Raw genomic sequence first — 144,179 nt, 5'->3', positions numbered from 1 at the left:
AATTTTCAAAGAAGTATAATGCTTTGAAGGGCAGAAAAGAGCTTTTTTGCAGAATAAAGGGCAACTAATTTTCTTACTATATATTTTGTTAAAAAATAACAAGGTCTTTGTCTTTTAGGTTTTGTTTTCAATTCACTTCTCCCTGTGTATAAAAGCATGACAAATGTTTTTATTTTGCTGTAAACCTAACCAGAAAAATGGATTTTGTAAATTTGTGTCATACTTTTTCATCTTGTAACTTGAAAATACTCATTTGGTATTTTCTTTATCTGTAATAGCTATAGACTATTATTTAATGATAGTTGCTTTGTAGGCAGAAGAGGACAAAAGTTATGTGGCAAAGGTGGTTGCATCCTTGTTCTAACTCAGGGCTCCTTTTGGTTTGAAGAGTCTATTCTTTGATGTTCCTTCCAAAAACCATTTACTTGTTATTGGAAATAATTACATGTAACTACAATTGTGTAGAAGCAACACAGTTCTCTGCTAGAAAATATAGTGAATTCCATATAACTGTAAATTTAAGGGTATTAATAACAAGTGTTTTGAGTATGCATTTGCTGGACAGTGCCTTAGTGAACTGAATAACATCACTAACCCCATGCTGTAAAGGAAGTGTAGTTCTTTATTTTTTCTTTTAATATTACAAGGAATATTTACAGAAAGATGTATTCTCAGAGCCCAAAGTGATCAAAGACATTACAATTTTGTTTAAAAGATAAACTCTTGCACCAAGGATTTTAATTTAAATATAATCCTTGATGTCTCTAGGATTCAAAGTTGGGCATCTCTAAAGCAATGGTAAAGGAGGGTCTGCTGAATACCTGTTACTCGGGAGAATTAGGGAATTCTATGAAGCATGTTGTTGCAATGCAAAGAAGCCTTAGGTCTCTGGGAGAAAGCAGAGCACCAAAATTGGAGAAGAGAGAGGATGCCAATCACAAAATTTCTAAGGATAGCCCTTGGGCTTGATCTCTATAATCATAAGCCTGAGTATGTGAGTGCAAGCATGCAAAGCATGTCAAAGAGTACACCAACCCACAGAGCCATGTTTTAATAAAACTAGACACGGAAAGGGCAGCTTATTCAACTGGCAGCAATCCCCATTGGTAGTGACACAAGATAGGGGTCATCAGAGGGCACAGGGAAGTCAGAAAGGGGAAGTGGAAAATGGTGGATTCTTTGATTGGTGAGGTTCCATATAAGGGTCTCCAGATATGGGCAGTGGTGCTAGTGGTCAAAGTCAGAGCCAAGAAAAGACTCGGTGACTGTTCCTGGACACTCTTTTGTCCCAGGGTAGGAACAGCCTGTGAAAATGTGGATGACAGCCTGCTTTGTCCCAAACTGTATTATCTTTATTTGTGCATTATAACATTGTACTCCTCAGAGAATGGCTCTGAAAGTAATTTAATGACTTCTTAATGTAGGCATTCCTCTCAGCTAATTTCTTGTGCAGCACTTTTTTTTAATCAAAATGTATTACTATTCCCCATAATAGAAGAGTGTACATAGAAGTCCCCCAAGAGAAAATGAATTAGTAACCAGAAGTTTAATCAAGTGCTAAGAGATGACTACCTTTCTATTTGGTATATTATTGTTTCTATTTTCTCAATCTGTTCCTCAGTCTTAAATCCATCCAGAGTTCATTAACCATTCTTATTTCAGAACTACACTTCCTTTACAGCATGGGGTTAGTGATGTTATTCAGTTCACTAAGGCACTGTCCAGCAAATGCATACTCAAAACACTTGTTATTAATACCCTTAAATTTACAGTTATATGGAATTCACTATATTTTCTAGCAGAGAACTGTGTTGCTTCTACACAACTGTAGTTACATGTAATTATTTCCAATAACAAGTAAATGGTTTTTGGAAGGAACATCAAAGAATAGACTCTTCAAACCAAAAGGAGCCCTGAGTTAGAACAAGGATGCAACCACCTTTGCCACATAACTTTTGTCCTCTTCTGCCTACAAAGCAACTAGCCTATGCCCACATATGGGTAGTGTTTCAAAAATTAAGGGTTTATAAATATTACAAATATTGTTATTTTTAAACACAGCTTCACATCAGTGGACTTATATAAAATTTTGGGAGGAATTATTATACCAGTTGTAGTAGACATCAAGATCCAGCATGAGCTCATGTCCACAAAAAGATATAATAGAGTGATCTATGAGAAACTCATTCCTACCTCATAGAGAAATATAAAGTACTGCCCCATTCTCACTATTTAATCATGTTTCCTGTCAGAAATTATATAAAGTTCACTGGTACTTTATCTCATTGTTGGCTTTATGCATTTGTTGCACTTATTTATTTTTATGCCTTCCCCTGTCCCAGTAAGATTTTTGAGGTAGGTTCCAAATTACGTTATAAATTCCTATTTAATATTGATCATCTTCACTTCAGAAGTAAGAGTTCATCTATGATACTATAAGTGACATTCATCACAATGTACACCATGCTTCATTGACCTTATTCTAAGAGTTTTTCTAATCCCAATAAGTGAGCATTTGAAAACTGAGAATGCTTCTCCTTTAAATAGGTGAGTAACATAAACAGATCAATACAGGCATCTTTTATTCACATTTTAAAAGTCACAAACTTTTGAGAAAGATGACCAAAAATTTACTAAAAGCACATATAGAAGACCAGGCTTTGGATCTGATCAAAGGTTTCCTGAGTCTTTTAGTTTCTTCTATGTTTAGTATTTCTGAAGCATCTTTAAGGTGGGAATTGCTTGGTAGGGGGAGCTAAGATGGCGGCATAGTAGGAAGACCTTAGGCTTGTCTTGTCCCTCAAACACGACTAGATAACTATCAAATCATTCTGAATACTCAAGACATTGACTTGAAAACTGACAGAACAAATCCCATAACTAGCAGGAGAGGAGAGGCCACATAGAGGATGGTAGGAAGTATGAAGATGTGGTTTGGGGGAGAAATGGATCACAGGTGCTGCAGAGGAAGGAAGCCATAGTTGTGGAGAAAGATGAGAGAGAGGAGCACATAGGGAATGCACAAAGAGAACACTTCCCCAAAGCCATTGGCTGGGAAAACGACAGGGGCTGATTTTCAGGAGTTTTTGCAACCAGTGAGCAGGGCTTGAAGACTGAAGTTTTAAAGGTTGGTGGGCTTGCCTGAGATAGAGCCCTGAGTGTGCTGCCCTACTTCTAGAGAGAAGGCAGGCAAACAACCCTGAGCAGACAGCACAATCTGAGGAATGCCTAAGGCACACAGGCGAGAGACTGTTCGCTCGTCTTGGAGTGCGTCTGTGAGAGGTGACATTCACAGAGATGCCTCTCCTGGGATAAAAGAACCAGTGGACAGCACTTCCCCCCTACCACTCCACCGAGGGTGACTTTCCCCAACACTGGCTGCCTAGCCTGCTTGCTCCAAGTCCCACACCCCTGCAGTCTGGCACAACTGCTCTTCTTGATCAAACCTGCATCAGTTCCAGCACAGTGAGACCCTCCCCCAGAAGACCAGCACAGACCCCTCCACACACCACATCCCTGAAGTTTGGAGTTTTAAAAATCAGCAGGCTTGGCTGGGATAAAGCCTGGAGTACACTGTGCTGCTCCTGGAGACAAGGCAGGCAAATAGCATGGAGACAGCATGAAAATGGAGATCTGAAAAATGCCTGGGATGCAAAGGGGGGAGATGATTCACTCTTCTGGGAGTGCTTTCCTGAGAGCAGTAAGCACAGAAACCCCTCTCTGGGGTCAACGGAGCTGGCTGGGGTCATTTGCTTCCCCACCCCGTAGCATAAACACAGAGCCACCTACCTGCAGTAAATAGCACAGCGCTAACACTAGCTGCCTAAACCGCTTTAACCAAGTCCTGCTCCTTGCACTCTGCCAGTACTGCCCTCTTTGGGCAAGTGTGCCTCAGTCCCAACACAGTGGGCCCGTTTCCCGGAAGACCAGCAGAAACCCTGCCCACACCATGTCTCCCGACCAGAGTTCTGCAAGGCTTCAGTTCTAGTGGAAATAGCATCAGGTCTCATTTAACAAGCAGACCGGAGCACATCTGCTAAAACTTGCAACACTCCGGCCAAGGTCCGAACACTGCCCACTGTAGGCGAGGAGAGCCTCTGCAGGCGCCCTGAGCTGGAGGAGAGAGCAGCCAAAACACAGTTGCAGAGTTCAGGCAGCACACACCAGAGACACTTTCTGAAGCTCCAGGCCCTAGACAGTCTATGACCTCTTCTTCACAAAGCCATTACTCTTGAAGCAGGAAACACACAGAAGACAGAGACTTAGACAAAATGCCAAGACAGAGGAATTCATCCCAAATGAAACAAGATAAGGTCACAGCCAGAGATCTAATAAAAAATATATATAAGTAATATGCCTGATGGAAAATTTAAAGCAACAATCATAAGGATACTCTCTGGGCTTAGAAAAGCATGGGAGACACCAGGGAGACCCTTACCAAAGAGATAAAAGAGCCAAAACAGTCAGAAATGAAAAATGTAATAATTGATATTTGAAACAGACTGGATGTAATGAATACAAGGATGGGAGAAGCAGAGTAATGAATACGTGATATATAGGAGATAAAATATATAGGAGATAAAATAAGGAAGCTGAACAAAAGAGAGAAAGCAGAATTACGGATCATGAGAGTAGACAGGGAACCCAGTGACTCCATTAAACGTAGTAACATTCGTATCATAGGAGTCCCAGAAGAGAGAGAAAAGGGGGCAGAAAATTTATTTGAGGAAATCATAGCTGAAAACTTCCCTAATTGGGGGAAGGAAACAGACATCCAGATCCAGGAAGCACAGAGAACTCCCATCAAAATCAACAAAAGCCAGCCAACACCAAGACATATTGTAATTAAATTTGCAAAATATAATGATAAAGTTGGGAATTGATGGAAATTTACAAATTTCCCTAGCAACTATTTGACAGATTTTTAAAAATTAATTTATTAAAGTAACAGGAAATAGTATAAATTTATAGAACTACTCATTAATTGAAATATGTATTTTTATTCATAAGGTAAGTATTTTATAACCCATTTAGTCATTTTTGTGGCATTTATACTAAAAGGGTTTAGAGTTGAGAGAACTCAGGAAGAAGGCAGAGTAGAAGGACCTGAGCTCACCTTGTCCCATGTTTACAACTACGTATCATCTACAGCCAAGTCAATAAACCAGACAGCGATCGAACACTGGCAGAACAAACTCCACAACTAAATGTAGAGAAGAAGATGCATCTCAAAGATTAGGAAGATCAGAAAGGGGAAAGGAGTCTGCCCACAGGAAGGAGGGAGCTATGAGTGCAGAGAGGGCAGAGGAACAGGCCCTTGTACCTGGGAGCTGGCATGGAGAAGACTAATCCTCACTGGCTTTAAAAACCAGAGGGGCTGAATTCTGTACGTTTGTAAAACCAGTGGGACATAGAGCCTGGAGCTTTAAAAGTCAGCTGACTTAGCACTGGATGATCTGGGAGGCAAAGAGACAGCAGGCTGCTTGGAAATGGAACATAAAAACGGCAATTTACACAATGCCAGGGGCAAATGGGAGATAGATCTGTTCATACTGATTTTGGACTGTGTTGGGGGACTTCTTTGAAAAGGAGGGAGCTGACATTTTCATCTCCCACTCCCCAGGATAAGCACAGAGCCATCTGCAGGAGACAGGGCTGCACAGACACTTGTAGCTTCAACCCAGGGCTCAGAGAAAATTCTGTTAAAATTGTGCACACATCCTGCCCAGCTGCAACACAGAGCCTGTCTGCACACCCCCAGCCATTGTAGTGCACCATGCCCAGCCACCATGTGGAAAGCTCCCACTATGTGCCATGTACAGCCAAGCATTCCAGCCACTACCCCCATCCCATGCTAGAACCATTCACACTCAGCCATCACTCATGCTGCACAGACACTCATACCCACAGCCACCGTAGCATGGAGCTTCCAGCTGCCGCAGTGCTTTGGGGAGCCCAGCATAGGACCAGTGGCCCAATGCAAATTTTGCTGTACTGCTGCCTGCTTCCAAGCTCCCCAGTGGGCATACCCACTCATAGTTGGCTTGCCTGGGTCCCACTAACACCACAGAGAGCAAACAAAAACCACAACATGCAGACTGTCAGTGCATCTGCACTGAAAGGAAGTGACTCAGACACAACAGCAGGGCATAAGAAACACATAAGATACTCCGCTGACATGCCAATTACTGGTGTACAAAGGACATGGCACTGCATGGCACTCCAGGACCTCTTCATAAAGTCACTACTTTCAAGAGAAGACACACCTGACTTTCTTAACACAGAGATACAGATGTAGAGAAGTAGACCAAATGAAGAGACAGAGAAATTTATCTCAAATGAAAGAACATGACAAGGCCATATTTAGAGATCTAAGTGAAAGAGATATAAGTAACATGTTTGATTGAGAACTTAAAGCAATGATCATAAGGACTGAGAAAAGGGTGAAAGACATGAGTGAGACCCTTAACACATGGATAAGGAATAACATAGCAGAGATAAAGGGACATAAAGGGCTTAATAAATGAAATGAGAAACATGCTTGATGGAATGAATAGCAGAATAGAAGAAGCAGAGGAATTAGTAACTTAGAAGACAGAGAAATGGAAAGCAGTCTGCTGAAAAGAGAGAACAAAGAGGAGAATAGACTTAGGAAAGTCTCAGTGATCCCATCAAACATAATAACATTCATGTTATAAGAGTCCCAAAAGAAGAAGAGAGAGAAAACAGGGCAAGAAATTAATTTGAAGAAATAATAGCTGAAAATTTTCCTAATATGGGGAAGGAAACAGATATCCAGACCCAGGAGGCACAGAGAACTCCCATAAAAATCAACAAAAGCAGACACACACCAAGACATATTGTAATTAAATTGGCAAAGTATTGTGGTAAAGAAAAAAAACTTACAAGCAGCTTGACAAAGAAGAGAGTGATTTCTAAGGGAAAACCCATAAGAGAGATAAGAGATTTTTCGACAGAAACATGACAAGCCAGAAGGGAGTGGCATAATATATTCAAAGTGCTGAATGGGAAAAATCTGCAGCCAGGAATACTCTATCTGGCAAGGCTGTCATTCAAAATAGACAGATAAACAGTTTCCCAGATAAACAAAAACTAAAGAGTTAATGACTACTAAACCAGTCTTGCAAGAAATATTAAAGGGGACTGTTTGAATGGAAAGGAGAGACCAAAAGTCATAGTATTAATTTTGGAAACACAAAAGCAGTAAAAATGAATATTTCTGTAAAAAAACAAAGAACTCACAGAAAAAAAGAATGCAAAATATGACACCATATACCTATAATGCGGAGAAGAGAAAAAAGTAAAGAATGGGTTCAAACTTAAATTATCGTCAACTTAATAATAGGCACTGTTATATGCAAAAGAGGTTATATACAAACCTAACAGTAGCCATATATCAAAAACTACTAATAAACATGCAAATAAAAAGAAAGAAATCTAAATATATCACTAAAGAAAATCAGCAAACCATGAAAGAAAGACAAGATCAGAGAAAATCTTCAGAAACAACCACAAAACAAGTAATAAGATAAATAAATATGTATCTATCAATAATTACTTTGAATGTAAAAGGACTAAATGCTCCAATCAAAAGACACAGGATGAAAGAATGGATGAAAAAAAACAAGGCCCATCTATATGTTGCCTATAAGAGATTCATTTTAGACTAACAGACACCTGCAGATTGAAGGAGACAGGATGGAGAAACACCTATCATGCAAATGGATGTCAAAAGAAAGCCAGAAAAAGCAATACTTATATTGGACAAAATACATATTAAAACAAAAGACTGTAACAAGAGACAAAGAAGGACACTATATAATAATAAAAGGGACAATCCAACAAGAATATATAACAATTGTAAACATTTATGCAGCCAGCATAGGAGCACTCAAATACATTAAACAGTTAATAACAAACATAATTTTTAAATTATTAAAACTAATTATTAAAAAATTAATAATAATAATAAAATAATAGTAGGGTCTTTAACACCCCACTTACGTCAATGGACAGATAATCCAAACAGAAAATCAAAAAAGAAACAATGGCTTTGAATGACACACTCAATCAAATGGACTTAACAGATAGAACATCCCATCCTAAAGCAGCAGAATACACATTCTTTTCAAGTGCACATAGAACATTCTCCAGAATAGGTCACATATTACACCACAAAACAAGCCTCAACAAATACAGGAAGATCAAAGTCATACCATACATCTTTTCTGACCACAATGCTAGGAAACTAGAAGTCAACCACAAGAAAAAATCTGGAAACAGCACAAATACATGGAGGTTAAATAACATGCTACTAAACAATGAATGGTCAACCAACAAATCAAAGAAGAAATCAAAAAGTACATTGAAACAAATGGAAAAGAAAACACAATGACCTGAAACCTCTGGAATGTGGCAAAAGTGGTTCTAAGAGGGAAATTTATATAATAATACAGGCCTCCCTTGAGAAGCAAGAAAAATCTCAAATGAAAACCTAACCTTAGAGCTAGAAAAAGAACAACAAAACCTAAAAGCAGAAGAAGCAGGGAAATCATATAGATTAGAGCAGAAATAAATAATACAGAAAAAAAAAAAAAACTTCAGTAGAATAGGTCAATGGAACTCAGGAGCTGGATCTTTGAAAAAAAATTAATAAAATTGATGAACCTCTCACTAGACTTATCAAGAAAAAAGAGAAATGACTCAAATAAATAAAATCCCAAAGGAGAGAGGAGAAACAACAACCAACATCACAGAACTACAAACAATTCTAAGAAAATATGAAAAACCATATGCCAACAAATTGGACAACCTAGAAGAAATAGGTAAATTCCTAGAAACATATAAACTACCAAAACTGAAACAGGAAGAAATAGAAAATTTGAACAGACCAATAACCAGCACTGAAATTGAATCAGAAATAAAAAAAACTCCCAACAAACAAAAGTCCAGGGCCAAATGTCTTCACTGGTGAATTCTACCAAACATTTAAAGAAGAGTTAATACCTATTTTCAAACTACTCCAAAAAGTAGAAAAGGAAGGGAAAGCTCCGAATTCATTCTATGAGGCCAGCATTACACTGATATCAAAATCATTTAAAGATATCACAAAAAAAGAGAACTACAGGGTGATATCCCTGATGAACATAGATGCAAAAATCCTCAACAAAATACTAGGAAACTGAATCCAACAATACAGTAAAAAAAAATCATTTACTACAATCAAGTGGGATTTATTCCCAGGTTGGTGTTTCATTATATTTCCAAATCAATTAAAGTGCTATATCACATCAATAAGAGAAAAGATAAGAACCATATGATAATTTCAATACATGAAGAAAAATAATTTGACTAAATACAACATGCATTCATGATCAAAAGTTTCAACAATGTGGATTTAGAGGGAAAATACCTCAACATAATAAAGACCATATATGAAAAACCGACAGCTAACATCATACTCAATGGTGAAAAACTGAGAGCTTTTCCCCTAAGGTCAGGAATGAGACAAGGATGTCCACTCTCACTATTTTATTCAACATAGTACTGGAAGTCCTAGCTATAGCAATCAGACAACAGAAAGAATTAAAATGCATCTAAATTTGTAAGGAAGAAGTCAAACTATCACTATTTGTAGATGACATGATACTATGTATAGAAAACTCAAGACCCCATCAAAAAACTCCCAGAACTGATAAAAAAAAAAAAATCAGTAAATTCATAGGATACAAAATCAATGTAGATAAATCTGTTGCATTTCTATACACTAATAATGAAGCAGCAGAAAGAGAAATAAAACAATCCCATTACAAAGGCATCCAAAATAAAAGCATACTTAAGGATAAACCTAACCAAAGAGGTAAAAGACCTGTACTCTGAAAACTATAAGACACTGATGAAAGACACTGAAGAGGACACAAAGAAATGGAAAGACATTCCATTCTCATGCACTGGAAGAACAAATATTGTTGAAATGTGTATACTATTCAAAGCAATCTATAGACTTATTGCAATCCTTATCAAAATACCAACAGCATTCTCCACAAAAAACAATCTTAAAATTTGCATGGAACCACAAAAGACCCCAAATAGCTGAAGCAATCTTGAAAAAGAAAAGCAAAGGAGGGGCGGAGCAAGATGGCGGAGGAGTAGGAGACCTGGATTTCGTCTCCTCTCAGGAATTCAGCTGGATAGGGATCAAACCATTCGGAACACCTACAAACTCAACAAGAGATCAAAGAAGAGCAACAACTCTCTCATCAGAAAAGTGACCACTTTCTGGAAGGTAGGACGTGCGGAGAAGTGAATCCGAGGCGATATTCAGGAGGATAGACGGTGGGGGAGGGGCCTCCGACGGCTGCTTCTGGCAAGTGATAGAACCACAGAGCACAAAATCGGAACTTTTAAAAGTCTGCTCTGCTGAGGGACGTCACTCTGGTGGCTAAGCGGGGGCTGGAACCCTCCAGGACAGTGAGGTCTCAGGACCCTCAGGGTCACAGAGAGACCGGGGGTGCCTGAGTGTGGCCAAGCTCCCAGGTAACGGAGCAGGGAAGCCGGCTGCAGAGGCGGAGCCCAGACGCGGGCTCTCAGCTCGGGATTGACACAAACCGTGATCCGCGGCACAGTCGGACTCCTGCTCCTCCAGCAGGGACCCAAGATGCGGCAGATCCGGGGAGACTCACCTTCCTCCCCCGGGAGGAGCCGGGCGGGAATGCACCGCAGGGATCTGCTGGGTTTGGAAGCTCCACCCGGGGTCGGGGGCCAGAGATAGAAATGCGCGGTCATAGGCCAGGTGAGCACGGAATGCGGCCGGAGACCGGGAAGACGGGAGTGACTGACCGCTTTTCTCTGGGGGCTCACTGAGGAGCGGGGCCCCAAGTTCTCGGCTCCTCCGGGGCGGAGATTGGGAGGCCGCCATTTTCACTCTCCGCCTCCAAAGCTGTACGGAAAGCTCGCAGGGAACAAAAGCTCCGGAGAGCAAACCCGAGCAGATTACTTAGCCGGGAGGGGGCAAGGGCGGGGCATTTCCGTCTCCGGCAGAGACATTTGGAAACCACGGCAACAGGCCCCTCCCCAGAAGATCAGCGAGAACAGCCAGCCAAGACCAAGTTTACCGATCAATGAGAATGGCAGAGCTCCAGCGCTAGGGGACTACTGCACATAGAATTCACGGCTTTTTTACAATGATTCTTTAGTATTTTAAAGTTAATTTTTTTTAACTGTCTTTTTGTCTTTTTATTTCTTTTTGAATTTTTCTTTTTCCTTTTTTTCAACCAACATCTTATCAATCCCTTTTTAAAAAAAAAAAAAAATATTTTTCATTTTTAGAGTCATATTCTATCCCTTCATAGTAGTAACCCATATTTTTGGCTTATATATATAAGTTGTTTTCTCTTTAAAATTTTGAGATAGTTTCTTCTAACAGATTAAAATATACCCTAAATCTCTAGTATATGGTGTTTTCTATTCCCCTACCTGATCACATCCTCTCCCTTTTTTTTTTCTTTTCCTTTTTCTTTTTTCTTTTTTTAAATCCTCTTCTTTCTTTTTTCAAACAACTTCTTATCAATTCCTTTTATAACATTTTTTATAATTTCCATTTTTACAGTCATATTCCATCCCTTCATCATATCAACTCTTATTTTGTACATATATAAGTTTTTCTTTCTTTAAAATTTTGGGAGGCACTTTCTTCTAAAAGACCAAAATACACCCAAAATCTAGTGTGTGGCACTGATCTATATACCATATAGATCATATTTGATCACATTCTGTTTTTTGTTGTTGTTGTTGTTGTTTTGTTTTGTTTGTTTTTGTTTTTTGTTTTTATCTTTATCTTTATCTTTTTTCTCTCTTTCCCTTTCTTATCCCACTGCTTCAGGTCTTTTCTGATTTGTTTAGAGTATATTTTCTGGGGACGTGGTTACTCTGCTAGCATTTTGTTCTCTCATTAATCTATTCTCCTCTGCACAAAATGACAAGACAGAAAAAATCACCTCAACAAAAAGAACAAGAGGTAGTACCGACTGCCAGGGACCTACTCAATACGGACATTAGTAAAATGTCAGATCTAGAGTTCAGAATCATCACTTTAAAGATACTAGCTGGGCTTGAAAAAAATATGGAAGTTATTAAAGTTTTCATTAAGACTAACCAAAGGGGGGCACCTGGGTGGCTCAGTCGTTAAGCGTCTGCCTTCGGCTCAGGTCATGATCCCAGAGTCCTGGGATCGAGTCCCACATCGGGCTCCCTGCTCAGCGGGAAGCCTGCTTCTCCCTCTCCCACTCCCCCTGCTTGTGTTCCTGTTCTCGCTCTCTCTCTCTGTCATATAAAAAAATAAAATCTTAAAGATACTAGCTGGGCTTGAAAAAAATATGGAAGTTATTAGAGAAACCCTTTCTGGAGAGGTAAAAGAGCTAAAATCCAACCAAGTAGAAATCAAAAAGGCTATTAATGAGGTGCAATAAAAAATGGGGGCGCTAACTGCTAGATTAAATGAGGCAGAAGAGAGAATCAGTAATATAGAAGATGAAATGATGGAAAATAAAGAAGCTGAGAAAAAGAGAGATAAACAACTACTGGAACACGAGGGCAGAATTCGAGAGATAAGCGATACCATAAGACGAAACAACATTAGAATAATTGGGATCCCAGAAGAAGAAGAAAGAGAGAGACGGGGAGAAGGTATAATGGAGCAAATTATAGCAGAGAACTTCCCTAATTTGGGGAAGGAAACAGACCTCAAAATCCAGGAAGCACAGAGAACCCCTCTCAAAATCAATAAAAATAGGTCAACACCCCGACATCTAATAGTAAAACTTACGAGTCTCATAGACAAAGAGAAAATCCTGAAAGCAGCTCGGGAGAAGAGATATGTAACCTACAATGGTAGAAACATTCGATGGCAACAGACCTATCCACAGAAATCTGGCAGGCCAGAAAGGACTGGCATGATATATTCAGAGCACTAAATGAGAAAAATATGCAGCCAAGAATACTATATCCACCTAGGCTGTCATTGAAAATTGAAGGACAGATAAAAAGCTTCCAGGACAAACAAAAACTAAAGGAATTTGCAAACACAAAACCAGCCCTACAGGAAATCTTGAAAGGGGTCCTCTAAGCAAAGAGAGAGCCTAAAAGCATCATAGACCAGAAAGGAACACAGACAATACACCATAACAGTCACCTTACAGGAATACAATGGCACTAAATTCCTATCTTTCAATAGTTACCCTGAATGTAAATGGACTAAATGCCCCAATCAAAAGACACAGGATATCAGACTGGATTAAAAAACAAGACCCATCGATATGCTGTCTGCAAGAGACTCATTTTAGAACCAAAGACACCCCCAGATTGAGAGTGAGGGGGTGGAAAACCGTTTACCATGCTAATGGACACCAAAAGAAAGCTGGGGTGGCAATCCTTATATCAGACAGATTAGATTTTAAACCAAAGACTGTAATAAGAGATGAGGAAGGACACTATATCCTACTTAAAGGATTTATCCAACAAGAAGATCTAACAATTGTAAATATCTATGCCCCTATCATGGGAGCAGCCAATTATATAAGGCAATTAATAACAAAAGCAAAGAAACACATCGACAACAATACAATAATAGTGGGGGACTTTAACACCCCCCTCACTGAAATGGACAGATCATCTAAGCAAAAGATCAACAAGAAAATAAAGACTTTAAATGACACACTGGATCAAATGGACTTCACAGACATATTCAGAACATTCCACCACAAAGCAACGGAATACACATTCTTCCCTAGTGCCCATGGAACATTCTCCAGAATCGATCACATCCTAGGTCATAAATCAGGTCTCAACCGGAACCAAAAGATTGGGATCATTCCCTGCCTATTTTCAGACCACAAAGCTTTGAAACTAGAACTCAATCACAAGAGGGAAGTCGGAAAGAACTCAAATACATGGAGGCTAAAGAGCATCCTACTGAAGAATGAATGGGTCAAACAGGAAATTAAAGAAGAATTTAAAAAATACATGGAAACCAATGAAAATGAAAACACAACTGTTCAAAATCTTTGGGATGCAGCAAAGGCAGTCCTAAGAGGAAAGTATATAGCAATACAAGCCTTTCTCAAGAAACAAGAAAGGTCAAGTACACAACCTAACCTTACACCTAAAGGAACTGGAGAAAGAACAGCAAATAAAGCCTAAACACAGCAGGAGAAGATAAATAATCAAGATCAGAGCAGAAATCAATGAAATAGAAACTAAAAGAACAGTAGAACAGATCAACAAAACTAGGAGCTGGTTCTTTGAAAGAATTAACAAGATTGATAAAACCCTGGCCAGACATATCAAAAAGAGAAAAGAAATGACCCAAATCAACAAAATCATGAATGAAAGAGGAGAGATCACAACCAACACCAAAGAAATAGAAACAATTATAAGAACCTATTATGAGCAACTCTATGCCAGCAAATTAGATAACCTGGAAGAAATGGATGCATTCCTAGAGATGTATCAACTACCAAAACTGAACCAGGATGAAATAGAAAACCTGAACAGACCTATAACCACTAAGGAAATTGAAGCAGTCATCAAAAATCTCCCTAAAAACAAAAGCCCAGAGCCAGATGGCTTCCCAGGGGAATTCTAACAAACATTTCAAGAAGAATTAATACCTATTCTTCTGAAACTGTTCCAAAAAATAGAAACGGAAGGAAAACTTCCAGACTCATTTTATGAGGCAAGCATTACCTTCATCCCAAAACCAGACAAAGACCCCATCAAAAAGGAGAATTACAGACCAATATCCCTGATGAACATGGATGCAAAAATTCTCATCAAAATACTAGCCAATAGGATCCAACAGTCCATTAAAAGGATTATTCACCATGACCAAGTGGGATTTATCCCTGGGCTGCAAGGTTGGTTCAACATCCACAAATCAATCAATGTGATACAATACATTAACAAAAGAAAGAACAAGAATCATATGATTCTCTCAATAGATGCAGAAAAAGCTTTTGCAAAGTATAGCATCCTTTCTTGATCAAAACTCTTCAGAGTATAGGCATAGAGGGTACATACCTCAATATCATAAAAGCCATCTATGAAAAACCTACAGCGAATATCATTCTCAATGGGGAAAAACTGAGAGCTTTCCCCCTAAGGTCAGGAACGCAGCAGGGATGTCCACTATCACCACTGCTATTCAACATAGTATTGGAAGTCCTCGCCACAGCAATCAGACAACAAAAAGAAATCAAAGTCATCCAAATTGGCAAAGAAGAAGTCAAACTCTCACTCTTTGCAGATGATATGATACTTTATGTGGAAAACCCCAAAGACTCCACCCCAAAACTGCTAGAACTCATAGAGGAATGCAGTCAAGTGGCAGGATATAAAATCAATGCACAGAAGTCAGTGGCATTCCTATACACCAACAACAAGACAGAAGAAAGAGAAATTAAGGAGTCGATCCCATTTACAATTGCACCCAAAACCATAAGATACCTAGGAAGAAATCTAACCAAAGAGACAAAGGAGCTGTACTCAGAAAACTATAAAATACTCATGAAAGAAATTGAGGAAGACACAAAGAAATGGAAAAACGTTCCATGCTCATGGATTAGAAGAACAAATATTGTGAAGATGTCAATGCTACCTAGAGCAATCTACACATTCAATGCAATCCCCATTCAAATACCATCCACTTTTTTCAAAGAAATGTAACAAATCATCCTAAAATTTGTATGGAACCAGAAAAGACCCTGCATAGCCAGAGGAATATTGAAAAAGAAAAGCAAAGCTGGCGGCATCACAATTCTGGACTTCAAGCTCTATTACAAAGCTGTCATCATCAAGACAGTATGGTTCTGGCACAAAAACAGACACATAGATCAATGGAACAGAATAGGGAGCCTAGAAATGGACCCTCAACTCTATGGTCAACTCATCTTTGACAAAGCAGGAAAGAATGTCCAATGGAACAAAGACAGTCTCTTCAACAAATGGTGTTGGGAAAATTGGATAGCCACATGCAGAAGAATGAAACTGGACCATTTCCTTACACCACACACAAAAATAGACTCCAAATGGTTGAAAGACCTCAATGTGAGACAGGAGTCCATCAAAATCCTAAAGGAGAACACAGGCAGCAACCTCTTTGACCTCAGCCAAAGCAACTTCTTCCTAGAAACATCACCAAAGGCAAGGGAAGCAAGGGCAAAAATGAACTATTGGGACTTCATCAAGATAAAAAGCTTTTGCAAAGCCAAGGAAACAGTCAACAAAACCAAAAGACAACCGACAGAATGGGAGAAGATATTTGCAAATGACATATCAGATAAAGGGCTAGTCTCCAAAATCTATAAAGAACTCATCAAACTCAACACCCAAAGAACAAAGAATCCAATCAAGAAATGGGCAGAAGACATGAACAGACATTTTTCCAAAGAAGACATCCAAATGGCCAACAGACACATGAAAAAGTGCTCAATATCGCTCAGCATCAGGGAAATCCAAATCAAAACCTCAATGAGATACCACCTCACACCAGTCGGAATGGCTAAAATTAACAAGTCAGGAAACGACAGATGTTGGCGGGGATGCGGAGAAAGGGGAACCCTCCTACACTGTTGGTGGGAATGCAAGCTGGTGCAGCCACTCTGGAAAACTGTATGGAGGTTCCTCAAAAAGTTGAAAATAGAGCTACCATATGATCCAACAATTGCACTACTGGGTATTTACCCCAAAGATACAAAAGTAGGGATCCGAAGGGGTACGTGCACCCCGATGTTTATAGCAGCAATGTCCACAATAGCCAAACTGTGGAAAGAGCCAAGATGTCCATCGACAGATGAATGGATAAAGAAGAGGTGGTATATATATTCAATGGAATATTATGCAGCCATCAAAAGGAATGAGATCTTGCCATTTGCAATGACGTGGATGGAACTGGAGGGTATTATGTTGAGTGAAATAAGTCAAACAGAGAAAGACATGTATCATATGATCTCACTGATATGAGGAATTCTTAATCGCAGGAAACAAACTGAGGGTTGCTGGAGTGGGGGGTGGGGTGGGAGGTATGGGGTGACTGGTTGATAGACACTGGGGAGGGTATGTGCTCTGGTAAGCGCTGTGAATTGTGCAAGACTATTGAATCTCAGATCTGTACCTCTGAAACAAATAATGCAATATATGTTAAGAAAAAAAGAAGAAGAAGAAGGTAGCGGGAGGGGAAGAATGAAGCGGGGAAATCGGAGGGGTGGATGAACCATGAGAGACGATGGACTCTGAAAAACAAACTGAGGGTTCTCCAGGGGAGGGATGTGGGAGGATGGGTTAGCCTGGTGGTGGGTATTGAGGAGGGCACATTCTGCATGGAGCACTGGGTGTTATGCACAAACAATGAATCATGGAACACTTCATCTAGAACTAATGATGTAATGTATGGGGATTAACAAAAGAATAAAAAAAAAAAAAAGAAAATCCACTGCCCCTCATACTTATCTGAGATTTACCTGCCATAAGCAAAAGTGAATGTTCTCTTAATAATTCTTGATAATTCTCTAAATCATTTATATATAAACTACAATTATGAAATTATATCAGTGTGAGATACTAAAAACATAGATTATAAAAATAAATGTAAAATAATAAATGTTTATAAAAATAAAAAAAAAAAAGAAAGAAAAAGAAAAGCAAAACTGGAGAGATCACAATTCCAGACTTCAAGTTATATTAATCAAAACAACATGGTACTGGCACAAAAATAGACACATAAATCAATAGAACAGAATAGTAAACCCAGAAATTAACCCAGAACTATAAGGTGAATTGAACTTTGACAAAGCAGGAAAGAATATCCAATGGGAAATGGACAGTCTCTTCAACAAAAGGTATTGGTAAAACGGGACAGTAACATGCAAAAGAATGAAACTGGAACACTTTCTTCCACCGTACACAAAAATAAACTCAGGGGTGCTTGGGTGGTGCAGTTGGCTAAGTGTCTGACACCTGGTTTCGGCTCAGGATGTGATCTCAGGGTTGTGGGATCAAGCCCCACGTGGGGCTCTGCGTTCAGCATGTCTGCATGAGAGTCTGTCTCCCTCTCCCTGCCCCTCTTGCTTGTGTGCACTCTCTCTCTCTAAAATAAATAAATAAATCTTAAAAAAAAACCCTCAAAATGAATTAATAACCTAAGTGTGAGACCTGAAACCATAAAAATTAGAGAAGAACACAGGCAGTAACTTCCTTGACATCAGCAGTAGCAACTTCTTTCTAGATAAGTTTCCTGAGGCAAGGGAAACAAAAACAAAAATAAACTACATCACACTGAAAAGCTTCTGCACAGTGAAGGAAACAATCAACAAAATAAAAGGAAACTTATAGAATGGGAAAACATATTTGCAAATGGCATATCTGACAAAAGGTTATTATCCAAATTATATAAAAATTTTTTACATCTCAACATCTAAAAAACAAATAATCCAATTAAAAAATGGGCAGAATGTGCTATGGTGAGTGCTGTGAATTGTGTAAGACTGTTGAATCACAGACCTGTACTCTGAATCAAATAATACAGTATATGATTAAAAAAATGGGCAGAAGACATGAATAGACATACAATGGCCAACAGACATATGAAAAGGTGCTCAACATCACTCATTATCAGGGAAATACAAATCAAAACTACAATGAGATATCAGCTTACACCTGTCTGAGTGGCTAAAATCAACATCATAAAAAAGTGACAGGTGTTGGCAAGGATGTGACAAAAAAGGAACACTTGTGCAGTGGTGGTGGGAATGCAAAATGAGGCAGCCCCTGTGGAAAATGATATGGAGGTTCCTCAAAAATTTAAAAATATAACTACCTTATGATTCAGCAATTGCACTATTGGGTATTTACTGGAAGAATACAAAAACACTAATTCAAGGGGATACATGGGCCCTTATGTTTATAGCAGCATTATTTACAATAGCCAAGACATGTAAGCATCCCAAGTATCCATTGATCAATCAACCGATAAAGATATCTTATATATACAATAAAATATTCAGTCGTCAGAAAGAATGAAATCTTGTCCTTTGCAACAACATGGATGGAGCTACAGAATATATGCTAAGAGAAATAAGTCAGAGAAAGATAAATATAACATATGATTTCACCCATATGTGGACTTTAAGAAACAAAATAGGCAAAGGGGAAAAAAAACAGGAGAGAACGTGCAACAAACCAAGAAACAAACTTTAATTATAGAGAACAAACTGATGGTTACCAGAGGGGAGGTAGCTGGGGAGATGGTTTAAATAGGTGATGGGAATTAAGGAGTGTACTTGTTGTTATGAACACAGGGTGAAGTATGTAAGTGTTGAATTACTAAATTCTATACTTGAAAGTAATATAACATTGCATGTTAACTAACTGGGATTAAAATTAAAAATTTAAATAATAAAAAAATAAAAGGGTTTAGAATTGTAGTTACTCTATATACAGTTAGAGAGTGGCCTCCAGTAAGATTCAAAGTATTGCTACTAACTCCTGTGTAATTCATTAGACAGAATTTTCATTCTACAGATGAGAATAATCCCTAATAAAATGTTGGTTTGTGTCCAAAATAGAAACATAGTTGTGAGGTTTCTGTCTTTTTTTTTTTTTTTTCTGTTTTAAATTAGCATTGTGGGCTAATAAGAAGCAAAATTAATCTGTATGCTACCTGCTAACTGTCAGGCCACAGACAGTGAGAGAACTGTCACATGTTTGGGCACAGGATGGATTGGACACATGAAAGCAATTCTATGATGTTATAGCTTAAGAATCCAGATGATCAGTGCTCCTCACAGAGGGTCCATGTTGGGTCTGCTCTTTGCTTGTTAAGTGATTGTGATTTTTGGTGATTAGACAACACTCAGAGAAAAAAAGATAATAAATGAACAGAGTACACTATTGATGACCAGTGGTCTAATTCACAAATATATTTCATTTTGAATACTGTAACAAGTTATTAGTTATGAAAACCCCTAAATAATCCAAGATAAAATGGCCTATGAACATGAATGGGTGCCCTGAGTTTGAGAGCAATGTCTACATTTATGTTTTGCCTTGTATTTGTGAAAGGGCTTTCATATACAACATTGCATTTGATCTTCTAGGTACCTTTATGGAACAGGTATGCCTTTCACTTTTACAGAAGAGGTGGCGGAAAAATAGAGAAATTAAGTAATATGTTTAAATTTTTGAGGTTAATCACAGGGGAAAGCCTGGACTAAAACCCAGGTTTTTCTTTTCAAATCAAGCGATCTCTCTAGTGCATTTTAAATGACTTCTTCAGACTAGGTATAATAGAAATACTACCTTAATTAATTTATTATTCAAAATTCTGAATTCACAAAATATGCTTTTTGTTTCTGGACCCTTCAAATAAGCCAAGAAAAATAAATATTGAACATTTTATATAATTAAATGAGGATTGTCAAAAAATTTGTATTTCCCCCAGCATATCTGGGTGATATAAGAGATGAATCCAATACACAGAGAGCAAATATTTATAAATTTTTATCTATCAGATCAATTCAAACTCAAGTTCACCCCCAACCCACAGGCATGTATGTACAACTTTGTTTTAATTTTATAGTCTATTCTGTTGATAAGCCAGTTTGACTTGAGGATAAAACAATAAACTTAGATGTCACCAGATGTATTTTCACTAAATACAATAGAAAAGAAAGTTTTCTTTTTTTATTTTTCTATATATAGCACAGAATCACAAATGTAGTCCTTCACTTCAAATTGCATTCCAGGGGTTTCAAGACCCAGACTTCCTGGTTTTTTCAAGGTAATTCTGATAATGGGTTATTTTAGTTTCCAATGCATAACACACTTATATGTGAAATTGTCAAATTTAGTATTCCACCAAAAGTTGTTTTTACAGTCAAAATTTAAACTTCAAGTATTAAAAGAAAAAGTTAGAATTTATCTAGTGTTTATATCAGACATGAATTCATTTAATCCTTCCAATCACCTTATGATAAAATATAATTAATCCATTTTAACAAAGTGAGTACAAGAATCTGAAAGGGTTAAGACCGCCTGCCCCAGGGCACATACCTGTCACTGGCTTTGGAGTCCTTCCTTCCCGTGTGACATCTAGTCCACACTCCTGTGGAAACAGATTCACAACCCCTAAGGCAGATCCAGGCTCTGAAATGTAAGTGTACTGGGTTTGGATCACAAATTGGAGACACTGGGGAAGTGACAGAGTCTGAGAAGGAAACAGCAACCCATCAGGTAAGGGTAGATGCTGACTGAGAATCTTACTAGTGCATATATCCAAGAGCATTCACTGCCTGGCTGGATGCTGATTCTCCCAAACAGACTTCTGAGCCAAAATTTTAGCAAATGTATTCTTCTCTTCATATTTATCTGAATTTTAAAATGTAATTGCAAAATCCACTGAGAAATTCAGCAGCAAAGCTAACTTCCAATAACAACCTCCACAATGTCATGGGCATGTACTGAAGAAAATTCCACTAGAGTAGGCCTTTATAAATGTGCAAAAATATCTTTCTGAAGCTCAAATGTGGAAGTCTAATGTTTTTAAACATTCATATACATGTATAATCATAAGAGAGAAAAGTGTACAAACCATAAGCATATAGGATGATCACATCACAAAATTAGAAAAATACCATGTAACCACCATCCATCCAGACAAATAAATAAAGTGTTAACAGCCTGCAAAAGTCCTCATGTGCCTTTCCCAATCACTAATCCTTCTTCCTCCCCAAGGGAAACCACTATGGAGATTTCTAAAGTTGCGTATCACATTTATCTGTTTTTGAACTTTATAAAAATGGCATCACACAATAAATATTGTTTGTGCCTGGTGATTGTTTAGAAGATTTTTGCATGCTATTACATGGAGCAGTTATTCATTGCTGTGTGGTATTTGCATGAATATACCATAATTTATTTATTCAACCTATTATAGATGGACATTTGTTTCCAGATTTGTCCATTATAAATAATGCTGTTAGGAATATTTTTGTACATGTCCTTTGGGGCACAGATGCACCCATTTATATGAAGTATTGAAAGTATTGGGTCATAGAGTGTACAGATGTTCAATTTCAGTAAATTTTAGTAAATAATGTCAAGCATTTCCCAAAGTAATTATACTTTATTTTTTTAATTTTTTTAAATTATATTTCAATTAGTATATGAGTATATTAGTATATAAGAGTTTCAACTGAAACATATCCTTGTTGATGCTTAAGATTGCCAGTATTTCCAATTTAAGTCATTCTCAGGCTATAGGGTGGTCCCTCACTGTGGTTTCATGTGTATTTCCCTGGTGACTAGTGATACAGAGCATCTTATCAGATCTTTACTGACCATTCAAATTTCATCTGTGGTAAACAAACAAACAAACCCCCCCCCCCAAAACAAACCTGTTAAAACTGTTGCTGATTTTTTTTTTCTATTGATTTTAGGAATCTTAATATATTTTCCACATAAGGCTTTTGACAACTAAAATTATTGCAAATATTTTTCCCACTCTTTGACTTTTCATAAACAAAAGTTTTACATTTTAATATAGTTCAATTTATTGGTCTTTTATGTCTTTGATATACAACTTACCTAGAATTGATTTTTGTGAGTGGTATGAAGTTGGGAGCAAGTTTTTTTCAATATGAATGTCAAATTGAATCAGCAACACTTACTGAAAAAGACTATCTTTTCTCCACTGCACTACAATGTCCCTTTGTTTATATACAAGGTGATTGTGTAATCGCTGTTCCTTTTTGTTGATTTCTCTCTCCTTGTGTCATTACCCTATTATATAAGTTACTATACTATTAGGGGTTCTGGTTCAAAGTAGTGAGGCAGGAAGATCCTGAATTTACCTCCTCCCATGAACACACCAAATCTACAGCTATGAAGAACAAGTTCCTCTAGGGGAAACACACACACACACACACACACACAAAGTAAAAACTGGCAGAACAACCTCTTCACATCAGGCAGAAGAGAGGGAAACCACCCTGAAAGTGGGTAGAAAAGTCTGAGACACAATCTTGCTAACCTTCCCCACACACACCCAGGGTGACCCACAACCTGGAGGAAACTCACAAAATCAGAGCTTCTCTCTAAGGAATGAAAGGTTTGTTCAGCACACTAGACACCCCAACTTTTAAGACCAGTACCTGAAATATGAACCCCTGAAACATCTGTCTTTGAAGACCACAGAGTTGTGCTGAACTAAGCAAAAGCTCTTCAAGAGCCCCGGTGTAGAATAACCTGCCCCAGGGCCCAATGAATAAGCAGCCCTTTGAAAAACACCCAGACTCAGAGTGAAAGAGACTCATTTGTTAATTTTAAAGCATTGATTTTAGGGGCAGGGTCCTGCTGCGATACTCTGGATTCTGGAGCCAGTGTGCAACATCTTCCTGATCTCCCTCTGACTTGCTAAACCTGGTGGGCACCATTTTTTTCTTCCTGTTCTTTCTTTTTAATTTCGCTTTTTCCTTTTTTTCTTTTCTTTGTCAGTTGCCATCTTTGTGCTCTTCCTCTGCCTCCCTGCAACCACTAAGTTCCACCTTTGCACTTTCCCTCTGTTGCACTCCAAAGCTGAAGTATCTCCAAGAAGGGAGCTTCTACACATGTCTGGAACCCTGATTTTTATGTCTGGTGACCCAGTTTTTATGGCTACTACTCAGAGGACACCTCTCGATTGTCTGACTCTGGAGGCCAGGGGTCTTGTATTCCTGGTCCCAAGACTGTATCAATCAGAGAGAAAGTTCTTGGCAGACTCCCACTCCTAGGGCATTACACAGAAAGCAGACTGAAGTACACACCAGTCTTTCTGAGAAAGAGGCCTATTTGTCTGTATAAGAGCTTTGACCTCAGGGGCAGGCTTCCAGTTTGGCAAACTTCTAGGAGCCTCTGGAGGCGCTTTGACAGAAGGGAGACCTGTGGACACAATCTCCGCACTGTCCTTCTGCCTCACTTTAGCCCACTGGCATCTTCCAGAAAGGAGCTTATTCCTTTGACTGGTGCCATGATTTTTGTGGTTGTTGCCAAGGTAAACCTCCACATTGTCTGGCTCTGGTGGTCAGTGGGGCTTATGTTTGTGGGTCCACAAGTCTGTAACCTACAGAAAAAAGAAAGTTCTATAAATGGTTACTAACCCAGGGAATAGCAAGCAGAAACATACCCAACAGCTCAATCTTTCTGTGAAAGAGGCTTATTCACTTACCATCATAGCTGCAGCCTAAGAGGCAGGCTTCTCGTTAAACACACATCTAAGGATTGCCTATAAGCCTTCCCTGAGAACATGGAGGGTGGGCATTATCTTCACTATCTCCTTCTGCCATGCTCCAGAGTGCCACGTCTCCTAAAGGGGAGCTCTTATATGTGCCTGGTACTCTAGTTTTTATACCTGGTGCTGTGGTTTTTATGGCTATTGCTCAGGGAATATCCCTAGATCTTGTGGCTCTGATGGCCCAGGGGGCTTGCCATCCTGGGTCCCACAAGACTGTAACAATTGGAGAGACAGTTCTTGGCAGGCTACTACCCCAAGGGCATTGCACACACAACAGACTAAAATACACCTCCAGCATTTCTGTGAAAGAGGCCTACTTGCTGGTCCTGGAGTTTTGGCCTTAAGGGCAGGCTTCAGGTTTGGCACACATCTAGGCATTACACAGGTGATCTCAGGAAATGTAGGCTGAGGATGCCACCTTTGCATTCTCTCTCTGCCTCACTACAGCTCACTGTTATCTCCAAAAAGGAGCTGGTACTCATCTGGAGGCCCATTTTTTGTGGCTGCCACTCAGTGGACACATCCAGATTGCCTGGTTCTGGAGTCTAATGGGAATTATACTTGTGGTCCCACAGGACTGCATATACTTGCATTCTTTAAAAGCTGCTGCCTGAGGTTTGGGTTTCCAGTCAGCCTGAATTTAGGTGCTGACTGAGATCTTCCCTTTTCAGACACCAACTGGTCTTGGTATACCTGAACTACTCAGAGATATTAAAAATGAAATAGGCTGCTTGGACAAGCACAGGGTTTTAGAGACAACCAAGAGCTAAGGCAGGGTTGAATAAGAAGTTTCATCTCCTATATAAGGCTAACACTTCAAGACTGGGAGGCATGGTTGTTTCATCTAATGCATAAAAACCAACACAGAGAGCCATGCAAAATGAAGAAATAGAAGAATATGTTACAAATGAAAGAACAAGATAAAACCTCAGGAAAAAAAAATAGAAATCGAGATAAAGAGTTCAATGTAATGGTCACAAAAATGCTTACTGAACTCAGGAGAGGAATAGATGAACACAGCAAGGATTTCAACAAAGAGAAAATATAAGAATGTTCCAAACAGAAGCCACATTACTGAGGAGTACAGTAACTGAAATTAAAAAAAAAAAAAAAAAAAAAAAAGCACACTAGGGGGATTCAACAGCAGACTAAATAAAGCAGAGAAAAGAATCAGTGAACCAAAGACAAGGACTCACCCAATCAGAGTAGCAAGAAAAAAAATAGAAAAAAAGGAAAGACAGCTTAAGAGGTTTATGGGACATTAAGTGTATGAATTATAGGGATATGAGAAGTAGAAGAGAGAGAGAAAGGGACAAAAACATATTTGAAGAAATAATGGCTGAAAAATTGCCTGATATGGAGAAAGAAACAGACAACCTGATCCAGAAATCCCAGAGAGTTCCAAATAAGGTGACTCCAAGGATACCCACACAAAGACATTTGATAATTATTTTTGCCAAAAGTTAAAAACGAGAGAATCTTAAAAGAAGCAAGAGGGAAAAAAAAACTTTTTATGTACAAGGGAACCCAAATCAGACTATCAGCAAATTTTTAAGCAGAAACTTTAAAAGCCAGAAGGGAGTGACATGATATGTTCAAAGTCCTGAAGAAAAAATAATTCCAACTAAGATTATTATACCCAGAAGAGTTATCACTCAGAATTGGAGGAGAAATAGTTTTCCAGATAAGCAAAAGCTAAAGAAGTTCATCACCACTAAACCAGATTTACAAGAAAAGTTAAAGGACCAGTTTTAAAGCTGAAAATTAAGGGCACTAATTATCAACAAGAAAACATATGAAAATATAAATTGCACTTGTAAAGGTAAATATAGTAAAGGTAGTGGATTAACCACTTATATAGCTAGTATGAAGATTAAAAGACAAAAGTAGTAAAAATAACTGTAGCTGTAATAATTAGTTAAGGGATACTCACAAGTTAAAAATAAGTAAAATGTAACATCAAAAATGTAAAACATGGAGCAGGATGAGGAAAAATGTAGGGCTTTAGAATGAATTCACATTTAAGTTGTTATCAGTTTAAAACAGACTGTTATAAATATAAGTTATTTTATGTAAGCTTCATGGTAACCATCAAGCAAAAACTTAGAGTAGATACACAAAAAATAATGAGGAAGGAATCTAAACGTACCACTAAAGAAAGTCATTTAAACACAAAGGAAGAGATCAAGAGAAGAAAGGAACAGAGGAACTGTAAAACAGCCTAAAAACAATAAGCGAAGTGGCAATAAATGTATACCTACCAATAATTATCTTAAATATAAATGAACTAAGGGGCGCCTGGGTGGCTCAGTTGGTTAAGCGACTGCCTTCGGCTCAGGTCATGATCCTGGAGTCCCTGGATCGAGTCCCGCGTCGGGCTCCCTGCTCGGCAGGGAGCCTGCTTCTCCCTCTGGCCCTCCCCCCTCTCGTGTGCTCTCTGTCTCTCTCATTCTCTCTGTCTCAGATAAATAAATAAAATCTTTAAATATATATATATATATATATATATATATATATATATATATGAACTAAATTCTCCAGTCAAAAGACACAGGGAGGCTGAAGAGATAAAACACAAAGAAACAAACAAACAAAAAACCCAAGACCCATCTTTATGCTGCCTACAAGAGACACATTTGAGATGTAAGGACATACACAGACTAAAATGGAAGGTATAGAAAGAGATATTACGTGTAAATGGAAACAAAAAGAAAGCTGGGATAGCTATACCTATATCAGACAAAATCAACCTTAAAACATTCTGTAATAGACAAAAAAAGGCTATTCTAATGGTAAAAGGCTATTCATAATGATAAAGAATTCAATCCATAGATGATATAACATTTGTAAATATTTATGCACCCAAAAAGGGAGCACCTAAATATATAAAGTAAATACAAACATACCTAAAGGAAGAAAATGACAGCAATCCAATAATAGCTGGGGACTTTAACATATCACTTACATCAATGGATAGATCATACAGACATAAGGAAACATTGGCTTTAAACAACAGGTTAGACCAGATGGACTTAACAGATATTTATAGAACATCCCATCCAGAAGCAACAGAAAACACATTCTTCTCAAATGCATATGGAACATTCTCCAGGACAGATTATGTGTTAGGCAAAAAACCAAGTCTTAACAAATTTAAGACTGAAATCACATCAAGCATCTTTTCCAACCACAATGGTATGAAACTGGAAGCCAATTACAAGAAGAGAACTGGAAAATTCACACATATGAGGAGACTAAACAATATACTACTGAACAACTAATGGATCAAAGAAATAAAATATTACCTTGAGATCAATGAAAATGAATATACAGCATACCAAAATTTATGGGACACAGAAAAAGCAATTTTAAGAAGGAAGTTCAGAGCCATAGATACCTATGTTAAGAAACAAGAAAAATCTCAAATAAAATCCAACTACACCTAAAGGCACAACAACAACAACTACAAAAAAAAAATGCATTCCAAAGTTAGTAGAAGAAAGGAAATAACAAAGATCAAAGCAGATTAAAGAAATAGAGACTAAAAAGACAATAGAAAAGATCAATAAAACCAGAGTTAGTTCTTTAAGAAGATAAACCAAATTGACAAAATTTCAGCTACAGTCACCAAGAAAAAAAAGAGAGATGGCTCAAATAAATGAAATCAGAAATGAAAGTAGAGACTTTACAACTCATACCACAGAAATGCAAAGGATCATAAGAGACTACTATGAACAATTAATTATACACCAAATTGGAAAACCTAGAAGAAATTGATAAATGTCAAAAAAACATACAACCTTCCAAGACTGAATCATGAAGAAATAAAATACTAAAACAGACCCATTACTAGTAAGGATATTGGATCTTAATAATAATAGTCCAGGACCAAACAGCTTCACTTGATTTCTACCAAACATTCAAAGAAGAGTTAATGCCAATCTTTCTTAAACTATTCCAAGGAATAGAAGAGGAAGGAACACATCCAAACTTATTTTTGAGGCCAGCATTACCCTGATGCCAAAACCAAAAAGGTCACAAAAAAGGAAAACTACAGTTCAATATCCCTGATGAATATAGGTGAAAAAAATCCTCAACAAAATATTAACAAATCAAATTTAACAATACATTAAAAGGATCATACACCATGATTAAGTGAGATTTATTCCAAACTTGCAAGGATGGATCAAAATCTACAAATCAATCAATGTGATGCACCACATCAAGAAATGAAGAATAAAAATCTTATGGTATCTAAAGCTGAAGAAATAGCATTTAACAAAATTCACCATTCATTTATGATAAAAACTCTCACCAGGGTGAATATAAAGAGAACACAACTAACGTAATACACAACAATAAAAAGCTGAACCTTTTCCTCTATGATCAGAAACAAGACAAGGATGCCTACTCTCACCAATTTCATTCAACATAGTATTGGAAGTCCTAACATAGCAAATAGGACAGAAAAATAAATAAAAGGCATCCAAATTAGAAAAGAAGTAAAATTCAGTATTTGCAGATGACATAATACTATATGTAGGAAACCCTAAAAACTTTACAAAAAAAAAAGTTAGAATTAATGAATAAATTCAGCAAAGTTACAGGACAAAAATCAATATAGAGAAATCAGTTGCATTTCTATACACTAATAATGAGCTATCAGAAAGAGAAGTTTTTTTTTTTTTTTTTTTTTTTTTTTTTTTAAATCCCATCTACAATCACATCAAAAAGAACAAAATGCCCAGGAATAAATTTAAACAAGGAGATTAAAAACCTATATGCTGAAAACTATAGGACATTGATGAAAGTAATTGAAGACACAAATAAATGGAAAGATGTTCTATGCTTATGGATTGGAAGAATTAATATTCTTAAAATGTCCATACTATCCAAAGTAATCTTGAGTATAGATTCAATGCTCTCTCTATCAAAAGTCCAATGGCATTTTCCACAGAACTAAACGAAACAATTCTAAAATTTGTATGGAACCACAAAAGACTCTAAGTATCTTAAGCAATCTTGAAAAAGAAGAACAAAGCTGAAGGTATCACACACCCTGATTTCAAACTACATTATAAAGCTATGTATTCAAAGCAGTATGGTATTGGCATAAAAACAGACACATAGATTGGTGGAACAGAATAGACATCCCACAAATAAATCCATGCATCTGTGGTCAACTAACTTATGACAAAATATCCAAGAGTAAACAATGGGGAAAAGAGAGTTTTTTTCAATAAATGGTCTTGGGGAAACTGGACAGCAATATGCAGAAGAATGAAACTGGAAAACTATGTTCATACACAAAAATTAACTCCAAATGATTTAAACAATTGAATGTAAGACCTGAAACCATAAAATTTCTAGAAGAAATAGGCAGTACACTCGTTGACATTAGACTTGGTTATGAGTTTTGGGATTTATACAAAAACAAAGTCAATAAAAACAAAAATAAACAAGTGGATCCATATCAAATTAAAGGCTTCTTCACAACGAGGAAACCATCAACAAAATGAAAAGGTGACCCCCAATTGGGAGAAGATATTTGCAAATCATATATCCAATAAGTGGATAATATCCAAAATATATAAAGAACTCATGCAACTCTGTAGCAAAAAACAAACAAACAAACAAACAAAAAACCCAAATATTCTAGTTTAAAAATAGGCAGATGATCTGAACAGACATTTTTTTTCCCAGAGAAGACATACAGAAAGCCAACAGGTACATGGAAAGATGATCAACATCACTAATCATCAGAGAAATGCAAATCAACACCACAATGAGATGTCACCTCATGCTTATTAGAATGGCTATTATCAAAAAGGCAAGATAACAAATGTTGTTGAGGATATGGAGAAAAAAAGGAACCTTGTGCACTGTTGGTGAGAATGTAAATTGGTGCAGCCACTATGGACAACAGTATGGACTTCCTCAAAAAATTAAAAATAGAACGACCATAGGATCCAGCTATTCCACTTCTGGGTATTTATCTGAAGAAAACAAAAAGACTAACTCCAAAAGAGAGATGCACCCTCATGTTCATTCCAGCATTATTTACAATAGCCAAGATATGGAAGTAAACTAAGTGTCCATCAACAAATGAATGGATAAAGAAAATGTGGTTTATATATATATACAGCAGAATATTATTTGGCCTTAAAAAAGAATGAAATCTTGCCATTTACAACAGGATGGATGGAGGGGGCGGAGCAAGATGGCGGAGGAATAGGAGACCTGGATTTCGTCTCCTCTCAGGAATTCAGATGGATAGGGATCAAACCATTCGGAACACCTACAAACTCAACAGGAGATCACAGAAGAGCAAAAACTGTCTCATCAGAAAAGCAACCACTTTCTGGAAAGTAGGACGTGCGGAGAAGTGAATCCGAGGCGATATTCGGGAGGATTGACGGCGGGGGAGGGGCCTCCATCGGCCGCTTCTGGCAAGTGATAGAACCACAGAGCACAAAATCGGAACTTTTAAAAGTCTGCTCCGCTGAGGGACGTCACTCTGGTGGCTAAGCGGGGGGGTGGAACCCTCTGGGACAGTGTGGTCTCAGGACCATCGGGGTCACAGAAAGACCAGGGGTGCCTGAGTGTGGCAGAGCTCCCAGGTATCAGAGCAGGGAAGCCGGCTACAGAGGCAGAGCCCAGGCACGGGCTCTCAGCTCGGGGTTGCCATAAACCGTGATCCACGGCACAGTCGGGCCCCTGCTCCACCAGCAGGGACCCAACAAGCGGCATATCCGGGGAGACTCACCTTCCTCCCCCGGGAGGAGCCGCGCGGGAGTGCACCCCAGGGATCTGCTGGGTTTGGAGACTCCACCCGGGGTCGGGTGCCAGAGATAGAAACGCACGGTCACAGGCCGGGTGAGCACGGAGTGCGGCTGGAGACTGGGGAGACGGGAGTGACTGACGGCTTTTCTTTGGGGCCTCACTGAGGAGCAGGGCCCTGAGTTCTCGGCTCCTCCCGGGCGGAGATTGGGAGGCCGCCATTTTCACTCTCCACCTCCAAAGCTGTACAGAAACCTCGCAGGGAACAAAAGCTCTGGAGAGCAAACCCGAGCAGATTACTTAGCCGGTAGGGGGCAAGGGCGGGGCAAATCCGCCTCCGGCAGAGACATTTGGAAACCACGGCAACAGGCCCCTCCCCAGAAGATCAGCGAGAACAGCCAGCCAAGACCAAGTTTACCGATCAATGAGAACGGCAGAACTCCAGCGCTAGGGGAATACTGCACATAGAATTCATGGCTTTTTTACCATGATCATTTAGTCTTTCAAAGTTAATTTTTTTTTAACTTTTTTTTTTTGAATTTTTCTTTTTCCCTTTTTCAACCAACATCTTATCAATCCCTTTTTTAAAAAAAAAAATTATTTTTCATTTTTAGAGTCATTTTCTAACCCTTCATAGTAGTTACCCGTATTTTTGGCATATATATATAAGTTGTTCTCTCTTTAAAATTTTGAGATAGTTTCTTCTAACAGATTAAAATATACCCTAAATCTCTAGTATATGTTTTTTTCTACTCCCCTGCCTGATCACATTCTCTCCCTTTTTTTTCTTTTTTCTTTTTTTAAATCCTCTTCCTTCTTTTTTCAAAAAACTTCTTATCAATTCCTTTTATCAAATTTTTTATAATTTCCATCTTTACAGTCATATTCCATCCCTTCATTATATAAACCCTTATTTTTGTACATATATAAGTTTTACTTTCTTTAAAATTTTGGGAGGTACTTTCTTCTAAAAGACCAAAATACACCCCAAATCTAGTGTGTGGCACTGATCTGTATACCAGCCTGATTATATTTGATCACATTCTGGGTTTTTGTTGTTGTTGTTGTTTTGTTTTGTTTGTTTCTGTATGATTTATCTTCTTCTTTTTCTTTTTTTTTCTTTTTCTTTTTTCTCTCCTTCTGTTTCTTTTTCCACTGCTTCAGGTCTTTTCTGATTTGTTTAGAGTATATTTTCTGGGGACGTTAATACCCTGCTAGCATTTTGTTCTCTCATTAATTTATTCTCCTCTGCACAAAATGACAAGATGGAAAAAATCACCTGAACAAAAAGAACAAGAGGTAGTACCGACTGCCAGGGACCTACTCAATACGGACATTAGTACGATGTCAGATCTAGAGTTCAGAATCATCACTTTAAAGATACTAGCTGGGCTTGAAAAAAATATGGAAGTTATTAGAGAAACCCTTTCTGGAGAAGTAAAAGAGCTAAAATCTAACCAAGTAGAAATCAAAAAGGCTATTAATGAGGTGCAATCAAAAATGGGGCCGCTAACTGCTAGGATAAATGAGGCAGAAGAGAGAATCAGTAATATAGAAGACAAAATGATGGAAAATAAAGAAGCTGAGAAAAAGAGAGGTAAACAACTACTGGATCACGAGGGCAGAATTTGAGAGATAAGTGATACCATAAGACGAAACAACATTAGAATAATTGGGATCCCAGAAGAAGAAAAAAAAGAGAGGGGCAGAAGGTATAATGGAGCAAATTATAGCAGAGAACTTCCCTAATTTGGGGAAGGAAACAGGCATGAAAATCCAGGAAGTACAGAGAACCCCCCTCAAAATCAAAAAAATATGTAAACAAGCTGACATCTAATAGTAAAACTTACGAGTGTCATAGACAAAGAGAAAATCCTGAGAGCAGCTCAGGAGAAGAGATATGTAACCTACAAGGGTAGAAACATTAGATTGGCAACAGACCTATCCACAGAGACCTGGCAGGCCAGAAAGGACTGGCATGATATCTTCAGAGCACTAAATGAGAAAAATATGCAGCCAAGAATACTCTACCCAGCTAGGCTGTCATTAAAAATTGAAGGAGAGATAAAAAGCTTCCAGGACAAAAAAAAACTAAAGGAATTAGCAAACACAAAACCAGCCCTACAAGAAATCTTGAAAGGGGTCCTCTAAGCAAAGAGAGAGCCTAAAAGCAACATAGACCAGAAAGGAACACAGACAATATACAGTAACAGTCACCTTACAGGCAATACAATGGCACTAAATTCCTATCTTTCAATAGTTACCCTGAATGTAAATGGGCTACATGCCCCAATCAAAAGACACAGGCTATCAGACTGGATTAAAAAACAAGACCCATCGATATGCTGTCTGCAAGAGACTCATTTTAGACCCAAAGACACCCCCAGATTGAAAGTGAAGGGCTGGAAACCATTTACCATGCTAATGGACACCAAAAGAAAGCTGGGGTGGCAATCCTTATATCAGACAAATTAGATTTTAAACCAAAGACTGTAATAAAAGATGAGGAAGGACATTATAACCTACTTAAAGGATCTATCCCACAAGAAGATCTAACAATTGTAAATATCTATGCCCCTAACATGGGAGCAGCCAATTATATAAGGCAAGTAATAACAAAAGCAAAGAAACACATCGACAACAATACAATAATAGTGGGGGACTTTAACACCCCCCTCACTGAAATGGACAGATCATCTAAGCAAAAGATCAACAAGGAAATAAAGACTTTAAATGACACACTGGACCAAATGGACTTCACAGACATATTCAGAACATTCCATCCCAAAGCAACGGAATACACATTCTTCTCTAGTGCCCATGGAACATTCTCCAGAATCGATCACATCCTAGGTCATAAATCAGGTCTCAACCGGTACCAAAAGATTGGGATCATTCCCTGCCTATTTTCAGACCACAATGCTTTGAAACTAGAACTCAATCACAAGAGGAAAGTGGGAAAGAACTCAAACACATGGAGGCTAAAGAGCATCCTACTGAAGAATGAATGGGTCAACCAGGAAAATAAGAAGAATTTAAAAAGTACATGGAAACCAATGAAAATGAAAACACAACTATTCAAAATCTTTGGGATGCAGCAAAGGCAGTCCTAAGAGGAAAGTATATAGCAATGCAAGCCTTTCTCAAGAAACAAGAAACGTCTCAAGTACACAACTTAACCCTACAGCTAAAGGAGCTGGAGAAAGGACAGCAAATAAAGCCTAAACCCAGCAGGAGAAGAGAAATAATAAAGATCAGAGCAGAAATCAATGAAATAAAAACTAAAAGAACAGTAGAACAGATCAACGAAACTAGGAGCTGGTTCTTTGAAAGAATTAACAAGATTGATAAACCTCTGGCCAGACTTATCAAAAAGAAAAGAGAAATGACCCAAATCAACAAAATCATGAATGAAAGAGGAGAGATCACAACCAACACCAAAGAAATACAAACAATTATAAGAACATATTATGAGCAACTCTATGCCAGCAAATTAAATAACCTGGAAGAAATGGATGCATTCCTAGAGATGTTCAACTACCAAAACTGAATCAGGAAGAAATGGAAAGCCTGAACAAACCTATAACCACTAAGGAAATTGAAGCAGTCATCAAAAAGCTCCCAGAAAACCAAAGCCCAGGGCCAGATGGCTTCCCAGAGGAATTCTACCAAACATTTCAAGAAGAATTAATACCTATTCTTCTGAAAGTGTTCCAAAAAATAGAAATGGAAGGAAAACTTCCAAACTCATTCAATGAGGCCAGCATTACCTTGATCCCAAAACCAGAAAAAGACCCCATCAAAAAGGAGAATTACAGACCAATATCCCTGATGAACATGGATGCAAAAATTCTCACCAAAATACTAGCCAATAGGATCCAGCAGTACATTAAAAAGATTATTCACCACGACCAAGTGGAATTTATCCCTGGGCTGCAAGGTTGGTTCAACATCTGCAAATCAATCAATGTGATACAATACATTAAGAAAAGAAAGAACAAGAATCATATGATCCTCTCAATAGATGCAGAAAAAGCATTTGACAAAGTACAGCATCCTTTCTTGATCAAAACTCTTCAGAGTATAGGCATAGAGGGTACATACCTCAATATCATAAAAGCCATCTATGAAAAACCTACAGCGAATATCACTCTCAATGGGGAAAAACTGAGAGCTTTCCCCCTAAGGTCAGGAACGCGGCAGGGATGTCCACTATCACCACTGCTATTCAACATAGTATTGGAAGTCCTAGTTGTAGCAATCAGACAACAAAAAGAAATCAAAGGCATCCAAATTGGCAAAGAAGAAGTCAAACTCTCACTCTTTGCAGATGATATGATACTTTATGTGGAAAACCCGAGAGACTCCACCCCAAAACTGCTAGAACTCATACTGGAATTCAGTCAAGTGGCAGGATATAAAATCAATGCACAGAAATCAGTGGCATTCCTATACACCAACAACAAGACAGAAGAAAGAGAAATTAAGGAGTCGATCCCATTTACAATTGCACCCAAAACCATAAGATACCTAGGAATGAATCTAACCAAAGAGACAAAGGATCTGTACTCAGAAAACTATAAAATACTCATGAAAGAAATTGAGGAAGACAAAAAGAAATGGAAAAATGTTCCATGCTCATGGATTGGAAGAACAAATATTGTGAAGATGTCAATGCTACCTAGAGCAATCTACACATTCAATGCAATCCCTATCAAAATACCATCCACTTTTTTCAAAGAAATGGAACAAATTATCCTAAAATTTGTATGGAACCAGAAAAGACCGCGAATAGCCAGAGGCATGTTGAAAAAGAAAAGCAAAGCTGGCGGCATCACAATTCCGGACTTCAAGCTCTGTTATAAAGCTGTCAACATCAAGACAGTATGGTACTGGCACAAAAACAGACACATAGATCAATGGAACAGAATAGAGAGCCCAGAAATGGACCCTCAACTCTATGGTCAACTCATCTTTGACAAAGCAGGAAAGAATGTCCAATGGAACAAAGACAATCTCTTCAACAAATAGTGTTGGGAAAATTGGATAGCCACATGCAGAAGAATGAAACTGGACCGTTTCCTTACACCACACACAAAAATAGACTCCAAATGGTTGAAAGACCTCAATGTGGGCCAGGAGTCCATAAAATCCTAAAGGAGAACACAGGCAGCAACCTCTTTTACCTCAGCCGAAACAACTTCTTCCTAGAAACATCGCCAAAGGCAAGGGAAGCAAGGGCAAAAATGAACTGTTGGGACTTTATCAAGATAAAAAGCTTTTGCAAAGCAAAGGAAACAGTTAACAAAACCAAAAGACAACCGAGAGAAGGGGAGAAGATATTTGCAAATGACATATCAGATAAAGGGCTAGTCTCCAAAATCTATAAAGAACTCATCAAACTCAACACCCAAAGAACAAAGAATCCAATCAAGAAATGGGCAGAAGACATGAACAGACATTTTTCCAAAGAAGACATCCAAATGGCCAACAGACACATGAAAAAGTGCTCAATATCACTCGGCATCAGTGAAATCCAAATCAAAACCTCAATGAGATACCTCCTCACACCAGTCAGAATGGCTAAAATTAACAAGTCAGGAAATGACAGATGTTGGCGGGGATGCGGAGAAAGGGGAACCCTCCTACACTCTTGGTGGGAATGCAAGCTGGTGCAGCCACTCTGGAAAACCGTGTGGAGGTTCCTCAAAAAGTTGAAAATAGAGCTACCGTATGTTCCAGCAATTGCACTATTGGGTATTTACGCCAAAGATACAAAAGTAGGGATCCGAAAGGGTACGTGCACCCCGATGTTTATAGCAGCAATGTCCACAATAGCCAAGCTGTGGAAAGAGCCAAGATGTCCATCAACAGATGAATGGATAAAGAAGATGTGGTATATATACACAATGGAATATTATGCAGCCATCAAAAGGAATGAGATCTTGCCATTTGCAGCGACGTGGATGGAACTGGAGGGTGTTATATTGAGCGAAATAAGTCAAACAGAAAGACATGTATCATATGACCTCACTGATATGAGGAATTCTTAATCTCAGGAAACAAACTGAGGGTTGCTGGAGTTGGGGGTGGGGTGGGAGGGATGGGGTGACTGGGTCATAGACACTGGGGAGGGTATGTGCTCTGGTAAGCGCTGTGAATTGTGCAAGACTGTTGAATTTCAGATCTGTACCTCTGAAACAAATAATGTAATATATGTTAAGAAGAATAAAGAAGAAGGTAGCAGGAGGGGAAGAATGAAGCAGGGGAAATAGGAGGGATAGACGATCCATGAGAGACGATGGACTCTGAAAAAGAAACTGAGGGTTCTGGGGGGGAGATGGTGGGAGGATCGTTGGCCTGTTGGTGGGTATTGAGGAGGGCACATTCTGCATGGAGCATTGGGTGTTATGCACAAACAATGAATCATGGAACACTACATCTAAAACTAATGATGTCATGTATGGGGATTAACATAAGAATAAAAAAATAAAATAAAACAACAGGATGGATGAACATGGTAATATATCTTCTCTTCCTTATGATTTTCTTAAAAACATTTTCTTTTATCTAGCTTATATTATTATAAGAATACAGTATATAATACATATATCACACAAAATATGTGTTTATCAACCATCTACACTATCAATAAGGCTTCCAGTCAACAGGCTATTAGTAGTTAAGTTTCAAGTAAACTTTTGACTGCATAGAAGTTTAGCACCCCAACCCCTGTGTTGTTCAATGGTCACTGCCTTACTTTTTCTATGTATATTAATTAAACTTTCTAATCAAAAGACAGAAATAGAATAGATAGAATAGATAAAAACATGATACAACTATATGCTAGCTACAAGGGACTCATTTTAGATTCAAAGACACAAACAGGTTGAAAATGAAAGGATGGAAGTAGACATTCTCTGCAAATAGTAACCAATAGAGAGCTGAGGTGGCTATATTGACATTAGAAAAAATATACTCTAAATTAAAAAAAGGTTACATGAGACTAACAAGGTCACTATATATCAATACAAAGTTAAATACAACAAGAAGATAAAATAATTATAAACATTTATGAACCTAATAACAAATCCTCAAAGTATAAAAAGAAAAATTGATAGTATTGTAAGGGGAAAAAAAAAGACAGTTCTTCAATAATAATTTGAGATTTCAATACCCACTTTCAATAACAGATGAAACTAAATGTTGGAAAGGAAACATTTTTTTCCAAACCTTTAATATTCCTCTAGCTAGTCTAATAATTAAATTGACTAAATTAAATTGATTAAATTAAATTAAATGGGACAGATTAACAGGAGAAAAAAACAAATTTTTATTACATACACACAGGGAACCAGCAATGAAATTGAGACCCAAAGAAATAACCAAGGCAGGTAGTCTTTATTCTTCCTAGACAAAGAGGTAATAAACTTGTGAAAAGTTGACAGGAAAAAAATAAACATATATCTAGGAGCTTCAATTAGTAAGGAATTCTAAACAGAGTTTGGGCTGGGGTAGTAAATTACTAAAAAGTAACAAGGGTTATTTATATAGCCTTCTTAGCTCTAATTTCCTATCTTTGGTGATAAGGATGTCCCTTTACCTCCTGGTACAGGGTAGGTATCTCTTTCACACAGGAATTTATTTCCTGCTCTCTGAAGATTTTTTTTATGTAACTTTTAATTCAAAATAATCAATATGCCAAAGTGGGACTTCTGGGGCAACCTGCCCTTGGCCCCTACATAGACAGCAGATAAGTAAGAAAATAGAGGACTTAACACAATAAAACAACTAGATCTAAGAGCAATATACAGAACACTCTACCCAAAAAACAGATTGTCTCCTGTACATGGGGCATTCTCCAGGATAGACCACAAATCAAGTTAGGCCACAAATCAAGTCTCAATAGATTCTAAAAAGATAAATATCATAAAAAGTATCTTCTCTGACCATAACTGGGTGAAATTAGAAATCAATAATAGAAGGAAAATTGGAAAAGTAAGATGTGGAAATTAAACAACACACCTTAAAACAATCAATGGTTAAAAAATAAATCACAAGGAAATTTGAAAATATTTAGAGAAAAAATAAAATGGAAACCCAATATCTCTAAAAGTTATAGGATGCAATGAAAACAATACTGACATGAAAATTGATAGTCCTAAACACTTACTTTAAAAGAGAAGATCTCAAATCAACATGCTAATTTCACAGCTTAAGAAACTTGAAGAACAGACTACACACAAAGCTAATAGAAGGAAAAATAAGTGAAATAGAAAACAGAAAAACAGAAAAAACTCAACACAACCAAAAGTTGACTCTTTGAAAAGATTAACAAATTTGATGAACTTTTAGTTAGACTGACTTTTAAAAAAGTAGAGAGAGGGAGAACTTAAATTATTAAAATCAGAAATGAAATGGAGACATTACTACCAATCTTAAAGAAATAAAAATGATTATAAGAGGGCACTATGAGCTATTGTATATCAACAATTGGGTAACTAAATGAAATTGTCAAATTCCTAGAAACACAAAATCTACTGGGACTGAATCACAAGAAATAGAAAATCTGAATAGATCTGTAACTAGTATGGAGATCAAATCAGAAATCAAAAACTTCTAAAAAAAAAACAACTCAGGATCAGATGGCTACTCTGATAAATTCTAACATACACTTAAAGAATTAACAGCAATCCTTTCCAAGATGTTCCAAAAAGTTGAAGAGGAAGGAACACTTTCTAACTCATTTTGTGAGGCCAACTTTACCTTAATACCAAAACCAGATAAAATCCCTAAAAGAAAATAAACTATAGACCAATATCCCTTATGAATATTGATGCAAAAATTCTGAACAATATACTAACAAACCAAATTCAGGTGCATATGAAAAAGGATTATATACAATGACCAAGTGGGATTTATTCCTGGAATGCAAGGATGGTTGACATCAATCAATGCAGTACACTAAATTATCAGAATGCATAAAACAAAAACAAACAAAAACTTATTGGTCATATCAATTGATGTAGAAAAAGCATTTGACAAAACTCAACACCTTTTCATGATAAAAATACTCAACAAACTAAGAATAGAAAGAAACTACCTCAACAAAATAATGGTCATATATGAAAAACCCAGTTGCCATCATGGATGGATAAAGAAAATGTGGTTTATGTATATACAGCAGTGATGAAAGACTAAAACTGTTTTTCTAAGATTAGAAACAAAAGTGATACTCATTTTGCCCCTTCTTTTCAATATAGTATTGAAATATACCAGAGAAATTAGGAAAGAAAAATAAACAAAGTCATCTAACTGGAAAGGAAGAAGTAAAATTATCTCTGTTCACAGATAATATCATCTTGTATGAGAAACACTAAAGGTTACACACACACACACAGATAAATTGACAAAAAAAATTCAGCAGAGTTGCAGGACATAAAAATCAACACTTCAGGGCACCTGGGTGGCTCAGTCATTAAGCGTCTGCCTTCGGCTCAGGTTATGATCCCAGAGTCCTGGGATCGAGTCCCACATCGGGCTCCCTGCTTGGCAGGAAGCCTGCTTCTCCCTCTCCCACTCCCCCTGCTTGTGTTCCTGCTCTCACTGTCTCTGTCAAATAAATAAATAAAATCTTAAAAAAAAAAATCTTTAAAAAAAATCAACACTTCAAAATCAGTTACATTTCTATATACTAACAATGAAAAATCTGAAAAGAAATTCTAAAAAATTCCATTTATAATCATAGCAAAACTAATAAAATACTTAAGAATTAACCTAACCAAGAATGTGAGAGACTGTACAATGAAAACTACAAAATATAGCTGAAAGAAATTACAGAAGACTTAAATCAATGGAAAAATGTTCCCTATTCAGTGATTGGAAGACTTAATATTGCTATGATGTCAATTCTACTCAAAGGGATATGCAGATTTAATGCAATCCTTATCAAAATCCCATTGCCATTATTTTGCAGAAATAGAAAAACATTTTCTCAAATTCACATGAATCTCAAGGAACACTGAATAGCTAAAACAATCTTGAAAAAGAAGAATGAAGTTGGAGGACTCACACTGATTTATGAACTTACTACAGAGCCATAGTAAACAAAAGAGTGAGGTATAAGCATAAAAAAAGCAACAACTAAAAAGCCCAGAAATAAATCCTTGCATATATGATCAAACGACTTACCAAAGGGTGCCAAGGGTGATCTCACTGCCATTCAGTGCCATTAATCTTTTCCACAAATGGTATTTGGAAAACTGGACATTCACATGCAAAAGAATGAATTTGAACCTTTACCGAACACCATATGCAAATATGAACTCAACATAGGTCAAAGATGTAAATGTAAGAGCTAAAACTATCAAACTTGAAGAAAACAACATAGAGGAAAGCTTCATGACTTTGAATTTGACATTAATTACTTGGATAAGACAACGAAAGCACAGGCAACAGCAACAATAAATGGACAAATTAAACTTCATCAAAATTTAAAATTTTGTGCATCGAAGGGCACTATCAACAGAGTAGAGAAGCAACATAAATAATGGGAGAAAATATTTTCAAATCATATATCTGGTAAGGGATTAATATCCAGAATATATTTTTTTAAAAAATCTATCACTCAAAAATGAAAAAAAACAAAACAAAACAACCCATTTCAAAACTGGTCAAATCTATATGGACATTTCTTGAAAGAAGGTATACAAATGGCCAATAAGCACATGATGTGATTCTCAACATCACTAATCATTAAATAAATGCAAATCAAAACAACAGTGGCTGTTAAAAAAATCAAAAATAGAAAATAGGTATTGTTGGGGCGCCTGGGTGGCTCAGTCGGTTAAGCATCTGCCTTCGGCTCAGGTCATGATCCCAGGGTCCTGGGATCAAGCCCCGCGTCGGGCTCCCCGCTCAGCAGGAAGCCTGCTTCTCCCTCTCTCATTTGCCCTCCTTGTGTTCCCTCTCTGGCTGTCTCTCTCTCTCTCTCTGTCAAATAAATAAAATCTTAAAAAAAAAAAAGAGAGAGAAAATAGGTATTGTAATCAATTTTTTTATTCTTATGTTAATCCCCATACATTACATCATTAGTTTTAGATGTAGTGTTCCATGATTCATTGTTTGTGCATAACACCCAGTGCTCCATGCAGAATGTGCCCTCCTCAATACCCACCACCAGGCTAACCCATCCCCCCACCCCCCTCCCCTCTAGAACCCTCAGTTTGTTTTTCAGAGTCCATCGTCTCTCATGGTTCGTCTACCCCTCTGATTTCCCCCGCTTCATTCTTCCCCTCCTGCTACCTTCTTCTTCTTGTTGTTGTTTTTTTTTTTTTCTTAACATATATTGCATTAAGAAAATAGGTATTGTTGAGGATGTAGAGAAATTGGAACTCTTGCTCTTAGGAATGCAGAATGCTGCAGTCATTGTGGAAAACAGTAGGCCAGCTCCTCAGAAAATTAAACATATAATTACCCTATGATCCAAAAATTCTACTTCTGGGTATGCACAGAAAAGAATTGAAAGCAGGGTCTTAAACAGGTATTTGTATACCAATGTTCATAGCAGCATTATTCACAATAGTTCAAAGGTGGAAACAATCCAAATGTCCATGGACACATGAATGCATAAACATATTTTGGCTATATGTATACAATGGAATGTTATTTTGCCTTAAAAAGGAATGAAATACTAATTACATGCTACAACATGTATGAACCTTGGAAACATTATGATAAGTAAAACAAGGCAGACACAAAGGGAGAATTATTATATGATTCCACTGATATGAGGCAGACACAAAGGGAGAATTATTATATGATTCCACTGATATGAGGTACCTAGAACGGTCAAATCCTTTAGTGACAGGAAGTAGAGCAGTAGTTACCAGGAACTGGGGGTAGGGAGAGTTTTTTAATAGAGTTTCAGCTGGGGATGATGAAAAAGTTCTGGAGATGGATAGCGATGATTGTTGCACAACAACATGAGTGAATTAATGCCACAGAATTGTACACTTAAACAGGGTTAAATGTAGGGCGCCTGGGTGGCTCAGTTGGTTAAGCGACTGCCTTCGGCTCAGGTCATGATCCTGGAGTCCCGGGATCGAGTCCCACATCAGGCTCCCTGGTCAGCAGGGAGTCTGCTTCTCCCTCTGACCCTCTCCCCTCTCATGCTCTCTCTCATTCTCTCTCTCAAATAAATAAATAAAATCTTAAAAAAAAAAAAACAGGGTTAAATGTAAATTTTATATTATGCGTATTTTACCACAATTAAAAAAAAGATAATTCATTGTTAATGTAAAAGACAATTGAGTAACAATTAACCTATGCAGAAGTAATGCGTGACAACAACAGCAAATAGGACAGAAAAAAGAATAGAAGTATATTGTAAGATTCATATACCATACCTGAAGTGGTATAATGTTACTTAAAGGTAGACTATGTAATACTTTAAAGGTATCTATTTTAAGCTCTTGAACAACTAGTAAAAACAAAATAAAATAGATATAACTAATAAGCCAGTAATACAGGGAAAAATGAAATCAGAATAAAAAATTGTAAATCTTTTTAAAAACCTCAATTGCTTCCATTCGCCAAGTAATATAAGTGAAGGGGTCAGGCTAAGTGTAAAAATAAATAGACTACAGTGTTCTAAGAAGCCCATTCCCAACATAAGTGGAGCGGGGTAGGGTGAGAGGATGGGAATGTATGCTTATTATTGCTAAATCTACTTTCAATTTTTTTCTCTTTTAAGAAAAGTCAGAAATCTAGAGTATTTACTTACTCATTCCTTTGCTTACTTATTCATTTATTTATGTGAGACCTGGTTTTTAAATGTTGTCTCTGATTTATTTTAAAATAGTACTGGCTAATTAAAACATGGTCATAGTCTATATGTAGCCTTCCATGAGAGTTCTAATTTAAATAAGGTGACTGCTCGATTCGGCAACACGTATACTAAAATTGGAATGGTACAGTGAAGATTAGCATGGCCCCTACCCAACGATGACACACAAATTCATGAAGTGTTCCATATTTAAAGATAATAAATAAATAAATAAATAAATAAATAAATAAATAAATAAATAATGAATTAAAAATACAGAGTGTGCTTTCTATGAATGGATCGTTTATTACATAGCGCACCCTGTACCTTCTATCCTTGTTCCTACTCTTTCTTTTGCTTTTTCTGATATTTTCTGTCCAAATACTTTTTCAGAGTCCAGATCAAGTGCCATCTTTCCCTCGGAATTTTCCTTCTTCTAGTCAGACATGACCTTTCTGTTTTCTTAACAATCAAGACTCTTTTGTTTCTGTTTGGCAAAACACTTAAAAATCTGCTATGAATACCTGAGAATCAATCGGTTTATTATTCCATTAATGAAATAACTCAAATATTTATTAAATTCCTGCCATGGACTGGCACTGCAATGTTCTTACTTGCTTTTAGCCTGGATTTGCTTCCTCCCAACACTCTTTCTCTATACAGTTGCCAGCATGAATCTCTTCTAGAATCCTGTCTTTCCCCTGACCAACAAAACTATTCAGTAGCTCCTTCTTGTTTGCAGGAGGAAGTTAACTCCTTCTCCACATTTCCTGTCTTCTTGTACCTGGCCCTTGTACATCTGCTTCATCTTACCTTTTGCTTTCTTTACCCTGATTCTTCATAAATACAAAATTACCTACAGTCCCACAAAATTGCCTTATTCTATACAAGTAGGCTCTTGGTTTAGGACATCCTCCACTCAACTTGTCAAGTTCTGCTTCCTCATAGTGACACTGGCTCTGGGTTTTAGCCATTTCTACTACACCTACCCACATAAACAGAGCCTCCCTTCTTGGTCTCTGTTTTGGATGGTACAGAGTGGGTGTTATTGGGGCAAGTGGTCCACCCATTGCCCAGTTTCCCCAAGTTCAGCTATTTTAGTCTCTCACACTGGAAACTAAATTCTTATTGAGACTGGTTAACCCCGAGGTTATGTGGAACTGGGGTGCCCTCTACTGCTTTCCAGAACTGTAACTATGTTGCTTTATGTCATTCAATAAAAGGGAAAATGTTAATGGAATAAATGGGAATTCAGCTGATAGACTGTTATTTCTCAGGGCAAATATTGAATTCTGTATCAAAACAAACAAACACTATTAAAATGGTAATAAATATTCTTCTAAGTATGAGTTTCTATATAATTTTGATATGTCACTATTTCACTATCCCCTCAGGCCCACCTAACCTAAGGCTCTGTTATATGTTCATAAAAATTAAGAAGAAAGACTGGGTTATCATTTCATCACATGGAGGAGGTAAGTATCTAAGCCACATGCTTAAATACAATTTTAAAGATTAGATTTTATTTAAGATAATTTCCATATGTTCAATAATATGCACTGAAATTAAATTGATAGAAAATGTACCCAAAACATGGAAAGTTTAAAATTAATTCATCAAAAGAACATAAATTCACTTACAGTGGGTATTTCATTATTTGTCAATGATACCCTGATAAGGTATTATTGTGGAGATTTAATGTCCATACCTCTCACTAATCCAAAAGTAATCTCTGACTTGTCCACATTTTCTTTTTTTGCAAAAATTTCTGAATAACTTTGTTTCATAATCTGGAAAGCTTTAAATTCACTAGTTATTTGAACTCTTTCATTTGCCTTATGCTGTTTAATCCTGAGAGAAAAGTAGCTGTCACTGGTATATCTAAATCTAGAATTCTAACACCTAAAAGCTGAAAATTATATTAAGTTGATTCTGATTGTTTTTAATTTAATGATTTTGACTGTCAACAAGCCTATCTCAGTGATTGGTCTTTTGAAAAATTAGAAAATGAAGAAATGTATGTGTTTAAGTTAACCAGTTTAGAATCAGAAATGCCACGGGCGCCTGGGTGGCTCAGTTGGTTAAGCGACTGCCTTCAGCTCAGGTCATGATCCCAGGGTCCTGGGATGAGTCCCACATCAGGCTCCCCCTGCTCTGCGGGGAGCCTGCTTCTCCCTCTGCCTCTGCCTGCCACTCCCCTGCTTGTGCTCTCTCTCTCTGTCAAATAAATAAATAAAATCTTTAAAAAAAAAGAAATGCCTTTCGGATGAACATCTTATCTAATTTATATTTCATCAGAACCACTAAAATCAGAATTATTTAATACTGTGGCTAAATGTATATCCAGAGTAACACCCCCTGTATATTTGTGATATTCATACATTTTTTATGTCCTATTCAGAAATATATTTACAATTACCCATTTTTGAAGAATCCCAGAATTTTTGAAAAGTGCAAAAGTACCAGCAGGTAACTTAGATTTGAAATACATGGTATTAGGCACAACTGAAGAATAAAGTAACTTCACACCCTGAAAGATTAAAGATCCTTTCCAGAGCAGAGTTAGAGATTTGCCTTTTCTCACAATTATTCTGTTAAAAGTGACTATTAACAATGCAGCGTCACAAAAGCTGTGGAACGATAGTATAAATCTCATCATTTTCTTGGTGGTTTAACTTTAAATCTTGATCATTTTCTCTCGGATGTTTTCATAGTCAAGAGGCATCCACCTCCTGAGGAAACAAGATGCTGCAATCTGGAAAATTAAGGTCTGTGCTTGCTTTTGCATCCATCTTGTTTGTGCTGCTTGAAGGGGACCCTATTTCCTTACGGTTGTCGTTAGTGCCGCCTCTCAGGATCTGCACCACCGAGACAGAGACAGACATAACCCCACAATCCCAGTCCTGAAACCTACGTGTGCATGGGTACCAGCGGCAGTGCAGGGCACCCATGTCCTGGTCCCAGGAGCGCTCCTTGGGGGAGCTTCCGCCCGCTTAACCCCGGAGCTGCTCTCAGGTCTTCAGACCCACATGCCCTTGCTATCGACACACCGTTTCTTGTCAATAAATAACACTACAGAAAAAAACAAAAACAAAAACAAAAAAACAACAATGTATATTGCGATTAGGTATGGGTTTAATTCTAATCTAATCCAGTTTTGCTCTTTCCCTCCCGTAGCAATGAATTACAGGTTAAAAAAAAAAAAAAAAGCCTCGTAAAGGAGTTTCTTCCTTAAGAGAATAGGAGATGAGGGCATGAAGGAGTGTGAGGACTGAGGAGGAACACCAGGTTAGGGAGGTACTCAGATTTGGACCTAAAGAGAAAAACTCGGAGCAACGGCCTCTGGCTACCGCTTTGCTGACAGTCCCCCTCCACCTTTGCTGTAAAAAAGGGAAACCAGTGGTTATTACAGGAGGCTCCAAATATGCTCCTGAAGGCCTTCAAGAAACTTCAGATATATGGCCTATCCCAAACCAGGCCAAGCGCGGGCCCTGAGCCCTCCCCCTCTGCTGAGCCGGCCGGAGGGCGCATTTGGTGAGAGTGTGGCGGCCTCTACCGGAGCGCCTCTGCAGAGGAACGTTCCTCAAACCCAGAGACGACATGTGGCGCTCAGGAGAGGTGAGAGCGAGCGCGCGAGTGCACTGGGGGCGCGGGGGGATCTGCAGCGGGGCAGCGCGCGGCCTCGGGCGCGGCGCAGAGCGAAGCCGCAGGGCGGCGGCGGGAGCGCGGGGCGGCGGATCCGCTCGGCCGGGGAGAACTGGGCAAGTTCGCGCTGGCAGCATGGGGTGGTGACGCCGCACCGGCCTTCCGCGCCTGCCAGCCGGGCGAGAGCAGGCGGCGGCGGAGGAGGACGATGCACCCTCGCCGACGGCTCGCTTCCCTGGCAGTGGGGTAAGAAGATGCGGGCGACGGTGAGAGGAAGGGCGGCCCCAGCGCGGCGCGCACCCTCCCCTCGGGGCTCTGGAGCCGCGAACTGCATGGCCGGGGACGGGAGGTGGAGAGCAGGCGGGGCGCCGCGGGCGGCCGGGAGCGCAAACTTTCCCCCGGTGACTGAGGGGGCAAAGCCAACGCGGGAGGGCTGGGGCGGGCCTGAGCGGTACAGCCCGGCCGGACGGGGCACCGGGGCTCGCCGCGCGCGGGCCCGCTGGTAGGACTTGGGGTGTGGGGACGCCCGCCGCCGCCGTCCCTGGAGCCGGAGAGGCGAAATCGCCCACTTGGAGGGCCCCGCCAGCCCCCGGGCTCTGAGGCGCGCGGCGTCCCGGCGCTGCTTGCGGGGTGGGCGCGGGCTCCGCGGGGGTGTCGCGGGTGGGTTGGGCGGGCTGCTCGAGGCCGGGGGTCTCGGAGCCGCAGCTGCACAGCGCGCTCCTCGCGGAGGAGGCTCAGACCTGAGGCTGGAGCAGTGGAGGTGTGAGAGGGCCAGAAGCGAGAGGGGAAGGGTAGGCGAGCGGCAGGCGCTGGGCGCGCTGCTGCGGACAGGGTGGGAGGCCGACGCTGCCCGGCCGCCGGCGCCAGGTTGGCCAGGCTGCGGCTCCGCAATGCCGCCCCCGCGCCTACCTGTGCGCGCAAGCCCCCGCTTTGTGGTCAGGGGGCGGTGGGAGCGGAGCTTCTCTTTGCGGGTCCTGGCTGAGGGCTGAGGGCAGCAGGAGGCGCCGCCTCGGCTTCCCGCATGCAGCGCCGAGTGCTCGCCGCCCAGAGTACGGCCCGGGTCAGGCGACAAGCCCCAGGACGCGCCCAGGCGACCACCGCATGGCATCCTGCCCTTCTTGACATGAGGGCTTTAGCTTCTGAGGTGGAAGGACCTGTTGTATGTTTCCCAATTCCGGAGTTTGCCTGGGGTCTCCCTGGGAAAATGTTCCTTGTGAACACGCGGTGTTCCTCTGTCGTGTGCACCTATTTGCGTTATGCGCATACTGAGAAATATGTGCCTTAGCTAAGGTTAGTTGCAGAGCCCAGGGACTGGGCCTGCCTGGACTTCAAATGCATTAATTAGGGCCCAGCACAGAGATGAGAGACTTCCCCAAATGCAGTGATTATTAAGTTATTTAGTTATGGGGACAGAATGCTGAGAAAGTGGCAACCCTCTCTTATAAGCAGTTCTTATATTATCGTGATCCTGTAGATTTGTTTCTTAAATGTGCCTTTTTCCCCCTCTTTCCACATACTTTCTCTCAGCACCTTGCAGAACAAGGACTAGCTTGCTGGCTTTGAACGCGTGGCAAATATTTCAGAAAGGTAAAATGATTCCACTTGTGGATTTGACAGATGCAAAAAACAGTTAATCAGATAACTTCAAACATTTATTCTAATAATAGGAGTAATGGGTCATTTGGTAATATGCTGAAAAGTAAAACATAGTATTTGAAACGTGTAAAAAAAATTAGAATGAGTCTGCACTCTGAGTAAAAGTGGAAATTGAGCCATATTGTAACTCCTTTTCATGCCCCAACTTACTGCCCAGTTGACATAGCTAACAAGCCCATGTGGAGCTGTGCTGGGGAAGGACGGCCAGGTTCCTTTCTTTGTAAATTGTGCATGCTGGCCGTATGATTTGATTTCAGGAACTGTGACACAAAAACATTCATGTTATATGTTTCCCCCCTTTGTGTACCTTTCAGCTTCAAGATCAAGTTGGAGAAAGGAACAGTTATTCTTACAGATTCATCTGCTTCAACTATTATTCTCATTGGGAATGGACAATGGAATGTTTTCTAGCTTTATCATGATAAAAAACCTCCTTCTCTTTTGTATTTCCATGAACTTAGCCAGTCACTTTGGGTGAGTTACCATTTATGCTTTTATTTTATGGGTTTGGTGCACAAGTGCCTTTAAGAAACTTTGTTGACTAGTACATCAGCAAGCCCTCACTGGCATCTTTGCAGTCCCCTGCCCTTCCATTTGTTGTAAATAAATAGAGTCCTTGCCCTACCCCACGCTCTCATTTTGAGCAGGGCTGTGCCACGTGTGGGGTCTCTGAAGTGAGTCAGAGGAAAGAGGCAGATTATGTTTTCAGAAATGGAAGCAGAGGTGGTTTCAGAGTCAGCTGTGTTCTCTCCTACTCAGGTTAAAGCAAGATTCCTGAGTTCACATGCATGAAGGACACTTACTGATTGTTAGACAAGACTGTTCAATGTTTTGGTTGCCCTCCTTGGTTCCATTATGCAAAGGAATTGCCTTGAAAGCCAAATCCATACTATGTGGCATTGACAAGGACTTGCAGTGGTCCTGGCCTGAGCCAAAGGCCTTGAACAGCGGCCACCTGAATGCAGGTGCAGATACTAGGAACTACACGTATCTGAAGATCTGCAAGACACACTTGGGCATCAGGCATTATCGATTCCTTTAAGCTCTTTCACACTGACCTTTAGTATTGGCGTACTGATTATGATCCTTTTTTGTTTTGTTTTGTTTTCATCAAACTAGGGATAACCAACATTCCAGGCAAATGTTCTTATAGGTACTGATGTTCCTCCTCTCCTCCCTAAAATTGTTCTGGCTAATCAAAAGGATTATAACTTGAAGTTGATGGAGTATAATTAAGAAATTAAATTTCATGACAAAAGTTGCCAACCACTTGTTCTGTAAAAATCAGTTCTAAAGTTCCATAGTATACTCCACACTCACGTAAATCATGGACGGATCTTGAGCACACAGTGGCTCTCCTACCCCCCAGAGACCCCTTCTCTCTGGCCAGTAAGGAGGACCCTCCCAAATACATGACATTCTCTGTCCTGTGGACATTTTCTGCTCTTCTGATCTTTCCAGGTCTCTATAGAAGAGAGAGACTGTGACCATCCCCAGGTGCCATGGCTGGTAAATGCCCACACTGGGACTGTAATCCAGGTCAGCCAGGGACATGCCCATCCCTCAGCACTGTGAGGGGAGCAGCACGTGCATGCTGACAAGCACAGGACATGCCTGTGCTGCAGCCCTTTCAGCCAGAGTACTCCCTTGGGACAGGGCATTCGTTGTTATTCTTGCCTTGCTGATCATCTTGACTTGACATCTCTCCTATTCTGCCTTCAATTTCCTTATCTGTTCAATGAAACTTTTCCTTTCCAAAGTCTCTCCCAGCTGTAAAATCCTATAAACTGTGATGTCCCTGGTGTTCCCCTGAATGAAAACTTTGTAACTGAACTCATACACAGTACTCAGATTTCCAAGTTAATACATTAGGTGGTTAGTATGTTTACTGACATACTGCATCTATTTAGCAATATTTCAGAGGTGAGGAATATGCTAGGATTGGAAGCATTTTCTTTTTAAGATTTTGGTCGAATATATTATCATGAATTTGCATTCTGTAGGCATGAAGTTTCTACACTCCCTGGTGCTGCAAGTCTGAAATATGAAGTAATGTGCATATATGGAGGTTAGCCATTAGATGCAGCTATGCTTTATTTCTTATTTAATTTGGTGGCTTTCTGAGGTCAACTTCAAGACAGAGACATAATTGTTATTTTCCAGAAGCTAACACTGAACAAGTGGTATAAGACCCTCCAACCTCCCTAGAGAATTAGCCGTGGGAGAAGTTTTGAATTTTAGATATATGCTCAACAGTCCATCCTAAAACAATGCCTACTAACTGCAGAAAATCTAGGAGACACAGAATATCACATAAAAAAAGAAAATGTCCTTAATTCCACCACACAGAAACAATCATCTTTTATATTTTGGTGTCTTCTTCCATTTGCTTCTATGCATATTTTTATACATTTGGGATCATATTGCACCTTCAGTTTCATACTGTGCTTTTTTCATGCTTTTTTTGTTATTACAGTTTCTTTAAAATATATGATTTAAAAATGGATGAATATTATTACAGTGCATGAATGCTTCATCATCTGCTACTTCTCTAATTTGGGGTGTTTACATTCTTTCTGATTATGCTGTTATAAATTTTCCTATAACGAACATATTTGGCTTTAACTGTTTTAAGTATTTGAGACCATTTCTATTAGAAGATATTCCTGTAAGTGGACTTTACATAAGGTTCCCTAAGTGCTTTTAACTCATGACCCTGTGTGTCCAGTTGGCATTCAGTGAAGTAGGGTCTCTAGCAAAGTGGAAAGGTAGGTTTCAAAAAGTCTGGCAAGCTGCAAAAGCCATTTTAACATCTGGGAGCACAAGTTTCAATTGATTTTCCTTCTTATACAAGGAGCCTTCTTATACAAGGTTCCTCTCACTTGCTTATTACTCTAAATGTACTTAAGAATGACTTTGTTAAATTGCAAAGAAACTTTCATAACACTCATTTGGCTTAAAATTTTGACAAAATAATAGCTATTGCAATATGGAGCACGTATTGCTATGTTATCTGTTTTAGGTAAATCCTAAGAGGAACCTTAGGAGCTAAGCATCATTAGCCTAGTCTTATAGTCTGGGAAGGTAAGAGGGAGGGAGAGCTAAGCCAGCCAGGAACTGCTAGGATTTCTTACTTACCACTCCTTAAAGTGATTGCTGCCCAGAGCTTGCTGGGCAGGTCTGAGTCAGACCAATCTATAGAGGAGGGGAACGTAATTCTGGAAGGCATTCTCTGCATTGGGGTAGAGAGAGTTTTCTGTTCTGAGATTAGGGGGGGGGAAGAGTGGTGGTAAGCTCTGTCATTTCCCCCTAAAGAAAGAATTTGTTTGATTGGGTTTCAGAGAAAGATGAAAGGGGATGCATGCAAGGCCCTAAATTTGAACGTTTCGGGACAAGAGAAATACTGACTCCTGCAAATGTATGAAAGAAACCAGACAACTGGTGGAGGGTAAACAGGGTTACAGAAGACCAGTCAGGGAGCAAAAGGAAAGAGGCAAATGTGAGCTTTTGTGCATATAGTCAGTGTTTGTGACAAGTATGTGGATTTGGCAATCAGAAAATTTATAAATGTGATAAGTAAAATATATTTGGTGACTATATAAGATAATTAATGTGAAATTGCTTTGAAAATATACAAGTATTATTTCTTTTGCTTCTCCCGATTTGATCAGAGTCACCAGCAGCTCATTTTCAATAGCCTTTATAATTCTTTTATTGGTTTTAAGTTATATAACAGAGCATGAGTCAAACATATAATGGGACAGAGGCCTTATTTGACTGTCAGCCTTATGCTATGTCATGTTTAGAGATGTGGTATTATTTGAAGCATTATAATTATTTTAACAAAACCAGTAATCAGAAGTACACGGTATCGAAAAAGTAGCACAGAAACGATACTTGAATCAATGTAATGTTCAAATACATAATATTAAATTTAAACTGGAATTAATTTATTATCATTTGAAAAATCACACTTCATTGGACTTGACTGACCAGTGATAATTATAAGATAAATTTGAGGATTATCAACTTAATAATAAGGTAAAATCTGTTTCCATTCATTTATTTGTATTAAATATATTTTAAGGGTTTATCTATTGGAAAAGAAAAACTGCATTAACATTTTATTCCATGGGAGCTAATATTTAAATATACTTTAGAAACCATGTATTATAATTAGCAATTAAAAGCAGATTCTTGTAGAAGTAACTTATGAACACGAACAGATAAAGTTATTCTTTATCTGTCTATATGAGTATGCTAACCTGGACCTTTGGTTTCATGAAGAGAGCTTTCTCATACACTCTCTCAAGGACGGTTCTTTTCTTTTAACTGGAGCAGAAAGTGCGTTCTCTCTGAATCATTCAAGTACTTACAGTGTCTTTTTAAATGGCAAGTTCTCTCTTGTGAATCCCCAGTTGGCAAGTTCTTCCTGCACTGTAGCTGCAGGTTCATGAGGCCCAGGACAAATGGCCATTGTAACAATTATAAAAACACATGGAAGCATCACCTAAGCAGTTAGGACACCTGCAGGTGGTGGGACATCTAAGTGGAGGCCCCAGGGATGGCCAGATATCAGAAAGGTAGTTTTCCCATATAGCAAAAATTTTAGGTGACTAGGACCTTGCTACAGGGTAATACCCAACATTTTTTTAAGGTACCGAAAAAAAAAATACTTCCAAATTATATGCTTTAGAGAGGAAACTTTTAGCATGTTCATCATGCCAACAGGCAGTGAGCTAAGCAAAGCTTAGAAGGACAGTCGGCCAGCGCCGACCCAGCCGACCCGGTCTGGCGATCAGCTCCAAGATGAGTCACTGGTTTGGTTCAAGGGGAGAAGGAGAATGTGGGCTTTTGGATTTTTACAAAGGTGCAATTGCATAACATACATATTTTAATTGGTGTGAAATTTCAGAGGAAAATATTAGAATCAAAAGTGAAAAGAAATCTTATAGAACTCTGTTGGTAGCAACAATAATTAACAGTATTTATGTGGGTATAACTCAATTTGTAGAAGGCCATTTCAAAAAATGTACTATTTAATTTTCTACTACATAAAACTCCTTTTGTAGATGAAAAGAGTTCAGGCTAAAGAGCATAGGGAATTGGGTCTAAATTTCATGGAAAGTGGGAGAATCAGGATCTGTATCGGGGGTCAGGGCCTGGGTCAGTGTTCTCCATTGTAGGGCCTTCTCCAGAATGTCCTGATATGTCGGGTGCAGTCTAAAGGGAAAGAATGGGGGTGGAAATCTATACATCAGAAACAAAAGAACGTCCTAATCTAGAACTCAGATAACACCGTTCTAAAGATAGTGTGTCTACCACTGCTTGAATAAAATCAAACACAAAATATGTCCTGTGAAATAAAATATTATAGAGAAGTGATCATGTGAGGAAAAGAAAGATATGCTAGGAAACAAGCTTTAGCGGTTCATTGAAAACTCTATTTTATTTGTATTTATTTAACAATTCATTTCAAGATCAAAAAGCAAACCTAAAAATAAATTAAATCCAGGACCAGATCATTTTCAGTTTTAACAAACAAAAAAATTGGGCCATCGCTGTACAATCGAATTGGTTCCTGTTTTAGGACCCCTGTCAAGTGTATAGGGATAGCGCCAGGTATCACTTTGACAGAGCGCAGTCAGGCTGCTCTGATCCCTGTTGCTTCACACTTGCTGTGTGGCTACAGAAGAATTTCTGAACCTGCCTGCGACTCAGTTTCCTAATCTCAAAGTGGAGTTAATAATGGATCCCACGTCACAGGGCTGATGTGGAGGATACGTTGCTGAATGTATGCTAAATGCTGAATTAAGGCCAGGTAGGGAGGGGGTGCTAAGTGTAGGCTAGCTATCTTTTCAGATGTTGTGACCAGGAGGCACCCAAGGTTTACAAGACCAACAGGGCAAGCACGGTGCTGGGCCCAGGGCCAGAGCACGGCAAAGTCAATAACCTTAATCATGTCTGCAGAGTCTCCCTTGCCATTTAAAGTAGCACACCCACAGTCACAGACTGGGATTAGGGTGTGAGTATCACAGAGGACGTCGCCTTGCTGCTGCGTCAGTGTGCCAGGCACTGTTCTAGGTGCTGAGATCCTGCAGTGGGCAGAGTAGAGCCTGCCTGCAAGGAGGGTGCATTCTCCTGTGCAGTGAACAAATACATGTCAGTTGGGACACGATTGTTATGAAGAAACATTCAGAGTAAGAGACAGTGAATGTGCTGGAGACAGATGCCTTAGCAAATATCTGAGGGAAGTGAGGACATGAGCACTGCTATGTGGACAATGTGAACAGGTGAGAGGAACAGCAAATGCACCGACATGCATGGCATGGAGGGGACAACAAGAGCAGTGTAAGGAAGGGGAAGATAGGGAGGAGGCATAATCAGAGAGGCAGTGGGGAGGGGAGAGGGTCAGATAGTGGAAGGCCTTGTAGGCCATGCTAGGTAGTACCAGGAAGAGCTGTTGGCTGTTATTTTGTAGGTCAAAGAGGGTCTTTGAGTGGTTTTAAGTAGGAGTGAAGTATGATCCAATTGAGATGTGACAATAATGTGACTTAAAGTTTAAAGGTTGCTCTGGCTGCGGAGTGGAGGATAGAATAGAATCTGGGGCGGGGGTGGTTAGTAAAGGTAGGAGCAGTGAAGGCAGTTGAGAGAACAATGCAGCGACTCAGGGGAGGGATGATTTCGGACAGCAGGATTTGTTGATAGGTTGATACGGACATGAAAGAAAGGAGTCAAGGATGACACCCCCTGCCCCTAGGTATTTGACCTAAGAACATGATGGGTTCAATTGCCTATCATTGAGTTGGAGAAGACAGCAGGAGAAAAAGCTTTTGCAAAAATCCTGAGTGCAGTTACAGACATGTTAAGCCCTGTTAGATATCCAAGGGTCCAGACAGGCTCTTGGACATAGAAGTCCAGAGGTCAGAAAAAGCCTGGGCCTGGAAACATGAATTTCAAGTCTTTCATCTATAAGCCATTAGATTGGATGAGATCAATTAGGACTGATTGTGAACTAAATAAAGGTCCCTGGACTGTGCCCTGTCTAAGTTCAGGAAGGTAAGGGGGTGAGGGCAAGCAAGAGGAGGAGGCCAGTAAAGATAGGGTAGCATCCTGAGGCCAGGTGGAGGAACTGTTGTAAGAAGGGGACATGGTCAGATGAAGACTGAGACTCGATCGTCAGATTTGGCAGTGTTCAGTAACCTCCAGAAGAGAGGCTCCTTTGGGATGCAGGCAGTGAAAGCCAGACTGGAGTGGGTCCAGGAGAACAGAGGAGAGGCAGCAGAGGTTTCTAGTGTAGACAACTCTTCAGCGAGTTTTGAGAAGAGAGGCAGAGAATGGAAAAATAACTGGAAGGGAATATAAGGTGAATGAGAGATGTTTTAAAGACCTGCTATGTTACAGCAGATGTAATTACTGATGGGAATGAATAAGGAGGGAGAGAAAACTATGTGAGATAAACACCAGGGTGGTTTGTGTGCAGCATAATCACACATATGGGGCATCAAGTGTGGTTGGGGAGAGTCTAGGGAAGTGTTGGTAGGGTTAGATAAAGGGGGTATGGCCTGCTAGATGGGAGACCTGTGTTTTACCTTGTAAGCTGTAGGATTCTGAGCTGCGCTGTAGTGATAGGGATAAGAGTAAAAAATAAATTAAAAAAAAAAAAAGAGTAGAGACTACATGAAAGGTGCAAGCAGGGGTAAGCTGGAGCACTATGCAGGGAGCTGACAGGCAGGGCTGGGGAATGAGGCCCATGGCAGTGGGAGCAATCTAAGAGTTCTGGCATACTGTTTCATGGCCATGACTTTGTCCACATGAGACACGTTTCAAGTCCCTGTTTCCACCACAAGAGGGGACGACTCTTATTTGGAAACTTGGAATTGCCTTTCATTGTCTAGCTAGTGTCTACCATGTTTGTTATTTTCTTTTACATAGTTTTTGAAATGGTTAAAGTGGTGTGCAATGGAAATTTTGGGAAAATATCACAAAATGGTGCCACTTAGAGGTACTTATTTAATAATCTGAAAGTGACAAGCAAATAACCTGATCTATTTCTCAGAAGTAATTAAATACTGGGGAAAGAATGCAGAAATGCAATTTAAGAAGACAGAGAAGCTGCCACTTAAAAGCAATCTAGTTCAGTTCCCAAAGTAAGTTCATTGCCATTATTGATCCCATTTTATGTAAATCAAAAATGGCTGTCAACATAAACAGAGATAATATCACCAAGAAATGCATCATGCCTAGCCTTCAGTAGCAACATTTGTGGTACAGTTCTCAACAGATTTTTCTAAACCCCAGAAATGATGACATAACTGTTGAACTTGTATTCTTTTAAGTGCCAAAATAAGACACCCTCAGGTATCACCTGATAAAATGAAGTACCTTTAAAGCTGGAATCCTCAGCATATTCTTATTACTATCATTATCGTTAGAAATTATCATACTGATAGATAAATAGATAAAGTTATGTTGGAGTAAAATCCTTCACAGTTCCTCAAAAAGAAACTTACTCTGACATTGAACTAATAATATAACTCCCCTTTCGAGTAATGCATGGATTCTACTGCAGGGTTAACTCTGTGTGGTAACTGGCTAATTTGGGTGATAGCTTGCTTGGGATTCCCTATCCTGCTGTATTCAGACCTCTCCCTGCGTCGCCCCTCAGAAACCTTGCTGATGGCTCCATCCATCCCCATCTCTGTCACCACTGCTGTGGTCTGAGTAACTGGCCTCTATACCTCTGGCCTTGCCCCTGCCAAGTCCATCATCCACAAAGTGCCCAAGGGCCACAAGAAAAGAAAGTGCACCCTGTTTAAATGCTCTGAAGCTCCCACTGCCTTCAGGACTGACCCTAGGAGTACAGCATATGGCATGTGAAGTCCTTTATGGTTTAATGTGTACTGTCTCTCCACTGACATGCATTACCTCACTCACCAAGGTTCTTTCTTAACTTCTGCAGGCATCATTGTTTTCTTTCCCAAGGCCACTGCTCACAACCCCTTCAACATCCCCTTCTTTGGCTTGAGACTCAATTCTCATGCTTGAAAGCTCAGGTCGGTTCTCTTTTCTGCTAGCTCTGGACAGAGCTCCGTCTTTTTTCTTTGGGTTCCTAGAATGTCTTGTGTATCACATAGATCCCCATACTTACCGTGTTCTGTTGAAATACTCTGTGAATATGACTGATTCTTTTAGAACACAGCTGTGTCCTACAGGTTGGGGATACTATCTTTGTCATCTTCACATACCCAGTACTCACCACAATACCAGATACATATGTGGTTGACATCCAAAATACGTTGTTGAGCTGAGCTGTTGGAATAAGCACTGAGCCCAAGTAGATAGCCTCTTAAAGACATAATGGGGGAGAGAAGCTCTCTGATGCATTTAGAGTCACTCTGGCAGTTGGCTTACAGGGCAGCCTTTTCATTGGTAATCTAGGTAGGCCTACAGCCACCATGGCTGCACATGAAGATCACTTGGGGACCTTAAAAAAATACTGGTCCTTATTTCTCCTGAATCAATTAAAGCCAAGTCTCTAGGACCCAGAAATCAGAAAGAGTTAATGTAGGAGTCCAGAATCAAATGCCTTGAAAAAGCCAGATATAAGACAACGGGGGGGGGGGGGGAGGGGGAATTTACACAGTTGCAAGAGTTTACCCTTTCTGAAGACATTCATATTTATTTTTCTTAAACACTCTGTTAAATCCATTAGTAGACCAAATTTCTTGAGCTTCTCATTCCCCACTGCACCTCATCAGAAGTCCCTGAATGACCCAGAACTTCAAGTCTGATGGAGTGCCATTGACAGCTTTTTGAGAAGCCCTTCCATACCTCTGAGCTTTACTCTGCTGCCCTACTGCCCACCCATGTCCCTGGGCATTTCACAGCCACTGCCTTCCTTTCTCAGCTTAGAATATGGGGCTCCGTGGCCTTATTTCCTTATTTTTCAAACTAAAATCATTGTAAAAGAGTTTAAGTTTAGTGATCAAGTCCTTGTGTCTTTTGTATGGACCAATATTTGAGCAAGGAAATCTCAGGATGTTTTAAGAAGAATGGTTGGTTCTACATTTCCTTTATTTTATTTTATTTTATTTTATTTATTTATTTTTTTTTTGTAAAGATTTTATTTATTTATTTGACAGAGAGAGACACAGCGAGAGAGGGAACACAAGCAGGGGGAGTGGGAGAGGGAGAAGCAGGCCTCCTGCGGAGCAGGGAGCCCGATGTGGGGCTCGATCCCAGGACCCTGAGATCATGACCTGAGCTGAAGGCAGACGCTTAACGACTGAGCCACCCAGGCGCCCCTCCTTTATTTTATTTTTAAAAGATTTTATTTATATGAGAGAGAGCACGAGAGGGGCAGAGGGAGAAGCAGACTCCCCACTAAGCAGGGAGCCTGATGTGGGGCTCGATCATAGGACCCTGAGATCATGACCTGAGCTGCAGGCAGATGTTTAAGCGACTGAGCCACCCAGGCGCCCCCTACATTTCCTTTATGATCCCCTTTCTAGAGCATCAGTAATCTGGCAGTGTTGGAACTATTCACATGAACTAGATGTGACATGTTTTTGTAGACAAAATGCACTAAATATAAGGAAACAGTTCATATTTTAGGAGAACCTAGTTAATTAGGATTAATACTGAAGGGTCAGCCACCAAACTTTTCAAATATTTCTAGTATGTCCAAGGCTATGGTCAATAATAATGGGGATCTGGTCTCAGCTCACAAAAACCCACTCCCCCAGAGAACTGAGCCTTTAGCTTATCCTTGAAGCAACTGTGTACTCACAGTTAATCTAAGGATCAGCAGAGCTCCTTGGTTAAAGTCAATACATTTAAGAAAAACTGAATTGGAATGTCGGCCAGCTCGAGCCTACCTTCTGAACCTAAATGGAGTGAGCGTTCAAAGAGATGAGGGCATCTTGTGTTTCCATCTGGAGGGAGGCCTCATAAGATGTAACTGTGCATCATTGCTCACTGAAGGCATAGCCCAGTGTTTTTGTATTATTTTTCAAGCGGTTTCAACTCAGCACAATGCAACAAAGCAGACTGAAGTTACTCTGTACCTTAGAAGTAGTCCTTAAAGATTATGCACCTTGAGAGAGGCACAAGTAAGTTTGCCAAACAGCTGTGAGATTCTCCTGTGTGCAGTCATATCACATGCATTCTGTGAGACAGGAAGGGCCTGCAAATTAACAATTTTTGAGGATGATCTGTGACCTCAGAGGGCTTCCCAGTTGTTCCTGAGAGAAAACTTCAACTCCTGACCTGACAAGCATTTTCAGAGATTCTCTTAGAATTTGTTTCCTACCTCCTAGGTCCTAACTTCTGTAAATACAGAGAAGTCATAGCAAATCTCCAGCCATGGCCTCTATTGTAAATAGGCCCACAAATAATTACAAGATAGGGCAGATATTGAAATTGATCAATAAATGGAAGGTGAGATTTGGAATTCTTAAGCCTTGCATTCATTGCATTGCTATTGGCAATGATTTGGGTATTTGTGAAGTAGGATTCAGAGCCAGACGGGCTGGTGTTTCTTTGAAACTGTGGTGAAGCAGAAGGAACACCAGAGGGCCAAGGGAAGCAGTGGTCATGGAGATGACCCCTACAAATACACAGTGTCTGGAACATCTTGGATGGTCAGTAATGTAGTCAAGGTTTGTCTCCTAACAGCCAGGGCTGTTCAGATCAAAGGTAACTTAAGAACACTTCACAACAGATAATAAACAGCTTAGAAAAATATACTTGAAACATTGATATCCTTTTTCTTTTCTCTTTTTCTGATCCATAGTGATATTTTTATTTTTTAATTAAAAAATTGAGATATAATTGATTATATAATGTGTTGATTTGATACATTTATATATTACAGTGTGATTACCACTGTAGCCTTAGCTAACACCTCTATCATTTCACATAATTATCATTTCTTCTGGGACACCTGGGTGGCTCAGTCGGTTAAGCATCTGCCTTCGGCTCAGGTCATGATCCCAGGGTCCTGGGATTGAGCCCCGTGTCGGGCTCCCTGCTCAGTGGGGAGCCTGTTTCTCCCTCTCCTTCTGTCTGCCACTCCCCCTGCTTGTACCCTCTCTCTCTCTGTCTAATGAATAATTTTTTTAAATTATCATTTCTTTTTCATGGTGAAGGCATTTAAGATTGAATCTTTAGCAATTTTGAAGTTTATAATACAATACTATTAACTGTAATCACTATACTGTGCATTAGATCTCCAGAACTTATTCATCTTCTAGTTACAAGTTTGTACTCTTTGACCAACATCCCCAGAATCCCCCACACCTAACCCCTGCTAACTGCCATTCTACTTTCTATTTCTGCAAATTTGTCTCTTTTAGATTACACAAGGAAGTGATATGCTTTTTCTGCTAGTGTGCATGCTCTCCCCTAAGTTAAAGAGCCAGTGAAGCCCCCCCCAACCAGACACTTAGACATAGCCTAGAATTAAATAACCAAACTTTTTGATAAGAGTTATGAATACCATAAGAAGTGGACAGTGAGGCCAGATTTAGTTTGAGCAGTTTACTCAACTGGGCAAGTACAAAATGTCACTGTTTTCTTTCTCTCACAAATCCAGGGGACAGCATTAAGGCCTTTTGTCCTGGTATTAGGTCTGTGAGGCTGAGTGCTTCATCATTCTAAAGTGTTGAACTACAGAGGATGTCAGAGAAAAGGGAATTTAGTATTTTCAAACACTAAGTCACAGAGTAAAAAAATTGTGTCTGTGGGCTGCATATGAACAGGACTGAATTTTAGCTTGTTAGAGTTTCAACTATATGCTTAATGATGATGTGAAAATTAGATCAAAAGAACTTTATCCTCTCTCATTCAAAAGGGAATAGCTTCAGAGCAGTAAAGAATTGATCTGTTTAGATGCAATCAATACAAATGACTGAGTTTCAAGAACTGGGTGAGGCAAGCATACATCGATTCTGCCCTCAGCATCCAACCGCTGATGGGCGGTCTCACCCTCATTTCAGATAATTTATGGAAAAGAAATTGCCATTAGTAGAGCCCAGGTACCATAGGAGGCACGTTAGGGAAATTCCAGGGATCTCCTGTTCTTCTCCCAAGTGCCTGGGGTGCTAACTTCTTGGGACTCACAGCTGGCTTTCAGCCTCATGAGTTCTACTTGAAGCCAAGCCGTATGTGTAGGTTGAGTTCTTGGTAATTCCAAACATCTTGCTTTTTGCAACATTTGAAAGCAGCTCTAGAAACCTGTGGTGGGATCCATGTTCTTGAGGTGTATTACCATCTTCTAGACTTAGGACTTTCTTTCCCCCAAAATAACTTCCTCAGCTTGCCCCCATCTGCTCAGGGCAGTTTCTCATTTCCAGCTACTGCAGATCATCTACACAAAGTTTTGGGGCCTGGATAACTGCACTGAATTGGACAAACCAGGACTGTTCTTGGTTTTTCTTGGAAGGTTCAGCCTACTCTTCTTGGGGTTTTAATGTAAGTCTGACATGCTGGGTCATTCAGAATACTGTGCTTCCTGAGTCCCTGATCTGAGGTGATGCTGAGTAAACCCTAATAAGGATTTTCAGACCGGTCTTTATAATTCATGGCCCCTGGGTCATGTGCCTTGGCTGGAGCTGAATGTGCCAGCAGCAAGCGGTGCTGATGAGTGAGGAAGCCCAGAGACATGTCACAAACTTGATTGTTTCTGTCTCCATGTGCTCTAATTCTGGCATACCGCTCATGGCACAAATGATCCCAATTAGGGATGCAGTGAAATTTGGGCCTACCAGTCTTTCAAATTGCGTCACTTTTGAACATCCTCTCCATACCCCACTGCTCATTACAGATGATTCATTAACAATATGAAGACTCAGTTTTTCTGTGTTTAAACCAAACTTTTGAACTCCCCTAGGAGTGGATGAGGTTCTGCTAGTCTATGTGGAGTGGCTAATGTTTTTAAAATGGCTATAATCTTAATATAAACTGTGCCTCAGAATCAGGGAAAGATGGATTTTGAGCATCATGTTAGGTTGATGGATGACCAGCCCAGAGCCAGCACACTCTGGAAATTCAAGAATTAAGGCTTGTCTATGAAAAACAATAGCGTAGATTAGTAGAGGAGATGGTTTTCAGGTGCCCTCTCTGCAAGACAAGTCACCATAGCATTTTCTGGTTTCTATATTTTGAGAAGAATTTGTAAAAAATACTTAATGCAAGTTTGAATTCTTGTTTCTCTGTTTAAAAGCTTTTCACAGATGCCAACCAGTTCAGTAAAAGATGAGACCAATGACAACATCACAATATTTACCAGGATCTTGGATGGGCTTTTGGATGGCTATGACAATAGACTGCGGCCTGGCCTTGGAGGTGAGTAGGTTCTCCTTAGCTGCAGCCCACTAAGTGCATGCTTAAACTCAGTCTCAAGCTCACACTGCTGTGATTCAGACAATTCATTCAAGAGTTCCTTACCAGGAGTTTGAACTGATGGTTTTGCAAAGGCTCCTGCATCCTTTATTGTCATTTCCCAGGTACAAAAAGCTGGGGGATGTGGTCTCTCTGCAAACTCCCTTTTCCTCAGAAAATCTATCCATTCTGCTTTGCTTAGGGAGGAACCAGTTCTTAAGTGTTACTAAAGCCAAGATTACCTTATGTTAAGAAATAATGCATAGGGGCGCCTGGGTGGCTCAGTCGTTAAGCCTCTGCCTTCGGCTCAGGTCATGATCCCAGGGTCCTGGGATCGAGCCCCGCATCGGGCTCCCTGCTCTGCGGGAAGCCTGTTTCTCCCTCTCCCCCTGCTTGTGATCCTACTCTCACTGTGTCTCTCTCTGTCAAATAAATAAATAAAATCTTTAAAAAAAAAAAGAAATAATGCATAATCAACTGCCTACTCTTGTATTGATGCAAATCCTTTTCACAAATCCACTGTTTAATGCAATTGCTCTTTACATCTTTATATATTATGTTTAACTTTTTCACTAGGACCATAATCATTGTATTTACTTTAACCCCTGGAAGTTGATAAAAATAAGTGGATAGCAAAATGCGCTTTCAGGGCACAATTAGAACAGCTTAATTTTGTGTGGAGACTCATGTGCTGTTGCCAGGCATGTGCAGTGCCCTTGGCTCTAGTTGATTTAGTTGTGGTGCATTTGAACTTGTTCCATTAGGTAAGTCAGAGACCCTCTAGCAACTACATTCCTAGAGGAAAAAGTTATTTTCCATTATTGCATTTTTAACAGGGAGATTCACTTAAAGCATGAATTGCCATTCTCTACCTTTTTGGCAAGAAAAGTCCACAAAGCCTCCTTGACACTGTCTTACTCCACCCTCCGAGTTATGCCCCGGGCCTCTTATGTCTAGCAGCCCCTGTCCCTTTGAACACATCCACAAGGATCAAAGCATGTAGAGATCCAGCGAGTTGTTGCTATACAATATTCTCTCATCCACTCAGCATGTGGCACACTTCTATGGGGCAGGATCCTGAGAACACCACAGAGAGCCAAAGGAGCTGCCTGCTGGGGCTAGAATCTCAGTGGGCACTGAAAGCACACAGCATCATACTAACACCTACACACACTTAACTACACACCATGCACATATATGATTACCACGCAACGAGATGTCCAGAGAAAAAAGTCCCCCTCTCCCCCCACCCCGGCCCCCCAGCTGTGACTCAACAATGCTACCAGTGGTGTGACATTATTTATAGTGAACTGTAGTATACTGTGAATGGTCCCCATTCATGACCACAGGGGGTACGGGGCCTGGGTGATGCCCAGGGAACACACACTTTCCCCCCAATATTATTAGCTACTTGGATTGCTTTATAAATTTAGTAATTGTAACTGATATAATAGTATGTCATGGTAGAAATTTCTAACAATTCAAAATGCAACATAAGGTAAGATGGGTCTTCTCAAGCGGTCCTGTCCCAGGCCACACTGTGGACACCTTCTCATACGGCCTTTCCCCAGAGACCACCCAGTGCTGCAGTTTTGACTAGACATTCCTTCAGATCTTATCCCCTCATCAAAACTGCCTAACCCTTTCAAAAGCCGGAGATTGTCGAGAGCGGGTATCGCCATTGTGAGGTTGGGAGTATTGTTCAGGTTTAGGGAGGAGGCAACTAAAACCCAGGACCCCTTTCCCCATCTGTTGAGGCCAGATTCTCACGGGGCAAGAAGTACAATGAGAGCCAACACCCTTTCCTTACACGATGGGCATTTTATTTCCTGCTATAGTTCCGAGCAGTTTGGCCTCATTTGGTGTTTGTCAAGTTTTCCAAATTCAACAAACACATTATCAAAGCCCCGTGATTGCCAAGAGTGAAACCGGTTCCTAGACTGAGGACGTGCAGACGCTGTGATGGGTGGTTCCATGTGAGCTCCAGCCCAGGCAGGAACCTGTGTCTGTGTTTCAGAGCGAATCACGCAGGTGAGGACGGACATCTACGTCACCAGCTTCGGCCCGGTCTCCGACACGGAAATGGTAGGTCTCGGGGCACGGCCCGCCCAGACCGTTCCAAATAGGCCCCGAACCAGCTCCCCTGAGGGCCTTCGCTACTGACGCATCACCCGGTTGCCTTCCTTTGCATTAGGAATATACCATAGACGTGTTTTTCCGACAAAGCTGGAAAGATGAAAGGCTTCGGTTCAAAGGGCCCATGCAGCGCCTGCCTCTCAACAATCTTCTTGCCAGCAAAATCTGGACCCCAGACACGTTCTTCCACAACGGGAAGAAGTCCATCGCCCACAACATGACCACACCCAACAAGCTGCTGAGGCTGGAGGACGACGGCACGCTGCTCTACACCATGCGGTGAGCACGCACAGCTGCGGGGAGAGGGCGCGGCGTCCAGGGCCCGGGGGGGGGGGGCGCAGCGGGGCCCGCGCCCCCGCCTGTCCTGCCCCGAGGGCCCTACGGCCTCGTGGGGTCAACGAGTGCTTCGAGTTGGTGAGCACGTGCGGCTTGGGGAAGTTTTTAACCCTTTGCCTGTCCATTCTGGTGTCCATGTGGATTATTTACCTGAGCTGCTATAGGTCCGTGTGTTTGCGATCTATACTCGTTGGTTCAAGATAGAAGGCATCTTTGGAATAGTGACCTAGGTAATGGAAGTTAGGGAAAATTTATTTTATACAAATTTTATTTTAAAAGCTCTAAGGAGAATTTTTTTTTTATTGCAGTTGTGCACCCTTGTAAATTTTAAAAGCCCATTTCTTATATGTTTTGATAACATTCCAATGCTGAGGTTAAATTTTAGTATTTCTAATTTAAAATGATCAGTAGTCATTTTTTAAATTCTGAATTATTCATTACATTTGAGTAAATCAATACATTGGCGGCGAGAAAGGCTCCTTTATAGCTTTTCAGTTTCCATGGTGGGTCTAAGTATTTTTAAAAAAGATTTTTTTTTAATTTAAAAAAAAGCACTAAAGCTAAGTTAAATTAAAAAAAAAAAAAACAGCATATCTTTGTATGGGCATTATTGGAATTTCTCTCTCCACCTAACTTATAAACTGTGTTTGAAAGAAGTAATTATAGTGGAAATAACATTGATGCTGTCGTCTTCTGAGGCTACATGCCCTAACATATGTTCTGAGGAATGTTTTGACACATTGTGTCCCAGACCTATTTGACAATAGATCTCGATTTTTCTTGTAACAGTCCAATAAGGATTCTGATAAATGAGCCTATAATACACACCTTAGCATTTTGTACTATTTCTCCTTTTCCCTACATTGGTCTTGAACATGTTTTGCCCATGGATGGAAACATGAGTTGTGAACATCAGTGCCCTGGGACAGCACATTCTTCATGCAGAGAAGTATTTTGAAAAGCTACAAAATATCTCAAGTGTTGAAAATTAGTCCTTGGTCATCATTCTTGTAAAAGGGAGTCAGTCTGTGCAGTGAATCCAAGGGTACTTTGTTCAGCCTTGTGAACAAAGAGCAGGTGTGGGGAGAGTCCCAGGTCTTGGAAGATGCTGGTTGGGATGAATGATTGGATGCCATTAATGTGGGGGCACCATTGAGCCTGCTGTTTCCCTTCATTCTGTTCATAGAATAAAAATATCTCTAGTCCCCACAGATTATTGACCTTGATTCACATCTGGTTTCTAACACTGAAAGAGTATATTTAGGCCCAAGACAGCGGGATGCTTTAATCTTGTGCATGATTTCTTGAACAGGGTTAGGTAGGCCCCCTGTTTAGAAGGGAAGGGGCAGCAGAGGGGCCTCTTACTGAGTGTCTACATACCTGGCAACTTCACAAACAGCCTGGCCACTACATGATACCATTTCCATTAACCAACAAAGAGAATGAGGCTCAGAGAGGTTTGGTAATCAGCCTAAGGTCACACAGCTAGTGAGAAAGGCAGCAGGAATTTGAATTCAGCTCTAAGCAATTTCCTTGTTTGATCCACCACACTTGAAAATTGGAGGATGCAGCATTACTAGACATATACTAGCCTTTTTCTTATTCTTGTCAAATGTTATGCCCAGAAGGAAGATGGTGAGAGCCGAAGCAACTTGTCAGCAGTAATTTTTCCTTGTTTATGCAGAAGAAGTCTGCTAATGATTTGCAAAGTTGATAATGAGTTTTCTTTTTTAGTCATATACATTTGGAAAGTGTACATAGTTCCACTTGAAAGTGCTATGAATTTTATGTGATAGAACTATAGCTATAATTTGATAGCATTTTACCTATTGATTTAGCAAAGACGGTGTGATAGGACTAATCGCACAGCCGTTGGTGTCTCAGTGCCCCCACCTTGTCATTGTCAGAGCCTTTCTGTTTGGCATTTGGATCACTCCTGTCAAGCCTTGCAAAAACAATGATGTACTTAGATCTGGTAATTCCCATGTAATGCCCATCGTAAGGAAATAATTAGGAATATAGATTAAGCTTTATGCACAAAGATTTCTATTATTATGTTACTTGTGATATCAAACATTGGAAGGAATCTGAAAAATGAGCATTTTCCAACTAAAACTATTTTTACTTTGTTTTTAGGAGAGAGAGCGTGAATGTGCAGGGACGGGGCAGAGGGAAAGGGAGAGAGAGAATCTTAAGTAGGCTCCACGCCCAGCACAGAGCCTGATCTCATGACCCTGAGATCATGATTTGAGCCAAAACCAAGAATCGGAAGCTTAACTGACTGAACCAGCCAGGCACCCCTGTTTTTACATTTTTATCCAGACTTTGGACCTAATGAAAAAGATGAAATATGAAAGTGTAGAACATACTGGGGTTCATGTGATGCACTGAGACAAATGTCTAATAAAATACTGTCACCAACTTCTAAAAAGTAACTCCGTAAAGATTATGGTACATGGATGGGGTTTATTTGTGTAAAATCTCCACCATGCTCCAGAGATCATTTAAAGTAGCATTCAAAGATAACACACAGTTCTTAATATGGAATTCTTTAAATAGGTGATTCCAAAGAAGCCAAGGGAACATAAGCTATTGCTGTCACTTGCTCCCAAAATATCTGCCAAAAAGTCTTAGGTGCTTGCCTGGAAGTCATTGCCAATTTTGGTTCTGAAGAACTTTCTACCACCGATGGGTTATCTGCTTATAGGATATAAAGGTAAAAATCATCAGTCGCTCAGGATAATTCCATAGAGAGCAACAAACATTTCCGGTTGGACCCTCAAAGAGATGGCACTCACAGAGTACTGAACAATTTTTTGAGGACAGTCTTTCAGCAAACAGAGTGATACATTTTACAGAACCATCCCCAGAGTTGTGCTTTAGACATTAGACAAGTAGCCAGGAAACCTCAAAGGGAAACTCAGCACAGTGATTTCCTGGGCCTTCCCTTGCAGGGCTGGAGAGAGGAGGTACGAGCCCAGAGCTTGACATCAGTCCATCTAGGGACCAAAGGACTTGTCCTTCTGGCCAGCCTTGCTAATTGTTCCCCCCCCCCCCCGGTAGAACTGGTGGTTGTCATCACGTAGCAGTAGGTCCCTATTCCACGCCCAGGCAAGCCCATGCAGTATAGGATGACCATGTCTCTCAGGGAGCATGCCAAATCTGATGATCCATTTTCCTTTATGAACACCTACCTGAGCTGGGAGACAATGCCCTCCTCTCATCCCCCTGTTCCCCACATCATCTAATAGTGCAAACTCCTGTAAGACCCACAGTGAGGACCACTTTAGGGCAATTCCCCTGGTCTTTGGGCCTCTGGCAGAAGAGCAAGTCTCTCTTAGTTTCTTGTATAAGAAACCACAATAGGCAAAAAAGAACTTACTAGAAGGCAGTCTCTGCTGGGACCACACAGTTCTGCCTGTCTCAGAAAACCTGGCTGTCATTCTATCCAAGATCACCTTGCAATAGACGTGTAATAGCGACATCCCGACAAATATTTTACAGTGCCTTGGTCCATTGCGGGGGGGGGGTCATAGAATGCACTGTATGTAGTAAAAGTACTGGACAGAGTCATGCACTGCATGCCACTCCACATTGTCACTTTCACACAATACCTATTTGCCTGTGCTATTTTTATTTGAGAAAGGCATATTTTTTTTACACGTTTTATAAACATCTTTATTACGTGTGTTTGTAAACACGACTCTAAATGCATTTAAAAATGGCAACACTGTTCTTTTGCTACCAAGCAAGTACAGAACTTTTTTAAATTTAGTTATTACGGGGCGCCTGGGTGGCTCAGTTGTTAAGCGTCTGCCTTCGGCTCGGGTCATGATCCCGGGATCAAGCCCCACATCGGGCTCCCTGCTCAGCGGGAAGCCTGCTTCTCCCTCTCCCACTCCCCCTGCTTGTGTTCCTGTTCTCACTGTCTCTCTCTGTCATATAAATAAAAAAAAAAATCTTTAAATTTAGTTATTACAATTGTTTTTAAATACATCTTCACATGCATTATGGAGGATCTATCATCTGTTCCCTGAAATAGCACTCTTCTCAAAGTTTCCTGCACATACAGATCTCATAAGTGTCTTTATCACATGTGTTTTAGCACTTGTCTTAATAGAAAGGCATATCTTTATCACTGCTTACACCCCATTTAGATTTTCATCAGTAGAAAGCACTGCTTTGACTTGAGGGACTATGAGGTAGTGAAAAGAGCATGGGCTTTAGGATTAGGCTGACTTAAGTTCAAGTCCTGACTCTGTCACTTAGTAGTCATGAGTCCTTGGTCATTTTATCTCTTAGATCGATTTTTGTTGTTTTTTATTTCTTTTCTTCCTAAGTAGTATAGCTTTAGGGTCTGAGAAAGTTTGTTTGAAAAATAGTGGTACAGATACTGATTCCTGGAATGGCCACTGGGAGGCAGCATAGTCATAATTTTGCATAATCATTGGCAGCATCCGTTAAAGTTAGAAGACAAGTTATTACGTTTGACTTGTGGATAACAAATTTAAAGGAAATTATACATTTATAAGTAGAAGTTTTTAACAGGGCACTGATATGTATATGTACCCCTATACACACATGTAGGCGTCTATATATCTGTGTTTATACACACATACACACACACACACACACCAGTGTGTGGATAAAAATGTCTTTCATGATACCAACAGATATGCTAGCTAAATCTTGCAATATTTAAGATAACATTTATTTTAATGACAAGGATCAAAATATGAATTAAAAATTTGTAAAACATGGAAAATCACCAATTATGAATACAGCTATAATAACGCTCAGACCAAAAAGAATCACTGTTAAGTTTGGTGTGTATCATGTACACATGTTTATGTGTGTGTAGACTCGTGTATACATCTGTGTATATCGGTGTTTGCACACATACTCTCCCTATAGCTTTTGAGTGGTCTCACTCTCTGAAAAGTGTTTTGTAAGTAGCTTTTATAATTTAAAATATATTGAAAACTTCTCCCCCCATCATTTAACACCATTCTGAAACTTCATGGTCCATCACATTCCGTCATGTGGATATCCTGTCATTATACTGTGGCTGACAAAAATTCATGTCATTTCCATTTTTCCCCTATCATAAGCAACATTGCCATGCAAACTCATAATTATATCTTCGGGATAAATTCCAAGAACTGGCCAAAAGATAAGACTTTTGATACCCACTTCCAAGTTGTTCTTTAGAAAAACTAGCAATTTCCCTTTCACCAGCTGTGGGAGTGGAAATCCTCTCTATTACTTCCTCCTTCACACTTTATATATAAAGATGAAGATGGAATGGTTTCACTAAAACACTTGTGTACCCCCTTTTTGCTACACAAGATGTGATTAGCAACCACTGTCTAAAAGTTGACTCATCCTGAGATTTCTAGTAACATTGGCTTTCTTTTTTCCCTTTGGAAAATGACTCCCACAGAATAGCGTGTGCACTGTCTTGACTGAGAATGATCTAAATTTGGGGACGTGCAACCTGACCTGCAAACTATGCTCTGATCTCCATCACACACACATCCACACCCTCCCTCAGTTTCCTCAGCCATGGAAAACCGAGACTTCCCCTGACTTCTTCCTGAAGTCTCCTGCTCTCCATCAGCCTGTTGCACCGTGACTCACCTGTGCGTCCTTTGTGTTTTGTGGCACCCTGAGTAATCTCTTTCCCTGCGCCTGGCACCTGGGCTGGCCCTCAGGAGGAACGTCCTGCATCTTTATGCAGGGACGGTAATAATAGAATGCATGAATGCATGACACTGCCTTCTCATAATCTAGGCCCTCCCACTTCTCAGACCTTAGTTTGAGGGATTGAGACAGGAGACCTACAGAATTTCTCTTTCACAAACATGCTCAGTGCATAGGTTTCCACCAGTTTATGAAGATTTGAGTTGATGTTTGGCTAACAATTTGTACTTGTGGTACACAAATGAGGATATTTTAATACATATTTCTTGCATATTTGGTTTGAAAACTTGACTGGAATTATCCTGGGTCAATTCAGTCTGGTCAGTCTGGACTTTTGGACTGTTAGGCACACATTTCTTGAAGGACAACCTCATCCTTTGCAAATGGGCCATCTCCAGCACATTTTTGTCTTCTGAGGTCCAGACCCCACAGAGGCTGTCAGACACTCTCTACTAGCGAGACAGAAGCCAGGCTCCTGGTGCAGCTCTTCACTTTCCTGTCCAGGCAGGGACCTTCTTGGAAATGAGCCACCTGCAAACTCGGGGCCAAGTCTTCAAAAGGTTTCCAGGAATCTCTAGTGACTGCTCTTTGGATGTGATGGTTGCAGGCTCTGGGTGGAAAGCCCCAGGCAGCTGCTGGCTAGGGTCTTGGCTCCAGGCCTCCAGCCCCAGGCCTCCAGCCTCACAAAGGTAGTGTCTGAAAAGGAAGAACCACTTAAGCTGGTCTGCTAATTACTTTTCCAAAAACATATGTGGCCTTTATTTTAATGTGCTGGGTGCTTCAGAAATGTAAACTCCTAACACCCTAAGAATTTAGTATCATCATTATGCCCATTGATAGATGAGGAATTAGACTATCACTAAAGCCCAAATGCCAAATCCACCTGCCTGTATCTATTTTAATATAATATCTAAGAAGTGTAAAATAGGAAGCTATGCACTCCCTTTCTGCCACGCATGTGAAAATAATGTCCACCAGGTGGTGCTATGCCAATTTAGGATAGAGAGTTCCTGAGTGCCCTGCTACTTTATCAGATTCAAGTAAAGCACTGGTTTCACTAAAACACTTTCGGGAAAATAAACTGTTGCATTTCTGGGGTATTTTGCCATGGAAGTGCGGTTGGCATATCTGCAACTGATCTGAGGATGCTCGGAGCCAAGAAATCCATCCTCCATTTGTGGTAATCTATAAATGAACTTTGAGGGCAGAATTTCCATTTTTCTCATGGGTGAGTAATACTCCATTTTATAAATAGACCACATTGTCTTATCCATTCATCCATAGAAGGGCACTTAGATAGTTTCCATGTCTTGGCTATTGTGAATAATGCTGCACTGAATATGGGAATGCTGATATCTCCTTGAGATCTTGAGAAGTGCAATTGTGGGGTCATATGGTAGTTCTATTTTTAATTTTTTTGAGGAGCCTCCATACTCTTTCCATAGTGGCTGTACCAATTTGCATTCCCACTAACAGTGTACAAGGGTTCCCATTTCTCCACATCCTTGTCAACACTTTTTATCTCTTGTCTCTCTGATGATAGCCATCCTGACAGGTTTAGTTTAATATAGTCCACTCATTAAGTTTTGCTTTTGTTGCTTGTGCTGTTTGTTGCCAAAATATTATTGCCAAGACCAGTGTCAAGAAGCTTTTCCCATGTGTTTTCTTCTGGGGGTTTTATGGATTCAGGTCTTATATTGAAGTCTTTAATCCACTTCAGGGTATTTTTTGTGAGTGGTATAAGATGGGGTTCCAATTTCATTTGTCTGCATGAGGTTGTTCAGTTTTCCCAACACTACTGAAGAGACTATTCTTTTCCCAATGAGTTTGTTTGGCTTCTTTGTCAAACATTGATTGTATACGTGAGGATTTCTTTCTGGGCTCTTGATTCTGTTCCATTGGTCTATGTGTTTATAATAAAGCACAATATTCCATAGTGCTTTGATTACTACAGCTTTGCAATATAGTTGAAATCTGGAAGTGTGATCCTCCAGCTCTGTTCTTTCTAAGGACTGCTTTGGCTACTTAGGGTCTTTGGTGATTCCATATGAATTTTAGGATTGTTTTTTCTACGTCTTTTTTTTTTTTTTTTCTATGAACAATGCCATTAGAATTCTGATAGGGATTACATTGAGTGTATAGATGGCTTTGGGTAATATGGACATTTTAACAAGGCTGATTCTTCTGATTCATAAATACAGGATTTGTGTTTGTTCGTATTTTCTTCATTCAGTTTCTTTTATCAAAGTCATGTAGTTTTCAGCTTACACATCTTTAACATCCTTAGTTAAATTATTTTTAAGTCTTTTATTGTTTCTAGATACTATTGTAAATGGAATTGCTTTCTTTATTTCATTTTCAAATGTCTCATTGTTAGTTAAACAACTAATTTCTTTTTTTAAAATTTTTGTTGTTATGTTAATCACCATACATAACATCATTAGTTTTTGATATAGTGTTCCATGATTCATTGTTTGTGCATAACACCCAGTGCTCCATGCAGAACATGCCCTCTTTAATACCCATCACCAGGCTAACCCATCCTCCCACCCCCCTCCCCTCTAGAACCCTTAGTTTGTTTTTCAGAGTCCATCGTCTCTCATGGTTCGTCTACCCCTCCGATTTCCCCCCTTCATTCTTCCCCTCCTGCTATCTTCTTCTTTTTTTTTTTTTTAACATATATTGCATTATTTGTTTCAGAGGTACAGATCTGTGATTCAACAGTCTTGCACAATTCACAGTGCTCACCATAGCACATACCCTCCCCAGTGTCTATCACCCAGCCACCCCATCCCTCCCACCCACCCCCACTCCAGCAACCCTCAGTTTGTTTCCTGAGATTAAGAATTCCTCATATCAGTGAGGTCATATGATACATGTCTTTCTCTGATTGATTTATTTCGCACAGCATAATACCCCCCAGTTCCATCCACATCGTTGCAAATGGCAAGATTATATTCTTTTTGATGGCTGCATAATATTCTATTGTGTGTATGTATATGTATGTATATATATATATATGTGTGTGTATATATATATATATATATATATATATATATATATACCACATCTTCTTTATCCATTCATCTGTCAATGGACATCTTGGCTCTTTCCAGTTTGGCTATTGTGGACATTGCTGCTATAAACATCGGGGTGCACATACCCCTTCGGATCCCTACATTTGTATCTTTGGGGTAAATACCCAGTAGTGCAATTGCTGGATCGTATGGTAGCTCTATTTTCAACTTTTTGAGGAACCTCCATACTGTTTTCCAGAGTGGTTGCACCAGCTTGCATTCCCACCAACAGTGTAGGAGGGTTCTCCTTTCTCCGCATCCCTGCCAACATCTGTCGAAAAACAACTAATTTCTATGTGTTGATGTTGTATCATGCAATTTTACTGAATTTGTTTATTCTAACTGTTTGTTGGTTGAGTTTTTAAGATTCTTATCTATATAAGATCCTATCATCTGTAAACAAAGAGGACTTTTACTTCTTTATTTCCAATTTAGATATCTTTTATTTCTTTTTCTTCACTGATTGCTCTGGCCAGTACTCGGGTAGTATGTTGAATAGGAGAGGTGAGAGTAGACACTATTGTCTTGTTCCTGATCTTAGAGGAAAAGCTTTCAAACTTTCACAATTGAGTATAATGTTAGCTGTGGTCTTGTCATATGATCTCTTTATGTTATGATCCTTTTATACCAAATTTGTTCAGTGTTTTTATCACAAAAGGGTGTTCTATTTTGTCAGATAGCTTTTTGCATCTATTGAGATGATCATATGATTTTTATCTTTTATTCTGTTAATGTGGTGTTTCATATTTATTGATATGTGTATATTGAAACATCCTTGAATCCCAGGAATAAATCCTGCTTGATTATCGTGTGTGGACTTCTTTTTTTAGTTTTGATTTAAATTCTAGTTAGCTAACATACAGTGTTATAGTAGTTTCAGGTGTACAATATAGTGATTCAGTACTTCCATATATCACCCGATTGTCATCACAAGTGCCCTCCTTAATCCCCATCACCTATCTCACCCATCTTCCCACCTCTCTCCCCTCTGGTAACCATCAGTTTGTTCTCTGTAGTTAAGAGTCTTTTTCTTGGGGGGCGCCTGGGTGGCTCAGTTGGTTAAGCGACTGCCTTCGGCTCAGGTCATGATCCTGGAGTCCCGGGATCGAGTTCCACATTGGGCTCCCTGCTCAGCAGAGAGTCTGCTTCTCCCTCTGACCCTCCTCCCTCTCATGCTCTCTGTCTCTCATTGTCTCTCTCGCAAATAAATAAAATCTTAAAAAAAAAAGTCTTTTTCTTGGTTTGCCTCTCTCTCTCTTTTTTCCCCTATGCCCCTTTGTTTTGTTTGTTAAATTCCACATATGAGTGAAGTCATGTTGTATTATCTTTCTCGATTGACTTATTTTGCTTAGCATAATACTCTCTAGCTCCATCCATGTCAGTGCAAATGACAGGATTTGATTCCTTTTTATGGCTGAGTAATTTTCCAGTGTGTGTGTGTGTGTGTGTGTGTATAACACATATTTTTTTGATCATTCATCAATCAGCAGACACTTGGGTTGCTTCCATAATTTGGAATTGTAGGTATTGTAGATAATACTTCTTTAAACATTGGGGTGCATGTATCCCTTTAAATTAGTGATTTTGTATTCTTTGGGTAAATACCCAGTAGTGCAATTGCTGGATGGTAAGGTAGTTCTATTTTTAACTTTTTGAGGAATCTCCATACTGTTTTCCAGAGTCTCTGCACCAGTTTACATTTCCACAAACAATGTAGGAGGGTTCATCTTTCTCCACATCCTCAACAACACCTGTTATTTCTTGTGTTGTTGAATTTAGCTATTCTGACAGGTGTGAGGTGATATCTCATTGTGGTTTTGATTTGTATTTCCCTGATGATCCATGATGTTGGGCATCTTTCATGTATCTGTTGGCCATCTGTATGTCTTCTTTGGAGAAATGTCTGTTCACGTCTTCAGCCCATTTTTTAATTGGATTATTCATTTTTGGGGTGTTGAATTTTATAAGTTCTGTATATATTTTGGATGCTAACCCATATGTCATTTGCAAGTATCTTCTCTATTCCATAGGTTGCCTTTTAATTTTATTATTTCGCTGTGCAAAAGCTTTTTATTTTGATATAGTCCCAATGGTTTATTTTTGCTTTTGTTTCCCTTGCGTCAGGAGACATATCTAGAAAGAAGTTGCTATGGCTGATGTCAAAGAAGTTACTGCCTGTGTTCTAGGATTTTTATGGTTTCAGGTCTCACATTTAGGTCTTTGATCCATTTTGAATTTATTTATGTGTATGGTATAAGAAAATGGTCCACTTTCATTCTTTTGCATGTTGCTGTCCAGTTTTCTCAACACCATTTGTTGAAGAGAGTTTTTTTCCATTGGATATTTTTTCCTACTTTGTTAAAGAGTAATTGACCATATAATCATCGATTTATTCCTGGGTTTTCTATTTTGTTCTAGTGATCTATGTGTCTATTTTTGTGCCAATATCATACTGTCTTGATTGCTACAGGTTTGTAATATAACTTGAAGTCTGAAATTGTGATGCCTCCAGCTTTGCTTTTCTTTTTCAAGATTGCTTTGGCTATTCAGGGTCTTTTGTGGTTCCATACTGTGGTCCTTTTAATATAGTGTTGAATTGAACTTACTAATGTTTTGTTGTGGATTTTTGCATCTGTATTCATCAGGGACATTTATCTGCTCTTTTCCTTTCTTATGGTGCCATTGTCCAGCCTTGATATCTGGGTAATGCTGGCCTTATAAAATGAATTTTAGCATGTTCTCTCCTCTTCATTTTTTGGAAGAGTTTGAGAAGGATTGGTGCTAATTCTTCTTTAAATGTTAGCAGATTTCACCACAGAAACCCTCTGGTCCTGGGCTTTTCTTTTTTGGAGGTTTTGTTTGCCGATTCAATCTCCTTACTCATTATTCATCTGTTTAGATTTTCTTTCTTTCTGATTCAGTCTTGGTAGTTTGTATGTTTCTAGGAATTTGTCTCTTTTAGGTTATCAAATTTGTTGGCAAATATTTATGTATGTTGGGCCCATTTGCTCTACAATATGGGACAAGTTCAATGTTTCCTTATTGATTTTCTGTCTGGATGATGTATCCATTATTGAAAGTGAGGTATTGAGTCCTCTAGTTTTATTGTATTGTCTGTTTCATCTTTCAGATGTTAGTATTCAATTTAGGTTTTACATTTACATTTAGTATTACAGTTAGGTTTTCCAGTGTTGAGTGCATATATATTTATATATATTGATGAATTGACCTCTTTATCATTATATAATGACCTTCTTTATCTCTAGTTACATTTTGGCTTAAAATCTATTTTGTCATATATAAGTATAGCTACTCCTCCTCTCTTTTTGTTTCCACTTTCATTGAATATCTTTTTTCATCTATTCGCTTGGAGCCCATGTATGTCCTTAAGTCTAAACTGGATCTCTTGTAGGCTGCATGTAATTGGGTCTACTTTTGTTATCCATCCAGCCATTCTATGTCTTTTGATTGGAGAATTTAATCCATTTACATTGAGTAATTATTGATAGGTAAGAACTTACTAATGCCATTTTATTAATTGTTTTCTTGTTCTTTTGTAGTTCCCTTGCTCCTTTCTTCCTCTCTTGTTCTCTTCCTTTGTGAATTGATATTTAAATGAGGCTTCCATAAAACATCTTATAGATATTACAATCTATTTTATGCTGATAACAATTTATCCTCAATCACATACAAAATCTCTGCTCTCTTATTCCCCCCTTTTATGTTTTTAATGTCAAAACTAATCTCTTTTTATATTGTGTGTCTATTAATGAATTATTGTAGCTACAGTATTTTTAATACTTTTTTTCTTTTAACTTTTATTAAGACACCACCACATTACAGTATTACAGAGTATTCTGAATTTGGCTATATACTTAGATATACTGGTGTGTTATATATTTTCATATTTTTTCTTTTTTATATATATTTTTTTAACTTAATTTTATTATATTTTGTTAGTCACCATACAATACATCATTAGTTTTTGATGTAGTGATCCACGATTCATTGTTTCGTATAACACCCAGTACTCCATGCAGTAGGTGCCCTCCTTAATACCCATCCCTGGGCTAACCCATCCCTCCACCCCCCTCCCCTCTAAAACCCTCAATTTGTTTCTCAGAGTCCATAGTGTCTCATGGTTCATCTCTCCTTCTGATTCCCCCCCTTCATTTTTCCCTTCCTTCTCCTAATGTCCTCCATGCTATTCCTTATGTTCCACAAATAAGTGAAACCATATGATAATTGACTTTCTCTGCTTGACTTATTTCGCTTAGCATAATCTCCTCCAGTCCCATCCATGTTGATGTAAAAGTTGGGTATTCATCCTTTCTGATGGCTGAGTAATATTCCATTGAAGATATGGACCACATCTTCTTTATCCATTCATCTGTTGAAGGGCATTTCAGCTCTTTCCATAGTTTGGCTATTGCGGACATTGCTGCTATGAACATTGGGGTGCATGTGGCCCTTCTTTTCACTACAACTGTGTCTTTGGGGTAAATACCCAGGAGTGCAATTGCTGGGTCATAGGGTAGATCTATTTTTAATTTTTTGAGGCACCTCCACACTGTTTTCAAAAGTGGCTGTACCAACTTGCATTCCCATCAACAGTGTAAGAGGGTTCCCTTTTCTCCACAACCTCGCCAACATTTGTTGTTTCTTGCCTTGTCAATTTTTGCCATTCTAACTGGAGTAAGGTGGTATCTCAGTGTGGTTTTGATTTGAATTTCCCTGATGGCTAATGATGATGAACATTTTTTCATGAGTCTATTAGCCATTTGTATATCTTCTTTGAAGAAGTGTCTGTTCATATCTTCTGCCCATTTTTTGACTTATTTGTTTTTTGGGTGTTGAGTTTGAAAAGTTCTTTATAGATCTTGGATACAAGCCCTTTATCTGTAGTGTCATTTGCAAATATCTTCTCCCATTCTATGGGTTTCTTCTTTGTTTTGTTGACTGTTTCCTTTGCTGTGCAGAAGCTTTTTATCTTGATCAAGTCCCAAAAGTTCATTTTTGCTTCTGTTTCACTAGCCTTTGGAGATGTATCTTGAAAGAAGTTGCTGTGGCCAATGTCAAAGTGGTTACTGCCTATGTTCTTCTCTAGGATTTTGATGGATTCTTGTCTCACATTGAGGTCTTTCATCCATTTTGAGTTTATCTTGTGTATGACGTTAGAGAATGGTCGAGTTTCCTTCTTCTGCATGTGGCTGTCCAATTTTCCCAGCATCATTTATTGAAGAGACTGTCTTTTTTCCATTCCATATTTTTTCCTGCTTTGTCAAAGATTATTTGACTGTAGAGTTGAGGGTCCATATCTGGGTTCTCTATTCTGTTCAATTGGTCTATATGTCTGTTTTTGTGACAGTACCATGCTGTCTTGGTGATCACTGCTTTGTAATATAGCTTGAAATCAGGCAATATGATGTCCCCAGCTTTGTTTTTCTTTTTCAGCATTTCCTTGGCGATTCAGGGTCTTTTCTGATTCCATACAAATTTTAGGGTTATTTGTTCCAACACTTTGAAAAATGTCATTGGAATTTTGATCAGATGGCATTGAAGGTATAGATTGCTCTGTGTGGCCAGACATTTTAACAATGTTTATTCTTCCAATCCATGAGCATGGAATGTTTTTCCATCTTTTGTGTCTTCTTCAATTTCTTTCATGAGTGTTCTGTAGTTCCTAGAGTATAGATCCTTTACCTCTTTGGTTAGGTTTATTCCGAGGTATCTTACGGTTTTTGGTGCTATTGTAAATGGAATTGTTTCTCTAATTTCTCTTTCTACAGTTGCATTGTTAGTGTATAAGAAAGCAACTGATTTCTGTGCATTGATTTTGTATCCTGCCACATTACTGAATTGCTGGATGAGTTCTAGTAATTTGGGGGTGGAGTCTTTTGGGTTTTCCACATAAAGTATCATGTCATCTGCAAAAAGAGAGAGTTTGACTTCTTCTTTGCCAGTTTGAATACATTTTATTTCTTTTTGTTTTCTGATTGCTGTTGCTAAGACTTCTAGTACTATGTTGAACAATAGTGGCGAGAGTGGGCATCCTTGTCGTGTTCCTGATCTTAAGGGAAAGGCTCTCAGCTTTTCCCCATTGAGGATGATATTCGCTGTGGGTTTTTCATAGATGGATTTTATGAACTCAAGGAATTTTCCTTCTATCCCTGTACTCTGAAGAGTTTTAATCAGGAAAGGATGCTGTATTTTGTCAGATGCTTTTTCTGCATCAATGGAGAGGACCATATGGTTCTTCTCTCTCCTCTTATTAATGTGTTCTGTCACATTGATTGATTTGTGAATGTTGAACCACCCTTGCATCCTGGGGATAAATCCCACTTGGTCATGGTGGATGATCCTTTTGATGTATTGTTGGATCCTATTAGCTAGAATTTTGGAATCCATATTCATCAGAGATATCAGTCTTGAAATTCTCCCTTTTGATGGTGTCTTTGCCTGGTTTGGGGATTAAGGTAATACTGACCTTGTAGAATGAGTCTGGAAGCTTTCCTTCTGTTTCTATTTTTTGAAACAGCTTCAGGAGAATAGGTATTATTTCTTCTTTGAATGTTTGGTAGAATTCCCCAGGGAATCCATCAGACCCTGGAGTCTTGTCTTTGGGGAGGTTTTTGATCACTGCTTCAATCTCGTTACTGGTTATTGGCCTATCCAGGTTGTCAATTTCTTCCTGTTTCAGTTTTGGGAGTTTATAGGTTTCCAGGAAGGCATCCATTTCATCCAGATTGCTCAGCTTGGCATATAGTTGTTGATAATAATTTCTAATAATTGTTTCTATTTTGTTGGTGTTAGTTGTGATCTCTCCCCTTTCATTCATAATTTTATTAATTTGGGTCCTTTCTCTTTTCTTTTGGATAAGTCTGGCCAGTTGTTTATCAATCTTATTAATTCTTTCAAAGAACCAGCTTCTAGTTTCATTGATCTGATCTACTGTGTTTCTGGTTTCTAATTCATTGATCTCTGCTCTAATCTTAATGAGTTCTCTTCTAATGAGTGGCTTAGGCATCGTTTGTTGCTTTTTCTCTCGTTCTTTAAGGTGTAGAGTTAGTTGGTGAATTTGGGATTTTTCTATTCTTTTGAGTGAGGCTTGGGTGGCTATGTATTTCCCCCTTAGGACTGCCTTTGCAGTATCCCATAAGTTTTGGACCAATGTGTTTTCCATTCTCATTGGTTTCCATGAATTGTTTAAGTTCTTCTTTGATTTCCTGGTTGACCCAAACCTTCTTGAGCAGAGTGATCTTTAGCTTCCAAGTGTTTGAATTTCTGCCAAATTTTTTCTTGTGATTGAGTTCCAGTTTTAAAGCATTATGGTCTGAGAATATGCAGGGAATAATCTCAATCTTTTGGTATCAGTTGAGACCTGATTTGTGACCCAGTATGTGGTCTATTCTAGAGAAAGTTTGTGTGCACCCGAGAAGAATGAGTAGTCTGTTGTTTTAGGGTGGAATGTTCTGTGTGTATCTATGAGGTCCATCTGGTCCAATGTATCATTCAAAGCTCTTGTTTTCTTGTTGCTTTTCTGCTTAGATGATCTGTCCATTGCTGAGAGTGGAGTATTGAGGTCTCCTACAATTAACACATTGTTATCAATATGACTCTTTATTTTGGTTAACAGTTGGCTTATGTAGATGGCTGCACCCATGTTGGGGGCTTAGATATTTACAATTGTTAAATCTTCTTGTTGGATAGACCCTTTAAGAACGATATAGTGTCCTTCTGTTCTCTAACTACAGTCTTTAGTTTAAAATCTAATTTGTCTGATATAAGAATTGCTACCCCAGCTTTCTTTTGAGGTCCGTTGGCATGGAAGATGGATCCCCATCCCTTCACTTTCAGTCTGGTTGCATCTTTAGGTTCAAAATGCATCTCTTGTAGACAGCGTATGGATGGGTCCTGTCTTTTTATCCAATCTGCAACCTTGTGCTGTTTTATGGGAGCACTTAGGCCGTTCATGTTGAGAGTGATTATTGAAAGATATGAATTAATTGTCATCATGTTGCCTGTGAAGACCTTGTTTTTATAGATTGTCCCTGTTAATTTCTTTTCTAGATCACTCTTGGGGTCTTTCTCCTTTTATAGAACCCCCCCTTAATATTTCTTGTAGGGCCCGCTTAGTGGTCACATATTCTTTCAGTTTCTGCTAGTCTTGGATGCTCTGCATCTCTCCATCCACTCTAAATGTCAGCCTTGGTGGATAAAGTATTCTTGGCTGCATGTTCTTCTCGTTTAGTACTCTGAATATGTCTTGCCAGCCCTTTCTGGCTTGCCAGGTCTCTGTGGATAGATCTGACATTATTCTGATGTTCCCCCCTCTGTACGTAAGGAATCTCTTCCCCCTAGCTGCCCTTAAGATGGTTTCCTTGGTTCTAAGATTTGTGAGTTTTACTATTACATTGCCAGGGCATTGGCCTGTTTTCCTTGATCTTGGAAGTGGTCCTCTCTGCCTCTAGGACATTGATGTTTGTTTCATTCCCCAGATTAGGGAAGTTCTCAGCTTTGATTTGCTCAAATATATCTTCTAGTCCTCTCTCCACCCCCTCAGGGATTCTAATAATTCTGACATTGGAACATTTCATGGTGTCATTTATTTCTCTGATTCTATTTTCATGGATTCTGAGTTGTTTTTCCCTGGCCTCCTCTTTTCCCTTTTTATCTATTAAATGGTCTTCCAGGTCACTAATTCATTCTAATGCCTTGCTTACCCTCACTGTTAGATTATCTAGATTAGATTGGATCTCATTGATAGCATTTTTTTTTCTTAAGATAGAGAGAGCATGAGGGGGGGAGGGTCAGAGGGAGAAGCAGACTCCCCACTGAGTGGGGAGCCCAATGCGGGACTCAATCCTGGGACTCCAGGATCATGACCTGAGCCAAAGGCAATCGATTAACCAACTGAGCCACCCAGGCGCCCTTCATTGATAGCATTTTTAAGTTCTGCCAATTCAGCTTTCATTTCTATCGTTAGAGACTCTATGTTGCCATTAATTAATTTCTCCATTCTAGCTATTGTCTTCACAATTGCTAGCCTGAATTCCATCTCCGACATCTTGGTTATATCTGAATCCATTTGTAAATCTGTGGCATAAGTCATAATCTCTGAGCCTTTCTTATCTTGGGGTTTTCTCCTCCTAGTCATTCTGTTGATGGGTGGTTGAGGGAATGTATGGAGTCCAAATTATTGACCACAACCCAAGCAAGATGCACCTGTTTTCTAGGGACCTGAGGGTTGCTGGCCTCTTGTTTTCCCAGCCTGTCTTCTGGGGGAGGGCCTGCTGTGCTATTACTCAGGCAACCCTGTTTGGGCAGATTTGACCTGCCCCCTGTGGTGGGGGATGGGCTCGGTGAAAACTGGTTTGGGGGGGCTTTTATTCATTGGCAGCTTTGCCTGGTGGCTTTCCCCATCTCTTCTGAGAGTCAGAGCAGAAGAGACTGCTTCCAACCCTCTGCCTCAGAGCAGAGAGATTGCAGTCTGTTCTTCAGTGAGCTCCCCAGGTCACACTCTCTCCATTTCTGTCTGTGCTGCTATAAACTGCAGTGTCCTGGGTTGTGCGTCCCTTAGCAGGGCTCCCAGTGGTGGCCTCCAGATCGGGGCACGTCTCTGCCCTTTGTGCTTCTAAAACTGCCAGCCACACCCAGTTCCCACGCATAGCCCCGCCACTCCAGGTTTCTGTCCGGGAGGCTGCCCTAAAGTCCTTTCCCCGCCGCTACCGGTCTGCAAGTCTGTGCCCTATCCCCAGCTCGGGAGGCTATTGCTCACCGATGGTGTAGGATCCCCACAGCCAGGCTCCCTCCTCCTTCCATTTATCCTCCAATATCTGCCCGGGGAATCACGGCTCCCGGCTTCATACCTTGAAAACAACCTCCTGCGATATTCTGTTTGTAGAGATCCAGATCTGTCTTCTTACATCTCAGGCTGTTTTCGTGGGTGTTCACAGTGGTCTGGTAGATATCCAGCTCAATTCCGGGGACCGGTTGGAATAGGGTCACCTACTCCTCCACCATCTTTTCCATATTTTTTTCATATTACTAATCATTGTTCCTTAATTTCAGCTTGAAGAACTATTTTCAGCATTTCTTGTAAGATAGGACTACTGGTGATGAATTCCCTCAGCTTCTGTTGGCTAGGGAAAGTCTTTATGATTTTACCTGGTAAAGTATTCTTCACTGGCATTTTTTGTGTTTTGTTTTTTGCTTTAGTACTTTAGGTATATCATCTCATTCTCTTCTGGCCTGCAAGGTCTTTGCTGAAAAATCCACTGATAATCTTATGGGGGTTCCTGTATATGAGAGAATTTTTTTTCTTACTGCTTTTAAAATTCTGTTTGTCTTTGATATTAGATAGTTTTATTATAATTTGTCTTGGAGACGATTATTTGGAGTTGAAGTTTTTGGGTGACCTATTAGCTTCATGAATTGGGATATCCAATTTTCTCCCCAACTTTAGGACATTCTCAGGTATTATTTCTTTAAGTAAGCTTGTGCTTGCTTCGGCAGCACATATATTTCTTTAAGTAAGCTTTCCACTCCCTTTTCCCTCTCTTCTCCGTTCTGATTATAGTAACTTTTTCCCTTAATAGTGTCCTATAACTTCCATAGGTTTTCTTTATTCCTTTTCATTCTTTTTTATTTTAACTTCTCTGATTGGATAACTTCAATTGATTTATTTTCTAGCTCACTGATAGTCTCCTTTGCTTGGTAAGTCAGCTGTTGTAGCTCTCCATTGAATTCTTCAGTGTAGTCATTGTCTTCTTCAGCTCCAGTGGTTCTGTTTTTGATTCTTTTTTCCCCCCTATATTTTTGTTGATCTTCTAATTATGATCTTGTGTAATTTCCCTGAAGTTTTTAAGTTATTTATCTGTGTTCTCCTGTAGCTCTCATAATATGTTTAGAACAATCAATTTGAATTCTTTGTTGGACAAATCCTGGATCTCCATTTCTTTGGAGCCAGTTAACAAAAAGTTTACTGTGTTCCTTTGGTGGAGTCATAGTTCACTGATTCCTTATGAATTCCATGGCAAGCACTACTGCAAGCAGCTGTAATGTCCGTTGGGTTCTTAGCATCGTCTCCATGGTCTGTGGCTGGGGACCAGGGCAGGTGGCTGTGGTGCACACTTGGTTGTAGGAGCCAGCTGCTGGTGCCTGTGTAGTGGCAGAGACTGGTTGCATGTAGTGGTGGGAGCCAGGACAAGCAGCAAGGCCTAGGGCCAGCTCTGGGCTCACTGGCAGCACAGGGGCCCCGGCTGTCTGTGTGCACTACCGTGGTTGCTGGGTTACACCACAGGCACATGGTAGTGGAGACTGGTGACAGGAATCAGGCTGGGGCATGCTTGTACACAGCCAGAAAGGCTAGCTACAGTTCCTGGGCTCCGGTGGGGGCACCGTGGGGAGGGACCCAGGCAGCTGGCATCATGAATGTGAATACCTGTGGGGCCCAAGCTGACAGAATCTGCAGGGGTTCCGTGGTGTCTGGACTAGCCTTTGGTTTCTTCGGTAGTAAAACAAGCTGGGTTTGTCTACAGAGCATAGTACTGTGACCTGTTCTTGCTGCTGCTGTGTGGTTGCTACTGGCAGCCCCCATGTTTGTTCCTCGTTCTTCACCACCTCTTTCTGTCTCAACTTTGCCAGTCTTGGTTGGGAATAACTGAAAGAGGGAACTTAATGTGGTGCTTTGAAAGGCCAGGGAAGCTGGTCACTCATTCAGCTCTTGCTTTGCTGGTGGGGGTACTCTTTCTGCCTAGGGAGTGTCTTCTTGGCTCTGAGTAATAATAGCTTGCAGGGGGGATGATGCAGCCAAGCGAAGCTGTCTTCCTTTCCTTTCTGGGTGGTTATCTGCAGGCCTTTGCTCCACTGTGTCACTAAAGTTTAGTAAGTGGACTCCAGTTCTCTAACAGAGCTGTTTTTGTTCGTAGATAGCTAATTGTTGATCTTTGTGGGGTTACAGATGCTGGGCTCTCCTAAGTTGCCATTTTGGTGATGTTACTTCCCTACAATCTTTTAATTGGGGTGATTTTTTTTTGAAAAGTATTTTTTTTATTTTTTTTTTTAAAGATTTTTATTTATTTATTTGAGACAGAGAGAATGAGAGACAGAGAACATGAGAGGGAGGAGGGTCAGAGGGAGAAGCAGACTCCCTGCCAAGCAGGGAGCCCAATGCGGGACTCGATCCCGGGACTCCAGGATCATGACCTGAGCCAAAGGCAGTCGCTTAACCAACTGAGCCACCCAGGCGCCCCTTTTGAAAAGTATTTTAAAAGTATGAATAACCAAATAGACTATAAATATTTTAATAGACTTCTAATAAGAAAATAGTAAACAGTGCTAATCTAATTTTTATTATTGAAATTATTTTTGTTTAAAATTGAACCTAAAATTTTTTCCATCATGCTTTAGGCAATATTAATAAGGTCAATAAATACACACTAGTAAATGTAAGCCTAGGAAATGTTATTTTCCATTAGCATTGAGACATAGAGAAGAAAAAGAACATGGGAGAATAATAGGAGGGGACCTTTAGGCTAGGGGTAGGGCCAGAATGGCATCTTTAAGTCACTTTGCAATCGTGGCTAGAAGGATGTAGCAGCATTGTGTGGGTAAGAAAAGGGCTCTGAGTAGATGTGCAGAGCTTAGGAAACAAGAGGAGGCTAATGTGGGGAGTGAGGTCCATTCTAATGCATTGGGGACCTCTGTTGTGATTTAAGCTTAGGAATCTGCTGCCTTGTGAAAAAATACAGCTTAAAGAAATCAGGCTTCCAAGTGACATCAAGTAGCTGTTATGGGGTGTTTGCCATATCTAAGTAGGAGATGAGGACAACTCTGCCAGAGGAAGAGGCCATGGGAAAAAAAAAATAGAGTCATTTTGGAGGGAGAACTGACAGGATTTGCTGATAGAACTGAAATGGAGTGATACATGAGAAGTGTCCAAAGTGATTCCCAGATCTGTCTTGCCGAAGTTGTGCTATTCCTCAAGATAATGATTTGAAGGAATGAATGAATGGAAGCACTTGAAGGGCACTGGGGCTTCTTGAGAAGGTCAGAGAAAGGTTGAATTCTGTTTTAAATAATTTGAGCTTGTGTAGTCTCTGAGACCACTAAGTGAAGGTATGTAGTGCAGACAAAATGCAGTCAAACTAGATGTTTGATGTTTGGCTCTCAGCATATTACTAAACCCTTTCCCTGAGTGTGGGGCAGCAGAGACCAAGCCCTGGGCAGCAGCCAGTGAGTGCACCGGTGCTCATGCTTGGGGGGGGCAGGGGAGTTGGCAGACGGGCATTAGCCTTTCCTGGAGGGCTCTGGGTGGTGTCTACTGCACTGGTTTTCACCTGCATCTTGTGCTCTGTCAGGCCCCAAACATACAAGCTATGTTTTGCTTACCTGAATAACTAAAAACTTCAGATGCTTCTGAAGGACATACTCCTTCCCCTCCCTGCTCTGCTTTCTTGGTGTACAACTGAGCTAGCGAGAACATCCTTACTGAAGATGTCAGTGCTGAAGTTGGAGCAATGTGTGGGTACGTGTGTGTTGAGGGGTGGGAGTAAGGGGATAGGCCTTAATCTCCCAAGTGAAAGTATATTATTAAGCAGGGAGAGGAGAGTCAAGACAGATCTGTTTGGACAGATCTCCCTGAGTGTTCATTTAAATAACTAAGCAGTGACCCCAGGAGCAGACCCATAGTCTGACTGCTTCCCTGCCTTTGCTCAACCCTTCACTTAACCATCATTTTCTCTCTACTTGCTGTATCCATTCATTAATATAAAATTCCTTGAAAAAATTGTGCATTGAACACCATCTGTAGAACCTGGATGTCACTGAGATGGAGGCTGGCAAATTTGGGAAAACAGCAGTGAGTAAGGGGAAGCCTGGCTTTGTAAGTGGGAGGGGGAAGAGGATGGGTTCACAGAAGTCATACCTGAGCTGAGTCTTGAGGAGGTGCAGCAGTTGGGGTGAGGGGTGGAGTTACAAGGGTGTCCCAGACATAGGGACGAACATGTACAAATGTGAAAGTAGCAGTTGAAAAGTGTGTCCTGCAGCAGGAATAATACCTAAATGGTGGACTGGGACTGATTCAAAGGATCCCTGTATTCAGAGCTAGTTGCTTTTGCTTTGGGCTGCAGGAAGTTTTAGGGCAAGTGTCAGAAGAACCTTTCCTGACCACCCACAAAGACCCCACATCTACTTTCCTCCTCAGATGTCTGTAGAGTAGTAGGAATCACTGTTTCCATTTAACAGGAGAGGACATCATGAGGTCAGAGGCCATGTCAAAGCCACCAGGTGAGAAAGTCCCAGGCCTCACAGCAGGGTGCAGGAGGCCTGGACCCCTGGCCTGGGACCGCCATGAACAGCAGCTACAGCATTCACTTGGAAAAAAAAATCAAAATAAAAAACCTTCTGGAAGAGATCCATGTCTCCATGTAATGACTACGATTCTCGGAATACTTGGACTACTTAAGGAGAGACTAGCCATGTGTCTGGAGCATCAACCTTGTTCATCAGACTGGCTGGCAGACTTCGCCAGGCACTATCATCGCTCAGAGTCTCAGTTCCCATCAGGAAGATTAGAATAGTCACTGTAGCATCTCCTCGAGCTGGGGGGATCATCAATGAGATGGTGCAGGCAAAGCTCCTGGCACAACACCCCATGGGCTGCAGCCTCACACAGGAGGTGCTTCTGTCTGCACCCCCATCCTACACGCGACGATACATGTTTTCTCACAGCTTCAGACTGTTGCACTTTCTTTGTCACCTATTTATAATAGCTGGTCCAAGGCTGGCAAGGATCTTCTCCCCGTCACATCCAGTTTCCCTCAGTTTTCCTTCATCTTCATCTCTTGGCCTCCAGAACACTGGGGCACTAAAGCATTTGTTGTCCTTCACTGCTTGAGCCTTTGTTTTCCTGTAATCTCCATTCACCAACAGCGTTCCTTTCCTTACTCACTACGAAGGATGCTAAAATGTGTTATTCGTGGCCACTCAAGGTGTGTTGTGTGCTCTGTTGAAATGAGGTTGGGCATATATTTTGCCCTATTTTGTATGTGATTGAACTGAGACTTGGCCACATGGACCTAGAGAGAATAGGGTTCCTGCAGTGTTTTGTCTTCTGGCATCATTCTTGGGTTTCTTCTCTGAAAATCCATCTGCTTCTGTGGATCCAACTACTGTCTGTCTACCTATATGCTTTAAAATACAGTCAAGCCCTAATTAATGGCCTACAGGACACCTCCTCATGCACATTCCTCCAAAGTTTGAAACTCATCCCAGTGTTCTCAAATAGTGACTGTTTCCCTAGTTAGTAGTTAACCAGCTGGTTTTCCTATCATTGCCTGCTTTTTATTATTTCTCTACCATACTGCCCTGGCCCTTCCGAGAGCCACCATCTACCCACCTAGCACAGTGCAGACCAGTCATCGCCACTTGTAGGGCATCCACTATGTACTTGGGACATGACTGACCCATGGAGGGGCTTTTTACTGCTTTTTTTTATCACACTGCTAAAAATAATGCACCATTTCTAAGTCGATGACCCTTTTCTGAGGAGCCTTGAGCTCAGTAATTTGAAGAATAGTGAGAGAAACCTGAAACTGATTCACAGAAACTCAAATTCCAGATAGTCTAGAATATTTGTCTAGCTTTGTGGGAATGACAGACTGTCACAAAATGAGTAGCTTTAGATTCCACATATAAATGAAATCATATGGTATATGTCTTTTTCTCTCTAACTTATTTCACTTAGCACAATACCCTCTGGGTCCATCCATGTTGGCCCAAATGGCAAGATTTCATTTTTCTTTTATGACTGAGTAATATTCATTCATATATATATATGTGTGTGTGTGTGTGTGTGTGTGTATCACTATTCTTTGTCCACTAAAAAAACAAAACAAATGAACAAGGAAAACAGAAACAAACTCTAAATACAGAGAACAAACTGGTGGTTGCCAGAGGGGAGGTGGGTGGGGGGATGGGTGAAATGGATAAAGAGGATTAAGAAGTACAAACTTCCAGTCATAGAATAAATGAATCATGGAGATGAAAAGTACAGCACAGGGAATAAAATCAATAATATTATGATAGCTTTTTATGCTAACAAATGGTAACTACATTCATCGTGGTCAGCATTTCATAATGTATAGAATTGTTGAATCATTATGTTATGCACTTGAAACTAATAAAATATATTGTATGTCAACTATACTTCAATAAAACAAGGAGGCCGCCATTGTAGAAAACAGATCATCTTGAACTGTGAAGTGTAAAGAAGAGATTGAGACTCAAATCATAGTCATGGAAATTGAGAGCAATGACACTGATTGACAGTTCCAGATAGAAAATCACTGTCAAGTCTCCGGGAAAAGGAAATCTCCTCTGCTCAGTGAATAAAGGCCAACAGAAAACTCAGCGCAAGTACTTGCATTATGGAGGATGCGGGCTGCCACTCTGATGTGGCTGCCCTTGGGTCAGTCTTCTCAACATCACTTAGTACATCAAGTGTATGTGCACCCACCTGCTGCAACACCATCCTTTCTGTTAGCTCCCCAAAAGAAGGATGGGGTATCATCATTTGAAAGATTCTGGGTTGTTAAAACATGTTAAATAATGTTCTAAAACCAGCAGAAATTTGCCATTCATTATCTATAGCATTCAGAAATCTGGAAGAAGAGATTCAGGAATTGAAAATAGCACCATCTGTAGTGTGGAAGACTGGCACTGGGGTTGGGATCCTGAGGGCTTTCACATCACTACTTAGCATGCCCTATGCCCTAATACCTCTTTGTAAGCCCAGTGGGCTATTGTTTTTCTGTTCTTCATATAATTTATCCTGTCTTTAGTATTTCTTTTCTTCAATTAGTTTTAGGTTTAATTTGCTTTTCTTTTTCTAGTTTCTTAATATATGAAATTAGGTTGTTTCTTCTTTTTTAATGTAGGCATTTATAGCTCTAAATTTCAACCTAGGGACTGTTTTTGTTGCATCATGTAAGTTTTGGTATGCTGTGTTTTTCATTTCCATTCATCTCAAAGTTATTTTCTGATTTCTCTTGTGACTTAGATTTATTTGTTACTTAGGAATGTGGTTTAATTTCCACATGTTTATGAAGTTTTCACTTTTCCTTCTGTTACTGATTTTTAGTTTTATTCCACTGTGGTCAAAGGAGATACTCTGTATGATTTCAATATTTTTAAATTTATTGAAACTTGTTTTGTGGCTGAACACATGGTCTATCCTGGATAATGTTCCATGTGTTCTTAAAAAAATGTATATTCTGCTGTTGTTGGATGGAGTGTTCTGTATATGGCTGCTTGGTCTGGTTGGTTTACAGTGTCTTCTGTTTAAGTCTTCTATTTTCTGATTAATATTCTGTCCAGTTTTTCTAACCAATATTGAAAGTGAGGTATTAAAGTGAGGTTCATGTATGTGTATAATTTCTATATATTCTTGATACCTTGAGGCTTTTATCATTATATACTGTCCTTCTTTGTCTCTTCTCACAAATTTTGTCTTAAGTTCTCTTTTGGTTATGGTTTGAATAGAATGTCTTTTTCTATCTTTTCACTTTCAACTTCTTGTGTTTTGGAAACTAAAGTGAATCTGCTGTAGGCTGTATAGTTCATATTTCTTTATTGATTCTACCAGTCTCTGCCTGTTAATTGAAGTTTTTATTCCATTTATATTTAATATAATTACTGACAAGAAAAGACTTTGCTTTTTTAAAATTTGCTTTCAATATGTCTTATTTCTTTTTTGTTCCTTAATTCTTCTTTTAGTACTTTTTTTTAAAGATTTTATTTATTTATTTGCCAGAGAGAGACACAGCAAGAGAGGGAACACAAGCAGGGGGAGTGGGAGAGGGAGAAGCAGACCTCTCATGGAGCAGGGAGCCCGATGCAGGGCTTGATCCCAGAACCCTGGGATCATGACCTGAGCCAAAGGCAGATGCTTAACATGACTGAGCCAAACAGGCGTCCCATTAGTACCTTCTTTTGTGTTCAATTGATTTTTTTTCCTAGTGTACCATTTCAATTCCATCTCATTTCTCTTACTGTATATATTTTTAGTTATTTTCTTAGTGGTTACTCTGGGTATTTAAATTAACATCTAAAGTAATGACAATCAAATTTGAATTAATACCAACTTAGTTTCAGTGGAATAAAAAAACTTTGCTTGCATTGCTCTGTTCCCTTATATTGTTACTGTCAAAAATTACATCTTTTTACATAGTGTAGACACTAATGTAGATTAATAATTCTCATCTTATGCATTTGTCTTTTAAATCATATAGAGTAAGAGAGGGATTATAAACCAAAAATAAAATAATACTGGCATTTATATTTATGTATATCATTAAAATCTGGAAGAGTTCCCCCCAAAATGAAAACTCTCAGTCTTTGCAGATAGGTTCTGTGTGTGTTGGGGTGCTCCTTCAGTGCTTATCCAGGCAGTTTACAACTTCCATAGCTTTCATGTCTTGCTTTTGCAGTGCTTTTTTAGCTCAACTGGAGATAAGAACTTAGTCTTCTTGGGTCTTTTCTGAGCATGCATCCAGGCTTGGGCATGCACATATTTTTCTAGATTCTTTGGAATATGAGGAGATTTCAGCCCTTACTTCCCCAAGTATCTCTTTCCCTAGCCTCTCCTTCCTAGACTTTTAGTCTGTCTGTTGCTTGCCCCAGCTGTATACATTGCCTGATGGCTGTGGTGAATATATTTGTGTTTGAATGTTTTGAACAAATGGTCCCTTAGAGGACGCCTCAGCCTTGGAAAACTCTGAGTCAGTTGAAACTAAAGCAAACCCTGAGTCAGTCCTTCAGGGACCCACCTTTAGCTACTTCAGCAACCTGCAGCAGGAATATGGGCTGCCATTTTCAAGGTCACTGTAGAGCTAGAGAATGGGGGCTGGTGACAGTGTAAGTTCAAATGCCACAGAGCTTGCTCACTGAAATTTGGGTATTCTTTTTCTTCACTAAGCATTCTCCTGGCTGTTGTAAGTTCTTTGTTAGATTCCAGTTTTCTAAAAGGAAAAAAAAAAAGATGATGCTGACAGTTTTTGTCAGCTTATTCATTGCTTTTGTGGATGCTCCCTAATTCACTACTTTTGCTGATATCACCGTTACTTCTTCCCAAGCATTTTTAAAGCATCCATTATGTGTCAGGGATTGCAGTACATATTTATATTCAGGACTTAAAACAGCACTGTAAAATAAGCTTTAGAATCCCCTTTAGAGGATAGTTTGGGCCCAGAAATGTTAAGTAACACAGCAAGTATACAGAGCCTGAGATGAGAGTTGAAGCAGGGTCTGTTTGATTCTGCTACCTCTTCTCTGTGCTTTCTCCTGTATTATAATCTTGGTTGCCTTATGCTTTATGATTAAAGACATACTTGAATTTCATTTTGAGAAAGGAACTTCTTTGCATATTTGTGCTGTTCCTTCTTTGCAGCATTTTTTAAAATTGTTCAGGCTTGTCTTTATTTTCCTACATTTGATCTAATAAGAATTATTGATGGGCATGTGAATATGTATAAAAATTTAAACAAAATATTTCCACTCTCAGGTTAATCATTACAGTGCCTTCCTGAGAAACAAGAGTATTAAGAATAGATACAGCCACATTAATCAAAATAGATCAATAAATTTTGTTTCCTTTTGATAAGAAATATGCTAACTTTGAAAAATTATCACACATATACGAGTTTTCTCAACATAAATGAGAATTGCTGAAATCTTTCCATTAGCTGAAGAGGAATGTGAAGTTCAGAGAGAATTTTTAGCCCAGCATAATTCCAATGGTTGGTCTCATGTACATTCTTATTACAATAAGAGTACAAAATGAATAAATTAGCCTACAACTTACTAGTGAAATCTGTAACTCAAGCTTGAAGTAAGTTGTAGAATTTGGCACCATTGCTAAAAAGAAGACATTCGTTATGTTAAAACACATTTTTTTAAAAAGTGTGGAACTCTACAATTGTATAAGTCAGAACATTCATCATTTTAGTATATTCTTACTTGAACTTTCAGATAGTTTCCTAATTTCTGCTTTTTACAAGGTTGCCCTTCACTGAATTTAAATTCTATTACATTTTAAGCAGGTCACTGCACACTTTATTCTATTGGGTCTCCATTGACTACTCCCTATTCCCATACCTCACTAACACCTGATGAACATGGTATCTCATCTATTCGTGATCACAGGCAAAACCCTTGCCTGTGATTTGGGTAGGGCCAGGGTTAGTTCTATGGTGAAGATCCCTTAGGAGGTTGGCTAACCAGGACAAGCACAATGGCCAGGTCCTGAAAGTAACTAGGCTTGCAGTTCTGGTCTGGACCAAACACAATTGCAGTAGATCTACAATTATCACAGAAGGGACCAGTACACACATTACAGTTAGCAAAAAGGCAGTGGAATGGATGAGCCTGGCAATGACCTTTGGGTTCCAAACATACACTGTTCCCAACTTGACAATGTTTAGATTCAAAAAATTCAGTTTTTATATAGTTGACTGAGTTCTAGAATACATTTTTCCTCAAAACATTACTATAAATTGTAATTACGTTCCCAAGAACTGGAAATTCCTAACTAACCAATAGTATGCATGGTACATCATGTTAGTGATTGTTCATAACAAGACAAATGCTTTGTTGCATTCTTTTATTAATGAAAAAGTTTGCAGTTTTTTTTCTGATGCAGACATACAAGGGAGAAAGCTCCAGTGGGGCAGGGTTTTAGCATCAGGACGGTATCAAAGGGAAATTTCTGAAGGAGAAGCAGGTCTATGTGTATTCCTAGCACTAGTAAATTATTAAATATGTATAATTTATACTTTTCTATAACATATTTACATATTTGTGTTAATAATAATGCTAATTCTCTGTAATTGAATACATGAATAAACATCTCTTCATTTGTCAATCTAGAGGTGAGTCAAATATAAGAAGAGGAGGCATATACTCCTCAAAGCTGGGCTTCCTTTCAGACAGCCCCTCACAGTGGAAAAGATCCTTCTCACATGCAGTGTGAATCTACAGGTCCATCAACAATGAGGATGTGACTTAGCTATAGAGCAAGGAGAACTCTCCAGCAGCATCCCTACTGAAGGGTTGAAGGAGCCCTTCACTACCCCATGCAGGTGGGAATAAGCCAGAGGCAGCACAGTGAGGCTACAGTACAATAAGGATGCTGCCTACAGGAATGCCAGGTGAGCAGCGCCCCTTTGCTCTATCTCGAAACCCTGCAGCCCTTCAGATGGGAGCAACTGTGGTAAATAGAAAGTAATCTACGTTAAGAATTCATCTGTTCTTTACAAGGACTCATAGGGCTAGAAACGTATCATGACCAAATTAAGCCTTATTTCTTTCCCGTAACACCAATCATTAGATGCTATGTTAATATTTACTTCTAAGAGTCCCCAAATAAATTTCATATATTGCCTGAGAGTCACTGTAGCATGTTTACAGAGACATTATATTTCCACTGAGTGAATCTAGCTGAAGTATGGTGTACAGCTCACAACACTTTGCATGAGATGCTATTTCATTAACAAGGTCTGAATTTTCACCGTAGCTAACAATTTGTGAGCTGTTTATAAATTGGCTAATATTACCAAATTTCTTTCTTAACTTTGGAAAATGATTTCAAAATATACATGGGGCTGCTATTCAGCACACTAACATCTGACCATTTGACTTATAATACTATTTTTTTTTTAAGGGAAACTACTATATTAGTTTTCTATTGCTGCTGTAACAAATTAGCATGAACTTAGTGATTTAAGACAATGTACATTTATTGTTCACTGCTCTGGAGACTAGAAGTGTGATGAAGCTTTTGGCAAGATTGTGTCTCTTTCAAATTCTCTAGGGAAGAGTATTTCCTTGCCTTTTCCAGCTTCTACAGGATGTGTGCATTCCTTAGCTCATGGCCCTACATCACCCCTTCCATCATCACATCTCTCTTTGACTCTGACACTCTTGTTTTCTTCTTATAAGTAGCCTTCTATTACATTGAGCTCACCCAGAAAACCCAGGAGAATCTTCCTATCTCAAGAGCTTAATCCCATCCTAATCTGAAAAATTCCTTTTGCTGTGATAGGTAAGAAGGATTAGGACATGATCATCTTTGGAGGTTATTATTTTGCCTACCACAATCTGTCTTCTGGTTCTCCCCAAAACTCATGTCTTTGCCACGTGAAAAATATATTAACCCCATCCCAGTATCTCTAAATGTCACAACTCATTACAGCATTGAATTAAAGACCCAACTAAATCTCAGCAGCTCAAAAGTTCCAAATATCATTATTGAAGTTATCTAAATAAACTATGCAAGATGATTGGGGTATGATCTACCCTGAGGCACAATTCCTTCCCATTTGTAAATTTGTGGAACTCAAGAAACAAGTTTCTGCTCCCCAAATCAAATGGTTGGACAGGCATATGATAATAGTCACAGATACTCCCATTTGAAAGGGGAGAAAATGTCAGGAAAAAATGAAGCACTCTTCCCTCTCTCTGTCCTTTTCAGTCCAAATTGGCAGTGTTTCTGCTGGTATAAAATTCTCAAAAGTTTTTAGGTCTCCTATGTGTGTCTCAAGAATTCATACCACTAGACAAGAGGCTAATCTTTATTCCTGGCTTTTGCTTACACGGTTAAAGCTTCTTTGCCACTTAAAGTAACGTATCTATAAGTTTGGGAGTATGGGGTCCCATGAGTCACATACCTAATCTCAGAGAGTCCGCTATGTAACTGAATACTCTGACCTTTTGATACTTTTGAGGCATTAGCAAAAGTTTGTCCAACCACACCCTTATCTTTATTTTAAGAGCATTCTTTCCTGACAGTTAATCTCTTAATTACAGCATCTCTTGCAACCTGGATAGACTGAGAATTTCCCAAATCAAGTCCTGGTCCTTTTTTGTTGACAGGTCTTTCCTCATCCTCTCTTTTTCTTCTCACATTTTGCTATAAGCAGCAGGAAGAAAACAGGCCACAACTACAACACTTTGCTTGGAAATCTCATCTAAGTATCCAATTTCATCATTGTATCCATTGCATATAACACCCAGAATTCTTTCTGGATTCTCTAGGGGAGAATCTGTTCTGTTCCCTGCCTCTTCCAACTTCTAGAGGCTACCCGCATTCCTGAGTTCATGGCCACATCGCTCTGATCTCTGCTTCTGTCATCACATCTCCTTTTCTGACCCTCAGACTCCTGCCTCTCTCTCATAAGAACCCTTGTGGTTACACTGGGCCCATCTGGATAAACCAGGATAATCTGTCCTACCCCAAGGGCCTTGATTTAATCACATCTGTAAAGCTTCTTTCCCACTTAAAGTACCATATTTATAGGTTTGGGAGTGTGGAGAGTTAGGACATGGGCATCTTTGTGGGACCATTTTTCTACCTGCCACCACCATACCTTCTGCTGCACTTATGTAGCATTTCCATGTAAGTGAAGAAGGCTCAGATCTGAAGAGATTACTAGGTAGACATCTGGAGGCTAACCCCCTTTTCACACTTATCAACTATTTTTTTTCTCAAAAAATAAAAGCAGTTGTTATTATCTTTTTTTTTTCAAATGGGAAACTGGACCAGAGAAGTTAGGCAGTTTTACAAAGTTTACACAGTTAATTAATGGCAAAGCTACCCTAAAATTTGGCTGTTTTAACCACCTTAAAGTGCTCTCCACTGTGAACTGCCCCGGTCAAGCAGAGAGCTCTCTAGTGAGTTTAGGACCCTAAACCCTTGATTAGTATGATATAAATCCAAGTTGAAGCAAGTAGTTTATCTCACAAAATGCCCTTTCCTGACCCTAAAAATAAAATGTTGTTGAAAATTGAGACATGTGTTTCAATAAGTTAATGTTTGAATATCTTAACAAAAATGGGAAGTATAATAGAAATTTGACCTCTGGGGGGGGAAATGCTGGATTCTTGGATCTACCAGTAATTCAGTGGTTTTTCCATAAGGCACATTTCTTAAACTTTTAGATTTTATTTCCTTCATCTGAAAAGTGAAAGTTTCTAGTAGGTGGCCTGGCTGGCTCCTTTGAACTATGACAATCTATTATTCCTTAGACTGCTTTGATCTCAATTCTGTATGAAGGAAGTTGGTTATATATCAAGGCATTCTACATTTTAGGGAACCCATCAATGGAAGGCATCCTCTTATCTAGAGATATTTTTTGAGTATTATAAAAGCATAGGCTATTTTTGAAATGTTCAAAGAGATCAAAATTTTGAATGTCATTCCCCTACTGAGGCTGAAACATTTGCTATTAGAGGATTTAGCTGAATAATACATTCATCCTTTAGAAGAAAGATGCTATCATAGATTTATATTTTTCCAGTGTTTGGAATTCTACTTCTAAGGAGGTCTGTTAAAATGGGGGAACAATCCATGAGGCTTTAATGATAACACTTATTGAGATGGTAATTGTAGATTTACTGGTTTTTTTAAATGTTTTTACTGGAATTATTTTTTCTTTAAACATATTCTTTTTAGTTAGATCCAGCTAAATTCTGTCCACCAGTCTCTTCCCACCATCACTAAACCCTCTGGTCATGCAGCTGTATGCTGAAAGCAGACTCCTTAGTGTATAATCCTTACCATCTTTAAATGTCAGTGCAGTGCTTTCAGAAGGTAACCAGCTCTCAGGGCCAAACTGCCAGAATAGAGCAGGACATGAGATGAACTGAGTAAGTAAGAGCTGAGACCACCATGACAGAAAGGAAGACTTCTCATCCCTCTTATAAATACATGGTGTTGGCCAAGAAAAAAAGGAAGGCATGAGGAAAAGGGGAAGAAGCCAGGAGTGGGCAGTGTGCCCAAGGTGGGAAGTCAAGTCTCCTTGAGGGGATCTTCTCTGACAAGTAGGGGCAAACAATAGAAAAGCCAGGTGGTGGTGCCTCCGATGGTAATGGAGATGGAAGCAAAGTACCACCATGAGCACGGAGGGAAGAGGCATTGACCCATGATTCACGACACCCTCAAGGACTCAGCCAACACATCTGGCTTCAAGTCAGCCTCCAGACCCTGTGGGCAGTAGAGTGTTTCCTGGGGAACAGAGGCTCAGTTATATGAGCTGGCAGACGTGGCTGTGTCTAGAGAGAGGATTACTCCACGGAGAGACCATCTTCACATCACCCTGATGATGGGAATGGGGCCCATAAAGTTGTCAGCATTTTGGGAGGGCAACTTGAAGACTGCAGTGCTGGGTCTGCAGGACCTGCGGCTGGACTAAGACAGTCAGGATCACCTGAAGCATCTCCGCTTACACCCTACCTCACACTGCTCCCACTGACTGAGCCCAGGGTCGTCCTTACACCTGCATCCATAAACCGTTTGAACAGAGGCTGCAGACCAGCACAGAATCTCCAAATCAAAACTGTTCTCCTTTAAGCTCCGACAGCCCCGTTATTTATTCTCGCATTTATTGCTTTGTACCTGGCACTGCAGCTTTATATATACTTTTTATCTTCCTACTAAAAATTTGCTTCTGAAGAAAATTTTAGATTTTCTGAGTTCATTGTGAATTTATTCTCTAAAACATTTTTGACTCATTTAAGTTCTTTGTCACACTATATGCTTTACTTTAAAAATTTCTTAAATTTGCTAACAAACAGATAAAGTTAACATTATTTTCTTTTGTGTTGGCTGGATGCTCTCTTCACAGAGATTTTGAAGTCATAATTTTCTTAATTCTAATAAGTAAATACTTTATCTACTTCATAGTCTCTAATAATAGTCCTTTTGAAGAGTTCCATTGCAGATTATTTATCAGGTAAAACAATCTAAAAGTCTAATAATAATTGCTTTAATATATCCATTATTATTATTATACATAATTGATTATTATACATAAATGTTATATTATATATGTATATATATATTATGCATATAATATATGTATATACACATACATATAGCCCACACATCTGCATCCTAGAATTAAATAGTTCGTCTTTCAAAATCATGATTATGTAGAGATTTTCACATCGGAAGTACCCTGTTCCTAATGTTAGGTATATGAAAGACTGAATTTTGTATACCAAGAACAAAAAGAAAATGCATGTACATGTCAGAAAACTCTGGACAAAATTTACCGGGTTAATTTATAAGTGAAATGATATCTGCTTGTAGTTTTCTCCTTCACAATTCTCCTGTACATTCCCATATCTTTCTATGAACATATACAGTGTATCATTTTAAATACCATCTCCCTGTCTGAATGTGATACTTGGTGTTGTGTTCTAGTCCATATGCACTCCCACCTTTTAAGCATTATTCCATCCCCTCAAACCAGAGGTAGCAGAGGATTTCTTCTCTTTGATGGACACAGACCTTTCTTGCACTGACTCATATTTTTGTGTCATTCATTCAGAGAATACATACATTGGGGCGCCTGGGTGGCTCAGTCAGTAAGCCTTCAGCTCAGATCATGATCTCAGGGTCCTGAGATCGAACCCCACATCGGGCTCCCTGCTCTGTGGGAAGCCTGCTTCTCCCTCTGCTCCTCCCCCTGCTTGTGTTCCCTCTCTCGCTGCCTCTCTCTCTGTCAAATAAATAAATAAAATCTTAAAAAAAAAAAAAAGAGAATACATACACTACTCTGCAGTCATCAAGTGTGAATTCTGTGCCCAATTTAATAGCAAAAGTTTACTCTGTTTTAACAGGAGGAAGTAGTGAAGGCAAAAATGAATGTTTTTACATTTTTATTCTCACCCTGGGCACATAGCCAAGATCCAGACTCAATATAAGAGGGAAGGACCAATAGTGCTAATATCATATCGAATTATTATTTGTGGGCACCTGGGTGGCTCAGATGGTTAAGCGTCTGCCTTCGGCTCAGGTCATGATCCCAGGGTCCTGGGATCGAGTCCCACATCGGGCTCCCTGCTCCTTGGGAGCCTGCTTCTCCCTCTGCCTCTCTCTCTCTGTCTCTCATGAATAAATAAATAAAATCTTAAAAAAAAAAAAGAATTATTATTTGTCCAAAAATGTAATTATAACATCTATTTAAGGGTGAATGTTTATATTATGATTTCATTCTATATAATTTAATTTCATTTTAAATAGTAGAATAAGAAACTTAAGAAACAGATTAACTCATTAATGAAATTTAGGTTCACTACCTAATTAGTAAGTCTGTAGAGAAATAAAAGCATGACAGTGTGGCAAATTTGGAAGTGTACAGAACCCATTACTACTTAGCATGTGGTGGACGTGCCATTACGGAGTCACAGTAGTCAGGGGTCCGGGTTCAAATCATGACTCCATGACTTAATAGCTCTATATCCTTGTCCTGATCCTTTAATATCTGTGCATCACTTTCTTGCTTTGTAAACTGGGATATTAACAGCAACAAATCTCCTAATGCTATTCTGATTAGATGTGTTAGTGCAGCTAAGCATTTAATACAGTGCCTGGCGTAGACCTGGTGGATATTATGTCCATTACTGTTTGAGTCATTGGTGACAGTGGTAGTAGATGGTGGTATTATTATCTGGAAGACCAGGCTTGGATTAAAAACAATTAGATTGTACCAGAAGATTGCTGTCATAACACAATTTCACCTACTCTTCAGTGTCATGTCATCAGTCCAGTACACAATAATTATAGCCAGCTTCTGGTCAAAATTTAGACTGAGCATTTATTACACATTTATATTTTTTGAGTGTATAAACTATTTTAGAAAATACTTATATTTTCAGCCTTGTCAAAGGAAGTTTTTTAGATTACTCTGAGTAAGGAATGGAAAACAAAGAATAAATCATTTTTAAAGGCATCTGAAAATTGCTTTACAAGTGGTAATGTATGTACAGACACGCACACCAAGCCACAGAACCGAGTAGATTTGACTTAAGCCATATTTCTAAATGATATCCATCTTCAATGCAAACCTATATAATTTGGTGAAACAGTTTAGACAATTTCATGAAATATGGTAATTAAAATAATGAGTGAAGTACTTAACATGGCTTTATTGAACATGGTGCTGCTCAGTAAATAGTCAGAATTGGCGAGTCATTTAAAGGTCTTCGTCTCTTACTTTTCAGCTTGACCATCTCTGCAGAATGCCCAATGCAACTTGAGGATTTCCCGATGGATGCCCATGCTTGCCCTCTGAAATTTGGCAGCTGTAAGTTATTTTCACAAGTAAGAACCATGGATATACTTTCGGGGTTATTTCCACATTCATTCAGAATTTAGCTTCCATATGTGAATAAGCACGATATGGGCGGCAGTCTGCTTGAGAAGACTGGAATGCTGTGGATTACTTATACCTTTGTCCTCACAGACTAGTTTCCTTGTCTGTAACTGAGAGAATATGAGCGGAGGCACAAACCATCTAGAAGATGATCCTGGGGAAGTGTTTCCAGTCCTTCACCTGGCAGTTCTTTGTTGTTTTCACGTCTCAGATTGCAGGTTGCCTCCTGCAAGGGGACACCCTTCCAGACCCACTTTCCAATACCCAACCAATATCTTTTTTGTTGAATTGTAGTCATTGCTGTCTTAACACACTTCTCCTAGAGTGTTCATGAGAGCAATGACATTGTCATATTCACCCTCACTACTCACCTTGTACACATATCGGGAAACGTGTTGCTTGAACAAATAATTATTCATTAGGTGAACATCTCTCTGATTCTGGTAGGAAGTCTTGAATTCCAGCCATTCCAGACAGTGGAGTGATGACACTGGCCCCAACATATGCCTGCAGCCTCATCCTCACTTCTGAGATGTTGGAAGGCAGGGTTAGAACCAAACTCTTCCCTTCTTTCTTTATGCTATCCCTTTATGCTCATGCTATTTGAAGTTTTCATTTTTGAAAGCAGAAGAATGTGCTCTTTGAGATTGAGCATCAGATTTGTATTAAGGTACTACATTTTTTTTAAATCTGTAAACCAGTATTGTTACATTATTATTAATTAAGGTTCATAGTTTATGTTAGGGTTCGCTCTTGTGTTCTATATTCTATAGGTTTTGATAAGTGTATAATGACATGTATACACCATTATATTATCATACAAAGTGTTTTCACTGCCCTTAGAATCCTTTGTACTCCACTGATTCACCCTCACTTCCCTCAGTCCCTAACAACTATTGATCTTTTGACTGTATCCATAGTTTTTCCTTTTCCAGAATGTCATACAGTTGGAATCATATAGTATGCAACCTTGTCAGATTGCTGCTTTTACTTGGTAGTATGTATTTATGGTTTCTCCATGCCTTTCATGTCTGAAGAACTTACTTCCTTTTAGTGCTAAGTAATATTCCATTGTCTGGTTGTACCATAATTTATCCATTCACCTGTTGAATGACATCTTGGTTGCTTCCACATTTGGGCAATTATGAAGAAAGCTGCTGAAAATATCTGTGTGCAGGTTTTTGTGTGGACATACATTTTCAATTCCTTTGGTTACATATCAAAAAGCACCAATGGTGGATCATATAGTGCGAATATGTTTAGCAGTGTAAGAAATTGACAAATTGTCATTCCCACCAGCAAAGAATGAGAGTTCCTCTTGCTCCACATCTTCATCAGCATTTGGTGTTATCAGTATTCTGAATTTTATCTATTCTAATAGGTGTGTAATGGTATCTTATTTTAATTTATAATATCTTTATGACATATGATACTGAATAGCTTTTTATATGTTTATTTGCCATCTGTTTATGGTGTTTTGGTGAGGTGTCTGTTCAGGGCTTTTTCCCATTTTTAATCTGGTTGTCCATTTTCTTATTGTTTAGTTTCAAGAGTTCTTTGTATATTTTGTCTTTCAGTTCTTTATCAGATATGTGTTTTGCAAATATTTTCCCCAAGTCTACAGCTTATCCTCTCATTTTCTTGACAGTGTCTTTCGTCTAGCAGACATTTATAATTTTCATGAAGTCTAGCTTATTAATTCTTTAATGGATCATGTCTCTGATGTATCTAAAAACTAAGGTTATCTATAAAAAAATCTTTATCTAGATTTTCTTCTGTGTTATCATCTGAGAGTTTTATAGTTTTGCATTTTATGCATGGGTCTGTAATCTATTTTGAGTTAATTTTTGTGAAGATAGAAGTTGTATGTCTAGATCCTCCTTTTTTTAAATTTGCATGTGGATGTCTAGTTGTTTCAGCACCATTTGTTGAAAAGACTATCTTTAATCCATTGTATTGCCTTTCCTCCTTTGTCAAAGACCAGTTGACTTGGTTTGTGTGGGTCTATTTTTGAGCTTTCTAATCTGTTCCATTGATCTATTTGCCTATTCTTTTGTTGCCAATACTACACTGTCTTCCTGCTATAACTTTATACTAAATCTTGAAGTTGGGTAGTGTCAGTTCTCTGACTTCACTCTTCTTCAGTATTGTGCTGGCCATTCTTTTGCCCCTCCACATAAACTTTAGAGTCAGTTTGTCATTATCCACAAAATAACTTACTGGGATTTTTATTGTTATTGCATTGGATCTATAGATCAAGTAGGGAAAAACTGACATCTTGACATAATTTAGGCCTCCTGTTCATGAACATGAAATAACTCCATTTGTTTAGTTCTTCTTTGATTTCTTTCATTAGAGTTTTGTATTTTTCTTTATATAAGCCAGATTACCTTGGCACCAAAACCAAAGATATTGCAAAAATGATAAAACTTTGGATCAGTATCCCTCATGTATAGAGACACAAAAAAATCCTTGACAAAGTACTAGCACATTGGATTCAACAATAAAATGAATAATACACAATGACCAAGACCAAGTAGTTTATTCCAGAGATGCAAGACTGAGTTATAATCCACTATTTTAACATTGTAAACAAAAAAACTAACATAATAGGGGCACCTGGGTGGCTCAGTTGATTAAGCATCTGACTCTTGGTTTCAGCTCAGGTCATGATCTCAGGGTTGTGAGATCAAGCCTTGTGTCAGGCTCTGCAATGGGTGTGGAGCCTGCTTGGGATTCTACCTCTCTCCTCTCCCTCTGCCCCTACCCCTGCTCACACACACTCTCTCTCTAAAAAAAATAAAATCTTAAAAAAAAAAAAAAAAAGAAAACTAACATAATAATATCAATTGGTGCAGGAAAAACATTCTCAGAAAACTAGTAATAGATGGGAAATTCCTGAATTTGATAAAGTATTTCTACAAACAACCACAATGAAAAGCTATAATTAATATTACACTTAATGTAAAAAAAAAAAAAAAAAGAGTGAATAGTTTCCTAAGACTGAGAATAAGGAATTGATTCTGCTTTCACCACTTTTACTCAGCATAAAGCTGGAAATTCTAGCCTGTGCAATAAGACAAGAAAGGGAAATAAAAGTGTGCAGAATAGAAAAAAAAGAAAGACGGGGTTTTTACTTGTTAATCTTTGTATCTTTTATTTCCTTGTCCTGTCTTATTGCATTAGTTTAGGACTAGCATTTTCCTGTCTAGTTGTTTCACATCAATTCTTGAGAAAGAGGTATTGAAATCTCCAAATATAATTATGCATTTCTGTATTTCCACTTTCAGTTCAATCAGTTTTTGCTTCACATATTTTTCAGCTATTATTTGGTGAAGACACATTTGGGATTGTTATGTCTTCTTGGTGGATTTGTATAATATCCTTCTCTGTCTCTGGTAATTTTCTTTGTTTTGAAGTCAGCCTAATATCCACATAGCCACTCTTGCTTTCTTTTTGAATAATGTTTGAATGGTATTTTTTTTCTTATTTTTAGTCTCAACACTTATATGTCATTATGTGAAAATAAGTTTCTTGTAGACAGCATATAGCTAGGTCAGATTTTTAAATTAACTTTGTCAGTCTGTATCTTTTAATTGGTGTATTTTCATCATTTATATATAATGTATCTATTGATATGTTAGTGCTTAAGTCTGCCATTTTATTTATTTATTTTTGGTTTTGTTCTTTATTTTTCTCATTTCTCTATTTTCTTTTTTCTGCCTCCCTGTTGGTTAGCTGGACAATTATTATGATTAATTATCATATTATTATTAAATTTTTATTTGCTTAAAGTACTTTTTCTATTGAGTTTTTCCTCAATTTATAATGGGATTACATCTTGATAAACTCATTGTAAGTTAAAAATATTGTAAGTTGAAAATGCATTTATTATACCTAATCTATAGAACATTATATCTTAACCTAGCTTACCTTAAATGTGCTCAGAACACTTACATTAGCTGACAGTTGGACTAAATAATCTAACACAAAGCCTATTTTATTATAAAGTGTTGAATATCTCATGCAATTTATTGAATGCTATACAAAAATGAAAAACAGAATGGTTGCATGGGCATAGGATGGTTGTAAATGTGTAAATTGTTTACCCTTGTGATCATGTGGTTGATTGGGAGCGGTGGCTCAGTGCCACAGCCCAGAACCACATATTGCTAGCCTGGGAAAAGATCACAATTCAAAGTTTGAAGTGCGGTTGCTACAAAGTACATATTGTTTTTGTACCACCATGATGAAAAGTCATAAGTAAAATCATCTTAATTTGGGAACTCTGTATATTTTTGTATAACTTTTTTAGTTGTTGCTATAGTTGTTTACATACAGTTGACCCTTGAGCAATATCACAGAGGCACCAACTTCCCACACAGTTGAAAATCCATGTATAACTTTTGACTTGCCAAAACTTAATTACTAATAGCCCACTGTTTACTGGAAGCCTTACCAATAACCTAAACAGTGAATTTACACATATTTTGTACTTACAGGTATTATATACTGTATTCTTACAATAAAGTGAGCCAGGGGAAAAAAATGTTATTAAGAAAATCATAAGAGAAAATACATTTATAGTATTGTACTATACTTATATAAAAAAATCCATGTATTAGTGGACCTACATGTTCATACCCATGTTGTTTAAGGGTCAACTGTATACATAACTTATCACAATTTACTGGTATCTTCATTTTACCAGATCAAATGAAAAATAAAAACCTTACCTCCCTTTATATGTGCTTATCTTCCCATAACTGTAATACAGTTGCCTAAAGATGTTCTTTTTGAATTATAAACTCAAGACAAGAAGGAAATTCTGTTATATTTACCCATATTTTTACTTACTGTGTTCTTTTTTTATTTTAAGTGTTCCAAGATTTCTTCTTTAAAACTAAGTTATTTTATAATAAAATAATAAAAATAATAACATGATAAAATATTTTATAATAGAACTTATTTTATAACTGCTTAGCAAATTTCCTTTAGCCATTTTTTAGGATAGACTACTGGCAATAAATTCTCTTTGTTTTTCTTCATCTGAAAATGTTTTGATTTTTCCCTTCATACCTGATGGATATTTTCACCGGATATATTCTGTTCTGATAGTTCTTTGACACTTGAAAAATGTGCTACTTTATTCTTGCTTCCTTGCTTACTGATGAGAAATCTGATGCCATTCAAATCATTTTTCGCTTATAGATAAGATGTCATTTTTTTCTGGTTGCTTTCAAGATTTTTTTCTTTGTCTTTAGTTTTCAGAAGTTTAACTATGATGTGTATTGGTGAAGATTTCTTTGAGTTTATCTGGCTTGGGCCTTGCTAAGTTTCTTGAATCTATAGATTTTTGCCAAATTTAGAAGTTTGAGCAATTATTTCTTTGAATACTCCTCTTTCTCTTCTCTTTTCCTGAATCCAATGTCATGAATATTAGATATTTTTTTTATATCCCCATAAGTTCTGAAGCTCTTTTCATTTTTTCCTGTTTTCTCCATTTTTCTTATTATTTAATTTCTGTTGTTTTATCTTTGAGTTTACTAATTCTTTCCTTTTTTCCCCTCCATCCTGCTTATGAATTCATGTATTGAGCTTTGTATTATGGTTATTGTATTTTTCAGTTCTGTGAAGTTTAATTTGTCTGTCATCTTGACTGGGTCATGGCAAGCCCAGATATTTGGTCAAACATTATTCTGGGCGATGTCTGTTAGGATGCTTTTGGACAAGATTAACATTTAAATTAATAGACTGAGTGAAGCAGATTACCTTTTCTAATGTGGGTGGGTCTCATTCAGTTAGTTGAAGTCCTGAACAGAACACAAAGGTTGACCTTCCTGTGATAAGGGGAAACTCCTCCTGCCTGACTGCCTTCATCAGGACCATTGGTCTTTTCCTGCCTTTGGATTCAAACTGAAAACATCAGCTCTTGGGTCTCTGGCCAGCCAGTTTTCAGACTAGAACTATACCATCAGCTTTCTTGGGTCTCCAGCTTGCTGACTGCAGGACTTCTCATTTTCAGATGAGCCAATTTCTCATAATAAATTTTTTAAAAAAGAATATTTATGTTCTATTGGTTCTATTTATCTGGAGACTAATACATATATTGGTTCTGAGAAGTGGGTGCTGCTGTAACAAATAATTAAAAAGGTGGATGTTTTCTAAAAAAAATAAAAGAAAATGTGTAAGTGTCCTTAGAATTGGATAATGGGTAGAGGCTGGAGAGTATTGTGGTGCATGATAGAAAAGGTGATTCTGGTGAGAGCTCAGAAGGAAAAAAGGACAGCTGGAGAGAAAGTCCTTCATCTTCTTAGAGAATCCATAAATAATCATGAACAGCCTACTGGTAGACATATGGTGTGAAAGGTCTTCTGGTGAGGTCTCAGCAGAAATGAGGAACAAGTTAGAGGAAACTGGAGGAAAGGCAGTCCTTGCTACAAATTGACTAAATTGTGTTCAAGGCAGTTGGCTGAATTGTGTTCTAGTGTTTCATGGAAGGTAGAATTTGTGAGCAATGAAGTTGGATATTTAGTTGAGATTTCTAGCAAAGTGTTGAGTCCCTCATCACTGCTTATAACAAAACATGAGAAGCAAGTGATGAATTCAAGAAGGAATTATTAAGCAAAAAGGAACTAGAATTTAAAGATTTGGAAAATCTTTAGCCTGCCTGTATTGTGAAAAACGAGGAAGCTTGTTATGGAGAGAACACCAACGGTGTGACTGGACAATTACTTCATAAAATTGACACCCATGATGTTGATCGGCTGTCTCAACATAAACCAGGAAGAATGACTCTGAAGGCAATTCAGAGATGATAAGGGCTGCCAGTCCCATCACAGGCCTCAGTTTCAAAGGGCAGAACTGCCAACCCGCAGAGCTGTATGGGCAGAGCCCTTACAGAGAGCCTTGGCAGCAGCACCCCAGTTGGGGTAATACTGCCACCCCACTGGGCCCAGAGGGCAGAGCACTGAGTCAAAGAGGAAGATTCTCAGGCTATAAGAATGTGCTATAAGAATGTGCTTTGCTAGGTTTGGGACTTGCCTGGGACTCACCCTTTTCCTTCTGATTTCATTTTTGGAATGGGAGTGTCTATCCTCTGCCTGTCCCACCATTGTGTTTTGGAAGCACATAATTTGTGTGGTTTCACAAACTTACAGCTGAAGAAGGATTTTACCTCAGGATGAATTGAGTCTCACCCATATCTGATTTAGATGAGACTTTGGGCTTTAGATGTTAGAGTTGATGCTGGAATTAGTTAACGTTTTGTTGCTATTGGGGTGGAATGGAAATATTTTGCATGCAGGAAGGACATGAATTTGAGGGGGGCAGTGTCAGAGTGTTATGTTCTGAATTGTGTCCTCTCCCCCCATTCCTATGTTGAAACCCTAATCCCCGATGTTACTGTGTTTGGAGACAGAGCACAGTTAAGCAACAAACACTTAACACAGAGATTAAGTGAAGTCATAAGAGTGGAACCCTAATCCAATAGGATTGGTACCCTTGAAGAAGAGGAAGAGGGAGAAATCTCTCTCTCTCTGCAAACACATGCAATGAGGAAAAGCCATGTGAACACACAGCAGAAAGGCATGCATTTGCAAGCCAGGAAGAGAACTCTCACCAGAAACAAATTCGCTGGCACCTTGGTCTTGGACTTCCCAGCCTCTAGATCTGTGAGAAAATAAATCGTGGTACTTTAACTACCCAGACTACGGCATTTTGTCGTGGTAGTCCAAGCAGACCAACACAACTTCTAAAACTTCTGTTTGGTCTTTCCTTATCTCTTTGGTTTCTTTGCAGAAACCTTATAATTTCTCATTTGTTTCAAGCATATTTGTGATTGGCCATTGCAGCCTTTTATGATAGCTGATTCAAAAATTCTTCGTCAGGTAATCCTAGTATTGATTTTTTTTATTCAGTTTGATCATCCTAGTTGTTGGTATGATAAATAATTTTCTGTTGGAACCTGGACATTCTGTGTATTGTGTCGTGAGACTACTACTCAAGTCTTCTGTTTTAGCTGGCTTTTTTTTTTTTTTTAACACTGCTCTGGCAGGGAAAGATGCAGCATAGCCTCATTACTGCCATGAGGAGGTAGAAGTCCAGGTTCTCCACTCAACACCCATGCACAGGTTGCGTGGGGCCCTTTATTCCTGCTGGATGGGTGCCGGATTTCCAGCTGCATACCAGCTCTCCACAGACACCAAATGTAGGGTGGTCTCACTAGCACTGAGCAGTAGCAGAAGTCTCAATTTTTACTGATTCTCTGCTGACACAGGAGGGACCTGCTCATGCTGGATTAATGTGGGCCTCCAGGCTCCCCACGTGGCTGCCAGCACACTGTAAGGAATGGGTGTCATTACTGTCCAGCAGGAATGAAGGTGCTGGTTCCCTTCTCTGATGCCACTACCCGGGTGGGTTGGGTATCTGAGGGGAGTGGAAGTCTGGGCTCTCCACTTTCTTTTTGGTCTGTGGTCAGGCAGGACTGCAGTTTTTCTGTGGTGTGTGACTGGACTTCTCCAGTTACTGTCTAAAAGTTTTCTGTCTTGATAGGCTGGCCCTTTTCCTGGTCCTTGGGCTAGAGAGAGCACAGGCATATGGTAGTGGTGTTACTGTGTTTTGTCTATGCCCATTGTGTTTCTGGGTTGCTAAGCTTCTTGGGCTCCCAGTCTGGGATGTATATGGCAAGAATAAAACCACAGAACCCACTACTGGGTCATCCCTTGGGTCCCAAGATCCCAAAACCTGTCTGCCTTATTCTTTCTAGCTTTCAGATTCTTCGTATATTTTATATCACGTCCAGGTTTTCTAGTTATATTTAGTGGGGGGATTAGGGGAAAACACATCTCCATTTTCCTGGAAGCAGAAGTCCCCTTACATGTATTTTTATTTTTATTGGTACTTCCTAGGTTTCTTGAATTTCTAAATTTGTCTTTCATCAAATTTGAGGAATACTGGCCATTGTTTCTTCTAATATTTTTCTGTTCCGTCCTCCTTTTTCTATCTGGAGTTCTAATTATATTCATTTTTTAAAGAATTGTTTTTTTTCTTTATTCTTTATATTGGATGATTTATATCAGTCTGTCTTCAAGTTCACTGACTTTTTTTTTTTAAGATTTCTTATTTATTTATGAGAGAGAGGGAGAGAGTATGAGGGGGGAGAGGCAGAGGGTGAAGCAGACTCCCCACTGAGTAGGCAGTCTGATGTGGGACTCAATCCCAGGACCCAGAGATCATGACCTGAGCTGAAGGCAGATGTTTAACCAACTGAGCCACCCAGAGCCCCCAAGTTCACCACCTGTTTTTGTCATTTTCAATCTTCTGCTAAATTCATACAGTAAATTTTTTATTTAGTATCTTTGTCAGTTTTAGAATTTGTATATGGTTCTTTTAAGTAGTTTCAATGTCTCTGCTAGACTTACTCGTGGTTTTTCATTACAGAACATTACATTTTTTCCCTTTACACTCTTAAGCATAACCATATAAGCTGCTTTAAAATCCTTGTGTGCTAAATCCAGGATTTGAATCCTCTTGGGATCGTTCCACATTGATCATCTTCTCTCTTGAGTATGGATCATATTTTCCTGTTTCTTTTACATTTAATATTTTGAATTCTTTCCTGAATATTTCACTGTTATATTACAGAGACTGGATTCTGTTAAATTTTGAGTGTCAATTTTTTTTTTTTTTTTTTTTAGCTAATTAACTTGACCAAAGGAAACCTCCAAACTCTGACTTTCCTGCAGTAGGCAATAGCTGAAATGGTCAGGCGGTTCCTCTACCTTAGTTGGGCTGATAGGATTATGCTCTAGGTATGCATAATTCAGGGATAAGTGTAGATATCTGGGTAGAGTTTACATACATCCATTACATTAAATTTGGGGCTTCTCTGTGGTTCTTTCCTTTCCAGGATTTTATACCTCATTTTTCAGACGTGCTATTTTGATAGCTCTAGACTCTTTCTTTTGGTTCTTCAAGCCAGTAAGACCAAGGGATGTATCTAAGCCTTAGTTACTTCACAGCTCTGACTCAAAGCTTTTTAAGTAAAAAGGCATTCCCTTCTTCTAAGTGGCGACTCCCTCCAGTTTCTTCCTGTTTGTTTACTCTCCAGGGCCTAACTACTAACTCCAGAGTTAATAGTTGTGACCTGATTACAACCACTGGCAGGGGAGGTTTGTTTGACTCCAGGGGTTTCCTTTTCTACTACTTCTATCATTTCAAAGAGATTTTTGGAATTAGGAGAGGTGACTGTGTGTGATGAGCCAAAAGTTTAGGTTGGATGGAGATAATATATATTTTTTTCAAACTATGAAATTAAACGTACATTTATTTGGGGGAAGCAGTATAATGGAAGGGGACTTTCACCAGGATTTATTTAAGTCATTTGTTGCCATGGGGTGGCTGTGCATGTCAGTACTTGACAAAGCCTTCAGAAGATCCCTACGACATCTTTTGTGGGAATCACTGATTCATGTCTCTGAAGGGAAATGAATTGTTCATGTCCCCAAGAAGAAGATAAGTTGTATGACTTAAAATTATACCCCTCTTTGTATATGAAAATTATGTTCTTGATTTGATCAAAGGCAAAACACTGAAAGTGAAATTGTCATTTTTTTCATCAGTAGTTAAATAAGTTCAAGTTAATGTGATATTCAGATATAATGACAATGGTGTGCAGAACAGGCAGCACAAAAGCAATTTTTGGTGAAAGAAAATATGTGACCCTCTAAATCCTTCTTCGCTAAATTATCTCATATTCAACAGCCAACCAACTGCAGTTAAGTCATTTATTGCATTCAAAGATAAAATACACATCTGATAGGATCTCATCACTTCTACAGTCAGTCACACCAAATGAGATCAATTAGCATGTGTCTATGTGTATGTGCATGTATATACATATATTTTGAACTCAGTAGAGAGCCCAAAACCAATATAAACACTTCTTGAACTCAGTAGAGATTTTGAACTCTCATGCTAAATTTCTTATTTTTATCTGCTTGATATTTTGAAGATTGGTTTTAGATGTTGATTGTTTCTTTATATCTGCTGTTAATATCATTACTAAAATATACAAAGCAATTGGAAGGATTTTTTTTTTAAAGATTTTATTTATTTGAGAGAGAGAGATAGTGAGAGAGAGTATGAGGTGGGGGTGGGGAGAAGGAAAAACAGGCTCCTCAGCCAGGAGGGAACACGATGCGGGGCTTGATCCCAGGACCCCGGGACCATGAGCTGAGCCAAAGGCAGACGCTTAACCCACTGAGCCACCCAGTCGCCCTGGAAGGATTTTAATACATCATGTTTATATGCAGTTGTCCAAGGGCTAGAAAACTGCAGAAACTTCACCTTTCCTCAGCATATGTGGTTTCAGCACCAGGCTTAATAATTTTAAGAGAAGAAATGTTATTTATTTAAGTGTTTTTCTTACTTGTCTTTCATTTTTTGATTTACTAAAAATAGCTGCTTGGCCAAGTAGTTCACTTACACCATGGGCATCTAAGCATGGTGCAGAGGCTAAATGTGATAGTATAATGAGTTTCAAATTACCCAATCCAACAGTTCTCTGCTATTACGAGACAAAGGAATGCAAATAGATGTCATTATTCTAATGAGCCACATGCTCTGGCTTCTCTAAAGCAGAACTGAATTAACAGACATTTCTGTTATTGCTATCTCCACTCTGAAGAATTCAAACAAATGTTGAAATTAGCCCTACTTTACAGAGGGATGTTTCCTAGTCCATGAGGAAATTCTGAGAAGATAATGGCATGGTTTATATTTGGAAGCAAATGCTTACATCAAGACTTTTATAAAAGAAAAAAAAAAAAACCTTAATTTTTTTTGTTCATTTTATTTGTGGAATGATGCATTAAATAGTAGATTAAGTCGTGAGACAACATCTGGATTCATGAAAATATATGCTAAATTAGATACAGATGCCTCTTTGGTAAACATCCAGCAGAGACAATTTCACAAAATCAGGGTAAATCTCACTGTAGTGAGCTATTAGTTCATTCAAACATGTGGAATTATGACACTATTAACTGCATTCATCATGCCCAGCATGTAGCAACTCAGCATGAGTGTGGGTGATGTAGAACACAGATTTCAGAGTATCTAATGTGGGTATGCTAGTCTGTGAGGTCTTATAAACACATTGAAGTTGTGTCTAAGTTTGGATGTGCTAGTTAACCTTGGTTACTATTTAACAGATACACTGGGTGTGTTCTCCTTTCTGCTAGGTGCAGTGAGAATCACAGAAGCATGAGTGATGCTCTGCTCCCAACGAATTGATGGACACATTACATAGTAAGATTAAATACTGTTGTGCAGCTGAAAGCCAGTTGGAATTCAGACAGGGAAACTCATCATGGGGATGATATTTTAAACTGAACCTGGAAGGATTTGGGTAGAAAGCATAACTGCCATAAGGGCAAAGCACAAGGGACTGGGGGTCGGTTAGTGGAGGGGATGAACATGTCCTTTGGGGAAATGACAGGATGACCTTATGAGTCAAATGTGAAAGTATAAAAGTAGTAGGCAGACTGGGAGTTGTTTGAGGAGCAAGGGGAGAATGTGCTGGATTCACTATTAGAGAGGTGACACCAAGAGCTAGGAATTACCCTGAAGCAGTAGAAATGCTGAGAGTTGAGAGCAGGGTGGTGACCAGATGTGACAAGTGGATATACAGGATCAAAGGGGGTCATGAGTCAAAGATGGCATTATGATTTTAGGACCATGTACAACTTAGGAAATCTATGTTCCGTGAGGAAATTGAACGTAATTAGAAGGAACTACTGGTTTCAAGGTTTAAAAAAGCTGTTTGGTTTATGAGATAGTGGGAAATTACATGAAGAGATTTCCTGCTGTTACCTCTAACCTTTTGCTCTGCTTCTCACTCCTTTCCACAACGGGACGGTCTTTTCTGCTGGGTGGGTGACAGTCCTTAGTCCCTCTTTCCTGATTTGTTCCCATTTAAATCCATGGACATGGAGGGTGCAGTCTTTTTGACTCTCTCTCTGTCAGACCAGTCAGGGCAGTGACTCTGTAATTTTACAGACTGGACTGTGGAGTGGTTATGGGACATTGGACTAGCAAATCTCAACCTTCCCTATAATTCCTTTGGTAACAGGGCAGAAGTGTCATCTGTTTTTCTCCATCTGTAGATAGCTGCAGATGGAGCTATGTCTCAATTGATTCTAGGCAAGGAAAAAAGCATGGCAAAGCCCCTCTGATCTAACTTTTACCTGATGGATTGAAAGCAGGGATATTGGGTATCTAGTAGGCTGTTAGAGAAAATGTATCTACATACATTTATATTTTAGGAAGTTTGTAATCTAGATTATGCAATTGATAGGTCAAGTGTTGACTTGGATTTCGGCTCAGAATACTGAGGTTTAGGGAAGTTGAGGATCCTGCAGAAGGTCACACAGGTGGTGGGTAGTGAGGTTTTCTGAATCAGTTACTCTGCGCATTCCCACCTTCCATTTCAGAGGAGAAAGGAAAGCTGAAGACATGGCTGTCAGACAACTTAAATTCTGTATGTTTTCAGATTACCCAAATTCTGCTTTTTGGGTACATCCTAATCTACATTTCTTCTAACATCATAGGCAATGAATGCACAGAGTAAAACAGATTTCCTACCTGGTTATTGGCAGTTCCTGGTTTCCCAGGTGCCCGTGTAGCCTGGCAGATAAGGCTAACCAGTGGTCTTCACACATCCGTTTTGCTTTTGACTGACAGAAAGTGAATTCAGGTAGAAATATATTTTCATAGGATTGGATCGGACACATACCCAGAATCCTTCCCACTGTATGAGTACATTCCTAATATTTATTAAGCACCTACTATGTGTCAGGCATATGCTAAATACTTGATATTGATGAATGTACTTTGTCCTCACAGTACCCCTAGGAGATAGGAGTTATTTCCCCCCAATCTACAGATGGGGAAATAGAGGCTTAAAGCGTATATTGCTTGTTGAAGTTCAGAGTTATGTCACCATATTTCTCTCATAGTTTGGCAAACACACATTGCTTTTGAAAGGCCTTGTAAATAAGGATTAATAGTGACATCGCCACCTCCTCATCAGGATTTGCAAAGCTAGACCTAGAAAAACAGAAATTGTAAGCCCAGGAGAAGGAGCCACTCAGAAAACTCTGATGAATTCCCAAGTCAGTTAAGAGTGAAAACATTTCAAACCTTCCTGCCTTGCTCTGCTGATATATGGTCAACGGGGGGCAAGCATTATGTTTCTGGAGCTCTGACTCATGACAAATGATAGCAGAACAAACCTGATTGCCTCATTTACCATTGGGCCTGGCTAAGAGATTGAATGCCACGCAGCTGACACAAAGAGAAGAATTTAGTGCTGCTAAATACCCAAGATGAAATGCACACGAGTGATCATTTGTTCCACCCTTAATTTGAGGAAGAGAGCAGAACCCACCAGTGCTGCACTGATGTGCCAGAGGCCACACTGGTGTTGTTATTATTAATGCAATTAACATTATCAATAAACATTTAATACTTCCTAACAGTTTGAAAAGTAAGATGATATGAATTATTAGTATGCATTGTGATGCTCATCTGTCACTTTGTGATTTTAAGTGGCTTTTATCTGGTTACAATTATTATTGGGTCTTTATTATAAGATAATTATTACACACACACACACACACACACACAATGGAGAAAGAGGCTTGTGTGCCCAGCAAGTCTGCAGGTATCAGAGCCAGCCTCGTCCCCAGCCAGTGATCCCTGCAGCACAGACATGCCTCCCTGGTCACCATACCGCTTAGCCTCAGGGCCCAAGGAGAGCCATCTGTAACTGTGTGCCATCTCCAATCTCCCCATAGGAAGTGATGTCCAGCACTGTAGACAGGAGAGCAGATGGGGTGGGATCTGTGCCTTCCATAGGCTTGTCTCAGTCTCCACACCTACCTCCGTGCCTCCACCACTCCAGGACTCCCATCTGTATCCTCACTTCCTCACTCGGCGTCCCTGCAGGCCACCAGAGGGAACACTTGCCCCCTAGACCTCTACCACATCCCAGAACACTCCATGTGTCCTGATGACCTTTCTCTCCTGACTCTCATAGGCTCTTTGCTTCCTTTCCCTTCTTTCCTGAGCAAATTAGGCACCAAGTAGACAGCTCCACCACGGAAGCATTGTTTCCTGTGTTCTGTACTCTTTGTAGACACATCTGTTTCCTAGATGTTCTTGACTCTCAGAACTGACCCTGGTCACTCTGACCTATTGCCTTGAAATTTGAATTCCCTTGTGAGCTTCAGGATTCACATTTTCCAACCTACTCGTATTTCCCAAGGGTTAGGGGGGAGGCCCTTCTCTTGACCAGAGTTCAGACTCACAACTCCCCTGGGGACTGGGAAATGGAATGAGGAGGTATTAATGGGACATGTGCAGCCCTCCTCACTGGAAATGTAGCCACGGGGAGGGTGGGGGGACAGCTTCACAGGCAGCAGTTTTCCCCAGTATGAGGCAGATGAGCTGGGAATAAGATACAGGGCAGTGCACAGGACAATAGAAACGGAAGCTGCCTGAGTCAGTCTGGGGACAGCAAGAAGCCAGGGGATCCTATCTTATCACCATCTACTGTCTGCTCCACACTCACAGCCTTGGCCAGAATCCAGCGGGGTGCTCTGCTCACGTCCATGTCTGAGTGCCACAGCTCTTTAATGTTCAGGGTCCTATAGCATTTACACAGCAGGAAGGAGATAGAAATCTCGCTGTTATTTATGTGGAACTCAGGGCACCTTCACAGTCTTAGCATATGCCCAGTGGTGCCTATGACCAGACATTTGCAAAGCAGCTTGCCAAGGCGCAGGGCATCACCAGCCCCCATGAACATCCTCAGCGCCCAGAGCCACCCATCTCCTCAGTAGAGAAGGGAAATTACAACAGAAAGCACTTGTGTCGGGGGGGCTCCAATGCTGCCCATGTGAAAAATACACTTCTGTATTACTTAAAACTTGAAAATAGAAGGTCATGTTAATTAAAAAAAAAATACCACTCAGCATTTACCTGCAATGTGTGTTAAGTCTAGCATCCATGATATTTCATCAATTGCTATAACAATCTATTCACTTCCATTTCATATCAGTAATATGCAGATAAATCTCAGAATTATATCAGTAATTCTCATGGTTCTGACCCCACTCCACCCTTGCTTAGCAACTTTCTGATAAGTTAGCCTACCATTTGGCCTTTGCTCAGGGACAGGGCACACTGGTTATAGGAAAAGTCTATTATTAAGTATCACACATCTAGGGGGAGAACATCTAGCAAAAGATAGAGAATGATACAACCTTATTGAAAAATATTTCAATATGGAAGACTCTTTTGGGTACTTCTCAGCCTATCAATAGTGATGCTGTCAGCTAGGAATGTCTGGGCGCTTGCCTGGCCATATTACCCGTAGTGACATTTCTCTGAGTGGAGCCAGTGCTGTGCTGGGATTAGCCCTATGGTTTTCATAATGATTGCAAGATGCACCTCAGCAACAACCATTAGGGAACTTTGAAAAAACATATATTATTCACAAGTCCTGGAAGTACACTGCATGCCTAGGGCCACACAGCGAGGTCATAGGTAGAGAGAGGGAAAGGGAGAATGCAGACCTAGGGTTCTTCCTTTATATAGGGATCTAGGTTGGGGTGACAGGGGTTTGGCAGTTTCACTCTTTATCATTGTCAAATTTAAAACATAAGAGCAAGAATTAGGGCACAAGAAGGGAAAAGTGGGTGACTCCAGTGGCCAGCTATCTAGGTCACCCCAAGCTTTCTAAAAGGGGAACCTCATGGGCGGGGCGGCCTGGCTCTTTATTTAGTTGTGTAGCTGGCAGTGTGATCAAGAGGGATGTCTTTGAAGGGAGTGCCTCCGAAATCAAAAGCTTAACATCAGGTGCTTACATTACAATAAAAAAAGCTTATTGTCAGGCACTTTCACTACGAAGACCTAAGTACGTGGAGAGATACATCATGTCCATGATGAAAAAGATGCAATACCAAAAGATGTCATGTCTTCCCATATATAATCTATAATATATAGATCCAGTTCAGTTCCAATATAAATCTCATCAGAGTATTTTTAAGGAAGCCGATTCCGACATGTATCTGGGTGATCAGGGGACCAAGAATAGCCAGGGCCCCCTGAAGAAGAAAAGAGGGGGACCTGACCATTCTAGCTATTGGCATCTTCTGAACAGAACAGAAAAAGGGAGCAGAGCAAAAGATCCAGCAAAGAGAAGACCTGTGCATGATGGAAACCCTACTTGGCAGAGCAAAGTCTGCAAGTGAGTGGGTGGGAGAGATGGCTTGATGAGGTCGGTGGCAACATAGAAAACCACATGGAGAAAATGCCATTGGATGCCTTTTGTTTGGAAGATATATATAAATACAATCACCTCCTGGTGATTAAGGCCCTAAGGGTGAAGGATGACGCATTAAAACTTCGATAATGCACGTGTAATATAGTGTGACCTCACACTTAAATAAGATGCAGAGTGATGAAAAGATGGATAAATTTGACTAAAACTAATGTTTATCAAAAAAGAAAAAAAAGCCATCAACACAGTGAAATAGCCACAAATTTGAAGATATGTGTAACACATAGAACAAAATGTATCAGAATATATAAAGGAAACATGAATCAAATGGGTAAAAACATGAACAGATTTCACAAAGAAAACATAGGCAAATCCAAAAAGAAAAAAGCTTCGTTCAGTGAGTTCTGCCCAGAAAGTAAAACCACAAAGCAAACAATGCAGTGGTTATCATAAAATTCAGAATACCACCTTGTAGAGAGGAGGTGAGCTTTCAGTGAGTCGTGCACAGAGGGTTTTGAAGCTTCTGCTGTTTTCCTCTGTATTAAGCTCAGTGTTTCAACATACATGCTGATTTTATTATTTTTCAACTGTTACAGGTACTCTTTTGCACATAAATGAAGAATAAAGGTAGTGATGTACATTAGCAAAGAAACATCCACACTTTTTAGTAGGACTCTTGGTCATTCCTGAGACCATTCTCCTGGCTTCTATCTGTTAAGATCTCTGATCTAAGTGGATAGTTTTGCTGGTTCAGCCTAACTGCTCTAGGGGTCCTTCACGGTGCAGTGAGCTAGCCCCTCCTGGTGGAGAGTTGCGGGGCATGTTGTCCTACTTAGGGAGGCCTCCCCTGCCGCAGGGGCAGCAGACCTCTGCAGCTGATCCCTCATCTCCTGAGACATCTACAGATTCCTCACCTGGGAGGATGCATGGTTCCTTTCAACCTGGAGTGAGGGTCGTGCTCTGTTTAAGTAGCTAGGAGCAAGCATACAGCTTTGTTCGAAAGGTGTCAGAGTGGTTGGATGTGGCATCTGTTCAGACTCGTGGACTTGATTACGGGGCAGGTGTGCTGGTTTACCTCCAGGGTCCTCAAGAGACATCTGGAACAAATAAGCCTGTCAGTTCTTCAAAGCCAACTGCTCTTGCCGAGGTGGCCAGATCCTGCTAGGTCCTGGAGCCAATCCTGAGCCATCATCTGAAGCCTGTAACACAGGCCTCCCGGACAGCACATTCCCTGTGCCCTCCCACGCAGTGCCTGCTGGTCCAGTGGCTTTGCTGTTCTCCCCTCAGCTTCTCAAACTCTAGACCCTGCAGCACCCTAGGAAGGCATGCTCCGCCCTCTCCTTTTCTCCACCAGCACTCCTCAGGTGATCTCACCAGCCTCTGCTTCAGTTGACATCCATATGCTGGTGACGGGAAAAGTCACATCTTCACCCAGGACCATTCCCATGAACTAACTTGTATAACTGTCCACTCAGCGTCCCTAAGTAAAGCCCGTGAAGGTCTCAACTCTGACACATTGGCAATGGTGCTGTTGCCTTTTCACCAAAGCCAGGTCCTTCCAGAATCTTTGCCATCCTCCTACGTGCAAATGACCTGTCCAGATGCCCAGCCCGGCCACCTTCTCCCTCTCACACCTCACGTGATTCGTTAGCGACTGGATGACCCTTTCCTTTAACATGTATCCCTAATTTCTCCTCTTTTTGCCCCTGCCCACCACTATCATCTTCCACCTGGATTATTTTAATACCGCCCTCAGCAGTCTGCCGTTTCTGTCTGGTTCCCACCTCCATTCTATTCCCCCATCTCAGCCAGACAGATCCTTTTTAAAGCGTAAGTTAGCATATGTCACTTATTTGCTTAACCCCTCACCCCCACCTCTGTGTTTTCTGACTAGCTCAGAGCAAAAATCAGAGGGCTTAAAATGGCCTTGAGGCACCGTTTTATCTGGTCTTTTCCTCTGCCCTCTCCCCTCTGCCCTGTCCAGCCACAGTGCCTGCCTGGCTTCTCAGGCATTGCAGGAACACTCCCGCCTCAGGATCTTTGTAGCACCCATTCCTCAGATGCTCGTCCTCCTGACAGCCACGTGGCCAGCTCCTGAACATTTCTTGGGTCTCCTAAGTTAGGCCTTCCCAGCCATCACCATTTAAAATTGTGTGTAGTTCTCTACAGCATTAACACACCTGTTACATGTTTTATGTCTTTGTTTGTTCTCCATCTACCTGTTCTAGTTTTCTATTGCTCCATGACAAGTTATCACAAATTTAGCAGTTTAAAGCAATACATGTGTAACTAACCTTATTGTGGTAATCATTTCACAATTGTACACATTGTACAACTTAAGCTTACACAATGTTACATGTCAATTATATCTCAATAAAGCTGGAAAAAAGAAAAAAGAAAACAATACCCTTATTGTCTTAGAGTTCTTTGGTCAGAATACACTGATGTCTCTGTGCTGGGTCCCTTTGGCCAGAGTTATAGTGTTGGCAGGGCTGCATTTCTTTCTGGCGGTGAAATCTACTTCTAGCTTCATTCAGGTTGTTGGCAGGATTCAGTTCTGTGGGGCTGTAGGTTTGAAGTCCCTGTTTCCTGCTAGCTGTCACTTGGGAGGATCATTCTCACCCTCTAGAAGCTGCTCACACTCTGTGGCCCCTTCCTCCATCTTCCTGATGGTCAACGACTTCAAGCCTCAGATCTCTCTGAGCTGGGTCTCTGACTGGCTCCAGCTGGAGAAAGTTCTCTGTTTTGAAGGGCTCAAGTGATTATATTGGGTGTACCGGGATAATCCAGGATAATCTTCTGATTCAAAGGCCCATAGCCTTAACTCCATCTGTACAGTGCTATTTGCCATATAAGGTAACAGTCACAGGCATGATACCAGGGGGAGGAAGTCTTATCTACCATGCCACCCTCCCACAAAGACAGCATTGGACAATAGGACAAGCAGTACCAGTTGCAAAAGTGGAACGTTTATCATAGCTCACGCACTCAGGTGCTGCTCATGCGCTCTGTGCATGAGGTCATTAAAGAGCTTGTATCATGATAGCAGGAGCCCGAAGAAGTAGCTGCTGCTACCGCCCCATTTTACAGATGGAAGAACTGAGGCACAGAGCATAAGTGACTTGCCCAAGACCACAGAGCTGGGAGAGCCCCCAGCACTGTCGTCTCAGTCCATGCAATAGTGTACCCTACAGACAAAATACATACTAGGAAGCACCAGGCACTGATTGCTGACCACTCAGATATTTAGAAATGAGAAGGACCTGAACAGTGGTGACATCTGCCCTGGTCTGACCACCCTGTGCATTCTTCAGGTCCTTTAACTTTGACCTTCCAATCATCTCTCTTGCTACTTTTACAAACATCTTTGGTTATGCCAGGCTGAAAATAATTCCACGTTTATAACACCTTCTGCCCCTCCCAATACAGATGCATATCCTAATTCCGAAGTTGTCTATGTCTGGACCAATGGCACCACTAAGTCAGTGGTGGTGGCAGAAGATGGCTCCAGGCTGAACCAGTACCACTTGATGGGGCAGACGGTGGGCACCGAGAACATCAGCACCAGCACAGGTGAGACCCAAGTGAATGCAGAAGGCTGCACCCTGGGAGAGCTCAGGGCTCCTGTGGCATGTTTGTGGGGAGGATGCCCCTCAGGCTCACCTCAGTTCTGCTTAGCAGTCTGGGGCATGGCTGTCATTGTGCAGTACTGGCCACAAGGAGCCCTCCAGTTTGGGTCGCAGTCCCTGCAGTGGCACAGGGAGGCACCAGCTGCAGTGGCTGGTAGTATTAAGGGCAGTGGGAGGTATAATCTCAGGTGTGTCTGCCTTCGAGTGAGCACATGCCTGTGATTGCATGCTCTGCCTGGAAGCCACATGAACCTGCTTGTATAGCACAGCTCCTGCTTCAGGCACTGAGACACAGAGGCGGCAGTCTCTGCAGGAAAGGGAGACAGCTTCCTGCAGGTGCTCCTGTTTACCCGCTCCCCTAACTTCTGTTTTGAACATTTCTAAGATTTCCCAGGGGTTGAATTTTGGAAAGCACAACCAAGCAGCATAGAAACAGCTGAGGCCTCACCAAGAAGGAAGGGGCTCTCGCTGTCACATGCATACGCCTGGGCTGAGTACCACAGGCCCAGCACAACCTGGCTTCACCTAATGCAAAATGGGTGAGATGTCCAAAAGAACAGAGTGTGTTCTGCTTGCTGCACTGCAAGGTGTGTCCTCGGTTGACTCCTGGCCACAGGAGGCCCAGCCTTAGCAGTCAGGAGGCTTGGCTGTTAGCAGAAGAGGAGACTGCAGGGCCACAGAGAATCTCCACAGCAGAGAAGAAAAGTGTAGCAGGGATGGTGTGAGCCCTTGTCGCGGGGATGAGTTGTAAGCCCCAAAACGTACCCTGGTCAGCACCACTCTTTGTCCGCACTGCCAAACCTCACAGCCGGCAGGAAGCTCACGGACGTTAAGTGCATGCCTCCTCTACATACAGGCTCCCAGAGCCTGCCCACTGGCCTTGTGCTGGGCATCCTGGGGAGAGGGGAGAGAGCCTGGCAGGACTGGGAGGGTGGTAGCCTGACCTTATGGGAACAGTGAAAAGGCGGCATGGCAGATGTGTGGGGTAAAGAATCACCATGCTAATGGAGGAATTGTTTCATATGGTTCTTTAAAAATGTATAAATGGGGTTTCTGCCTCTTTGCATTCTAAAAAGATGGTCTTTTTTAAAAAAACATTATCTGATATTGTTACCTTCAACTCAAAAATAAAACAAATGAGATAGGGGATGAAGGGATGGGCAAAATGGGTGAAGGAGAGTGGAAGGTAGGGGTTTCCTATGAAGGCATGAGTAAGTCATAGGAATCAAAGGCACAGCATGAAGAGTATAGTCAATGATACTGTAATAGGGGTGTATTGGGACAGATGGTAGCTACACTTGTGGCGAATACAGCATAACGCATAAACTTGTTGAATCACTATGTTGTACACCCAAAACTAGTGTCACATTGTGTGTCAACTATAATCAAAAAACAAAACAAAAAACCAGAATGAAAAGAACAACAGTAAAAGCATTTTAAGTAAGAGAGTAATATCAAACCCTACTGCAGAGAAATAGAGTGGCATTTCCCCTCTTCTCAGATGTTAAGGAGATGCAAAATTGGATCGCGATAAAGGTCTGGTCCATGCCATCAGAAATACCTCGTCCTCCTTCTCTTTGTCCCTGTGACAGAGCCAGCTCAGCCGCTCTCTGCTGCGACCCACCTCGGAACTATGGGGAAAGCGTGGTCTGCCGCCGCTGGTGTGTGGCAGTCACTGCTGAGAACTTTGCTCTCTTTTTCTGTAAGGGGGCATATTTTGCTGCATGAGGTTCCCTCTGCCTCTGACATCTGGCCAGCTGTGAGAAAAGGCAGGGACACATCCACAGCTGGCCGTGCTGAGCTCTGGGCTCTGATTCCAAAAGCAAGCGTGGAGCTGTGTTATCTGGCTCAGACGTCCCAGTGCTCCACACTGGTCTCCAGCAGACCGCCCCCTGAATAGACGGCTCCCACCGGGTCTGCTTCGGGGGGCCTCACGCCCTTGCTCCCCACTTCACAGTTCCACCTGGCCACACCGTCTACTCGTTGCAATTCAGTGAAAGAACTCTTGTCCTCAGATCAGCTTAACTCTGCCTCTGCTTCTCAAAGCAGCCTTCCCATCTCCCCAGAGCGCAGTCACAGAGATGAACAGTACAGCACAGGGAACAGTCAATCATATTGTAATAATGTTATATGGTGATCGACGGTGGCTACACTTATCACAGTGAGCACTGGGTAATGTACAGAATTGCCGAATCAATATGTTGTATACCTGAAACTTACATAACATTGTATGTTAACTATACTTGAATAAAAAAAAAAAAAAATTTCTAGCCCTGGAGACTCTCCAGCTGACAGCCATTCACACACCCTCCCACTGCAGCCCATCTCAGCTCCTTACCAGTTCACCATCAAGGTAGCATCATTCTCAGCAATGAACGGAAGGTCCCCGCGGGCCTCCCACACTGCCAGGCAGATCCAGAGAAGGCACTGGGGCATCGCCAAGGAAATGCCCCAATCTCCCTGGTAGGCGGCGGGAGGGAGGGGCTGCCAGGGCCCGTGGCCTCCTCCAGCTGCTGGTGCTCACCCTCCACCTCGGTCTGGCAGGGAGCACGGAGCAGGGGCTGGTCACCCCTAGCTTCTTCCAGCCTTCCCTGGCTGGGAAATAGGGAGAAAAATTCTCCACCTGCAACAGGGCTCTGTGATGTCCTGAGTTCTGTCTGGAGAGGCTAAATCCTAAAATCCTGATGGCAGTAGCAGCGAGGGGGTGGGCAGAGAATGACACAGATTGTGACCAGGGATTAAGAAAACACACAAATCTGATTTTCCCCAGGAAAAACATCCACCAACAAAGGCTCTTCAGAGGCTGTGGCTCAGAAGACTTACTTATAAAATGACAGTGAAGAAATCCCTGCATCCTCCATTCTCTCCTTTACTCCAACAATACAAACTAATAGTTTTCCAAGGGGAAGGTAGAGAGAAGGACCAGCTCTGGTCCAGGAGCAGGAGTGACAGGCAGGATTCCAGGACAGGTGGTTATCCTGCATTAATTTGCTTATTTGTAGGCGAATACACAATCATGACGGCTCATTTCCATCTGAAGAGGAAGATCGGGTACTTTGTCATCCAGACCTACCTTCCCTGCATAATGACCGTGATCTTGTCACAGGTGTCCTTTTGGCTGAACAGAGAATCGGTCCCTGCCAGGACAGTGTTTGGTGAGTGTCCCCAGGCCAGACCTGCACAGGTGTTTTGGGACTGCTTCTAACTACCTCCAAACAACAGCCTCTGAACTCCTAGTGCCTACTGTCTGTTCTATGACCTGGAAAACAGACCAATTCGTTAAGAAGTCGACGTTAAGGATTAGGATTCAGGATGGCCCTCTAACAAGGGTTTAGAAAATGATGCATGGTCTATTTGATCAATGGAAACAACGATCAAAAGCCTTTGCTGGTAGCCTTTTTTTAAGATTTGAAATTGCCGGCAATCTGTCTTATGTGAGATTTTGCTACAGTGTTTTCACACTTCTCCCAAAGTACCACTTTGTATGGTTATCAGGCAGTTTTCTTTGAAATGTGAGTGCCACTTTAAAATGAACTCCCAAGGGGCATTCAATCCATCACATGTTATATGGTAATAATAAATTACATATCTATATATCATATATACCATCATATTTATGGGGTATATGATATGAATATGTGGCTATCTGTATATATATATATACATAATGCATATATATTATACATAGATATGCACATATACATATACACATATATATGATAAGAATCTGGAACAACATCATTTGGCATCCCTAAGATATACGTTAGGTTTAGCAAGATCTAGTTCGGGAGGTGCCTCGGCAGAGCAGACATAGTTGAGCATTTAACTCTTCTTTTTTTTTTTTTTTAAGATTTTATTTATTTATTTGAGAGAGAGCACATGAGAGTGGGGAGGGTCAGAGGGAGAAGCAGACTCCCTGCCGAGCGGGGAGCCCAATGCGGGACTCGATCCCGGGACTCCAGGATCATGACCTGAGCCGAAGGCAGTCGCTTAACCAACTGAGCCACCCAGGCGCCCGAGCATTTAACTCTTACCTTGCAGCTCTGCTTCCTCACATTTGAGTAGCAATACTAAAGGTAGTTTTGCAGGTCAGTTGTGGTAATGGATGCTGACATATTACTAAACTGTAAGGAACACTTCATGCCTCAGCTCTTACTATTGCGAAGAAGGAAACCATGACCTGCATTTTATGTTGTAGGGAGCTGAGAGCCCAGGGAGTTTCTAAGTGATGGCCCAGGAGTACTCCTGTCAGAGCATCTTTCTACCTACATGGCCAGCTTCACTTGCCTTGCTTCATCTAGCTTCAGGAATGTTTCAGAGGGGTGTGGAGGTTGGTTCATGGCCAGGCAGTGCTCCCCAGCTCTTCAGGGGAATATTAGCAGGTGGGCAGAGGAAAAAAAAATTAGTTTGAAGAATGCTGCATATTAGTTTCTGTTTCTTCTGGGAGCTTCCCAGTGCACGTTGGGATGTTAAAGGACCCAAGAAGTTGAGAGAAGCCTGTTCAAGCTCATGCACAGAACACTTTCCCCCAGCACAATGATTAAGTGGATTTCTAAGAAAAATCAAAGATGCCTACTGATTTCTCACTAAGCATTAATTCCACGCATGGTACCATGCTCAGTGGGTACATATAAATACCTTTGAAGGGTGATGTTGGATGAAAACTCAGCTGCTGTGACCACCAGTGACATGACGTACTGGGTACTCTACTGATTTCCTAGGGCTCCATAACAAAGTACCACGCCCTGAGTGGCTTAAACAATGGAAATTAATTGTCTCAGTTCTGGAGGCTACAGGCCCCAAATCAAGAGGTCAGCAAAGCTGGTTCCTTCTGAGGACTGTGAGGGAAGGTTCTGTTTCAGGCCTCTCTCCTAGCTGGTAGCTCCTTGGCTTGTGGCAGATAATTCCAGTCTTCGCACGCTGTGTGCGTGTCTGTGGCACTAGTCATATTGGATCAGGGCCTGCCCTAACAATCTCATTTTAACTTGATTACTTCCGTAAAGGCTGTATTTGCAAGTAAGGTTACATTCTGAAATTATGGGGCTTAGGACTTCAACATGTGGATTCGGGGGAACACAATTCAACCTGTAACAAGTGTATTTCACCCACACCCCATGCACATAGGTGCACCCTCGTGCAGACACAACTGCGGTAAGGAGGAGGGCACAGAGCATGTGGAAGCTGCATGGGCTGTGAAGGGTCCTGCAGACCTGGGTCCGAATATGGGTTCTCATTTGCCAGCTAGTGAAATGGAGTACATTGCTAAATATTTTTAAATCTTTAAGCTTGTTGTCTGTGAATTGGGGTAATGACACCCATCCAGAATGTGGCTTAGATCAGTCTGGCACTTAGTAGATACTAAGAGAGATGGCTCATAATCTGCCAGTCCTGGATGTCCCCCTCCAACAGTCTGGCCTTGTTGCATGGTCATTGCAGAGTTTCCACAGAAGCCAAGGCAGACAGCCACAGGTGCCTCGCACAAGGGCTCTGAGGGGACACTGATCCCTCTTGGAGAGAGTGAAGTGCTGAGATCCAGATTCAGACAGAGTATTTCTATTGCAGTTGGCTGCTCGGTTCCTGGAAGTCTGCAAGTTGGGTGAATCATGTAAAAGCAAGTCTGACTCTTCAGTTTGCCTTGAGCCCCGTACTCACAGGGTGCATAAGCAAATTTTATTGAAACACTTCACTAGATGGCGCATGAATGTCATTACCTGTTCTCAATTGGGTATTGCCCCATTGCCACAGAGGAATACCACCTATTCAACACACCATTCCTGGACACGAGCTGTCATCTGGGCTTGTTTCGGGACAATGGGGACACAAAGTATGTGTATATATCAGACCCACTTCCTACCCTCCTCAGTTTATATTCTAGAGGAAGGAGCCAATTAATAAGATAAATCAAGTAAGCAATAAATATGCTATGAATGTGTTAAATGTTAGGAAAACAGGAGAGAGGGAAGTTCTGTCTGGGGATAAAAGTAACCAGTTCCTTTCCTGTCTTCATCTGTCAGGGTCAAGGATATTATACTAGGGTCTGGGTGCCAATACTGATTCCTGTTTCCATTCTCCCTGCCTGACCCTCCTTGCCCCTGCCCCGTTGCTAACAACCACAGGGGTGACCACGGTGCTGACCATGACGACTCTCAGCATCAGTGCTCGGAACTCTCTGCCCAAAGTGGCTTATGCAACAGCCATGGACTGGTTCATAGCTGTGTGCTACGCTTTTGTGTTCTCCGCGCTGATCGAGTTTGCTACCGTCAACTATTTCACAAAGAGAGGCTGGGCCTGGGATGGCAAAAAAGCCTCAGAAGCAGCCAAGGTCAAGGTAAATTTTCCCCCTTCATTTTCCCCCTTCCTCCAGAGAAAATGTACCTGATATAAAATATCAAATACAAGACAGGTGTTTCTCCTCCCTATCTCCCCCCACCCCGCCAGTGAAAAAATAACCCCTTCCCTTATGTTCAAGGACCCTATCAAGTCTTTTTTTTTTTTTTAAGATTTTATTTATTTGAGAGAGAAAGAGAGAGAGAGAGCATGAGAGGGGGGAGGGTCAGAGGGAGAAGCAGACTCCCTGCTGGGCAGGGAGCCCGATGCGGGACTCGATCCCGGGATTCCAGGATCATGAGCTGAGCCAAAGGCAGTCCCTTAACCAGCTGAGCCACCCAGGCACCCGACCCTATCAAGTCTTATTGCAAGAGGTCCTGTTTCCACTTTGTTTTGAATCATCCGCTTCGATCAAGCAAAAGGTCTGATGTCGTGTGAATGGCTTGGGCTTGCGAAGACTTAGGCCTATTATTTTTGCTAAAGTACCTCCTGTCTGTTCGGTGATTACTTGTCCAGTTTTGAATTATACATCTTCTGTTCACTCTTTTGTCACTTCAAAGCAGTAAATTTTCTGCAGGGTGGCTCTAAAGACGTGAGGAGAGCAATGTGACCTCCTAGAAGCCTCAAAATATACCCAGTTCCACTGAGAAGATGATTTGGTTCACTTAAATGATGCACAGTAATTGTGGAAAGCATTAGTCTGTTCAAAGCAATTAAATGCCAGATATTTAGAGGATGATTGGTGCCTAAATCTAAGGAATAGTTGAAGAAAAGAGGTTACACAGAATTCCAAGCTGAACCATGTCCTTGGGGGAGATGAGAATAACATTTATGGAACAGAAAATAAAACAGCACAGCATAAACTGCTAATTATACCATGCATTAAACAAATAGGTAAAGCCTTTCCTCTGAGACAAGAGCAGGCCAAAGTTAACAGGGTAGACTTCAAGTAAAAATCTGTCCTTAAAAATAAAAAATCTGTCCGTGAGAACTCAGCATGAAGGGAGTCCCGGAAGGTATTACAGAAGACTGGAATTGTGTGGCCTGACCTCCCAGCCAGGGCCACAAATCAGGAATGGCAACCCAGGACACTCTTTTTGTTGAGAACATTCAGCTCTGTCTCACTGATGGCCTCATGCTTGCTTTTTTCATTTAACACAGCAATTTCCTTCCTCCTTCCCAGGAGTCCCCTCCCATGCCAGAGTTTCAGTCATGGAAAACCCATTTCCAAGTCCAGCTTCCCCGGTTGGAGGAAGGCCTAGTGGGATCCATGCTGGGCCCTCTCAAGGGAGAAGGGATGGGAGGGAGGGCCTTGACAAGTAGCAACTTCAGGAGTGGGTGTTTTGGGGGTTGGGGACCAAGTGGGGGAATAGGAGTGAGCTGACCACAGTGGATGATTGGTGGTGACCTGGGAAAACATTTGTAGAAGCGGACTGGGGATTCTTGACAGAGCATCTGGACTTGATGATGAAGACAAAAGGAGCCATGGAGGAGGTTTGTGGGGGGAGGAACAAGAATGGAATCGGGAGAGAAGACTTCCCAACACCCAGCACTGTGTTGCCAGAAATTAAATGATTACTAAGGGCTGGGTCTTGGTGGCCACGTGACAGTGGACTGGAGATAGCCAAGTCTGAGTAGGAAAGCAGATGGGAGCTTATTACAGGAATTGAGGCCTCAGGCTCATATCTATGAGTCTAAGAGAAAGGGATGAATGGAGAGCCCCAAAATGTCATGTAGGCTCACCATCCTTGTCAGCCACCACTTTCACACTTGACTCCACTGTTGTTACTACTTGCCATAGATCCAAACCTGAAAGGAGAGGGACAGTTGAAGCTAACATGGATTGCCTAGTCCTAGATTAGTACTGATCTTTTAGAATAAGCAGCACACTTCAGTGTCTTGTGCAACTTCAAGACTACATGTTCTCCAGAAGGCTGTGGTGCTGGGTATCCTACCCCTTAGGCCTGAAAGGTGCTGTGCAGTTGAAGCATCAGGGCATCTAAAGGCATTCAGGTGGGCAAGTCACACTGTTAGACATGGGTAGTACACATGAATTAGTAAACATAGTATTAGCCTACTCACATAAACTGACTTTTACTTAGAAGTAGAGAGCTTGAAAAATAGACTAGGTTCACCATTGTCACATGTTGGGTCTCCAGAGGCAAATGCCAGCTAAGAGTTTGGGGTGCAGGGTATTTTTTAAGGGTGAACACCAGTGAAAGAACAGACCTTGTTTAGAGCAACATTCAGTAGAGGAAGAAGTTGAAGTCAACCCTGAAGGAGTTGGAGCTGGAGGATGTCTTCCAGCCACTCTTCCTGCAGTTGGGCAGCAAGTCATCCTGGAAAGGGGACCAGGGCACATCTCCAGGAACACTACAGCCATTGTGACTGTGCTGAATCCTGTGCTGTTGCTCATCTCCCCAAGTAAAACATGCACTACCAGGATAGATTAATAGTGTCTACTAAAGTGTCTATTCTTTTCTTGGCCCCACCAAGAAATGGGAGCCATTCAAGGTAGTTAAAAAAAAAAAAGTTTCTCTGGCAGAACAGTGTGGGTGCACACATGATCATTGGTATATGGAAGAGCTGTAGTATTTCTGAAGAGGGGCCCAGAGGGTCCCTACTCTGGCGCAGGACTGTTGTGACTTACCTCACCATGTCCCCAGGTGGTCACCATGCTCTTTGCCTCTGGTTCCATATTTACACTACCTCTCTTTTCACTTGCTTCTTCTTGCTCCTTGCTGCATGTGTTTCCTTTCTACTTCTTATCTTTTCCACAGTTTTAATGGTTGATATGTTTCTTTTAATTTACTCTCCTGTGTTTTCTCAAGTAAATTTTACTTAATGGCACTATATTAATGGAACAGAATTTTTGCAGTGTTTTATCATGTACATTTGCAAAATGGCAGCAATGTTTAAAGAATCTTACAATGAAAATCTCTCTATTATGAACATTTTATTATGCATGTGTCACTGCTGTCTGTTTGTCTGTCATCTATCTATCCATGCATTCACTCATCTTCAATCCATCTTATATTCTTATCCATTTCAAAGTAAATTTTAAAGGACAGTACATTTCCCAGTAAATATATTTATATACATATAAATTTATGTATGTCATTAACTACAGTTCAGTATTTGTTTACCATTTGATTCTTTCAAAGAAAAATTTGCATAGTGTAAAATACAAAGATATTAAGGATACATTTGCTGCGCTTTGAACATGTTCACCTGTGTAACACAAATCCCTGTCAAGATAGAGACCATCACTAGCACTCCAGAAAGCTCACCATGCCACTTCCCAATCAACAGAGGCCTTTCCAGTCTCCACCTCAACAAAGACAACTACTGTTCTGATTTTTTTTTTTGCCATGAATTATTTTGCCTGTTCTAGAATTTTTTATTCAAGACTGGCCATGTGGGGTTGTAGGCTTAGAAGTCTGTGGAGAACTGCCCTCCCCAGAGCTAAGCTAATGTTTCTCTATCTCTCTTTTGAGAGATAAACCTTTCGAATCTTCAAAAATGAGTTGACAGTTGCCTGCGAATGTCATGCCCTTACAATCTTATTATATTTTGCAGAAAAAGGAGCGGGAACTCATATTAAATAAGTCAACAAATGCTTATACTACTGGGAAGATGACCCACCCCCCCAACATCCCAAAGGAACAGACCCCTGCAGGGACCTCAAATGCATCTTCAGCCTCAGTAAAGCCTTCTGAAGAGAAGACTTCTGAAAACAAAAAGACTTACAACAGCATCAGCAAGATTGACAAAATGTCCCGAATTGTATTCCCAGTCTTGTTTGGCACTTTCAACTTAGTTTACTGGGCAACATATTTGAATAGGGAACCGGTGATTAAAGGGGCTGCCTCTCCAAAATAACCCACCACACTCCCAAACTCCCAAGAGAGCCATACTTCCAGCAGAATGGTACCAAGGAGAGGTTGAGCTCAGAGGGATTTTCCATATTCGGGCACTATCTTTCAGGAAATTTTTGCATGTTTAATAATATGTACAAATAATATTGCCTTGATGTTTCTATATATAACGTCAGATGTTTCAAAGATGTCACATTGATAAATAAAGCAAACAACTTTCTAGAAAAACAGGAGACAATGGCTCTGACACTCAGACACTCAGTATCTTACACTGATAGTTTACAAACAAGATAAGTATATTTTTAACTGTTCCAAGTGTTACCTAACAATGTTTTTTATACTTCAAATGTCATTTCATACAAATTTTCCCAGCAAATAAATATTTTAGGAAATGCTCCATGATTATTACTTGACCAACTCTCTTGCAAGAAACAAAGATCACAAAGAGCACATTTTTCATTAAAAAGGAAACTGTGGGCATTTATGTACAAAACTAATTGCCTTTGATAATTCTTACTGTTCTGAAATTAGAAAGTACTGCATGATCTTACATTAAGAAATAGATTAGGCAAATATTTATGCAGATAAATTTAATAACAGAAATATATGGTATGTTAGATTAACAGATAAATTATTTCCCCAAGGAAAAAAATCAACTCCTTTAAAAATCTTTTTTTTTTTTGAAAAGAAACATTTCTCTGCCCCCCCCACCTCCCCACCCAACTGAATACTGATCAGAGAAAGAAAAGGAAGTGTTAACAAGCGATGTGATGACAGTCTTGGCATTTGGCCCATGCATTCACTGGCTGAAACATTGACCACCTCTTGCTGCAGCCAGCGCGTAGTGCTTCAGTGGTGAGAAATTGTAATTGAGTTATTTTTCATTTTGTTTCCTTGTACTTATTTCATGATTGACTTATTGCTCTGTTAGCTTTTGTATATGAACCTTAAATGTTCATTAAAAAATAAAAAATGAACCAATCCTGTGGATAAATGTCATTTTTTGAAAAAAAAAATCCGTATTTTGGTGGGCTCATTTCCTAAAAATGACATAAAGAAAACCAGTCATGAAATTGCTTGCAAAAAAATCTCTTGGTGGTTCATGTCTGTTTGAATCTAATTCTCTAGAGTAGCATGGTAAAGAGAAAGCAATTTCAACCACAGGGTAAATGAGTAAAACGAGAAGTCCATTGCCATCACATATGTCACATGGGTCTCTACCTGACAGAATCCTACCTGAGGGTGTTCCCACAGTGGGTGCTTGCTATGGGCAAGGTAACTGCTCAGTCCTCGCTCCTTCCTTTTGCTTTTTATGGACAGTGATGCAAAGTACTGCATTTGACCATCTACTTACTGTTGAAGGGAAGTATCCAGGAATGACATGTATAAAATAAACACTTCCTGCCTCCTCTGTGACTCAGCTGGATTTATAAAAGGGGAGTTATGATGGTTAGCACACAGCATCAAAATTAGGCCTGCCTAAATTGACTACATAGTGGTACATAGTTCTTTAATACCAGTTTACTTCACTGTGTTTGGTAGACGCAGTCACGGCCATGGACACCCACATAGGCAGACATTCAGCAACACCTTTCATCTTGAATAACCATGTAAATGCCCCTAACATCCATTCATTGGGAACTCCAAGTATTTATCCTGAAAAGGCTTTTCATGGGATTCAGTTATCATATTTAATCAGAGTAGTAAGAGAGATCATTTTGTTCTTTAAAAAGATGGATACCCATTTTTCACTATCTCTGCCTGGTTTCAGGATATCACACATAGAAAGATAAAGGTCAACAAAAAGATGCTCTTAAATCTTCAAGCAAGAAGCATTTCTCAATTACAAATGGTGCTATATTTGTAGAATTAATGTATGTGCTTTTCCTTATGCCACAGCATAAAATCTGCTATAACAAAAGGCAAACCTAGCTCAGTATGAAACTTCTGTTTTATCAATTGTTTAGTTATAGTCTGCCTATATATTTCTTCACGGTTTAGCATTGCATTGTAGTTTGGAGAAATATATACTATAATTTAGGTCTAGATGGCTATACAAGCAGACACCTTAAATATCTAATGGAAAATGATGTCTTCCATATCAAGTTGCAATAATTTTCTTGACAAGTTCTAGCCTTTATTACAGAGAATCCTAGGAGCTCTGCTGCATGAATTCCAGTTTGAATATATGCCTATTGCATTTACATGCTGCTCAGTCTTAAAAATGATTACTATTTAGTGAAAAAGATCACATTAGTTTTTTGCTCTCTGATTTTGTATGGTAGATATTTCAGTGTTTATTATTTTTAATGAGGACATAATAAAGAATCACCTTGGGAAGAATGATAAGGCAAGAAATAAAAATTTTTGGAAATAATTATAAATTACAGTGCCCTACTTTTAGATTGAGGGTATGTATTTAAATGTATCTCTTTTGACATTACCATAAATAGAATATTCTAATAAGTTAGCAATCAATATTACTTCTGTATTTCTCAGGAATCCATGGACCTACCTAGGGCACGCTTTGACTAAAGTTGGCCTAAATGCTTGTATAAATAATCGGGTTCAATTGTTTTTAGAGTAACCACCAAAGTTAAAATGGTATAGCAAACACTATCCCACCTCATTGAAGGTTGACAAAGAGGTTGTAAATCTTCTAACCTATTTGTATGTGAATGCCTTAGAAATAGTGTTCTATGTCTCCTATGGAACAAGCTATGGGAAATAGGTATAGCAAATGAGAAATTTGTTTAACAAATAAAGATATTGAAAGCCAAAGAGGTTAATCCATTGGCTCAAATCATATCACATGTTAGAAGAAAATGCAGGCCTAGATTTAGTTCTCATAGTTCACAACAACATGTGATTGCTTCCAGGTGGAAGTTCATTTAGAACAAAAATGTAACCTAAAATGAAAAATCTTGCTTTGTGCTCTGGTTGAATGATTATCTATTAAGAACACCTTAAAAGATATTTTTGGTTTGTTTTTGTTTTGTTTTTGTCTTTTTCACTGAAAGCATGACCTTTTTTTTTTTGCATGTCAGTACTGTATTTTATTTATTACACATTCATATATAATAAAGTTATAAAAAGATACAAGAGGAAAAACCATTGATGTGTAATAGTGCATACATGGGAGGCAGAAGGTGAGGGATGGAATGGGATAGAATTTACAAAAGGTTTTAACTACATCTGTAACATTTTATTTTTAAAAAGTTGAGGGGCACCTGGGTGGCTCAGTCAGTTAAATGTTAGACTCTTGATTTTAGGGTCATGGGATTGAGCCCCACATCAGGCTCCATGCTCAGCGGGAGTCCTCTTAGGATTCTCTCTGTCCCTCTCTCCCTCTGCCCCTCCCCCCTTCTCGTGCTTGCTCTCTCTCTCTCTCTCACTTTCATTTTTTTATTTAAATTCAATTAATTAACATATAATGTATTATTGGTTTCAGAGGTACAGGTCTGTGATTCATCAGTCTTATACCCAGTGCTCATTACAACACATAACCTCTCCAATGTCCATCACCCAGTTACCCATCCCTCCATCCCCCTTCCCCTAGCAACTCTCAGTTTGTTTCCTATGATTAAGAGTCTAAGACTCTTATGTCTCCCTCTCTGATTTCATCTTGTTTTATTTTTTTCACTCTTCCTCTATGATCCTCTATTTTGTTTCTTAAATTCCATATACTAGTGAGATCATATGATAATCACGTTTCTCTGATTACTTATTTCACCTAGCATAATACCTTCTAGTTCCATCAACTTCATTGCAAATGGCAAGATTTTACTTTTTGATGGCTGAGTAGTATTCCATTGTGTATATATACCACATCTTCTTTATCCATTCATCTGTCGATGGACATCTGGGCTCTTTCCACAGTTTGGCTATTGTGGACATTGCTGTTATAAACATTGGGGATACAGGTGCCCCTTCGGATCACTACACTTGTATCTTTGAAGTAAATACCCAGTAGTTGAAAGCATGACCGTTAAGTCTATTCCTTTTTACATAAAAATTCTGTGTTTCTGTGATCTTAGAAACTCCTTTTGATGGAATGGACCTGTTAGTGTAGCATTCTCTATCCCACCTCCCCCATCTAAAAGACAAAGAAACAGTGAGTGGGGGAATTGGTAGAGGGAAGTGGTAAGGAAGGAAGAGGCAGGGAGCAGATGGGTGGAAGGAGGAAGGGAGGGGAGAGAGAAGCCCTGATTGACTGGGGAGCCAAGTATCTTGAGGTGATTGCTCCTTCCAGAGTACTGACATGAATGATTATGGTTACTGCATTGGGCGGTGTCTACCTCAAGGAGAAAGCATAACTATGATGACATCAAGTCTTCAATCAACATTAGCTTCCATTGTAAGAACTAGCTTCAAATCAAAAAGAACTAGGGCGCCTGAGTGGCTCAGTCGTTAAGCGTCTGCCTTCAGCTCAGGTCATGATCCCGGGGTCCTGGGATCGAGCCCCGCATCGGGCTCCCTGCTCCGCGGGAAGGCCGCTTCTCCCTCTCTCATTCCCCCTGCTTGTGTTCCCTCTCTCGCTGTGTCTCTCTCTGTCAAATAAATAAATAAAATCTTTAAAAAAAAAATCAAAAAGAACTATTTTTTGAAAATTGGAAATGCCATAGTTCTCTCAGTGAAAACAGTGTTTTAAATATTTAATAATTACTCTTAATGTCTTTTTTACAATACTAGTTACATCTGGGACAATCAATGCCATGAGCAAATATGGTGAGAATTTGAATATGGATAACTCTGATCATTGCAATTACTTGCCAGGTTTGCAGTGATATAAGGTAATGCTGCTGAAGTGTGCAAAAGGTTCATTTCATCAAAGATTTGCATGATTATCTGTTTGTCACTGTCATTTTCAATAGACTGTCTCAATCCCAAACTCAGATGCCCTGTATCTTATCTTGAAATGATCATGGGTTCTTTATAGAAACCTGTGATTCAAAAATATTTACTGCTTTGAATTTCCCTAATATAAAAGTCTGAAGAAATGAATTTCCTTAGATTTCCCGAGTTCAAATTAAAAGACAAACAAAACCAAAGATCAGATACTATATTTTATAATGTATAATCTTAGAAAGCAAATTTTGAAATGAGCTGTAATTGACCCAGTACTAATTTAGGTCCAATCTATTCTACATTCTTCATGTTGCTACCACTGCCTCTCTAGCAGCCAGCACTATTCCAGGGCAGTGACAGGTGCTCAGTGAATGTGAACTGAGAGAGGAATGAATACTAGAAAGTGGATAGACTGGATGTCATGAAACCTCTTTGGGGAGGGGTGATTGTATCCCACGCAAGGAAAATATTTTTTAAGAATGTATAAAATAAAAATTTCAGGATTTTTACGAACTTATCCATATTTTCACATAACAACACTACTGGGAACACATCCCCACATGGCAACAACTGGCTTGGTCTGGCTAACAGGCTGACCCCTTAGGTAGAGTGACTATAAAATTTATTATCTAGGGGTGAAACTTCCAGATGTAGAGTACCTCAGTAAATTATGACAAATAATGGCAACACTGGCAAGATTATCAAAAGCAATCATTCCAGAACTCTGGAAATTTAACCAAAGACATACAACAAATAAAAGTACTTATTGAAGAAAAACTACTGAACCTAAGTTGGAATAAAGAAGTCTATGACATTTTAACTTAGGAATACTCCCATCTCCCTACCAACTCTTTAGAATGATAACGTGAAGACCAGAAGCTACACTACATGGGATACAAACACTACTGAACTGGTCCTGGGAAGTCACTAAAAAAACAAATCTAATTCCTAACAACAACAACAAAAAAGTACAATAACAACAAACTGGGGAGATGGGAAGGATGATCAGATTTCAAAGTTACTAAAATATACACGTAGTTTGTTCAGTTTTCAACAACTATTAGGAGATATGCAAAGAAACAGGGAAGTACAACCTGTATACAGGAAACAAAACAATCCAAAGAAACTGACCTGAGGGTGCCTAGATGTGTGCCTTAGTAGATGAAATTTAAATGAGATTTATAAATATGTTCAAAGAAAAGGAAACTATAAAGAAAAGTGGGACAACAATATTTCATTAAATAGGTAATAGCAATACAGAGAGAAATCATTTTTATGAAGAAACAAATAGAAATTCTGTAGTTAAAAAAACAATAACTGAAATGAAAAATTCACTAGAGGGTCTCAATATCAGATTTGAGCAGGCAAAAGAAAGAACTAGCAAACTTGAAGACAGCTTAATAGAGATTATTGTCTGAGGAACAGAAAGAAAAAGAATGAAAAAAATAAACAGAGCCTAAGATACCTATGGAACACCATCAAATGGACCAACATGTGCATAACAGGAATTCCAGAAGAGGAAAAAGATAAAGATATTTGAAGAAATAATGGTCAAAATTTCCTAGAGTTGATTAAAAACATTAATCTACACATCAAAGAGGCTCAATGAACTCTAAGTATAGTAAACTTAAAGAGATCTACATTATAATCAAGCTGTTGAAAGCCAAAGACATAGAAAGAATCTCAAAAGCAACAAGAGAAGAGACTTCTCATGTACAAGGGATCCTCCATAAGCTTAACAGCTAACTACTCATCAGAAACTTATGGAGGCCATAAGGCAATGCTAAAAGGAATTTGAATGGTGCACTAGAAAATATCTAATACAAAAGAAGGCAAAAACAAGGAACAATGGGACAAAGGATATAAGACAACAAATAGCAAAACAGCCGATGTAAATCTAACCATACCAATAATTATATTAAAGGAAATGTATTTAGTATTCCAATCAAAAGGCAGAGATTGTCAATTGGATTTTTTTTAAAGATCCAACTATATGCTGTCAATAAGAGATAGGTTTTAGATTCAAAAGCACAAATAAGTTGAAAGTAAAGGATGGAAAATATATACCATGCATGCATACAGTAACCAAAAAAACACTGGAATGATTATACCAATATCAGAAAAAATAACTTTAATACAAAAAATATTACTACAGTCAAGTTGGGACATTTATAATGATAAAACAGTCAATTCTTCAGGCATATGTAAAAAATTGAAAAAAGATACATACTTAACAATAGAGCCCCAAAATACATGAAGCAAAAAATGACAGAATTGAAAGGAGAAATAGATCAATAATAATAGTTGAAAATGTCAATACTCCACTCTCAATAATTGATAGCACAACTAGTCAGAACATTAACAAGGATGCAGAAGACAAAAACAGCACTATCAACCAACTTGACTTGACTGACATCTATAGAAGGCTTCACCCAGCAACAGCAGAAGATACACATATTCTTTTCAAATGCACATGCACTGTTCTCCAGGATAGCACATTTTCTGTACCATGAAACAAGTCTTAACAATATTAAAGAGATTAAAATCACAAAAGTTTGTTTTCAAAACACAGTGGAATTCAATTAAATATTTATTGTTCAAACCAGGACACTTTTAAGAGGGGCTCAATACCGATAATTACACCAGGAAAACAGACATAAATGAAAACGGACTTAGGCAAATCAAGGCATGTGTTCATCCTACTTTTAGCAGGGAATCGACTATACCATTCCCCATAGTTCCCTCTCCTTCTCCTTCAGTCATCTGCAGTGTGAAACCTACTTCACCCTATAGACTTTTGAGTTTGTAACACATCTTCTAGACTAATTTGAATTGGGGTATTTTAGGGGACATGCACTTTATTTTCAAATGAATTAATCTTAAGTTCAGTATGCCTATTTAAAACAATTTTTAAAGACAAATTTAGTTAGAATTCTTTACTTTTAAATTAAATCCACATGACAAAGGTGGGCTATGGGAAATTTTAAAGAAAAGTTTGGCTTTGTCCCTTTGTTGCATTTGGCTTCAGACTCAGTCTTGGCTTTGGGAATGCTTAGCATTTTAGAATGGTTAATCTCTACTTACTGTATCTACCTGGAAATTCCATGTTTTACTAGAAATGTATACCATTCCAAACTCAAACATCGTAAAACCTTGATATGGTAAATAAGAGAGGGGAAAAGAGATATTTTCCACTTTTCTCACCTATTATTTTGCTTACAGGGGTGAGCTAATTGAGCTTGATTATATGGAGGGGATTTTGTTAGCAGAAATATTCTAACCTAAAAGTTTGAGTATAAAAGGGGTAGGCAAAATGTAAATGTTTGGTCAAAACCACTCTTTTTCTGAATTCCTGACCATTGTCTGTGAGAGAAAGCAGTTTGAATATTTTTGTGATCCTTTTAATTTGCTACTAGAACTAACAGTATACCTCCAAATGATTTTAATGATTTTGTATTTGTCAGCAGTAAACCAGAGAAGCAAATCAGCAGGATATATATAGATATAAATAATACAGATATATATTTGCTTACACAATGTAGGGGCTGACTAAGCAAATTCAAAGTCTATAGGGTAGACCACCAGGATGGGCGATTGGGGACTTTAATTACATCTGCAAATTCCCTTCATAACAGCACCTAGATTAGTGCTTTATTGAATAATTGGGGACAGTAGCCTAACCAAGTTCACACATCAAAATGCCAACACAGTCTACCCCTTGTCAAACTGTATTTAATATCTCCTTAAACTGTATTCATTCAATCTCCTAATAAAGATAATAACAAAGTTATATCTCTGCATAACATAATACAACTAACCTACCCACAACAAAAAACACACCAACATTTTCCCCAGGTGAGTACACAAAGTCTTTGGGTGCTATTCATTCATCCTGATATATTATATCTTAAATAATGAGATATAAAATTAACTACTATCGAACACAATTTATATTAGATGAAGGGATAATAAAGAGAAAAAAAACAAAATATTTGTATGTACATACAAAAATACTCACACCAAAATAAAGAAGAAATATTTATAACTATTAGTCCTCATTTCTGAAATTGCCTCATGGTTGGAGCTGGTATTTACAAATACCTCCTTCTACAAATCATTTCATATTTGCTTTACTCTCAGCAAGCATTTCAACTGATGGGGTGAACCAGGTCCATTCCTGAAAGGTGTCTGTTATTAGCAGTCCTGCCTGAACTGGGTGGTTGAAGTTTTCCATTGGCTTTAATCACAGGACATGAGAGTACTAAATGATGCCCTAAGAGATCTCCTGTATTCCAGATATACTCTTTCTTACCTCCATTGTGGGACAATAGTCCAATTTCTCCTTGGTAATCAGGGTTAGTCAATCCAGCCAGCAGTGACTCTTTTTTGGCCTATTGATTCAGAAGCATGAGGAGCACAAAATGGCTTGTTGCTAGTCTCATCTTTTAGTTTTCAATGGAATCACTGTTATGTCCCTTGGTGGAAGCATTCCTGCTTTTGGAACTGAGACCTCTAAACAAGTAGAGTCTAAGATCAAGGGGAAGGGAACCCAAATTTTGCTAGGTTTTGCCAATTAACCAGTGTCATAGCTGAGTCTTCAAGGGGTATTTGTCTTAGTTGGTTCTGGCTGCTATAACAAATTACCAGAGACTGGGTAGCTGAAACCACAAACATTTATTTCCCATAGTTCTGGATAATGGGAAGTCCAAGATCAAGGTGCCAGCAGTGTCTGCTGAGAGCCCACTTAACTGGTTTTCAAATAGCTGTCTTCTCTTTGTATCCTCATTATAGAGGAGTGAAGAGAGAAAGAAAGCAAGCCTTGTGAATCTCTTCTAAGGACACTAATTCCATCATGAAGTCTCCACTCTCATGACCTAATAACTTCCCAAAGGCCCTCCTAATATCATCACAGTGGGGTTAATATTTCAACATATGAATTTTAGGTGAATACAAACATTTAGTCTATACTACTATTCCACCATTCTATTAAGAAAGCTGCTGTAGGATAATGAGGGACATAGTAAGACCAATGAATTCCACGAGTGT

General features: G+C 39.8%; 1 protein-coding gene and 1 non-coding gene across 3 annotated transcripts; both read left to right on the top strand.

Annotated features, from left to right (window-relative positions):
- The first annotated feature begins 44,049 nt into the window (after positions 1-44,049).
- Positions 44,050-44,160, top strand: LOC118023266. Its single transcript, XR_004682731.1, has one exon. It is a non-coding gene; the product is annotated as a U6 spliceosomal RNA (small nuclear RNA).
- A 5,475-nt stretch (positions 44,161-49,635) lies between these two features.
- GABRA5 (gamma-aminobutyric acid type A receptor subunit alpha5) lies at positions 49,636-134,967 on the top strand. Of its 2 annotated transcripts, XM_035023934.1 has the most exons (9): positions 49,636-49,721; positions 63,475-63,596; positions 65,650-65,717; positions 65,827-66,047; positions 102,950-103,032; positions 123,881-124,024; positions 127,083-127,235; positions 130,197-130,408; positions 133,987-134,967. In XM_035023934.1, the coding sequence occupies exons 1-9, from the start codon at positions 49,636-49,638 to the stop codon at positions 134,287-134,289; spliced, it is 1,392 nt and encodes a 463-aa protein (XP_034879825.1). In that variant the 3' UTR covers positions 134,290-134,967. The 2 variants fall into 2 exon arrangements, with proteins under 2 accessions (XP_034879825.1, XP_034879826.1); XM_035023935.1 differs by lacking the exon at positions 49,636-49,721 and having other exon boundaries at positions 63,420-63,596; positions 130,197-130,402; positions 133,987-134,507.
- Positions 134,968-144,179: the final 9,212 nt, after the last annotated feature.

Source organism: Mirounga leonina, unplaced genomic scaffold (genome assembly GCF_011800145.1).
Source record: "Mirounga leonina isolate KUSES-001 unplaced genomic scaffold, KU_Mleo_1.0 Mir_178, whole genome shotgun sequence".
Classification (NCBI taxonomy): Eukaryota; Metazoa; Chordata; class Mammalia; order Carnivora; family Phocidae; genus Mirounga; species Mirounga leonina.
Note: the sequence above shows the minus strand (reverse complement) of the source record. Positions and strands in the feature narration are given on the sequence as shown.

Bases quoted from the DNA above. Each gene is read 5' to 3' on its own strand.
- GABRA5 (XM_035023934.1), top strand. From the start codon at position 49,636: ATGGACAATGGAATGTTTTCTAGCTTTATCATGATAAAAAACCTCCTT. The intron at 63,597-65,649 runs GTGAGTAGGTTC...TCTGTGTTTCAG, and splicing joins ACTGCGGCCTGGCCTTGGAG to AGCGAATCACGCAGGTGAGG. The intron at 130,409-133,986 runs GTAAATTTTCCC...TATATTTTGCAG, and splicing joins CAGAAGCAGCCAAGGTCAAG to AAAAAGGAGCGGGAACTCAT.